The following is a 124,587-nucleotide window of genomic DNA, read 5'->3' on the forward strand; positions in this document are numbered from 1 at the left end:
CTCAGCGATCCCGGATTAAGCTGGATTGAAATTATTCTTGAGGCATTAGTAGAACTTGGATAACTTGGAAGGAATACTTGGTGGAGATGAGAGTTATAACCGGCAGCTGAGCCTAGGAACCCTTTCCACCGGAGGTCACGGACAGCCTAGATTAAGTGGTTTAGAGTATGAAGCTTCATAGCTAGCTGCATACATCCTGATAAACTTATCCCACGTATGTATGTAATTCTCTTAGAATTAGTAACTCTATGAAAAGGTAGCGAGAATATGGAGTTTTTTTAATGCACCTAAGCTTGAGTGTAAAATCTTAAACGTAATCCGCTTGTCACAGGTGGTCCGAGTTCCTGAACAGGGTGCGTATGTGCTCCAGATGTCTCACCATCCACCGGAACGAAGGATAGTAGCCATGCACAGCGGATATCGATTTTCGTGCTCTACTAGCTCTCTGTAGGTTGGGAGCCCATCCATCTGCCTTTCTTTTTTCTTTTTCCTCAAAATATCATTTGTAGTGGAAAGCCTAACACTCAGTCGGTAATGGGGACCTCGTGGAGTGCCGTGGTTCCACAAGTGAAATTTATGGTCATCTTATTTGGAGTTTATCTATTGATCCGCTAAGTTGAAGCCGGGGTAAGAGTTGAGGTGGGTGTAGATACGGATCATGAGGTATCACTCGTGACGATCACAGCTGCAGGAGAAGGCTAAGACCCGCTTCCTGTGCCGACGCCATTTGTGATACGACTTTTTGGCTTTATTGGTAACTGTACCAGTGCGTGCCGTGGCGTGCGTGCAGGCACTGCCAGTATCGAGCGGGCATAACATGCGGTTTGAGAAGTCGGATGGAAGGAATTCCGGCCCCTCGGAGTCACCTAGCCAATCAACGTAATGTTTTTATAGTGCTGGTTTCTGTGTTAATTCGGATCTTATCATATAATAGGGCTCGGTGTAACTTCGGAGAAGGTGGAGTTGTTCCAGAAAGGTACTCAAGCAGTGCAATGCAGTAGTACAGAGGCTTCGGCTCTGGAATGACAATTCTTGGCGAAGGTCGGATTTAGCTTTCAACTGAGCTATTATGCTGTCTCCTCCTATGATAACGGTTTATACTACACAATTAATCAAATCAGCAATAGCATATAGAATTTGAGGCCATGTGTGCATGCGCACGGGATAAGCTATTAAATAAGATTTAGCACAAGGTTTCTCGCGTGAGGAGAGTGGGAGCGCCTCCTTCTTCACTCCCGTTGCAACCTCTTCATTTGGTCGGCTGAGAAAGAACTCTCCACTTTCCCTAATGGCCCCATTAGTCTCCATTCTTGTTCCGGTCATCTCCGTTAAAGTCACGGTCTCGGGTGGTTGCATGTACCATGTGTAACACAATCCTTCCGGACTCCGGAGCATGCAGGGACGTTAGGATTGCTTATATAATTCTGCCGGAACCCATTGATGTATGTGAAGGTGGGGGCGTGGTGTTCTGGATGACGTACTAAATGCTCCTTGCCTCTGATTGTCAGTAGGTGTAGAAACCTTGTGATGCGTGGAGAGAATGACAGGACTTTCTCAGACATAGCTTACCTCCTTAGATATCTTGATAACAGTCACCGAAGTAATTATAACCAACTACTGATTAAAGATGATATATTCGCTCGTGAGTCGTGCAATCATGGTCTATCACTCGTTGTTCCGTTCCGATTGCCCGCGGCTGCGCAGAGTGATTGTTTGATCGATTGAACTACCCAAAGCAGGTTGGTTGAACTTGAAAGATTATAGGGAAGCAGAATAGTCATTCTTATGCGTGGTGTTCTGTTCTCTTAGGCCACGAACAGGACTAACGAGAGAAGACTAGATCGCGAAGTGAGATGATTGTTAGGAGTCTAGGAGTGTAACAACGGAGGGTTATACAGCCCTGGATCATGACACCGTAATCTACATGTAGGACTAGAACGTAATGTGTCACATACATGTGTCCGCTTGGCGCCAGTATGATAGCCTGTTCTCTTCGTAGTGTTACGCCGCTGGCCTCACACGGGGTAGGGTTAGGGTTTCCCGTCGGAGGGAGCGCATTTCAGTGAGTGAAGCCTGAGACGACATACATCGATAAGCGATGCCGTTAAGAGTTCTCAGCTTCTATGTTCCCCGGCGAAGACTCTGTACCCAATAGTCTGCCGGAAGATGAGGCATTTAAGCAACCCGTATGTTTTTTGTGACCAGGTCATAGATTATCACTCGCGATGATACCCTCAGGTTTTTACGGGGGGTATGACAGTAATTTCGGAATGGGTATATATAGCATCTTTTCAGCTCTAGAATCGCTTGTCCAGAATATCGATCCGCAAAACATTTTTTTTCGCGGCAACACTACTACTCAAGGTTCCGGTCCACCCTGCTGATATGTAGTGAATCAAATAAAGTCACAATTGACTCATTCCCTAAAAGCAATCACTTCCCCAGGCGGGTGTAGTTCGGTACGACAAGGAAAGCCTGTACCCCCCGAGCGCGAGGTGTCGGTGCTATGTTAGGAAATCCGACGAACACATGAGGATTCCGTCACAGGACGATAAGTTATGACTCTCGAGGGAGTCAGATGTGGTGGTAAGGTGGGTTATGTTTCATGCCGATTAGTAAGTGCGATTGATATCGACGGCGCCGGTATCAACTAAATGTACTCTTGAGTAGAGTGTTGTTTCGGAATAGTTAAAGTATAGAGTCACTAAAAGTAAAAGTTAATCGTGGTATATATTATAGCTCCAGCTTATCTGCCTTGGCCCTGATAGATACTACGTATATCCCGGCCGGGGAGACATGATACTCGAATAATAGGCATACTTCAATTGAGCTCACCTTGTATACAAAAAAGGCTGAGTACACAAACCCCCCTCACCCTACAAAGGAAAACAAAAAAAGAATTGATTCTTCCTCTTTTGGGATTCGAACCCAAGATCCTCACATCACTGTCTCCTACTAGCTGAGTTTCGGATGTTGACCACTACGCCGAGAGCACACAGTCATCAGGCGAAGCCCTTCCTCCTCTCCCCTAAAGAAATCAAAAATCAAAATGGCCTTCCAATCTATTTCACTACAAAAAAAAAAAAAGAACAAAAATAACAAAAGGTACTGCAGCGACTTATTGGTCAGTGTGCGCTACTACCCCCACCCCTGGTTTGAACCCAGGACCTTGTGTGTATCCTGGGTAAACACGCGGTGTCTAACCCGACGAGCAGTCTAACCACTAGACCACTCGCCCATAGTGGATGCTGCGCTGGAAGTGATACTTAGGCTTGGCAATGTGCCAAGATGAAGCAGAACCCCTAACCCTTCGATATTGTCATTTCTTAGCCATCTCATGTGTTATTGTAGAGCACGTCTACCGAAAACTGTGTCATTTTCAACTTTTTCCGTACAATATCGAACCTTAACCTGAACTTGGCGCTAGCAGGGCATGTACGGGGTGAGGGCGTTCTTCTGGATCTCTTGGGCCGATTACGCAACGATATCACAAAGCTGTCACTCCTACCAGTTTAAGAACAACTACATCTCGAATTATCTATTGGAACTATATCTGGGAATACCTTTCTTTTATTCTTGCAAGAATTAAAGTTAGTCTCATTGGGTCTCACCCACGCAACAGGAGTTAAAAACACCAAGACACCCCGAATAAAACAGAAGAGACACTGCCCGCACCACGCAGTTCTCACAAACAAAAGCTTCTAAACTACAAGACCCCACCACCAGCCATGTTCTGGCTCCATCCTCCAGAAACCCCACAGCCTCTCCACCCATACTCATGCGACTGCCCCCAGAAGCCATAGTACTAGTAGCATCCGCCTGATGCTACTATTTTCTCCCCACGCTCAGCAAGGGCACCCGGGGCCGGATCCGGCAAACGGCCTTACGAGCACTTGGCCCATACCCCATGAGATGGCATTGTAGGGTTAGCTAGGCCCCGGGAATGGCCTTACCAGCTCTTGGGCACCTCCCCCCCAGCCCCATGCGCAGTTACAGCGGTAGTGATGCTGCTGGGGAGGCGGGCTGCAGAGTTACCCGCAGCAGCGGCAGCAGCAGGATACTTGAGAGGTCCCCTGGAAAGACGACTCCCAATGTGTAGTTGGCTGGTGGGAGGCAGAGGCGAGAGAATGGAGTTTAAACATTTCTCTTTGGTCCAACCAAGATCGATTGCGGAGGTGGTGCAGACACAGAGAACCAGGCCCCCCTGCTGCCATTATTGCCTCCCCTGCTGGGTGGTGTTAGCGGTTATGGCTCTTACTTTAACTCTGATAGGGATTATTTCTATAAGAGAAATGGATAGAGATACAGAACAAGTGAGCGAGAGAGGGAGAGAGAGATACTCACAGGCTTCCAAAGTTTACCGATTAACCTCCAGCGTGGAGGACGGGCCCGAATCCGCACGCGAGAGCCGAGGGCCATTAGCTCGTCCTCTTGTTTTTGCTAATGGGTGGTATTAGTGGACATGATTCTTACTTCAACTTTAGCAGAAACTTATTCTATTAAAACAAAGATATAAAAAGATTGAGAGAGAAATACCCAAAGGCCCTCAAAGTTGTCCCGGTTAACCTTCAACGTGGAGAACGGGCCCGAAACTAATGATATATGAGAGAAAAAGGGCGCCCTCTCCCGCCATTTCTCCTACTAATGGGTAGTGTTAGTCTTACTCTAACTCTAGCACAAATTCATTCTATCAAGATAGGCAGAGATACAAAAACGATAGAAAGAAATACTCACGGGCTTGTAAAGTTTACCGGTTAACCTCCATCGTGGAGGGCGGGCCCGGAACGATATGAGTGCAAAGAGGAATGCCTCCGCTCTTTCTCCTCCTAATGAGCAGTGTTAGTCTTACTCTAACTCTAGTAGAAACTCATCAAAATAGGCAGAGATACAAAAAGAGAGAAAGAGAGAAATACTCACAAGCTTATAAAGTCTACCGGTTAACCTCCGTAGAGACAGCGAAGGACGGCCCATAAAAATAGGAAGGAAGAAAGCGAGAGCTCGCTGCTCCTTCTCCCGCTCTTGCTACAAGATAGTAATGTCAGTTATCACGATTCTGATTCTAATACGGACTCTATTCATCAAGAAAAACAGAGCTGAATATGGAGAGAGAGAGAGAGAGAGATAAAAAAAATTACTCACAGACTTACAAAGTCATCCCGGCCAACCTCCATCAGATCTGGGGCCTTTGGTAGACCTAGGGGAGGAACGGGCAGCACGAGAAGCTGTGCATCATTGTGCTCCCCGAGCTCCACCATTCCGGGGGACAAAACAAACCCCCCCATGGAGATGGAGAGGCAAAGGCGAGTATGGCCCTCTCATCGTCTGCCTCCACCATCCCGGGGGGCAAAACAAACCTCTGATGGAGATAGAGAGGCAGAGGCGAGAATGCTCTCTTTCTTTCTTTCTCCAGCTTCTTGAGAAGCGTATTGGCGGGAGCCATCTGGGGGCTCGAGAGGCTTCGGAAGGATAAAAAGAGGAGGTGACCATGACGGATCAAAAGAGGTGATGAAAAAGAGGAGGTGACCATGATGGATCGATGGATTATGAGGAAGTTAGAGATGATGACGAAAGACCGGAGTGTATAGAAGGAAGGAGAAGGGATTAGAGGGATGTGTGGTCTTAAGGATAATAATGCGAGGATGGGAGTTAGGGCTTGACCCAGGAGCTGGTTCTGAACTGTACTACTGGTGAGTAGAACTGTGAGCGCGAGCTTGCGGGGGTTGTGAATACGTACATGGATTATACATGCAGGTAGTCGGCCGCAATCCACGGAAAGAGGCCGGGTCGAGGCATAACTGCCATTTTATAATGGTTGCTGACGTATTGTATCTGCTATTATAGATGGGTTTGTGATGGATACATATGGAAGAGCCAGCTGCTCTGATTACATCGATGCTGATGCTCAGACTATAATACCATTTGGTCTCATAACTGATATATTTAGGTTTCAAAGGAGTAACTCTACTGATGGATACGGGGAAAGTTATCCAAACTCCTGGTTATGAATCATCCGAGAGAAAGCTCTCAATCACCTTCCCCATAACCTACACGCGCCGACAGCCGCAACACATGCCTAAATCGAGACCCCCGAAAAAGCTAAATTAATTCCTACTAACAATTTATCCCGGAATTTGAAGTATACGGCCATTTAAGGATTCTAGCGATAGCCCTCGGTATGGATCTTAACCCTATCTTCACACATGCGATCCCTTTTATCTCCTCTTTTCCTCGTCTCCGTGTTTATAGTGTTCTATTAGCTAAATAGCTTCGTCACTTATCCTGATATTTTGAATCTATCATTCGGTTGATGATTTAATTCGCTCACCTCCTAACCCCCCCTCCCTCCGCTTAAGCTTCGATCCTCGCCAGATTTCTTGCACAGCTATCATTGATACCCCACACCACCACTCCCATACCACACCCACAAGCCCCCCCCCCCCCCCCCCACTCACCGCACCCCGCCCCAGATCCTTGAAACCAGATATAGCGCCCGTAAACAAAGCCCTCAAAAAGCACCTACATACCCCATCAAGATTCCCCGAACCCCTCCACTCCCACATAATCATTACCCACAACCCGATGCTTGACCCTCCCGCCATGAATCCCCTCTTGGCAGACGTCCGCTCAGACCTTAAGCTGGGGCGGGTAACGAATCAACGAACAATGACTTTCTAATCATTGACAGCTTGCCACGACGCCTTCCGCTCTCCCGCTGCTCTCCCGCTTTTATCCTTTGTTTCTCGCTGACGCCAAGACAGAAGTTTGGGTTTGGCTTGGTAGTCGAGTGATATCTCATGCAGCGCACAACGCAAATTCTGAGGAGCTAGCTGGAACGGCGGATTCTTGAATCTAGATCTAGGTGGTATTCATAGCCAGGTATCTATCCTATCTATCCTATCTATCCTATCTATCCTATCTATCCTATCTATCCTATCTATCCTATCTATCCTATCTATCCTATCTATCCTATCTACATGCATGTCCTATCCCGGGTGTATACAAAACAAAAGAAAGCTCATCAAAAAGTCCACAGGTCATTGTCATAAAGAAAAACACCAATCGTCCCATCGTCTATCTAAAAACCCACCCCAAACAAAAAAATGTCCAAATGTCAAAAAGTCCAAAGTATATACCCCAAGTCCCAAAGCCCCAATACTCCATCCGTCCCAAAGGGAAAAAAAAGAAAAAGAAAAACTCCAAACCCCATCCAAAACCCCAAAAAGCAAAGCCAGAAAGAAAAAAAAGGGGGGGAAAACACACCCTAGGCCTCCTAGGTCGCATAACTCGGCGGCCTCGCGCCCGTATCCCACGCCTTCATCTCCGTCCCCAACACAAACTCCATCGTGCCACCCTTCTCAAAGATATCCCCCCAGCTGATCCAATTCCGATCCCACTCCTCGCCATTCACCTTCAAGCTCTGGACATAATACGCCGTCTCCGAGCCGCCGGTGGTCTTAATACTCACCTTCTTCCCATCCCCCAGGTTCAAGTTCAACTCCGCAAACCACGGGGACCCAATCAGAAACGTCGTCGACCCCGTCATGGGATACAGCCCAATCATATTCCACAGCAGCCACGACTGCATCGCGCCCGCATCGCTGTTGCCGGGGAGCCCCTCATTGCCCGTGTTATAGTACGACGTGGCGATGAAGCGCGCCTTCTGCACGCTCAGCGACTGCCGGTTGACGTAGTTGAAGAGGTACGGCGAGGCAAAGCTGGGCTCGTTGCCGGGGTTGAAGAGCGTCTTGCCGAAGCGGGCGTCGCCGCTCGGGTTCGCGCCGGGCTCGAAGAGCTTCGCGAGGCGGGACGTGAAGAGGTCGTCGCCGCCCATGTACTTGATGAGCGTCTCCATGTCGTGGTGGGCGCCGAACGAGTACTCGTAGGGGAGCGCCTGGTAGTAGTTGTCGCCCCAGTAGCAGCCGCCGCAGCTGAGCGGGTCCCAGGCGGGCGTTGGGAAGGCGCCGTTCTGGTCGATGGGCGAGAGGAAGCCCGTGAAGCCGAAGGCGGTCGACTTTGTGTCCCAGTGGTTGCGCCAGTTGCGCGAGCGGTTGAGATACTTGTCTGTGTCGTCCGTCTTGCCGAGGCCCTTTGCGACCTGCGAGAGCGCAAAGTCGTTGAGCGAGTACTCGGACGCGCGCGAGACGCTGCGGCTGTACTTGGTCGTGATGTAGCCCTTCTCGAGCCAGTCCGGGAGCGCGCCGCGGCCCTCCTTGGTCGACGAGTCCGAGGCCATGGCGTCGTTGTTGTTGGCCGGCGCGACCTCGGCGTCCTTGACCATGGCCTTGTAGCCGTCGTCCCAGTTGATGCCGCCGCGGACGCCCTTGACGTAGGCGTCGGCGAGGACGTTGTCGGCGTTGCTGCCGCCCTGCACGCGGCCATTGAAGTTTGAGGAGCGGCCGTCGGGGAGGTAGCCGTCGTGGCGCCAGACGTCGATGAGCGAGCGGATGTAGTCCTCGTAGCGGTGCGGCATGAGGACGTGCATGAGCGGCGTGTGGCTGCGGAAGAGATCCCAGAGCGTGAAGATGTCGTCGTACTGTGGGGGGGTTTTCATTAATTAGTCTTACTGATCATTGACATTGGTTTATGTGGATTGGGTTATGGCAGGCATCAAGACATACATAAGGCTCGGTGGACGTCCACTTCGGGTTCTCTCCCGTGCGGTTCGACGGAATCAAGAACATTCCGTACAGCGACGAGTACAAAAGCCCCAACTTCGCCGAGTCGGTCTGTTCTCACTATCATCAGCTTCAAGCTCCAGTCACCAGCCAGTCGCCAGCCCATCGCTCGGAGTATACAACATACCTCAGTGGTCGTAATCGACGAAAACACCTCGTTATTCCACGTCTCCTTCGCCGCGCTCGCCAGCGCCTCGAACGAGTTCGACTCCGGGATCTCCTTCTCCTTGAACTCGCACGCCTTCGCCGTCGAGATAAACGAGATGCCGATCTTGGACTCGACGACCAGCTCCAGCCCGGCGGTGGAGTTGAACGAGAGCAGCGCACCAAGCCTCTTCTTGCCCGACACCTTGGTCGCATTCCCGAACGACTCCAGTGTCTCACCGGAAACAGCAGTCCCGGCGAATGTGCGCGCCTGCGACGGCGTCTTGTCGACCGTTCCGCAGAAATAGATTTTCCAGTCCTCGCCTGTTCATGATAATAAAATATTAGTAACGGCGCCCCCGGAACAGAGGAGGCGGGGAGAGTTATGCACCTAGATTCCAGCCCCCCTTGTACACGCCAAAGCCGGTGTACTTCCCCTTCGCATCGACCTCGATCTCGCCCTCGACATACTTCTGCTCAATGCCCTGCCCGCGAAAGCTCGGCAAGAAATGCGACACATCCACAAGCACATGCACGCCGCCGTCGGCGCCCGCAAACCGATGCCGCATCATCCCCGCATGCGCCGCCGCCGTCAACTCCGTCACCACCCCGTTCGCCAGCGTCGTCTTGTACCGCCCGACCTCGGCCCCGTCGTCGCCCACGCGCAGCACAGCGCTGTCCACGAGCGGATTCTCAACCGCGCCGGTGAGCGGCAGCTGTGAGACCACCCCGTATTTGGGCGCGCCGCCGGTGCCAGACTCGTGCATGAGCGAGAAGCCGGTCACGCGCCCGCTGGGGAGGTAGCCGGAGTAGGCGTCGGCGGTGCCGGTGGCCGGGAGCATGTCGACGCCGATCTTGACGACGCCGAAGGGGAGGGTCACGCCGGGGAACATGTTTCCGCCGTTCTGGACGCCCATGCTGGAGTATATGTTAGCATATATGTTGTGAAGATATTTCTCTCTACCATGTGGGAGGTAGATCGAGATGGTACTTACAATGGATGCACATAGCCCGTCATGTCGGCGAACTTGATATCGTCCCTCCTGTTAGAGGGTACATCTTCGCTCCTCTTACTGTCCTGGTCAATCGCCGATGGGTCCGCGGCCGCATGCACAAGGCGTATACCCAGCGCCAGCGCAACAGTAGCTGCAATAAGAACCATTGTGAATAATCCAACGCTCCAAAGTAATCTAGGTGTTGTGCAGTGTCTTGATTTCTGTTCATGTAGTTTCTTCTTCTCGTTCTGCTCTTCCAGACTTGCACCGTCCTCTACGTCCTCCATCTCGGGTTTTATAGTAGTTTCTGTCATGATGAAAAACAAAAAAAAGACGATATAGGCTGTTAGTTTACTGCCAGTAGGGATGGGCGCTGATGGGGTCGCTCGGAGAGGATCTGCTATATTAAAAAAGTGCAACACCGGACAATATCATGTACTCCGGGCGTAAGTATTAGTATCGAGTTATCTCGTCCGCAGGCCCCCGTGTGTTGCGTGGGCGGGATTCTATTGGCTACTGACCAAGTAGCGGACGGGGAGATAGTATAGAATAGGAAGATCTCTCTAGATTGAACTGATTGTCGGGGAGGACAAAAAAACACTCAATATAAGAAAGATAGCCCTCATATATCATTGGGGGGGGGGGGGGGGAGGATGGCCCCACTCCCTTCACGAACAACCCACGAAGCCGTTCCTGGAAAGTCATTCTGCTGCAGGATTGTGGCATTACTACAGCAGAAGCAATCTGAAAGCAAGGTAACATGTGGTGGATGTGTGATGTGGGATAAGCCCATGGCCATCATCATGGGCCATGGGCCACCATCACCAAGAAAGGGCCAGCCAGCCAGCCAGCCACTCCAACTAGCACTCTAGAGGATGCATGAGCCGCCTCCGTGTGGCCATGGTAGGTATGGATTGTATGGTTGTTGTTTTGAATTGTTTTCAATTGGGCATAGCACTTGTGGAAGTGGTTTAGTAGGGGTTGGGGGGTGGTTGAGTACAATGGCGGTAATGTGGGTTGTGGGACGTTGTGGTTGTGGTTTAGCTCTGAGTCGTCCAAAAATTCCCACCGGTGATGATCACCATGCTACCGGAACCAGATGAGAGCGGCACACATGCCATCATCCTGAGCTTAACTTTCATGGCAGGGGCAGGGATTTGGCTGGCTGGGATCATGTTTTCAGATCCAACCGACAACCCCCAAAGCTAACAAGTCAGCCAGCCAGCCAACCAAAGCGAGGGCTGAGAGCATGAGCTACTCTTCCCCGCCTGTCAGTTGCTCCCCTCTCCCTCTCTTCCTAGCAGAGTGGAGGAGTGGATAGGGCCGCACGTACCTACAGATCCAGTCCTGAAGACCTCGTGGGCTTCTCCATTCGCCTGAAGGGCAAGTAGGTACAACTCCAGATATCGGAGATGTAGACAGTTCTACGGATAAAGATAAACATCGTTAATATCTTCATGCTATGCTGTATCTATCTATCCGAGTTCATCCGTAAGCGCGCCGAGGAGGATGAGAAGGAGGAGGAGGAGGAGGATGTCGGTGGACGGGGAAACAGTGGAAAAGAGTACAAAACCACGGCGCTTAGCGGCGGGGAGTTAAGTGTTTTCTTTAGTAGAGAGAACCTGGTTTTTCAACAACAGTATCTGGTTTTGGTACCTCAACTGATTTATTCCTCAGTGAAGATTAAGAATTTAGTCCTAACAATTCGATCGACTCAACTAACTACACCTGCCAGCAGATGGAGTTTGATTCCTCTCACCAGAAGCGTATATCCCTTCCGACTCCAAAGAAACGAGAATGATCTGAAGTAAGCTTCAAGGCAATATCATGACAGGCATGGAAATGCTTTCAAAGTTTCCCCCTTGCATTGAATGTGGGCCGTATGCGGCTCAGTCAGCTATTTTCGTTTGTGCTCGGTGGAGGTGGGAGTCTCGGCAGGTCCGCAAACAAACTCGGCTATGTAAAGTAGAGCAGACAGGCAGGCACAGGCTCTCTCCCCCAGTCCCCCTACTAAAATAAAAATAATCACACAAATCATGCCATAGCCAAGCCTCAATTGCTCAACCGTTCCCAAAACGAGAAAGAACAAGCTTTTCCTGCACCTACTTTACTCACACACACCCCACCGATCATCCTCGCGTGGGCATGTATGTAGAGTATCCTTATCGCTCAGTCTCAGCCCCAGGAACGGTCTCTGATCTGTTAGGCGAGAATCGTTCGAGCGCATGTACATACGTGGGGGTAGGCTGGAAAAACCCTATGTATGTAGCTCGAGGACGTCTGTTTCTCAATCTCAGCCAGCCATTCTGCTCCACCTCAACCACTTCGACCCGAGCTGAAAATCACCCCGGGAGATGGCTAAATGCCCCAAATTCCAACCAGATAGACTATCGTCTTGTGGCGAAAACTTGGCCTGAACCGAGCAGATACACTCGTTATTGAGACGAGGGGAAAAACACCTTCTCGGGAGATGTGCTGTCATGCACATAATCTACATACAGTAGGTAAATACCTACATAGCCTCCCTCCACTATATTGTTCCACGATGAATGAGGCAAGAACACCAAGACTGCTTTCTATGGCGCATCTTTTCGCCCAACAGCAGGTCAGAACCAAACCTCGGCCCGCAAAGAAGAAAATTTGTCACGATATCATACTCGACGTACCTACGTGTATGTACCCATGAGTATCTCGCCCCGATTGATGTTGTGTGACTGCCAAGCCAGCCACCTCGAGAAGAGTTCTGTTCTGTTCTGCTTGGTTAGGAAGGTTATTGAATGCAAATAGCTTACGGATTCACCTCCGTGCCATATTACATATGTAGTACTCTTCTTTACATTGGATATATAAGCGGCGCTAACTCAAAACTGGCGCGTCGGCTTGAAGCCTAAGGCACCGTTAAAGATCAAAGAGGCGGAGTACCAGTCGGTACTTTTGTTTTGTAGCACCTGTCTTGTCTTCTTCGTTATATAAACTCTATCCCCGGTTTCGTAACGTCAGATTGCTTGTGAGAAAGCCGATATTCAGCGGGGATGTTGTGCATTATCCAGTAGCCTTAATTGTCAGGGTTGTTGTCATAACGCAAGCCTTCTACTTCGAAGCATTCGGATTTCTGATAATGCCATGATCTTTTCCACTACGCCTACTCTTGCGCATTTTCGTTCATCGTCGTAATTCTGATTTTAGGCATATATGTATGCTGCCCCGTACGTAGTCCAAGTTCGTATTCACACCAATCCAAAGTGCGGACTTAATCCCGCAAACATATCACCTACCATATCAATCGATGGAGACTTATTTTTTCTACCTTCGTGGTACTTGAATACGACTTGCATTCGTATTTCACTTTCCTAGGCTTGTATCATTACCAAACGGTCCCGTCTCCTCTGGAGCTTGTAACCCCCCAAGCACGAGGGACAGTCCCAAAATACGGGCCTGTACTGCCCCATTGTATGTATTTTTGTAGACGGGATTGGTCCCGAAGGTTACAGTCTGGGCAACGGCATAAATGCTGTCAACACGAGGAAGGTGGTGATCTCGGCTATCGATTGGTATGATCTGGATCATGGAAGAAGAAAACCGGCGGTTTGGCAACTCCATTTCATCGGCAGGAAGGATAGACATGTGCTGTTAACCGTTAGAAGGGTGACAGAAAAACCTGCAGGGAGAAGGAAAGATTCACAGTAATTGTGGGTCTTAACTACGTCACATATAGCCAAGGCGTCCTTAGCCTATCAGGAGTGAGCGAGTGAGACATAATGAACCGCACCTCATTGGCGCCAAGGCATTAGTGATGTCTTGGTGTTCTTGGTATCGTGATTGGCTCCTATCCAGGGGGCGGTGTTTGATTTCGACGATGTTTATGGAGTTGTGGGAATGATGTTTGGTGGGCGAGGAGTAACGAGGGTATGTGTGGTGTGTGGTATGTATGGGGTGTTCATAGGTTGTCACTCGATCGATTGGCAGGCAGCCCGTTACTGTGGGCAAGGGGTGGTGCTTGCTGGTGCTTGCTGGTGCTTGGTTGCAAGTCAGGTGCGTACGTCATAGGATAGGTTCCATGATCTGCGGCTGGCCTCGCTGGGGATTGGAGTCTCGTAGGAAGAGACGAGGTCTCATGTTGACGTGGGTGGTTTCTTGAGCAGCCATTTACGTCGAGTGGCGAATCCAGTACTGGATCTACATATACTGGCTGTTGATGAGTGTGTTCGTCCTATCAGTACGTCATCTGGCTTCATGAGTACTCACTCGATGCTGAATCTTTTTCAACCCCGAATGCTAGTGATTGATTGATTAAATGGTTATATAGATCAATCCATGAGGTCCGAATATTCTGCACTGGTTTCTTTTAGGAAAAGAGAGATGCGGGCCTGGGCTTTTCGGGAGAAATAAATGGGGTACTCTAAAATGGTGTTTAGGAGTCGGCCCAGAAGATAACTGCGCAAAAAGGAAAAGAAGAACGAATGGTAATTTATAGCTCTGATCATGGTGTGTATACTGGTACGCCACTTGTCGTTTTCACAGGATACTTGTCTGTCGGATTCCGCTAAGGCCACGGTGATTAAGAGATGGATTCAATACTGGCCAGATAAGCCGGTCTAAGGGTTGATACTTTGTATAGGAAGTTGGTTTAGAAACGGCATTAACGGCTACAAGAAGCCCCCGATTCCACGATCATCTCCAAAATTCGTCGTTCGAGATATTCATGCCCGCGAACCATCAAGTCCGAATCACTAGCGAGCAGGGCCCCAGACCGGAGAAGAGAAATGGTCAGAGCCTATTGTCTCGATCATCGGTCGGCCCGATATTCCAGGAGAAAGCTACTCCAACAAACCCGACATGCTGGTTTGTCACTCGGAGGAGGTTCATGGATTATCACTCTGATGGAGTCATGGGTTATCACTCGTTTAGACCACGCTGATCTTTTTTGGTTTTTTTTGGTTTTTTTTGGTTTTTTTTGGTTTAATTCATTAATTGCATGCAACCTTACAGTTATGGAAATACTCTGATCTTTTGATGATTAGAGCGGGGGTTTTCGCATAGCGGGAATGATTAAAGTCATGCATACAGACCCACATGTGCCGTATGTCATATTTTCTACGGAGACCTCAGATAATTATAAAAGGTTGCATCAGACAACGCCAATTGGTGCATTTGTCAGACAATACGCTCTAGGCATACTTGGCGAGCAAAACCTCATTTTTATTCTCTGTTTGTTTATAAATTGGATTCGCAGTCTGCATGCGCATATCCGGTACGTCGGAGAGTGCGGAACCTCTCTACTCTGCGTGAAATTATGCGTGGTCCACCTTTCGATAAAGGTAGCTATAGGTGCGGATGTGGATACCGACAGATCTTGCAACCTCCCCGTTTGTTTGCCTCTACTACTACTAACTTCTACGATAAAGAGATAGAAAAGGCACCGTTGGAGTAGTAAAAATACCTAGAGAGGGGTATGGGTAGTAAAGAGATAGAGAGGAATATTAGTAGTAAAGAGATTGCTATAGAGAGGGTATAAAGAAGCCTCGTCCCGCCTATCGTCCTACCTATCAACCACCAGCACCTACCATTACGAGAACTATCACGATGTCTATCTCAAACAAAACAGGCTGGGAACGAGACTATATCACTACCACTAACAATCTTCGCACGAAGATGGGGTTGGGCTGGTGTGCGTTAATTTGTTTTTCTGGAGAGGAGAGGTTTATTTTTTGCGTTAATTCGATCTGTATCGTAATGTCGAGCGGATACTGAATCAGTAAAAAAAACACATTCTCTCTAGAGGGTTATGGGCGGTAGCCCTAGTTGGTGTATATAGGAGGGCCTGTAATCCGTAGGTATTGTGCTCCTCGTAATCGGCCGAGTGATATATTGTGATTTAGACTACGGAAAGGGACCCTTTTTCTTTTATTTGTTTAATTCATTAATTGCATGCAGACCTTAGTCTATGGAAATATCACACTACCCCAGAACTACCCTACATCCACCGCCATCTCAACAAAAGAAATAAAATAAAATAAAGAAAAGCAACTATTTAGAACAAACAATTTTGATTCTGTCTCTCCTTCCATCTTCCCTCCTACGGCCAAAAATAAACCCTTCGTACCCTGAATATCGATCTAGAGCCCTGAATACACTTCCTGGAAGCTTAAAGGTGCCTGTCTTGTCCCTATATACCCATGACTGTCATTCCTGTGGTCTCTTCCGTCCCAGGCCTGTCCAGAAATATGAATGCCTCATTTTCACTGTACCGAAACCATGCCCACCCCGCAAGCGTATATTGTTCTCTGTTGTTGCTGTTCCACCCGTTGACTACGGAAAGGGACGCGGTTCTTGGTAAAATAACACATCTACTACACTATAAAAGAAAAAGCTTCACCCTGCATCCGGCCCTGTCCATGGGGAGACCGGGCAGAGACCTGATCGATATCACACTGAACCTACGAGGCGAAGGCGAGCCAACAATCTCCAGAAAATGTCAATAAATTTACAAAAAGTCTTGCTGGAGAGTATGCTTTTCAGGGTGGTGGAGTGCCATTTATTACACATAACGCCAACATTATAATTATAGACTCCCACGTACCCCTCAAAGTTAAACCCACGACCTACTGATGGTCATATATGGGGACCCAACCCACTCGGTGTCCTCCGTTGACGAGGCGTCTACCACTAGACTAGTCTCGTACCCAGCCCGCTACTTGCAGCAAGCTGCTCGCAGTGCGTGGAAGGAGACGGGTTAGGGACGAGCCCACCGCTAGACCACACTCGCCCACACAACGTTCAGTAGCCCGGAGGCAATGCTTAAGGGGGCGAGGGTGAGAGGAGCTAGCTAGGGAAACCGAACCCTGCCATGGCAATCCACCACGACGCACTTGCCAGTGTCCAGCTGCTTCTTCCTCATCCGGGAATATTAATACGGGAGTGCTACGGAGCAACGGCCCTAAAACTTCGTGGATTTGACAGCTGTTTGGCGAGATGAAGCCGTTGCGACTCTTGCATATCAGGGAGAATACATGTAGGTTCGCTGGACACAAGAGAACATCCGGCAAGTACATCATCATCACCCTGATCTTGTAGTTCAGAAAGACATACGAACCATCAGCCTCCGCACTGCACTGTAGGCTACATGCATTCAATGCAACCCCTGCGAACAGTCAAGGTTAAAACAATGGTCCTCAGGGCCTTTATCAGACACCCCATCCAGTTCGGCATTGCTGGTCAATTTGCACTGGCCTGTGGTTTTATAGCTCGAGACACGAAACAAGACCAACCCGACTTGAATTATCAATCAATCAGACCATTGCAACCCGACTGCCACACGCCCGGTAACTTATCCCCGCCGACTAGCCGTAATATATAATAAAGAGTAAGGGAAATCCCCCCCCTTTTCCATCTCATCTCAGATTCCCCGATTCCCTGTTTTCTTGACCTTTTCTCGCCCCTTAGCCCCAGAGCACACTGCACTGGTCGTCTCATGTGTCTGTCTACTCACGCTTACTACGACGACGATGATGGTGGTGATTGCTAACTACAAGACAGGGAGGAAATCTAGGCCTATATTCTTTGTGCCCACTACTGTGCTATCTAATCCACGACCAGGCTTCGGGGCGTGTTCCCATCAGTCTTGCACCGGTTTGATTGCTTGCCCGATAGATCTTCTTTACCGATTGTTCTCAACTGAGATCAGGGCCATCAGCCTGCCAATTGTCGGTAGGAATGCCAGCTGGTTAATAACCTTCACAGAACTAGAAGAGACGCTTTTTCCAGATTCAAATTCAAATTCAGGAAAACAACTGGCTAATTGATCATACATAGGAACACACACCGCTAAAGATGATGATAATGATGATTACAACTTCGACCCGGCCTCCAACTTTCTAATCGCCTTCCTATAATTCTTCACCAACTCCCTCACCCCCAGATCCAACATCACGTCCTCGCTCCCACCCGGCACCACCGTCCCCGGCACATCCCTATAGATCCTCTCCACCAGCTCACCTCTCCCGCTCCTCGTGAGCCCATTCCCGCCCAGCAGCACCACCGCCGTGCCCGCCGCCTCCGCCAGCACCATCCCCGCACTCGCCTTAACCAGCGCCAACACCCCACCCATATCCTCCTCCCCCTGCCGCATCCTCCACGCCACGCTCTCGACCCACGCCCACTGGCTCTCGACCCTCGCCCCCACCTTCGCCAGCCGGTGCCTCACCACCGCCTGCTCGATCAGCGCCTTCCCGAACGCCTCGCGCGCGAGCACATACTCGAGCGCCGCGCTGACGGCGACGCGGGCCTGCCGCGTGGCCGCGATGGCGATGGACAGCCGCTCGTGGTTGAAGTTGGTCATGATCATCTTCATGCCCTGGCCCTCGGCGCCGATGATGTTCTCGCAGGGCACGCGCACGTCCTCGAGCGTGATGAACGTGGTCCCCGACGTGGCCATCCCCGTCACCGTCAGCTTGCGCGCCGTCACGCCGGGCGACTGCAGCGGGATCAGCAGCAGCGAGAGGCCGCCGGGCCCGGGGCCCCCCGTGCGCACGGCGGTCGTGGCATATGTTGCCCAGATCCCGTTCGTGATCCTACACCACCACCACCACCACCATATCAGCACTCGACACACCAAAAACCAGCCAGTCAGGAGGTTGATATAGAAGCGCACCATTTCTTCTGCCCGTTCACAATATACTCCCTCCCATCCTCACTCTTCACCGCCGTCGCCTCAATCCCCGCCACATCGCTGCCCGCCCCCGGCTCCGTAATCGCAATGCACGCCCTCGCCCTCCCCGTCAGCAAGTCCGGCAGCACACGCTCCTGCAGCTCCCTACTACCATACTTAACGATCGGCGGCACGCCATACGCCATCCCCGTCGTCAGCGACGCGCCCGGCCCCGCCAGCCCGCTGCGCGCCATCTCGTCTGCATGGATCAGGAAATGCATGTAGTCGAACTCCTCGACGGGCAGGCCGCCCAGCAGCGTGTGGATGCCGAGCCGCTTGAGCCAGGCGATGGGCAGCGGGCCCGGCAGCGTCGGGATCAGCATGTGTGCCGCCGAGAAGGTGTCGAAGACCGAGGGCGGCACCTCTTCGGCGCGCTCCCACTCGAGCGCGTGCGCGGTTAGGTTGGCCGTGATGAAGTCGCGGCAGGCTTTCTGCCATTTGAGGTGTGAGGGGGTGTAGTAGGGGTTTGGGGCGCCGGTGAGGTAGGCGGGTTCGGAGAAGGGGAGGGGGACGGGGGTGGTCATGGCTGGCTGGCTGACTGGGTAGCTGGTGGTAGGTATGGTCGGTATGGTGTGGTATGGTGGGGAGTTGGGAGGTAGATATGTAGCTGTGGACAGCTCGGAGCTGGGAGAGCTGGAGCTGGGAGAGAGCTGGCTGGGTGTTTTGTGGAGATGTGGGGAATCCTTGTTGTGCCCAGGGCTGAAGCACAGACGCGTTGCCGAGGATGCATGTGACTGGCTGGCCGGCGGTCTGATAAACAGAGAAACATCTCCAGTCCACAGCTACTAACGGTTACAGAAACACTTTCTCTGGCGATATTCACGCTCACTCTGTGAGAATATGCTGTTGAAAAGCCTCGAGGTTGATGATACTGTGTGTCGAGTGATTGCCTGTGACGCGGATGATCGCCAGCCTGCCGGGTTTGGAGTTCATCGTGTTGGTGGGTGAACCAACCATTTGATACATTATGGACCTGGCGGGGGGAGTAAGATTTTACCACACTCTCAGTCTAACATTTAGCACATACAAAAAGCCGACCCATACGTACAGAGCGCTAGCACATATTTCTAAAAGCTCTCAGTATTCTGAACGGCCCCACTAAAAGGATATCTATAACCTGTAAGATACAGAACCGCATAATGCATATACTAAGTTCTGCCCATTGTAAATACGGTTTACACTGAGCCGATTAAGACCACTATGGTAGAAGCCAGCCCCGAAAGACTAACTTACAAACTCCTATAAAAGAGATATATAACCTGTACCCTCTCTTTTCATACTTAAGGGCTCTATATATAAAGAGAGGCGCTCCCGCTAGGACTAGCACAGTGTGACGAGTGATATTCAGTGATTGAACTTCAAGACTCGGTATGGGATTTATCCTAAGAGTACAATTAATCATCCAAGTGCAGCGTTCAAGGGTCCCTTTGAAGATCTCTTTGCTAAGAAACTAATGAAGGCAAAGAGATAGAGGCGGAAAAGGCCACTCGTGGCATTGAATTGTTAATGATATCTACATGAACCATACTACTCGAGTATAGTTAGAACCTACATAAAAGGCTTACAATCCACACAAACGAGAAGTCATCTCGCCTCAATACTCCCCATTACCCCCAATTACCTCACGCTTCTCTTCCGTCTCCCCCTCCCCCTCACCCCCATCCACCCCCTCCTCCCCAACCGCATACAGCACCATCCTCCCCACCGGCACCGTCTCCCCATCAAACACATACACGCCCCCCACCCTCCACACGCCCCCCACCTCCGCTCTACAAAACCGGTAAATCTGGTTCGCCATCTTCCCCGCATCCATTGAGCGCATGACCGTGTCCTGCGGGCCGCATATGGCCGTATACGCCGTCCCGCTCTTGGTCAGGTCCGTGCAGAAGGGGTCCGACGACTTGTCCTGCACGGCGGGGCGGTAGAGACGTGCGCGGAGGGACTGGATGGCGCTGATGGCCGGGTCGACGCGCGGGGAGGCGGCGGTGGTGGTGCAGAGGACGTAGCCGCGGAGCATGGCGCTGAGGTCGTAGAGGTGTGGGGGTGGGGTGGCGAGTGTGAGGGGGAGAAGGGGGAGAATGGGGAGGAGAAGGCTGAGGAGATTCATCTTTGTTTTTGTTTTTTTGGAGAGCTTTGTGCTGATGTGTGTGGGGTATGTGGAATGAGATGCGGAATGAGGGAAGTCGGAAGATGGAGGGGCTTTGTAGGTATATGTACATGTCCTCGACCTTGTATATAGTAGCTGTCTTCATGATATCTGGCCCCGGACCACTGCCATATATCCATACATGCACAGTACAGTAATGATTCTCGAAATCGAAACCTCAAGTTGATTGCCCATATGCATCTACAGTCGAATCTCCCTATAAGGGCACGGAAATACCGCGATGTCGTACCCTTATAGAGCAGTTACCCTTATAGATATTTCGGGGTTAGGTTTGGCAGAGTAGAATGTTCACTTTTGGGAGTAAAGCGTTCGCGCAACACTGAATTCGGCAGAGTGGGAAGTTCGCGGAACTTCACTTTTGGCGGCTAAACCATCACTCTTTGGTGACGGAACTTTCAGTTTTTGGCAGTGCAACTTTCAATGTTGTTAGCAGAACATTTTTCACTTTTTGAGGGCGAAGTGCCCCAACCTCCACTCAAAAGTTACTCTCTCTATAAGGGTAATACACCAAAAAGTTTGAAAATTTACTAAGGGTACATGTATTCTTATAGCAAGAACATGAGCATTTACCCTTAGTACTACATACTAAAAAAAAGTAGCCTGCGGACCGGGCTCCTTACAAGGCGAGTATTCTTATAGAGGGTGCCCTTATAGCGAGATTCGACTGTATCCAGCTAGCTAGGCAATCCGAGTTTCCGCCATGCATCCCGTCTTACGGTCCGGAGATAAGCACCCAATCCCTAGATGTAGTCTCGATAAACTCAGAAAAACACACCTTTCCCCATAATTCGCATCACAACCCCTCACTCGACCCGCCACCGCTGCAAGGCGGAATCCAACCCACGGGACCCGTGTCCCCAAGCTAGCATGTGGCCCCAGATTAAGATAAGATCCCGCTTACGTGACCTGTTGTCGTGCCCCTGTCTAGAGAATCTGCAGTATAAAAAGGCACCCCTCCCGTCATGCTCAACATGTAGCAATTGCAATCGGTCTCGCGCCCCGCCCCCCCCACCCCCACATCAAGGCGTAGCTACACCCAGTAGTACAGGAAGAAAGAAGGCCACTTGCCGAGTCAGTGGATTCCGAACCTGTTTTTGCTGCTGAACTATACGAATTTGCAAATATGTGGGTGGCCGGTGGTGTTTGGATGATGGAAATGGCGATGGACCGTAGAGAAATGGAGGGGTTGTAGCGATCGATCGACGTTATCCGCCGGCTAGTGTGAGTCTTGGAGATGTATGGGGATTTGACTATGCTCTCTCGCTCTGGGCCTACAATTCAGATCTGTGTAATATATATATATTTGGGCTTTCTTACATGTCTTAGAGACAAAGTAGTTACGTTGTGTCTGGCGGTACGTACAAATGGAGGACATGCCTCTACTGCGGTGCAGCGCCCTTTCCTCCTCTAGAGAAATCAAAGATCAAAATATTAAGCCTCCTAATTTATTTCACTATAAAAAGGAACAAAAGGTACTGCAACGACTTATTAGTTATTATCCATTGAGCGTTACTACCCCCACCCCCGGTTTGAACCCAGGACCTTTGGTATCCTGAGAGCAAACACGCGGTGTCTAACCCGACGAGCAGTCTAACCACTAGACCACTCGCCCATAGTGGATACTGTGCTGGAAGTAATACTTGAGCTTGGCAATGTGCCAAGATGAAGCAGAATCCCTAACCCTTCACATTTTTTTCATTCTAGATCATGATCATAGCAAACTGTTGTCTTGCATCATGTATTATTGCAGAGCACGTCTACCGAAAACTGCGTCATTTAGAACTTTACGTTCTTTATTTCATCGGTATCCCTAAAAGAAAAAGAATATAAACTCGTGAGTGAGTGAGAAGCATTATATCCAGCCAGCAACGATGTAGTCCAACATACGCGAGAAACTAGGCAAGATTTGAAGATGCTTTCTGAGTGAGTGGGTTAAGCTTCGAAGCTTGTCGCGACCGGGACAATATTTCGACGTAGCCTTGCTAAACAGCAGGCCTTTTTGGGATATTTAGTATTCTGAGCTCCGTGAAGAAGGTAAGCCGGGAAACTTTGGTCGTCACACGCCATCACTCGCCGCACTCAACCGGCTCTACGGCACCGGCCGCGACAAACCCGCAGCCACCGCCATTGCATGGTCAAGACCAAAAAAACGATTTATCTTGGTTTTAGGAGCAGAATAATCTCTTTTTTTCACTCAATTTATGTGTCCCCGAACGAATAAACCATCCTAACCGCAGTTTTTAAGATGGTTTAGCAGCATCCGTAATTAGACCTAAGGTGCCCATTTTTGTTTTTCAAACATATCAGTGCCAGCTCGAGACATTGAAATAGGGATAAATTAGAATGACCATCCCGTACGTAGCTCTAGTGATTCTCAAAGATTGGTTACTTTTCTATCTTAGATGCTGGGGGTATGTCTGATAGGTTTGGCGTTAGGGTATTTCGGAGCGCGGTTTTTGTAGGCTTATTAGGACCGGCACCCATAGAGCTCTGTACTACTGATCATGACCCCAAGGCAGAGCAGCGAAAGTTCACGCACAATCCTTGGCATCAGATCTCTTTATATATCGCCCGACTTTCCCTTCCTTCTCTACAACTATATAACTATGGCAGCTCTACCCTCTCCCCTCAAAGGGGGTGCAACAAGTATAGTCGCCACCACCCCCCCCCCCCCAACTGTATTTCCCCTGCTCCGTCTCCCACCCCGCTCGTTGTGGGCCCTCAATGAGGGCTCACAGCAACGCACTTCAATCCTCCCCCGTCTTAAGGGGGGGGGGGGGGGCTAATGTGCGTTAATTCGTTTTTTTGCCTCTTCCGGGCCGTAGGTTTCCCTTGCCCTCTGATCTCCATATGAAGAGCGGGGGGTTTTTTGCGTGAGGTAGTTCTGCGCCCCTCCCCTTCGTATGAAGTGGAGGGGGCTTTTTTCCGTTAATTATAATTCGGTCTGCGCTGCCCCTGGTAGGCCTTGGGTGGAACCGAGGGTCTGAAAGGCGCAGAGGAATTATCTCAACATTTTGTCTTGAATTTTATTAGATAAGAGGAATGTAACACGCAACCTGTGTTGATTTTAGTTGCTTGCGGCGAAAATCCCCCGCGAGTGATGGTGCGTTATATCTTCATGAATTATCACTCGATCCGGCGACACTCCGCGATTGCTCCATCCCAACAGAAGAGGGGTCGCGAACTCATTCTTTCCAAATCTTAGCACCGAATTAGAATTCTAGGTCATATGCTCCACAACCGCGACGTGACTAGAGATCCGTTCATAGATTAGCACTCGACTGACTCGTCCAGGGTGGCCTGCATTTTTCGGTGACAAGATGGGGGGCACATGTAGCCGCCATGTGCCACGAGCCGACCGCAAGGGACACCCGAAACTCCCGCCATATCAAGTCATATTGAAAACGCCACCACGGGTTCTGATACTGGGACTTGGGATGTGGCTCTGCTACCTGGGTCACGTCAGGACTCTTTTGATCGGCTGTCTTCCCCCGCCGGTATATGGAAGCCATGAAGAAAGGTTCACTGTGTATGATACCCGGTTAGAACCCCTCCGAATATCTGAACCTGGATATGCTGTACTCGGTATGACAGACAATACGTACATGTATATCAAGCCATAAACCGACTGGCCATCCGTCCACTTTATCCGGCCGGTCAGCCCAATAAAACCTAGCTCGGTGTAGATAGAATCGACCTGATTAGAGAAAATATGCTCTCGGGTTCAGTCACGTTTATGATAATGGGTAACCTGGAACTGACCTCGATCGACTTGACTTTGTGCTCTGGGATCTGGCGTCGTTTGGAAACATGTGGAAGGCCGGAATCATGGAATCCCGTAGATCGCTGCTAGTGTCCGCTGCTGCATGTCGTGACTACAGATTTACGCGGCACGGGACTTGGCGAACACCTTAAATCAGATGTAAGTACGTAAGAACAACTCCTCAAGCCAAACTTTATCTCTTCCTCCCTTTACCCATCACGAAACACCAACTTCTTGCCTTCATCCCAATTTATGAATGCACTGCAATGGACGGAATGTGCTGAGATAGAACCATAACGAAGTCCGTCCTCGCTATGAGGCTCCAACTATATACCGGGTACGAGAACAGTCCTCCATTTATGTCTGACGAAGTTATCTAACTAGAAGCAGCTATACATGCTAATGATCACATCATATTATACCGATTTGAACATAGATGTTGGTTCGCACGTCCCTCAGTCACCTCTACTTGGCCCATAATGGAGCCTTCACTACCTGTGTGATATCCTCAGAGCCGTCGAGCAGTTTTGTGGGCAGATTTTAGCAGCCCTCATCAATTTCTATATCTCTGAGAAGGGATCATCACTATATATTCCAGGGGCTCTAACTGCCCCTACGTGTAATAGGCATCAGGCCCACCGTGATAAGCCTTAAGGTCAGAGATACCAAACAAATCCGAGATTTCTCAAGTTGATTTGGGCCATCTACTACTATTTACATGGTGATAGATGTCGAACTACCTCGCCTATTATGGCATTATCTAAAGTGGCTTATCCAAGTCTTATCTCGTGGAGTCTCGTCTTCATTGCTGATCTCCACTTCGGATGAGTAAGAACTCGCCAAAATACTTGCATAGGAAATCTTTCCGATAGTCAAGACCATGAATATGTTAATCCCAGGGAACTCTGGTGATTATACAAGTCTTTCCTATTAGAGAAGTTGTAGAAGAGTTTGACTCAGTGGGGCTAACAAGCGACCGAGTGATATTACATGCAATGGAAAATACTAATTACAATCATCCATACCAACCTTTTACTGATGATACCCGATTGGCAAGAAGCCAAAATCAAATTCGAAACTATATATAAATTGAGTCAAGACAGGGGTACACGTCGCGTCGGGTCGCCATCGGAAGAATATCCATTTTCTAGATTCTGGATTAAAAGTACAGAAGTCTCCGTCGATTTATCCAAAGTGTTCGGTAGATGATATCGTTAATATCGTACATGCTTGGTTGGGGAGACTTCTTATCTCCTGTGTGAGTTATTAATTTTACTCTGTACAGTTCCATAAAGCAACACCATGTTGTGCTTTTGGCTTTGCATGAATACAAAATATACTTACATACTATGACAAAAATAGGGTTATCTAATGGTGTTTTGAATTGGTTGATATAGAACCCGACCGAGATGCCAACGTGATTACTCACCTTACAATATACACACGTTGATTATCTTCAATCAAGCACATGAGTCACCTGCACATACGTACATCCCGGGTCCTGAGCACTTATCCTGGTTAATTCGGTCATACGTCTTCCAACATAACGGCTCCTTTTTTTTCTTTACCTGAAAACACACATTCCAAATCGAATTTCTGAGTAAGCTTGGTTTGGATTATAATCAAATTACTTCCTTCTTAACGCACTATAGAAATAAGATTATCATAACAGTACTAGCTATGGTTGTGGATCCCTTCGCAGCCCTGTAACCACATACCTAGTGTAGGAAAATAGGCAGAAGTATGGAAATATATTAACTGGGAAAACCTTCACTATTATCTAAATGGACCCTTACCACATCTTATCAACTTCCACTCTCAAGGTTCGATGAGGTCTTTTTTCTACCAATTATATGCGGCGAACCTACAATCAACAAGGCGCAGGTTGCAAGATCATCGACACGGTCTTTGGAGGCCCGTAAACCAATAGAGTAATGATTAACAATTTGACAAAAGGCTCCTAAGCCCAAAAATTACCCAAAGATGGAGTCAGGACATAATGTGAAGCGCAGCCCAGTAGTTGGAATGTTGAATAAATAATAATGGAATAATGGATAATCCTCAGGTATGTTGATCATGGGGGCAATGCTTCCGCAGCCACTATTTTTTTCTCGATTTTACATGAGAATCGAGTGATGGCTGATGAAAAGTGGTTATGAATAACCTGCATATGGAAGGAATGCGTCAAATCCTCGGCTATAAAATAGAAAGCGACGGGAAAGTTACCACACTCAGTCAAGTCAACCTTTTTAGTATCCGTAGTTCTATGTGAAATTACAGTTATCAGATGACCAAGATAAGACTCATATTTTCAGTCCAGCTGGCAAGGCAATCACGACTATATGATGAATATGTGCTCTAAATGCAATGCAACTCAGCTATCCGCGTGGTTCCGGATCTTCAAACGTCACGCACGTGTCCGACGATGATGCTATCCACAAGATGTTTCCCTTGGTAAACATCTATTCAAGAATTCGAAGCGGGGTATGTATGTACAAACATCGCCGCAGTGACAATAACTCACACAACTGTTACTGAATATCTTGAGGGACTAGTTAATTACTCTGCTTGGCGGCCTTTAGCTCCGAAATCTTTATTTTTGACCAGGATTATATATACTAATTGTTAAAGTTAATAACCGAGCTCGATAATATAAAGCACCCCCATGTTGTAATAAGCCTGCTAAGTTACACCCATATCACTCAGTCCCATGCATGACATCCGTTACATGTACCACTGCACAACGGTACCAACGTGTAACTACATGTAACATGTAGACAGCGTGTACGGTCGTACAGGAAGCAGCGCCAGACTTAAGCGTATGTATCTGCTGGATAGGCACTCTTGGTACTCTACAAGTAGACTACCACAACTATTTTAAGAACTAAAAGTACCTAGGATAGGTGCCCTACTTGGCTCAATCCCAACAACCATCAACCGTCCAATTAAAACAACATACATACATGTACGATTGCATCAAGCGCACGCCTTGTTCCGTCCGAACTTATCGCTTATGTTTTTCACATATCGCCATGGTAACGTAGTAAGTTTTTCCAGTCAATCACACCGTGGTCTAGAGTATTCACCAAACCAAATTTAAGGTTTCTGTTAATTCTAATATAAGACGTAGTAAGAATTTCACTGAGGGGGGATTGGGTGAAAACAAGGAACATATATGATCGGTAGAACAAATACAAGATCTGAGATGCCGTGCTTCCGAACTTGACTGTTGTGCACAACAGGAGCAAGAACAACACAGTTTAAGGCACCCCGTGATGTACGAGAATCACAAAAGCCTGATGGGGGTCAGCCCAGCCTTGAGAAATAAGTACATACACAGACAACCCCGCACGAATTATTGGTCGTCGCCGGTATTCGTCTGAGTTGATGCCGTTTAAAGGAAATCATAGCGGCGATTTGGTATACATAGCCCTTCTTTTCTTGAGGCTGAAATCGGTTCGCGTCAATCAAATACCTATATATACCTACTTTATACCTACCTACACAAGTAGAGTGCTGTGTCCCTCGATGATGGGCAGCCAATCAATCTGTGCATATGACAGCACAACGCAATATTTGCGGATTTGGAAGGTGAAATTGAATTGCGGGGCAACATCATAAAGTCGATTTATAGTTATTTTACCGACTGCTCTATAAGATCAGGTACATGTTTATGTCTTTGTTTATTTATTTATTTTCCACGCCTAGGGCCTATACTGAGACTCGGATAAGCTTTTTAAAACGTTGTCATGAGAAAATATGCAACGCAGTGCATGTCTTATCTTTCAGAAGCGCAAATGTAGTTGGTTGAACAGTGGAAGAGTCTATTGAGTGACGGTGAGGCCGAGAGTGTGATGTTTGTGGGGTACTGAGGTACCGAGGTTACATCTTGGCGAGGTGTGACTTCCTATCGTCAACCTGAAGATAAGATGTATGTAACATCTTTCTAAAACCCCAACCCCCCCGTGATTAGTCAACTAAACATAGTGTGACCAAAACACGGGAGAAAAAACTTACGACGTATGTTTGGCCAAGTTATCTAGGCTTAATATATATTGGGAACCGAAAGAAATACGAAAAAGGCCTTGGCTAACTTATTGCCATCTTAGCTAGTACATGTATCGTACGGGCAGATGGAACTGATACGATTGTATTGGTGCTAAACCGCAGCACCCTTACAAATGCCACTCAGTGATATGCCTAAAGCACCGACTGCTACTGAACAATAGGAGATTTGGCCTTCGCGTTTTCTGATGGGTTTAATTAAATCCTTATATATGAGCCGTGAAATGGAACCCATTAACCCTGCACATACACGTACTCTACCTGAATGCCAGCAGGGAATCAATCAGAGTCATACATAAATCGAGGGAAGGATACTCTCCGCAGTATGTTCCTCGAATATGGTCTAACCACTAGCAAGTCAAGTCAGGTTGTATTTGAAAGAACATTCCCATTGTGATCTGAAATAAATCCATAGATTCCTAATTCTCACTCATATCCTCACCAACAGGGTAATTCATCACTAAGTACATGTAGGTAAATACAAAGTATCTCATGTCGCCAAGACTACCTGAGGGGAGTGCATGATATGATCCTACATCATCATATATCACGCGGCTATGCATGTTTCTGGAATATTTTTCTGAGAAAAAAACAGCCTCTCGGGAGGAATGATCCTAGGAAGGGAGGAAAGGAGCTAGCATCCTGGTAACTTATAGGGTCAACAACAACTTTGAAATTTCCCGGGGAACGACGAGGAAGACCCCACGTTGCACCATCCCAACCCCAACCCCAATAATTAATTTAGGGGGTTAACGGGATATTGGTAAAGTCTATTATAACATTATAACACGAAGGGTTTGTGCCTACCTTGCTAAACGGAAGGGAATTAGAGGGAAGCGAGAAATTTTAAAATTTAAAAGTCACGTCAGTACACGACTTATCTATCATTGCCCTGTGGGTAATAATTAGGCATGGATCCGTATGTTTATGTACTCTACCGGTACTGTACCACCTAGCCTGGTATGCACTCCTGTGTCCTTCACTGAAGAGCCTCTTACACCGTCTTTCTCGAATTGTTATGCATGCTTAATCTAATCTTTATGGAGGTTTGAATATACATGTATCTTGGACAACAATAAAAATTTCAAGAGCATGAGGCTGGGTAATTAACCCCTACCCTGAGGCTCCCGGGTAAACTATATCCGCGCTGACCCTCGAATAACTAAAACGTAGTGGTCTGTGCAGTCCTTCGTCTTCGTTACTACTTAAGTCTAAATTCCAGGGCTGGTGACTCAGAGATTCCTGTGTAACTATTAGATCTCCTCCCTTGTCCACTCATTCAACCTTGTTACATACCTTAATTTTGATGAAATCGCTCTCGTGATGATATTAACCATAAACACGTAGATTGGATCCGACTATCGACTTTATTTAGTCGTATTTAGTCATCGAGTGGGTTTGGGTAAACTCATCTTACACGCATGAGGATTGTTTCCAGCGGCATTGCAGGTCAAACTCTCTATGTACGGCTCTAACAGTCCTCTGTTGATTCGTTCTGCTTCGAGGAGGAATCGAAAGCGGGTGCAACATTTCCGATGCCCTAAGCTTTTTAGGCAACGTATCTTGGCCCTTGGCCTTCCTATTTATGTAATTCAGCCCTGATTTTGAACCAAGGAATCGAATTCTTGGCTGCATAGTCTAAATCGGGCTTCTGAATGTTGCACAACAAAGGCTGTTTTAGCGATAAACAAATAACATCCCCTGCAAATGATACCGATGGAGGAGAGGGAAGATGGACAACGCAGACATGAGAAAAACTGGCCGACTTGATTAGGATACGATAGTGATAGCGACACACCGCGACCTTCCCAGTTAGGAGATTGGAGGGAGGCATTTCCTCTCTGCATCTGGAAATCAATGCAACTGAAAGAAGGTTCTGAAGCGATGCCATGCGCTTTGAAAACGTTATGCCATGACAATACTTCCCGCCAATAGGACTTACACTCACCCAACACGATACTATGCTTGTACGCACTCTAAAGTATCTACCTACCTACTCTATGTATCAGCCAAAACTAGAAATCTCGGATCGTTCGGCACAAAGTAAGTTGTCGATGCTATGCTATGTTATCTACTCTACTATGATCGACTTCAGATTGACTTAATTTTACGGTTAAATCTTTAAAATCACACGATACGTACTAACTGTACTCTAATATAGTACCTGAATTCTACCTAGTGACAATATGAGCGTGTGAGGCAAAGCAACAACCTAGCTAGGTAGAGTACGAGAGTGGAACACCAAGTGCATAACCAGCCAGCTGGCTAGTGAGGCTGAATTCATGAGAAGTCACCGTAGCATGTATCTCGGTGGTTGTGGTTTTGTCTCTCGCTCTTTGACGTGTTAGGGTGAAGTCGAGTTATTCTCACACAGTAGACGCTGGAGTAGAGCGTTTGCAGCTAGGGGAGATCTATTACGCCTCCGACGTAAGGGGGTACTGGTTCAGAACTTCAAGTACCTAAGTACCTAAAGGCGGAATATCTAGAGTAAGACCAGCACAACAGTCAATGTGTACTAGGTCAAAGGTCGGTCGGTTCAAGTCGGCTTGCTCTACGTCAATCTCCGTGCGTATTTTGGTGAGGTAAGATCCTGGAGGAGTTCACTCTTCCCCCCATTCGGAAGCCACCCGAAAATGACGATATGCCTACAAGTTAGTTGATTAGAAACCGCGCAGCAGCAACACGCCAGTACGCATTTGTTATTAGGAATCCTCGCGCGTTTTTTTAGTTTCGGCAAACAATTAAAATAGGATATCATTCTCAGTCGTCTCGTCTCGGACCGAGTCAGATAGATGTTGTTACTTACACATCCAAGACTTCAATTCTCAAAAAGGAACCATGCCAAGAAGATACCGTTTTTTTTTTTGGCCCTGTAAGTGCGCAAGGCAATTTGGACCCTTTTCCTCCTAAATTTATCACCACGCAGCAGAGACAAACTGACAGACTGACAGGCAGATCCTGTGAAACTTGAGCAGTCTTTGGCGCATGTACGGTACTGTCTCTCAGCCAGTACAACTCACGACCACAGCTGAGGTACAGAGGGAGGTAAAGCAGCGTACTCTAGCTATAGGTAGATGCAGTTGGTAAAATAGTGGAAGAGTCTGAAAGGATCGAACTTGAGATCAATTTTCCTAGAGCACGACGGCTCCCATTGGGCTGGGTGTCGATTAACATCGAACGAACGTGGCACTGGGTTCGGAAGCTCGCGTATGTGGAATCCCGTATCTGACCCACGATCCCTCAAAACCTTGTTAATGCTTGCTGCCCTAGGAAGGGTTGTCTAAGGTTGTGTCTCTACTCAGACAGAGTCAGTTGCCCTACCTGTCTGTCTGGTATGCACATCAGTCAGTTTGATATTGCTCCCGCACTACCTGCCGCAAGGTACTCTACTTATGGGTGGGTGGGGCGAGTAATCCATACACAAATACTACATCCATATCCATGATCCATGTAGATACCTACATGGTACTACGATTGTTTGGTATGTATGCCAAGTCTCTGTCTACCTTTTTTTTGCACTACAACATAACTTACACCTCTACTGTGCAGTCGTGCTACAAGGTCCCAAAGTACAGTCATAACACTTTTCTTGTGGTCGTTTCTTTTCTTTTCTTTCTTCCTTCGTCCTGCCGCGGGTAAAGCTGAAGTAGCTAACCTTTTGGGCCCGGCTAGGTTTTTCTTTAGACATATGCAAGTTGTGATTGGATCCAAGGACTTGACCGATACGATAAACTCGATCACAGTGCCCCAAATGTTGTCGATAGGGAGCCTTTTCCTAGAAAGGAATGATGATTATCTATCGAAGCTGATGGGAGGACTCGTACAGTACAAGGCGGATCAAGGCCAAGAACCAGTCACAGGTTAGGTCGATTAATGGATTTAGATTTCATGATTTGATCTCACCGACCTCCTCCGACACGATAGTAGTTGGAGTTGTATAAAGTACCTGGCACAACCCCGATATTTTCTATCCGACATCCAGCACATTACTCTCGTTCTAGAGCAACAGTATCTGATCAGTTCTAACAACCACAATGCCTTCTTTCACCTCATCAAAGTTCCTTCTCCTCGGCGCGGCCGTTCTTGGGCTTGCAAATGCCAGTGCGCTGCCTGCCAACATCTTTGGTAGACAGTCGACTACTCCGGATGGAACCTGTGGTGCCACCAATGGTGGTTACAAGTGTGCTACCGATTCCTACAAGTGCTGTTCGCAGTATGGATGGTGCGGTGATGGCACTGAATACTGTGGTATGTACATCTACTCACTGCCATCAATTGAGTCGAGTATGGTTTTTAGAACAATTTATTAACTATCAACTACAGGAACTGGCTGCCAGAGTGCCTACGGAAGCTGTAGTGGAGGGTCTACCCCCACTTCCACTACCAGCGCAGGTGGTTCTACTCCTACCGATGGAGGCAGCACAGGCGGCCGCACAAAAGTTGGAAGCGTTCCATATGGCAGCTTTATCTACAGCTGCAACACACCCAATACAGTGGCCCTCACCTTTGACGACGGTCCATTCATCTACACCTCAAGACTCCTCGACATCCTCTCAAGCAACGGCGTAAAGGCGACCTTCTTTGTCAACGGCCAGAACTGGGGTGAACCAATTACCACTGCTACTAACCAGGCTCTCCTCGTGAGAATGAACAACGAGGGCCATCAGATTGGATCCCACACCTGGTCCCACCCGTACTTGTCTACGCTCTCTGATGCCGATGTTACCTCGCAGATGACCATGGTCGAGAGTGCGGTCTCCAGTGCGATTGGAAAATACCCAACTTACATGCGCCCTCCTTACTTTGATTGTGGTAGTGCCTGCCTAAATGTCATGAACAACTTGGGCTATCACGTCATCCATGCCAACGTTGATCCTCAGGACTATGCTCACACCGCCGACATCCAGACAGCCTTTAACTCCTATGCTGGCGCCGTCCAGGCCGGTGGCAGTTACATCGTATTGAACCACGATGTACACCAGACCACCGTCGAAGGCTTGGTGCAGAACGAGATTGATAATGCAAAGGCCAAAGGATTGACATGTGAGTTATCATTACTACTGTCTATGTTGCGGACGCGATTGCTAATGGTATTGTGTTTTAGTTGCGACTGTTGGAGAGTGCCTTGGCGACCCTGCTGCGAACTGGTACAGAAATTAAGTCAATAATCTTTTGCGATGAATAGTAATGCATAATACTTATCATGTTGTTGTTGTGGAGGTTGATGGGGGGACATGACCGGGTTGGTTGGTTGGGCTGGGTTGGTTACATTGGTTACATTGGTTACATTGGTTACAAAATGGGACATTTGGACATTTGGACATGGGTTAATTCCTCGGAAACACATCTAAATAATTAGAAACACAAATATAATTTTTCCTTTATCTACCATCAGCATTACCACCGCTACCATTATTGCCCTTGTGATTTGGACTCGACAGGACGGCGGAGCGTGAATGATCGCATCGTGTGCTCGAAACGAAAGGGGAGAAAAAAGGAAAAGAAAAACCACTACGAGAATAAAGTTTACCTGGATAGCTGGCTTGCCCCTCGTACTACACGAGCAGAGATACAATTGTCCCTGAATGTCGAGAGTGTCGCGGTGGCTCCACCTAGAGTCTCACACCGCAGCATTCATTCCCGGCTTCTGCTCCTTCGTCCATAGCTTTGTGATCATGATGCTAATCACGATTCTGCATTTAAGGTTCCCATCTTTATGATTTTTTTGCACTTTTTTTCCGACTCTTCATGTGGTATCTACAGCCTCGTCCGTCCCCTACCTATCTATCTCACCCACCCCCGAGGCCCCGAGATCTCACCCTCCACCCTATCTACATCCTCTTTAAACCTCCTGCTGATCGAGGCCGCCCATATCGCAGCAGATCCAATCAATCATGAGGTTGGGAATCATCGAAAGCGAAAGAGAACCCGCGCCCGCGCGCGCGCGCGCGGCGAAACCTCCACCTCCGCCCCCTCTCCCTGATCATGATCATAAAAACATATAATTAATCAATAAATAAATAAAAAAACAAAAAAGAAGAAGAAAACGAAAAAAAGAAAGAAAACAGCTGCAGTTCCCAGAAAAGTAAACATCCGTCCGCAACACACATTATTCCTCATCTCGCATGATTCATCCACACATCTACAGGAACACTTCCCCATTTGCTCCGTCCTCCCTTTTATTCTCTCTCTCCCCCCCCCCCCCCCCCCTTCGAAATTCGAACCCTTTTTTTTCCCTTTTTCTATTTCATTTCCACTCCTCTGTAACCATGCACCCCTCATTGACCACCTCCCTTACTTGCGCCCGCGCAGCAATAGCAGCCTCAATGAAAAAAAAAACCAGGGTGTTTGTGGGTTCCCTTCGCGAGCTCGTCTCACTCGCTTGGTCATTCGGCCAGCTCAGGTCTGATCTTGTGTAGCGTACCTGCGTTGATTGCTGGAGCTGCTGACTGTCTGAGATCCAATCACTAATCACCGTGGAGCGAATGATGAGCGTGGTCACGTGATGGTTGTAAAAGTTGTATTGTTTCGATCATTGACACCCCACCCCCACCATAATAGAAACACGGGAAGGTTCCAGTGTGTGGCTTGCTTGCATACAGGTATGGTGCGCACACTCTTAAAGGTGATGGGGTGGCATACGGAAGATACAGAAGTGGAACAATTGTGGCTGCAATATGGCCTCATGGGCCAATAAGAGGGCCCATTTCTAGCCTTCTGCTGCATCACTGCCATGGCCTGATCAGGTTTGCTTCTTTAAGGGTATAAATGGGTATAATACTGTTCCACTTTGTTTAGTCTTGGCGCTTTTTACATACTAAAATACCGAATTTCAAGCTTGAATAACTTTTTAACCAGGAGAGATATCAAAAATCTGGTTGGTAAAGTTCTTCTTCATCACTAGTACTTCAATTTTACCAACCGGATTTTTCATAATTTGTTTCGTTGGAAAGTTATTCAACCTCGACCTCGCCCCAATTTTTTGACTACCTTTATGATTGGGCGCACCATATTTTGCTTTTTCGGTGTCTTGGCAATTGGGGGATGGGGCTATAAAAAGGAGCGGCTAAGGTAGGGGCAGAATGAATGGAATTGTTTTTTGTTTTTTTTCACTACTTCTGTTCATGTAGATCGCGGGAGCTGTGTGGATAGGTGAATGTTAAGGTTTTTGGTACTCGAGCAATGTGTGTGGATGAGTGTATATATGTGGTGTGTACTGTGCGGATATTAGATGGCTGGGATTTCGGGCTGAGCTGGAAAGCTGGGTTTGGGGGAGTGCGGCCGGGGAAGCGTGAAAGTGAATTTTTCTAATCCACTTCTATGGTGATCTCGAAAAATTTGGGAGCTCACATCATATGTGTGAATGCGTTTTTGGAAAGACTTTTTTTCACTTTGCTGTTAATTTCTCACTCTGGGTTCTGGTGCTGTTCGTCTCTTATTTCGTTTTTCTTTTTTTTGCTCTTTTGAACCGCAGCTACATGTACCTAGGCGGGCGCAGAGCGACAGGAACCAAAAGCGTGAGCATGAGCATGAGATGAGCTAGACCTGACTGAATGAAACTGATTGCTTCGCTTTCTCCGTGGGCCACAAAGGCTTTTTTTTATGTTTTTTTATTTCACTTTTGTGGTTATTCTTATAATGTAAAAACACCCTTTTTCTCTCCTCTTCAGCTGCACTGCTCATGTCTTGGGCCCGAGTGAGGATTTTTGATTCGATGACGTGCTGATGGCAATGGTAAGCTCCGGACGAAAAGGAAAAAGAGCACACGTCAAATAGCTGCACTTACATAAAAAGGGCGAACTTTCTTTCCAATGCAGTGCAGGTAAGAGTATGTAGGTAAAGTAAGAGTAGGTACAGTTGTTGTTGTTGTTGTGATCTACAGGACCATCGAGAAAGCTACTTGTTCGCTTGCTGTAGGCCAATGACGATGCGTTCAGTGGCCCGCCCGTTGGAGGAGCTGGTAGGTGATGGAAGCCGCCCCCGACTGCTCTCGTCTCATGAAGCAGTCTTGTGCGACGGATCTGCGGTTGCTCAGAGACAAGACAAATAACCTGTTTGGAGACCTAAGACAACCTCCCCACGTGTGTCTTAAGCTTTTTAGGGATGGAGGCAGGACCATGGCTGGCGGGGATCGTCATTTGGAGCGGTGGAAGCAGTGGGTCAGCGGGGAGGTGCAGTGCAGTGTGAGTGGGTGAGAGAGAGAGAGACATGCATGCTGTGACCTGAGGGATGATGATGATGGAGGTCAGTCGTGTGATGGAGTGCAGTTCGTAGGTGAGAAGAAGATATGTGCACTCACCATCATCGTATCATGGTATCTAGTATCACGACATCTATCAGATGGCCATTGAGTAAGGCGGAGAGTCAGCGTGAGAATGAGGATGGCCTTGATTTCGTGCCTTCCGTTCCAACTCTAAAAACTTTAATCAGTACGGAAATGGCCGAAGCCAGCTGTGCATATCTCGGAAGTGTCTGTCTCTATCATAAGTTACACCTCTACTTACTACTTACAAGTTACATACTCTACTTACTATTCCAAATTACACCTACACGATATGCAAAAGCACTCCTCGTACCTGTCAAGCTGTCCAGGGTAGTAAAGGCGCCGAAACATCGCGGCACGCAAATTAAATACCTGTACCTACATGACATACGAGCAGGTACTCCTCTGAGTTTGAGCTGTATGCTCCTCAATTAAAAAAAAGTCTCCGTATTAATTAATTAGTACCTACATACCGTCTGCACACAACATTTGTCACTCCGTTTACCTACTCTCCAAACGAACGAACCGAACCATCCACCTCGTACCGTACCGTACCGTACCGTACCGTACCATGCCTGTGCTTCTGTGCTTCTGTGCTTCTACGGCATAGAATGTCCCAATCCGGGCAGGCCCCGCCAAGCCTCCCCCACCTCCGTCCCGGGGACGTCGGAACCGATAGCTTAGTTCGTGGTGGCTGGCGGTCTTACTCAGTTTGTTGTGTTGGTGCTGCCGCCGCGCCAAAGCGAACCGAGGGCGAGGCGTGGAAGTGGCTTGATATCCGAATCACCGAGGCCGATGCCCAGAGCGGAAAATTCAAGACGTTATGGACGGATCGTGTCGTTGTCTGTTCTGTTGTCGTGAAACAGGAGAAGGACGGAGGGTTCGTGTTGTGCCGGTGAGGTGCTTGGGCGTTTACTAACCCCGATGGTTGTAGTGGATGTCTCAATGCTTCACGATGTCGTTTTCGGGTTCCGGATTCTTGGTGTTTTTGCTCTAGAGCTGTCCGAGTGTAGAGGTGGTAGGTGTTGAGGTACATACACGAGGTACATACATGTAGTCATTCTCAGACTTTGAAGAAGTATACAAAACACTCTAGGCAATACTAGTGTGTACATGTCGGTACATGAAGACTAAGTGTAAGTAGAGAGTGCACATACACCAATATGATGTATTCACAAGACCAAAGTGTAATGTATATATACGCACAAACGCGTATCCTATCTCATCACGGTATCTGTCACACCGTCACGTTAACCCAATAATACTCAGGGTTAGGTGTGGTGTCTGATAATATTTAGGTTTTGTAGTCACATGGTATCACTCGTTTACTGAATTCAGGCATCCCACCGCGCTGTGCTGTGGCTAAAAGCTAGGTGGCTAGTAGAATCTGCCTTGCATGTCATTCCATGACGACAAAAGAACACTACAGGATAAAAATGTTACTGTAAATACCCGTAGATAATTCTAGATGAATTGATGATTCATTATTTACGAGGGCCTAGGGTATACTACATGCATATATATTAAAATTTCGCGGATGTCATCAGTACAACTGGGTGAGTAGGTACATGTATCAAAGCCCGACCCCCCCCCCCCCCCCCCCTTCTAAGGCCTCCACTCACAACTTACAAAAGATATCTCTTCGTTTTCGATATCCGACTTGTGATGGGTTCGTGTTTGGCCAGTTGCATTGAATACACAACGGTTTATTGAACGCCTGAATATGCACTCTAGAGTGTCTTCAACCTCTTTCTCGTGTCATATCAAGTTTGGTGCGAGGACGGGAGCCTTAAAGTCGATATCAATGATATCGTGCTTGAACCTCGATCTCTCATATTGATTTTCACCATCAACAGCCGGCAGGACTGAGCGCCTGATCTTAGATCGCTAGCGGGGAAACTCGTCTCCTCGCAATTGGAAAACGTTTCCGTATAGGACTTGCTGAGGCTGCATAAAACCCCAAACATGAAGGGGTAATCACATTACCAAACTTTCTCCCTCCGGTTTGGTCCGGAAACGTTATTTGGAAGAAAACCTTAATAATCACAATCGTGTCAGCAATATACGCAGATGCAATTACGCAATCATCATCTTCAAAAGGGAGTACACATATTTACGGACGGGTACATACATATTGTAAGTACCTGCCATACATGTATCTTTGCGCAAAGAATCTCATCATGGCGAAATTTCTCGCTTAGGTAAGGACGAGAATAGTTCTCGCTTCGATAACGAGGGGATATCGATATCGATAAAATCCTGCGCGTCAAAAAAATTCTCTCTCAGAACCAAGATTGTACCTACGAATCTTTGCTGCAGAATCATCTTTCTTTCTCGCACGTTCCAGGCACCCTCTCTGGCTGCAATCGGAAAGACACGTTATCAACCCTGGTTCGGCAAGCGAAAGGATATTAAGTCTTGGCGCAAATATCTGTAAACGATCATTGGCATGAGAACGTTTGATGCTTTCCCTCAACGAAAGAGAGAACAAACCTACGACACGTATTAGCGGGATATCCTATAGATTCATATTAATCCTTACCTTGGATGATCTAATTGCTGGCAAATATAACGAGGAGCGGTCCCAGCTCCACATTGCTCTGCCCCATCATGTTTGCGAGTTGGGCTTCTGTAACCATATCAACATCCAATATCGCGAGAACACAAGACGCAACTCTGACTTCACCGTCATACAGCCCTTTCTCCAGGCCTCAACACCCGTCATGCGATACCTATTCAGGCATCCCACCATACACACTAAACCCAACCCTGCATTCCTGCTTACTTATCCACAACCCCCCTCTCCAGAGGTCCCCACAATTCAGGCATCCATCGCATGTCCAATCAGAACAACGGGCCCTTTTTTTCTCTTTTCCCCCACGGTCGATCGCTCGTAAGAAATCTCGTTATATAAAGCAACGGATTAATTGATAGAGCTCTGATCCGGGAGAGACCGAGAGCTGGGCCAGTGTAAGAGAAGAAGAGAAATTACGAAGAAAAACAGATTATACATTACGAGGTTTTTAGCTTCTTATCCCTCCGAATAAGTTCCAATTCCTGAAACAAGCCAGGTCACGACGAAAGCGAGAACTTCAGAATGGCCGGCCGCGGTCAACAGTACCTTCTAAAAGCGCCAGGCGTCGACCCGGCCTGGTATATCCCATGGGTCCAAATTGCTCCAGGCCCCAACTGGAACGTTGCAAAGCCCAGGACGTATAAAATTCCCTACTGGGTAGACGCAACCAAGACTGTACTGCCGTTATGGATGTTTGACGCCGACGGCGGCCTTCTCGATAATTTAGAGTGGGACGATTGGGGCCAAGGGTACACAGCGGACCCATATGAGGTTTCATGGACCGACGGACCAGGATCTGGAGGTGGAGGCGGGCGAGGTGGTGGCGGTGGCGGCGGTAGAGGAGGAGGTGGCGGATGGGGCGGTTTTGATAGAGGAGGCGGTGGTAGAGGAGGTGGAGGAGAGTATAGAGGTAGAGGCGGTGATCGAGGTGGCGGCGATCGAGGTGGCGGTGGTTATAGAGGCGGCGGTGGAGATCGAGGCAGAGCTGAATACCGAGTTGGAGGTGATCGGGGTGGAAGAGGGGGCGGCGATAGAGGCGGTGGAGATAGAGGAGGTAGAGGAGGTGGTGACAGAGGTAGAGGGGGTGGTGACAGAGGTAGAGGAGGCGGTGACAGAGGTGGCCGTGGAGGAGGAGGCGGGGGCGGCAGAGGCGGCAGAGGCCGTGGTGCTCAGTGAAAAGATATTGAGCCAATTGGTAGAGTTATTTTGCAACTTTACGAAAGGTATTCCGACTACTGCTTGAAACTTATTTATCCAGCCAGAATCTTTCCTTTGTAAGACGGGCTGCATACAATCAATGAATTATCATTCCTTTGTAAGACGACATTAGTGTACGTACTGGACGGTTTTCTTTATGAAAGGGGGAGAAAAGGGGGAGAAAAAAAGTATTTATGTAATTACTTGCAGACAAAAAAGCATCTCATTTGTAATCATTTTGGCTCAATTATTGCTGTGTGGCTCTCTACTATTATTACTCTTACTAGCACTATGTTAGCTATCGCTAGTTACTGATTGGCGCTTATCAGTAGGGCAAGGGCAAGGGCCATTAAGTTAGCATGTCAATTGAATCATTGCCGATCAGATAAGTATGATTACACACCGCTCTTTTTGCTTACTCCAGCCACTTTCGGCAGACTACGTAGAGTAGACTTACATCACGTGCACAGAACCGGATGCAGTCTTTCGGAATCACTCTCTCGCAACTGCTCGAGTTGAACCTTGCTCGTGGGGGCCAAAAGAGTGGCCAGGCTAGTGGGTCACTGTGGCTTTGGTGATAGCCCCCCCGAAAAGGATTGCCTTTGGAGGATAAGATGGGACCTGATCAACAGTTAGCTGGCTACATGTATGTATATGATTCGGGTTGGGGAAGAGGTGCGCACTACGGGTTCTGACCTTGGGTCAAGCCTAGGGGGGCTTTCCAGCAAAGGGCATAATCACGGCGTATCACTCGTGTCGGGTACACCTTGTGTGTGATTCCAGTGATGAAAAGGACGATACAATAGGCTTGAGAGGAGCAGTATCGAGGAGTGGTAAGAACTGAGTCGCTTGTTGATAGATGAGGGATGCTTGAAGGTACATGTAGCGCCATGTAGTCGCCAAACATGACGTCTGCTGGTGTGGATGCATCGGGCCGGGCCGGGCCAGGCTTCGTGTCATGCGAGAGGCCATAAATGTGTTCTGATCCACCCAGGAGACTACCTGGGCCATGGACCAAACCCACCTGAAACGGGAAGAAATAAGGGAGGGTAACAAAAGTGATTTTGCGCTGAGCTCGAGTGTATCATACGTCTTGCATTTAATTTTGTGTGTATAAGAATCGCAGCCTTATTCCACAACTACATGTATGTAGTTCGATCTAATCTAAAAGCCCTCTCGCCATGTAAGTATTCATCGCATATTCTCATCCTCTTCTCCCACCCCTTGGCTTATGAAGCTTGATGTCTTCTTATGATGATGGTGTAATAGCTAGTCTCGTACTCACCCCATAGGAGGGCTCGCTACTCGCCGTAGGAAGGGCTGTGAACAAGTTTGGGAGTGTACGTGCAAGTACAAGTACTTATCGGCTCAAGTCTTCAGCACCTCATGTCCTTCTCTAGTGTGCTTCTCTTTTCCGGACATCTCCACGAAGTATTCTCTCTTGCCCCCCTCTCCTAGCCCTCGGAAACTATCACTTTCTTCTCTTCGCTGTTACTCTATGTATACGTATGTAGCTATATCCTTCTTAGCTTCTGAGTGCATACCGAGGATCCTAGGGGCTGGTAATCCTTTAAAAATTACCCACCCCTCCTCAACCACCACCGACCGCTCGACCATCGACCGACCAGATCGCCAGAACCCTTGGAGTCCCGCTATATCTTCTTCTCATTTAGTCGTCTTTCTCATGGATACTTAGAGAAACTTACTTAGTGTGGTTGAGGAGACAAGTCCGCCCGAGGCCCTCGACGAGCAGCTACCACAACGAGTTGAGTTGGCTCGAGAGCCTTCAGATGCTCTAATTTGGAAGCTCGAGATATGTAGGAATTATTCCCCCGCATAGCACAGCTTGGAAAACCCGTATATGGCACCTGGGCTTAACGAATTAACCAACCAATCATGTAGAGACCGAACCCTAACCCTAAGAATAATCACCCTAACCCTAATAAGAGGCCACCTTGAACCTTCGAGCCCTTTCAAGTCGAGTCGAGTAGGAGGAATTAGGTGCCATATGAGCCTTTTATAGTCCTGCTCATCTTGAGCGAATTCGTGGTGCTATATTCACTGCCTCTCATTGCAATCGTGTACTGAGATTTGGGATGCATATGAGATCGACAAAAACGAGCTCCCTATCTTTATTAAAAGCCTAGAAATTAGAGAATGTACTTTACTATCGTAGCTTAAGATTCGTGGTAGATACTGGTATTCCGGAGCTCAACCTATCGATTTCCTCGGCGGGCGTGGTTTGGTCCGGGCTTCTCGGACTTCTGATAGAACAAACAATACGTCAGCCTAAGAAAGTCTATAAGGCTATGATGGGTAGGAATCGTGTGGTATCATACCCACTACCCGAGTAGAGGCAATCTTTAGGGAGATCATGGGTAGGTCTTAAGCTGCCACCAGGCGACTTGTACATACCAGCCGGGGAAAAATATTCTTTTCCGGTTGTTGGTAATGTGGCTAATGTACCGGTGGTAAACAGGCAGAAGCCTAAAAAATGCAGATTATTCGTGGGAGCACGCCTTTTGAATTCAAGTAAAGAACTTGATGACCTTCGTTGATATCTGCCGTCTAGTTTTGGTTGATGTGCCAATGGTTGGCGGATTGAAGCTTCCTGTGAGCCGAATTAGATCGGTATACAGCCATCGTACCGTAGTAATACTGTGTAGACCGTAGAAATATTTTCCTCACGCCGCATGCGGTGCTGATCGATTAGTCCCGCGGTTTTTTTTTTTTTCCTTTTGGTACTGTGTTATTCAACTCCTAGGGATTATGGGGCAGTCGGATAACAGGGCTCGTGGTATGGAATTATGACTTTGATTAATCCGATGGCCGCTAGTTTTCTGAGCGGAGTATTTATTTCGAGGGGTGTCTGCATATTGCAGTATTTTATTGGATAGTTTGTATACCTGTATCGGATCGAGACTTCCGTTGCTGTGCTGGTGATGCACCCAGGGTTGTGATCTCGTCCGCGAGGGTTTCCGATCATTCCCTCTCACTCGTTGATTTCAGCAGCGGGAACGCCAAGACCAAAGTTACCTTAGGGCAGAGCGGCGAAACTCGAATATAAACTGTTCTAAGTCGTCATCTACCTCCTCCCCAACAGGGGAGGTTGGAGATATTTCTCTCCCTTTCTGCCCCTCTTTCCTTTGTCCTCTCCCTCCTCCTCTCCTCCATTGTGGGGATAGAAGGGAGGTGAGTGACCCCCCTCCTCCCCCTCCTCCCCCCCTCTAGGGGATGGAAGGAGTGGGGTGAGGACTGTAAGTCGGCCTCTGCCTCTCTTCTTGTGCACAAGAAGAGAGGTGGGGCCGATTTGCGTTAAGTCGTTTTGTTCGCTTGCCCTCCCTCCTTCGTATGAAGGAGGGGGGGCTTTTTTGCGTTAGATAGGTTTGTGCTTGCCCTCTCTCCTTCATATGAAGGAGGGAGGGCTTTTTTACGTTAACACGTTTTGCTTCTTCCGGGCTTTGGGTGATACCGAGGGCCCAGAAGAAGTGAACTGGTTTCTGTGGGCCTGCCTTCGCCGCCTGTGTTCCTGCTCCCCGTCGGCGCCCCGCCTATCCCAACCCAACCCCCATTCCCATCCCCGCCCCCTGAGCTAGGTTTCTGCTTGCCCTCGCCCACCCCTTTTGTAGGCTCGCTGCGGGTGTTATATAGCCCCCCTTGATCTCTGGGCTTTGTCCGAGGGATTGAGAGGAGACTTGCCACCCAATACGCTTTATTTGTATGTAATAATCTGTATGTATATATACATGTAGTTTCAATTTATTTATTTATTTATCTCTCTTTTAATTTAGTAGTATTTTCGTTAACGTTTGTATGTTTGTGTTTTTGTGTTTTCCTTCAATCTCCTCTAGACCTCTCTCGCCCTTTTAGTAGCATCGCTCGAGGATAAATCAAAGTTTTTATTTAAATTTTGCCGATGTCCTTTAGTGTTGTAGACGGTCCGGTTAATATTAGGTTGTCTGTAATGTAAACCACATTGCGGGGAACGGTAAACCCCCTGGCAACCAACAACGACAAGATGTTAGATTTAGTTCATCCATGTCCGAAGGAAAGTGGAGGGAGAGTGGCAATACCTCGAACGCATGTTTGAAGGTGCCGTGTTAGAGCATCGGGAGTAGTAGTCGGGGGCGATTTTGTAGTCAAGGAATCATGTCAACTAAATCATTGACCCTTCTGAAGACTGGTGGCAACCATCATTGGCAATTCAACCGGGGGTATCATTAAACAACCACCCCAACCAAGTCGGAGATGCTTCAGTAATTCTCTCTAAAATAACTTCGAATCTTTGGATCTAATACACACGCGAAATACCCATTGTTCATCTATGTAGTATGATGTATGCTGAAATATTTATATACAAAAAAGAAAACCGTTTCAATGCAAGTCCCAAAAATTAAAAGAGAAAACGCCCGTCCACCCGCCAGACCATATCCTACCAGTCAATGCTCTTCGTCTTCACCTCTGCCTTAACACCGTTCGTAAACAATGCAGGCTTCACAGATTTCCTCCCCTTAGTGTTACATGACTTCCGATCCATCTCCGCAAACGGATCCCCAGTCTCCTCCTTCTTTACCTTCCATCTCTCGGTACCCAAAAGTGAGTCCAACTCTGCCACTGATGGCAGCTTCAGATAAACCCATCCATCATCCCTCTCTTCTACCTCAAAAGTGGCAATGCTGAGTTCCGAATCACTGCTGCAGCCACCGGGGGTCTGTCCCTCAAGAGTAAAGTTCCTCTTATGGTATGGGCAAGAGACCCACATATCCTTCTTCTTCTTGCCCTGCTCGGTGCCATCGTTGATGTTCTCTCCGATGATACCGTCAGAGAGGACAAAGGCTCTCTTGTGCGGACACATCTGCTGTGTAGCGTAGTATTTACCCTTAACCTTGAAAATGGCAAGTTGGGTATCGCCACGCTTGACTGCAGCAGTCACAGGAGTAGACGAGTTATCGGCAGCGGCAAAGTGTGATGCCTCGAGGATAGGCTGCCAAGCAAGGTTGGACCACCGGTGGTTCTTGAAGTCGTATTTGACGGAATCCTTGGGCCAGTAGGCTGGGCGGGACTGCTCGCGCTCGGTGATGATCTCGATGGGATCACTAGCTTCACCAGTGTTTGCGAATTGCTGGAATTGCCTAACGATTTAAAAAAGTTCTCGTTAGTATGGTTCAAAAAACTCAGGGAGAGGTGAAGTCTTGTAGGGATCCTACTTTCGTCGGTCTTCATCATTCACCACCTCTGTCCATTCACAGAAGTACGAAGCTACAAGCTCCTGCATCTGCTTCTCAAGGTCGGCACAGATACCAAGCTTGTCCTCGAGAATGACCTGCTTGAGGTATCCAATCCCACCAGGCATATTCTCCATCCAGCGTGCTGTCCGCTGGAGTCTGTCGGCAGTACGGATGTAGAACATCAAGTACCTGTCCAAGATGGGAATGACCTGTTCCACGGGGCAGTCTTTAATCAGGAGCTCGGAATGGCGGGGCTTTGACCCTCCGTTACCACCGACAAAGATGTTGTATCCGGTCTCAGTAGCGATTAATCCGAAACTATAAAGATTGGTAGTTAGACCTTGAAGTTGAGGCTTATTTGGGACGAGGGCTTACTCTTTGTTTTGGGCTTCGGCACACTCTCTGATACAACCGGATATACCACCCTTTAGCTTGTGGGGCGAACGGACACTCTTGTATCTTTCCTCAAGTCTGATGGCCATGCCAACACTGTCACCGACACCGAATCGGCACCATGTGGTTCCAACACAACTCTACAGAATTGTTAGTATACAAAATTCAATCTGTAGCAACCACTAAAGTGGCTCTTACCTTGATAGTTCTCAAACTCTTAGCATAAGCATGTCCACTCTCCATGCCCGCCTTCACAAGCTCCGACCAAATGTCAACCAGATCCTGCTTCCTGGCACCAAACATGTCGATTCTCTGACCACCAGTAATCTTGCAGTACAGGTTGAACTTCTTAGCGACAGTTCCAATAGCAATGAGTTTATCTGCAGTGATTTCTCCACCGGGAACGCGGGGGACGACTGAGAAGGTGCCGTTGCGCTGGATGTTTGCCAGGAACTTGTCGTTGGTTTCTTGAAGCATGTGCATGTTCTTGTCCATTACGTGCTCATTGAAGAGGGAAGCAAAGATTGAGCCGAGCGTGGGCTTGCAGACCTCACAACCGAGTGATTCGGGGTCCCTTCCGCATTCGCGCATGACTTCAGGGAGGGTTTTGAGTTGCTAGGCGAGGTGTTAACTTAGGCGTTGGTATTTCATATGGACACGGAATACTAACCTTAATGCTGATAATGTTGAAGAGATCAACACGGGAGTAGGCAAAGTGTGGGCAGAGATGATTTGAAACCTCCGCACCCATTGCCTTCATCTCGGCGTTGAAAATGCTCTGCACAAGAGGCATACAACCAGCACACCCGGTACCGGCCTTGGTGCATACCTTCACCTCACCAAGACTCTTGCAGGAGCCGTCCTTTACCACCCTACTGATATCACCCTTCGTAACATTGTGGCAAGAACAGATTTGGGTGTCGTCGTCCCTGCAATATCACACCTTCGTTAGCAAGTAACACCGATTTTCTAAAAGGCTTAAAACTCACAAATCATCTGGGTTATCATCTTCGCCATCAGCCTTCGCACCCAGAATTAACTGAGATGGTGGCATCTCAAGTGCCTTCTTGGATTTTACCATCCCCACCAGCTTGATGTAGTCCTTGGTATCACCAATGATCATACCTCCGAGCAAGTATTTTCCATCCGCGGTGAAGATGTATTTCTTATACACAGCCTCAAAGGGATCTTTATAACTCAGTGCCTTGATCATTGGCCCTCTCTCAGCGGCCTCATTGAGCGAGTCACGTCCAGGAAGTTCCTTAGGACCATCACGATCCGCAAAGAAGTCGCCGAAGGATGCGACATTGACACCGAGGAGCTTTAGCTTGGTAGACAAGTCGGGGCGGCGGAATGCTTTAGGTGTCTCTGAATGCCCATGGAGGGTAGATTTGCAGAGATTGAAGGAGAGGACATCGGCCATCTCAACACCGGGAGCGATCAGCCCGAATGTTTGGTTTTCCCATGAGGCGCATTCACCGATGGCGTAGATTCCGGGGACGGAGGTTTCCACACTATCGGAAAATCATGGTTAGTGATCGATCATTGGTCTGGTTACTAGAGGATGGGAGTAGTACTCTTTGTTGATAATGAAACCACCTCTTCCGGCGGTTTTGATACCAGCCGACGCTGCTAACTCGTCTCTTGGTTTGATACCGATCTACTCCTTGTCAGTACCCGGTTAACTACAGCTTTCGGTTTCTGGTACTCACAGCAAAGCAAATGCAAGTCGTCTCCAAGGTATTGCCATCCTCAAATGTCACACTCTTCGTGTTCCCCTCCTCGTCCACATTAATAGTCTTGATCTTCCTGCACGACAGGACGTCCAAACCCAGCTCTGTAACCTTATCCACAACGAGCTTTCCCGCGTCCTGGTCCAACTGTCTTGACAGCACCCACGGGTTCTTGTCAATCAGTTTCACAGACCCAAACTGCTCCAGATCCATCATAGCCTTGGCAGCCTCCAGACCCAGCAATCCACCGCCGACAACGCAACCAGTGCTGCCCGGGACAGTGGCGGAGAAGGTGATTAGTCGCTCGAGGTCGTCGATGTTGCGGTAGACGAACACGCCCTTGCTGTCGTGACCCGGTGTAGAAGTGGGGACCACGGCGTCGGAGCCGGTCGCAAGAACGAGCAGGTCATAGCTGACGTCGTAGCCTGCGGAGGTAGTGATGGATTTGGAAGTAGGATCAATCGAGATTACTTTGGTGTTGAGCTTGTGGTGGAGGACGTCGGGGTGGGAGTCGTACTGGAATTCGGGTTAGTATTTGAAGAAACAACTATTTTGAGATCTACTAGGAATGCGCATACCCATTCTCGGGGATTCAGGTAAAGCTCCTCGACTTTTCGGTGCTCGAAGAAGGAGGTCAGGCCCACACGGTTGTATGCGACGTGAGACTCCTCGCCAATTACAACAACGGAGTACTGCTTGTTCTCGGCGTCAAGTTTTAGGATCTTCTCACTGTATTTTTGCGGCGTTGTTAGATTTTCTTTCTTTGAATCATCGACCTATTAATGTGGTGGGTGTTCTTACATGAACGCAATAGCAACCATCCCCAACCCAACAACCACAATACGCTGTCTACCGCCCTCGCGACCCAATAGCTGTGGTATTGGTATTACGTCCAACTCTTCTGGTGTTTCCATCCCGGTTGCGGGTTTTGGAAGTGGTAATGAGGATTCCGCGTCAGCGGTTGACAATTTTGTACTGCTCGAACTGGTTTCCATGATGGGCTTTTTTGGTGGTGGAACCACTTTTGTAGTGATGTAGCGGTAGCAAAGCAGTGCGAATACTGCAAAACAAAGAACGGTTCCTAGTAGGTAAGCCACGAGAACGACTTTTAGGGTATATCTCGTCGTGAGGGTTCGGCGGTCAAAAGCGTTTGGATTGAACACTATGAGTTCTATGGATCTTCAAAATGAAGAACCAGGCGACGATAGCTTTTAATTAAACACCGTCGCCACAAGCTTTTTCCGTGCTATTACAATTACAATTATTCACTATCGATCACAATCATCTGCAGGTGTTTTTTCACCAAGATTTGCGCAGCCAATAAGGATCGCCCTATTTCCATTTGAGCTTGCACTTAGTTTATTCACCACCCGTTTTTTATTCTACTGCTGTCACCGTTCGGGAGTGTTAGGTTTCCTTGGAGACTTACTCCACAAGTACCGTGCCCACCCTACCAGATAATCTACAGAGACACTCATGCTTTCCGAAACCGCCCTTGAATTCGTTTCCGGGCAGCCGGCTCTACCCCATATGCATCCTATATCCATATATCCCCTTGCAAAGCCCTACATGTCTAGAATACTTTTACAATGTACCCCTGGGGCAATACGCTGGAGACTTACCCCGCGGAGAAATTCTGCATAGGTACAGGTGCTATAGCTTATCGGACCCGGGATAGTATCAAGGTTGCGTGTTGGGGGTCATGTCAGATTCATACATGGTAGAACTGCAGATGTTGTATCCCCTGCATGGCCAAGCATCAGATAAGGTTGCTTCAACGGCGGACCCGACGACCCCGACCCGAGGTTCCCCTACTAACAACAAGATGCGCCGGAGAATTGTTCCGCGGAAACCTTGGCACTAAAACGGCCAGGTTATTCCGATAGTCGATCTAGTCGCAGGATGGAAATCTAGATAGCGGATTAACTCTAGTAGGAAAAAGCAGTTCTCTACTTGGTAGAGAGAAAAAAAAGTACCGGGAAAAGTAAATGAATATTTGTGAGGCTCATGAATTCTCACTCGGTACCGCCACATGAAAGCTGATGCCGAGTGCTTTCCACTGATCAGGATTCTGTATATCACAACTCTGATATTAACGTCAAGCGCCCTTTCCGGCAGGAAATCCTTACTGGCTCTTGAGGACTTCCGCTCATAAAGACTTCTGTAAATCGAGGGAAAACTGGAAAAAAAGAAAGTCAATTCGATCGTGAAATCAAATAGTGCCATCTTCTGAAGCAACAGGAACGCACCAGACTTTATGATCATTTCCCCCACTTCACCCTGTTCCCCCGTGATCCCCACGACCCCTTTAGTAGGATCCGGAGACCACGGGAGCTCCCGCACTAGCTCGCACGAAAACCCAAGGCGCCGGTGGCTTGTTACTAGCAGTTTTTCCGGCCTAGCTTCAAGCTTGGACGAAATAGCGCGGATAGGGAAAACACCATCCCCACGCCAGGTTGTTTTGCAATCCTTAAGTTGATTGTTACGTGTTTTATGCCCCGTCCCGGGGTGGAGAGAGGGTGCTCACACCGATTGACTTGTCAGACAGGCTGCTTCAGCATCCATCACTCGAAACTACCCACCCCCGGAAGAAATCGAAATCGTGAATCGGAATCGGTAGGAGAAGGGGGACTTGCTGACCAGGTACCCAGAAAGGTCTAAATAAAGTTCCCCATGCTCGGCGGCAATTACATATGTCCATTATATCAAAAAGCCCCACGTATCTGATCAGTTCTTTGGTGGGTTGGTCTGCAGTCTCTCGGATTAAAACCCATCTTCCGATCTAACACGACCGGATCAATGCACTGAGCGTTTCAATGCTAACGTGGGGTATAAAACGCAATAGAAAACTTTCCGATGGGGGCTCCTCCCTCTAAATGCACGAGACCAATCTGTGGCTCAGCTGAAGTGCCAGGGTTAGGGTCCTTGAAGTCTGGATTGCTTCGTGGGCCTAGACCAAGATTGGAGCTCTGGCTGAAGATATTTTTTATGGATGGCGGTATTGTATGTATCGAGATGTGGACAAGACTAGATGCAGTGGGTCACGATGGCCCAAGTGCCCACATGTCAGGTCCCACGATGGTCCCAGAGGGACATACTTATAATTAGGTGGTGCGATGTAAGTTACGCACGTACACTAGAGCACACGAGACATGTCAAATTTAAAGTTTTACTCACCTTGATATTTTTGAGTTGTTTCAAAAGGTTAATATCTAACCTAATTTTAAGTCAACATATGTAGTGGTGAAATTCACACGGATAAAGGTTCTTCAACTAATGGAAGACAGGATGTCTAATTTTAATATACATTTCACAAGTCAATTTCACTGTGTTCACAAATATAGCGATGAAAATGTTTATGTGATTCTCATGAAGCCGCTGGCTTGACCAAAATTGATATTGAAATAAACAAAGTAAGAAACAAAGTAATAGAAATATACAAGAAATGTCCTAATCGCTAATCCCAATAAACCCAGAAAGAAAACCTAATTTTCCAAAAGAAAACCTAGAAAAACACCATATCCGTATCTTCCCATCCCATGCCCTTCAATATTCCGTGTACACTCTTCTCCAGCGCCTCAGGACCGCAAATCAGTGCCAATGGCCTCTTTCCATCCTTCACCGCTGGCACAAATCTCTTAATCAAGTCCTCGTCTACTCTCCCAACCTTGCCCTTCCAGTCCTTCTCCGGCTTTGTGAGTGTGTATACAAGCTCACACCTGTCTCCATTTGCCTCGTTCAGAGCATCCAGTTCCTCCCGGCAAAGAATGTCTTCTTCTAGACGGTTTCCGTTGAGCACGACGCACTGTGTGGGGTCGGTCTTGTCTTCGAGCACGGAGCGCAGGACCTGGAAAATGGGAGTGATACCGCTGCCGGCGCAAATCATGAGGAATGAGTCGACGTTTCTGGGGGCGTCATTGATTGTGAGGTTTCCGTGGCCTTGGTAAATGACTTTACCAATGGGACCTTTGAACTCCGCAGTGTGACCCATCGCTATAAAAAAATGTCAGAATATGTATTTGAGTGCTTAGAAATGGGAAACATACATAATTTATCCAAAGACATAGTCATCTTACCGCCTTTTGTGGTAGGCGTATCAAAGTAGATCTTGATGAGAAGATGCACAACGCCCTTCTCCGCGTCCGTAGACATAGGTGTGTATGGTCTAGTGATAACCTCGCCTGTAACTTGGTCTTTGACTTTGATCAGGAGATGTTGGCCGACGGGCAGTCCGAGGATTTGTTCTGGGGAGTTGAGACTGAAGGTAAAGATTCTTGAATCCCATGAAACGACCTTCTTGCCAATGAGGGTGGCCTTAGACCATGCTCGAGGGTTCAAGAAGGTACCCGTTGATTGATCTGAAGTAGAGTCTGCGTTGCCTTGTTCAAGGAGAGCGAGGCGAGAGGATTCAGAGAGGGAGCCAATGTGGTATTTTGGCATCATTAGTTTGGCATTTTCGCTGTCTGTTCGGGTGTTAGTTGAATATGCCCATGTAAAAAGTTGATAATTGAGGTCTTACGGATTCCCATAAACTCATCAGTAGCATCCAACCCAGCAGCGGCAATGATACTTGTAGCACCACCCGGATGTCCCTCCAAGAATCCAGTGCCATCATACACTTCTCCATTGACTACAAACCACGGTTCTTCTTTCTGATCATGTTTCCTGAGCTCATCAATGTCGATGATCCTCTTGACCTGATCATTTGTCATCTTGACCACATCCTTCTTCCTCTGTTTGACCTCTTTGACGGCCTCCGAATCTCCCGTATCTGTCCTCTCGCCCCAGTTCGAGTCCAAAAGATCCCCACCCTCCTTATTGACCCTCTCCATCCATCCACCCTTCATCAGCGCCGGCAACGTTGGGTGCTCAAAGCATAGTACACGTCCATCCTCCTCCTTTCTGATTGCAATACGGAACCATGAGTTATGCATCATACCGAGGACAGACCAGTATGTATCGCGGGGCTGGATAGCGAGACTCTCGTCGACAGCACGGACAACGATATCGTCAGCGGTGCTAAGGGCGCTCACGGCGACGGGTAGTGACCAGAAGCACCAACAGAAGCAGACATCGCGCCAGCTCATGTCGAGGCGGCCGCCATAGAGGGTTTGGGCGTCAGGGGCGGAGCGATATTGATCTTCGGGGTATGTTATTGGTGCAAGAGCCCATGCTGTCTTGTGTTAGTTACTTGATACTACTAATTGATTCTAGGGGTGTGGGTGTGGTACTTTTGCCTTTGTCCAATGAGACTTCCACTCTGGTGACCCTTCTACCACCCCCGGCATACGCATATCCTCTGACTGTATACATCTCCTCCTTCCTTTCCTCTACGTCTAACCTCTCATCGTTCTGCGGGTACGCAACTGCAGAGTTGACGGATAGCTCATAGATCGCATATCTCTCATCTTTCCACCAATCTACGTTTTCCTTCGCCATCGCCGGAGTCACCATAGTTGGCAGCACCCTATTATCATAAATATGGTACCAGCCATCACATGGCTCCTCTGTAATCACCAGTTTCTTCAACCATTTCACTGATCGTCCACCAATCATTCCCGGGACTACCACTCTCAGCGGCTTCCCGTGATCTGGCCTCAACGTCTCTCCATTCTGTTTATGTGCCAGCATGATCCCGCGGTTCGGGTCTGTGGCGTGTGAGAGGCGGACGCTAGTCGCATATTTACCGTTTGGGAGGTCGTCAGCGCCGGCCATACAGAGGTAGCGAGCACGTCGGAGAGGTTTGGCAGCAGCTAGGAGTGTGCTGATGAGTGGTCCGGTCCAAAGAGAGGTCGACACGCCGGCGGCGCCCCAAGAGAAACCTTGGGACTTTTGGACCATGTTTTGTTCTTTCCGGCGGTTTCCGGCACAGACAAGCGTGATGGGGAGGGTGACATTTTCGAAGTCTGTGAGGATCTGGCGTAGGGAAATTGTCATGGGGTTTTCGACCAGTCTTAAACATGGATATGTTAGATATATGGCTATGGCTTTGAAAATTCAGTTTTAGAGGGGACAAACCCTTCAATTGAGATATCCCAATCCATGATATCCTCATCGTGGACTTCTGGAACTGCGCCGTGGTTGCGAACATAGAACAGCTCAGGGGGAGTCAAAAAGCCTTTACAATCGATATGTCAGTCTCTATATACTTCTAACTGCACTCTACATATCCCCTAAATACGGCATCCAAGCATTCACAGGATCCGAGTGTTGAGACATGGCCACATGGTCATATGCCCAGCACATAAAAAAGAAAAGAAAAATGTAAATACCTACCAGAGTCAAACAACGCCGTCAAGGGGGCTTCCACGTTAAATGGGTGCACGCCCGTCAATCTGATCAATCGAGGGTCTCTTGGAACATGCGAATCTGGTGTTCCGAGATCAATATCTAAAACCTTTGTTGGATTGATTGACGGCGGTGGCAGTGGGACTTCGACTTCTTGAATTTCATCGTCATTGTCCCCTTTGTCTGAGCGCGGAGGACTTGGTGGGAAGTATTGGTTTATTGGGCTCTGTATTTTGGGTGTTGTTGCGGTAGTGGTGTTCATTTTTGCCGTGTTCGTGGTGGTAGTGTTGTCACTGGCTGTCGTGGGAATAGGCGTGGTATCTTGGGCGGTTTCGGGAAACGAGGATTTTGAGATTCGTAGAAGGGTGAGAATATTAATGTAGGAGAGGCAGCTGAGGAACAGGTCGAAGAACTGCGTCTTAAACTGGAGCGTTGACATGGTTATGTATTTCCCCCACCGAGCACGTTATTGAATTTAGAAAGAGCGGGCTAAGTCTCTGTATGTATGTAGTAAAGTGGAGCTCTCTCGTTTTCCTTTACTAACAGTTTAACTTAGTGTGCTAAGTGAAGAGCAATGATTGCTGAGCGACTCCCACATACTCTACCACAAGCGGGAAAGTTCTGGTGTTTTTTACTGTTGTTCTTGCACGTAATGGGCAAGGGTAATATTTCTACGGTTCTATTACCCTTGTGTTCCCCAGCTGGACTGGTAGGTTCCAAACTCGGGATGTGTTCCTGCTTTCCCCGTATCAATGCCTATCCATCCCCACGTAGGTACTTTTTTCCGCGGGAAAGAGCACGGAGAGATGGGGGAGCGAGATACGATTCGATCCATGATCGCGGATACGGGTGAGAGAGTAAGCAGCGTTTGGAATGCTGGAGGTCTCATCCATTCCTCGAATCAATATCGATGCAAGTTGACAGGGCTCGGTAAGGTCGGAGGTTGTGATAAGGTGTGGCATGGCATTGACTACATGTAGAGCCAAGGACAGGTTTCCAGGTGTTGATCCATCCTGTGCCGTTTGTTGTAGCCTGTAGGGACGCGAGTTCTGTGGCTGAAATCTCTGATTAGTAGCCGGGTCCAAGACCGCTGCAGGTCTTGAGTCTTGAGATGTTTCGCTTGATAGACATATGTACAATACATACATGTAACTATCGTTCTTTGGTAAACACAAACAACTGCAACTACAATGTCAGGTACTAAATATCATCATATCAAGCATATATGATACTACAGAAATTCGTATGGAGGGACAGTACTTACGAGTGTATACATACATGTACTTCATGCCCTTAATACAAAGAGCGCTGAATCCTACTAGCACGATCATTACCCCACGAGCCTTTGTGCTGGCCCTCATGCCACGAAGAATGAGAGCGCCTCTAGCCATGAGAATTAATACCGCTTTCCCTTGTTTGAAGTTGTTAGTCTTCCCTTGTAGGTCGTACTGAGCAGTGACCACCTCGCTTCATGGACCTACTCAAATCATCGGTTTCTCTTCGATCACTTGCGCAATATCTCACATTCCGCCAACGATACCTCGTACAGGCTAATAAAAGCCACCAATAACCTTGCCCAATCTCCCCTAATCCTCCTCCTCCAGTCAACCCAAACAGGACCATCCCCCCAGGTGGGGGGAAGGAATAAGAAAGTAAAGGGACCGGGATGACCCCCAGTCTCCAAACTAGGATCGAGGAGAGAAAAAATCCCACCCTTATCAACCTGCTGCGGCATCCCGACCTACTTGGTTATCCCGACCTACTTGGTTATCCCAGCAATCAAAGTCAACCTCCCGACAGCGACCGAATATATTTGACCTCAAGTCGCCGCACCTACTCGCACTCCCGCGGAGAAGTTCTCCTATAACTTACTGACCCAGATCGGGACACTATTGCTACTCTTTGCACCTGTGGCGAACGACGAACGGAGAATATACGGTTATCGTCATTGGAAAGCGAGACCCCCAGGGAAGAACCAACGAGACAAGGCAACTGCAGCTACAACTACTACCGGAGAAGGGTAATACCGGCTCCGACGTACGACGACATACAGGCTCTGGCGTCAAAATTTAAAGTAACAAAAAGAAAAAAACGTCAAGATCGTGTAACAAATCAGAAATTACTACCACAAACTGGCGATTCTGAGAACATCAGGGAGAAAGAAACAGACTTACAGAAAATTAAAGGACGTTTTCTGCTGCATGCATTTATTGCAAAAGTCTTTTTCTCGGACCGGCTAGCCTGAATACTGCCCTTTTCTTAATTGTGCAGAAAGTGCTGCTAGCTACTAGTGTAGGTAAGTCTAATTATCAGCTGGGTTTTGGGGATTTCTGTGTGCCTGTGGGGGTCAGTGTTGATTGAAGGTCAGTACCTTTGGTGCAGAAGAAGATACACATTTCAATACTATCGAGAATTTGAAACAATTTTAGAATCCTTTACTACCACAGTAGCTGTATCTTGAACTAGTACCCTGGTGGGGGGAAGGAGGCTTTGTTTTTATTTATCGTCTCGCAGCTTGCCAATTAATACCAAGGCCTGATCTGCCCTATCTACTGATAAAGAAGAGAGGATAATCCGGAACTCTAGCTTTGGTCTCAAGATTATATAGCCAGCTTGAAAGAACCGAGTCTGAACTCCTCATCATTGCATTCTATTCTTTCATCAAGAAAGAAGTCTCATCTATCTGACTTAAAGAAGAAGCAACATCCTTTTCTACAATTCTACTTCTACAGTTGTCTTTTTTCTCTTCCTCAATATAGACCTTCGCAACCATGCAGATTAGCTTACTCTGGAAGGCCCCGGCCATTAACCCGATCAACCGCAAAGCCCAATCAATCCCCGTACTGAACCCCTTTGATCCTTATGGTCGGACCTTTTTCTTCTCAACCTTTGGTTTTATGATTGCGTTCCTATCGTGGTATGCCTTTCCACCATTGGTAAGTAACCATAAGTTTTTAGAATATCCCCTATAATGATAGAGCAATTCCTAACAAAACCCTTGTACAGATGACAAAAACCATCAAGGGCGATCTTCACCTCACACAAAATGAGGTTGCTAACTCAAATGTCCTCGCTCTTGTGGCAACGTAAGTTCTCATAAATCCCAAGAATATAATATCAAACCACCTACAGTGTCTAACAACTGTGGGCTACACAAATAGTCTTCTTGTCCGTCTGATCATTGGCCCTCTATGTGATCGATTTGGAGCAAGACTCTGCTTTGCTGGTGTTCTTCTCGCGGGTGCTGTTCCTACTGCAATGGCTGGACTCGTAACAAATGCACCTGGTCTTCTTACGTTAAGATTTTTCGTCGGTATTCTTGGTGCCTCGTTCGTTCCTTGCCAAGTATGGTCGACAGGATTTTTCGACAAGAATGTTGTCGGCTCTGCCAATGCCCTGATGGCCGGTATTGGAAACGCTGGTGGTGGTATTACTTAGTGAGTTTCCTCCAATACTTTCAATAAATGGTGCATGTATCTAACATATAAAACTAGCTTCATCATGCCCGCTCTCTTCGACTCGCTCGTTAAGGACCAGGGCCTGACTCCTCACAAAGCATGGCGTGTCGCTTTCGTTGTCCCCTTCATCCTCATCATGTCTATCGCTCTCGGTATGCTCTTCTTCTGTGAGGACACTCCCACCGGTGCCTGGGCCGACCGCCACAACGCCGTTCAAAACGCCTCCGCCTCCAGCAACACCACCCTCTCTGGCACTATCGTCGACGCATCCGGAAAGATCTCCAACACCCCCGAGTACGAGGTCCCAGAGAAGAAGTCTCTTGACGAGAAGAAAAAGACCGAGGATTCCGACCCTGAATACGCCACCGCCAGCCAGGACATCGAGTTGATTGTACAAAGCGAAGTCATTGTCAAGCCAACATTTAAGGAGGCCCTTAGAGTCATCTTCTCGTGGCAGTGTCTTATGCTTTCTGCACCGTATGCTTGCTCGTTCGGTGGTGAACTTGCGATTAACTCGATCCTTGGTGCTTACTACAACAAGAACTTCCCGTACCTTGGACAAACCAATTCTGGACGCTGGGCTGCGATGTTTGGGCTACTCAATGTGTTCTTTAGACCTGCCGGTGGAATCATTGCCGACATCTTGTACAGGAAGACAAACAGTGTTTCTGTGAAGAAATGGTGGTTGATCTTCGTAGGATGCTCCCAGGGTGCCATGTGCCTTGCGATTGGAATCCTCAACCCCAAGAGTGAGGCCACCATGTTTGGGCTGATCGCTGGATTGGCGTTCTTCATGGATGCCGCTAATGGAGCAAACTTTGCCATCGTGCCTCATGTGCATCCATTTGCCAATGGTGAGTTTAGCATTCAATCTCTCATTCCCAGGAATCTTGTACTGACTGTCTTTCTTCTAGGTATCCTCTCTGGTGTCGTTGGTGCAACTGGAAACTTTGGTGGTGTAATCTTTTCTGTTATCTTCCGCTACAACGGTACGCAATATGACAAAGTCATCATGATCATTGGTGCCATTTGCATTGGCGTAAATATGGGTGTTTCTTGGATTTCGCCTATTCCTAAGGGACAGATTGGTGGACGATAGAGATTTCTTTTTATTTCTCCTTTTCTTGTATTATTTATTTTATGATCTGCTTAATTTTTGGTTAGCCTACGGATTGGATTACTCATGTTTTGCGGGGATTTGTATTAAGGAGGGAGTTTTATTTTTGTTTTTCTGATATTTGGATATTTGGGATTTTTGAGTTTAGGAAATGATACAATATTATGATACGTAAATACATGGGGATATACCTCGAAAGTGTTAGTGATTTCGAAGATCTTTCATATCAGGACAATGCTCTTATCTTGATGATCTCCTTGCCGTTTGTTTCGTTTTTTTAGAACAAAGATATTATAAGTGATCTTGGGTTAATACATATATTGTTGCAATTGTCTAATACATGTAGGAGGTCCCGGGACTGGGAGGGGGAGGGAATATTACATGTAGCTCACTAAGACTTTCGAAGCGTGACTGTACCTGATTGAAAGTTAGACCCGGAAAGTGGGTCTGCTCTAGCTATCCTCGTCTCACCTTGTCATCATTGCATTTGTGTGGGCGTGGCCCGAGACAGTAATGGTGCGCGGTCAAAGTGGTGGAATAGGTGGCTTATACTTTAATTTCCCTGTCAGCATCAATATGTATACCTTTGATAATTCCTTCGCATTCTATCTTACTCTTAGCTTGATGTCAAACCTTTTGCCTTGCCTAAACTATGAACATTGTGTTACGATGACAGTGAGTGATCTCTCATGACTGCATGTGATGGCTTGGCAGTTAACTGGTATCACTGTCGATCGTGAAGAGTACTGAAACGACGAGTAAACTTGCTGTCTGAGGGCTTAAGAAATAGGTCATATACTTACCCCAGACCTCCAAGGGGTTACTGGGTGGGCTTGGAAGATTTGATTGTCGGCGAAATGGATAGATGCATACAGGCTGGTAAGAACATAGCATTCGACTGGCGTTATGTTTAAAGATGCTATCCGAATATACGAACACTGACAAAACCCGTGATAACGATTAGTGGTACAGACGTAATGCGATCTCATTTAGCTGGGAACTATGGATGCTGTGCTACGGTATCCAGGGTAAAGAATAACGTGGCGGTGTGGCTTAAGCAGTTATTTTCCTGCTTTTCTCGCGGATATGAACCGCCACACTTAATTATGCTGTTCTACGATGCCGTAGTACTCGTCCGCGTGGTCGCGGCCATATTGAGCCCCGCTGGTTAGCCTTCGGGGTAAAAGGTTATTTTGCCAACGCTTTTTCCGAGTTTCTGCCAGAACCGACATCGTTATCTGCAATCTATTAATAAATGAGCTCATATTCCGGTACACAAGGTACCTCTTCAAGTCTTCAAGGATAATGCTCAGCCAATATAAGCTTTCAAAGATCATTCGCATCTTGAGGGACTGAGTGGTTCAAGAAGAATCACGGTCTACGGTACCACGTACCGGTCGTAATCCCACCCTCTTGAGATTCGTTGATACATGTATCTATTCCTATGTTACACTCCCTGGCTTACTGTTTCACACAATTGCGAAGAGGGCCCAGGTACAAGTTTCTTCGCTCTCATCCATGATCATGATCATCGCACGTCTAGAACAATCTACTGGTTCTAGAGATACCAGCACATCGGGGAACACATGGATTCCCGGCAACTAACTTGCACTGTCGACAGTTGCCTAAAATAACAAATATTGTACTCGTAATGTTCAATGGGAGGTAAGCAGGCACTAGCCCTAATCGAACTTAGTCAAGCAAGCATTTACATGATTGGCCGATGTTTGACCTTCCATAGTCTCGCCCTTACATAACGCCGCCAAGCTCGAACCGATTTTCGATGCCGCAGCTAATTCCTCTCGTACAGAGCTTATTTCAACGTCTCTGGCATCAATGACGCCCCACACTGGGTTTTGGATGAGGAAAACTGTAGATTTTTCAACTCGATTTGGATAAGTGAAGAACAATAAAGTATCATTGCACCTGCGCGCAGTCAAGACAATCATCATCCGCGCAGTTGTCTCCACGAAAAATCTCCCCTGATGAGTCCTTTCTGGTGGGGCAGATCCATATCTCTCTTGAAAACACTATGTATGCAGCAGCCGCCGGTTTCACGAAGGTTAGGGTTCTTCGCTAAACGACCCTGGTCAGGCCAATGAGAGATTGGCACCACACGTGAACAAGCTTCCCCACCATCTTCTTTTATTCAGCCTCAGCCCTGTGCGTACGTTTTTAGACACATCTGAAGGGCTGAGGATCTGGAATCCGGATCGAAAACATCAATCATTTTGTTAAATACATAGAGTACGTACGTGCCTATCATAGGTCAAGCAAGCTCTGCCAGCAGTATCTTGACTGTAGACACAGTTTCTTTTGGCTGTACACCGTTTGGTCTAAATGAATGAATATTTACCTCACCGCTCAATAATACTTGCGGAAATCACATGCGGATGTACATACATATAAAGAAACGGCATTTTGCAGCAGAGAGAACCGGTCATAAGTACACATTGTTGACCGAATAGCCGTACTGTCACTGTGCTTCTAGTCCCGTCACTTTATATGATACGCTGGGCGGATGGGATGGGGGATGGTCACCTTTGTTTGGCTGAAGCTTGATCATCGTTTCCATAGGGCAGAACGCGCCACAAGCACCCCTCTATTTGCCAATATAGCTCTAGAGTTTATTACTCGAAACCACACACACCTTAATATCACCGGGGTTCCTGACTAACACACTTTTTAGTACAGCTGAACTGGCTGCTTCGTCTGCCGTTTTTCTAAGGTGGTAGAGAATAAAGAGGTTCTGAAAGCCGATTCTTGCGGCTCAAGCAACTGACTGCTCGCTCGACGAATAAACCCCCACTTCTGTCACCATATGCTCTTATCCTGCATTCATATTCCTCGCCAGATAGCACAAGCAATCAGTGGTGTGCGTACTAACCGCAAGACCCTTCTCTTAAAGCCATCACCACTCGTTGATCTCCTGGCAGTGAGGAATCTGACCACAAAGAGGAAAGCGCGAGCACGGTAGAAATGGCACGACCACGGGAAGATTATGAAATGTATGGGAATCTCTCTCCCCTTACCAGCCCAGGAACCACTGCTCCAGAGTTCTTCACGCCTGGATCCCCGCCTGCGTTGAGGACAAAATTCGGATATAGCTCGATTCCGTCCCGGAGCGTCAGTCAACCAAGCACCAACACAGCGGTGGAAACGAGTTACTCTGGAGGAAGTTCCATGGAAAGGCTGGAGAGGATTAGGTCAAAGGAGATGCAGATGATGTGGGGAACAAAGATACATTGGTTTCTTCCGTCGTCAATGGTGACACTGCTGTTTCTGGGGCTGCTGGGGGCGCTCGCGCATCACTTGTTTTACCAATCGCTGAATGGAAAGGAAGCGAAGGATCAGTTGACGATGATGAGAATTGGAACAGCATTGGCGTTCTTTACGAAAGCCATGTTGGTGGGGTCCGTGGTGGTTGCGTACAGGTTTGTTCAAGCGCCTTCCTTGCCAGCTTTGCCTTGGGCATCGTGGTTGCGTGGGGATGCATGTGCTTGTGCCTGTTGGCTGCCTCGCAGGTGTTACTTGTCGGGCTCACGCTAACAGTTTCTCACCTCTCCCTTCACAGACAACGTATCTGGGATACCATGCGGCGAAAGCCACTTACTCTGCGGGGCATTGATAGCTTATTTGCGGTAGTAGAGGACCCTACACACTTCTTTACCCTCGAAATCTATAAGAAAGCCAAGCTAGCCACTGCAATGGCAATAATCACCTGGTAATGATCATTTTTCGCATATATATACAAATATCACAAATTCAAAGCCACAGGCAATTCTGACTATTTGCTTTCCTAAATGAAAAAAGGATTATCCCACTTGCCTCCGTCCTGTCCCCCGCAGCACTCACCACCGAGCTCGCATACATCGTTGGCGGAAACAACAGCTGCGAGGTGCACACCGTGAACTTCACATCCGAGAACATCAACGACTGGCGCAAACCCCGATTCCGGGCTGGCGAATCATTGGCCTTCTGGAACGTCACGCCAACATACGAGGCGAAGGTCGAGGACAAGATAGAGTGGTTCGACCAGCCTAGCTTCAATGCTGTACGCCTGTTTACACTAACTACCATGTCGCACACGTTTATTCCCATGCGCTCGCCGTGCATGGGCTTCAATTGCACTTGGGAGCTTTTTTTCGATGGCCCGTGGTATAACTGTACGATGAAGAAAGGGGCGGATTTAACCAAGGACCTGAACCCGTTGACGGAGAACGATACATACGACTCATTGGCGCCAAAGGGGAACAAGATGTATTTCATGGACGAGGACAGCATTGATTACCAGCGGCCGCAGAAAGGCTATGATTCAAACGATATTGGCAGCCAGGGGATATTTTACAACGAGCCAAAGATATGGATGGGATGGGTGACCAACACGACCAACCGGCTCTCTCCCGAGTCGGAGGGTTATAATGCAAGCTGGCCCTTTAAACTAAACCAGCATCTCATGCAGTGCGAGCTACAGCGGGCCCGCTACGACATTGAGTTTGAATACATCAACAACGTCCAAGTCAACAAGCAGGTCAACATCTCAAACGGCGTCTCAATCAACCCGCAACAGCGGGAGGTGCATCCTAGCGACCCCACCTACAAGGAATACGCCGTCTACCACGGCCTCGGCCAGCTCGCCCGGAAGCAGATCGTGGGCAAGATCACGCAAGACAACTACACCGAGCAAGTGCGCACATTCTCCCTCATCTCGCAGACAAAGCTCGTCAATCCGGACAGCGCCCTTGCCCGCCGCGACCTGCGCAACGCCTTCCAGACATACTTTGAGGAAATCATCATCTCCCTGCTGTCGGAGAACTACCTGGGAATCAGCTACAACAAGACCGTACCCTGCGTCATGCGCCACACCCAGAATAATTTCAGGTACCAGGTTAGCAGTTTATGGGGTGGATATGCCATCTCTATCATAATGGCTCTCGCATGCATCGTCGTCGGCGGGCTATCGCTGCGCTCCAATGGCATCACCTCGGACACCACGTTCTCAAAGATTATGGTCACGACCCGGAACCGTACTATAGATCGGCTCGTGGAGGAATACGAGGGCGTGTGCCTCGGGGGCGACCCCTTCCCGGAGGAGCTGAAGCGAAAGGAATTTCAATTCGGGGTCATTGACGAGATTTCGTCGACAGGGGCGAATCTGAAGCACGCAGCTTTTGGGACCAGCGACGAGGTGATTCCAATCCTGAAGGGGGACTCCTACGCGAGGGTGGCGGCGAGAGGGAGTCATTACCAGAGAAGCAATTCGTGGGTGGTGAGGTCCCCAGCGGTCAGTCCGGTGAACACTAGATTCGCCAGAGGGGTTAATTAAAATTGGGGTTTTCTATGTTTTGTCGAGAGTTAGGAACAGCTGGTTAGCAGCTAGGAGTTTTTGGTTTTTCCGCTAGTAGGTTTTGTAGCATATACACACGGGGGCTCAGGCGTTGGGAACACTTTTTACATATTTCTTTTTGGTTTATTCAGTCTCTCATTTAAGCAGTCAAGCACTGTCTATCTCTTCTTCTTCTTTGTCTTTATTTCGGTCACGAATGTATGTCTCTGTGTGTGGGGGGAGGATGGGAGGATGGTGCAGAAAAGGTGTGAAAGTATCATTACCTTTTTGCACCCCAGGCACCTGTTACATAATACAGCCAATAGTAACAAGGCCCAAAGAGGAAGGACAAGCTTTATCTAACCTTGGTCCAGTTAAGCTTAAGCTGCCAGTGATCCTCCCCTCCACTCCCCGGCTTGGTCTCCGGCTGGGCAGTCCCCGGGTCCCCAGAGAAACAGCCCCTGGGGCCACTTCTTTGGTCGGGGCCCATTTTACCGAGTGTCGCCTGCAAGGGACGGCGATCGCTCTTCCCGCACGTGCAGCCGGGGGAGCGGACGGTCCGGTGATCCTCGCCTTTGCGTGCGCTATTCCCCCGAGTCCATCCATCCAGGCACTCGTTCCTGCAGATCCAGACATCACATATAGCGGTGCAGACAATTATATAGCCCATGATGCCACCGCCCATTTTGAAACCCAAGTAGCAGCCCAGATAACAAGCCAGCTATAGCTAGCTACCACACAATGAAACTCACCCTCCCCCTCGCCGTCCTCCTCACACACGCCGCGACCGCTGTACTCGGCGCATTCCAGCTCACCAGCACTAGCAGCGCATACACGGTCGACACTGACGGCGGGCTCGTCTTCTCCGTCAGCCGCACCACGGGCGACATCTTGACGCTTGTCTATAACTCGGTCGACTACCAGTCGAAGGAGGGCAAATGGACGCATATCAATTCGGGCCTGGGAACGAGCACGGTCACGGCCGAGACGGTCGGGAGTGACTATATCAAGATCACGATCGTGTCGGCAGCGAATCCGGTGACGCATTATTATGTTGCGAAGAAGGGGGATAGTGTGATCTGTAAGTAGTGAATGACTTGAGGGTTTTTTGTAGCCCCAGGGAGTATAGATAGGTAGCTAATAGAGTCGGGGTAGATATGGGGACATACATCACGGGCGAGGTGTCGCCCGGAGAGCTGCGGTGGTTGGCGAGGCTGGACAAGACGAACCTGCCGACCAGCATCCGCGACCCCGCGAGTGACAACACGGGCGGCGTGGCCATCGAGGGGAGCGATGTGTTCTTGGCCGACGGGACGACGAGGTGTAAGTTCTACAGCTCGGACCGGTTTATCGACGACTTGGTGCACACCGTTTCTGGGCCTGGTAATCATTACCCCCGCTCCTAGGACAATTTTAATGGGTGAATAATCATTGACACCCGGCGGCTATGTGCAGGAATCTATATATCGCTCGTGATGCCTGGAACGGCGTATGAGACCTCGTCCGGCGGTCCTTTTATGCGCGATATCAATAACCAAGGTTTGTAGGGCCATTTTCTGTGCTTATATATATAGAAGCGTCTCTGACTGGTTGTAGAAACATCGACCTCGCAGGAGTTCACATTCTACATGAACTCGGGTCATCTCCGCACCGAACCTTGGAGAATGGGTCTAAAGGGCCCCTACGCAGCCGTCTTTTCAAGCACGGGTCCAGCGTCTGCTGACCTGGACACCAGCTTCTTCAGCGAACTTGATATCCTTGGCTATGTCCCGCAGTCGGGCCGCGGACTTATGACCGGGTCTGTCTCTGGTGTTCCATCGGTATGACTATCCTATCCAATTTGCTCCCTTCTTGCAGAGCAATATCTTACCTCTCGTCTCAACCCGCAGGAATTCGAAGCAGTCATCGCCTGGTCCAACACCGAGAACCAGTACTGGACGCGCGCCAGCTCCTCCGGTAGCTATACGAGCCCCTACATGAAGCCCGGTACCTATACCATGAAGCTCTACAAGCAGGAGCTCCTCGTCGCCATCCAGACCGTCACCGTGGCCGTTGGCGGCAGCACCACTAGCAACATCGCCTCTACCGAGGTCGTAGCTGCGTCCCCCGTTTTCCGCATCGGCGAGTTCGACGGCCAGCCCTTCGAGTTTAAGAATGGTGACAAGTTCCTCGGAATGCATCCGTCGGACACCCGCATGTCTACCTGGGGCGGGAACTACACGGTGGGTGTGTCGACGGCGGCGGACTTCCCGATGGCGCTGTTTGCAAAGACCGGAGGGCCGGCGACGATTACGTTTACGGCGGCCAATACGGCCAAGAGGACGTTGAGAATTGCAACGACGCTGTCGTTCAAGACAGGGAGGCCGTCGGTGGTGATTAATGGTGCATGGACAGGTGCGGATCCGGGCGCGCCGGTGTTGATTGATTCGAGGGGTGTGACCAGAGGCGGGTACAGGGGTTACGGGGAGAGTTATGAGTGGGAGGTACCGGCGGGGACATTAGTAGCTGGGGAGAATACATTGGTTGTGGGCGTGACGGGGAGCGGAGATGCGGGATTCTTGAGTGCGAATTATATCGTGGATGCGATTGAGTTGTACTGAGCAAGCGAGTGATATTTAATGATTGCATTAGAGTATTTGGTTGTTAACGGAAATATTTCAATAAACAGCGTATGAAAGAAATTGGCTTACCCATCAATCTTAATAGAGTACATGCAGTCTTATTACGGCCGCTGCTCTTTCTTTGAATCTTTGAATCATTGAATTAGCCGGAGGGTCACAATATTTGAAGATAGAGGTCTGGTATCGATCTAGACCTGCCATTGAAGAAGTCCTCCACTGAAAGTTATATTTAATGCAATATATGTAGATGGCTTGGTTGATGAAAGGGGAAAAGTCCTCTCACTACGAAGATATACGGGATAGTCTGGTATATCTGTTCTACTCGTCAATTAATACAGTATTGTTGACTGCTGACTAACCCTATTTGTAGTCCACTCCATAGATAACTGCAATGATATATCATATCATGCATCGACCGTAGCCGTTGATCGCGGGGCATTTTAGATTTACTTAGTAGTGATGATAGAACTGTATTAGCGTTATTATTTGATGCCTCGCTCTGCACCGCTTTGCAGTCAGTCTGTGTCGCTGCATGATTTCACGCCTCGATTCTTCTATTGAAACGCCAAGGAAACATATCAAGAACAGGATCGGGCTATGGTTCCAACTCCTCTGAATCAACCGAGTCACAAAAGCTCAAGTGCCGTCTCCGTAGGTACGCGCACATATATTCTTGGCTTGCTACAGCTAGCTGCAGGACGGCTGTGAATTACGCGATGTCTTGTGTCTAGAGTAGCTTGCAATTGTCTAAGACCGCAGTCCAGTGGCTAGGGTTGGGTGAGCGATAGGGCTGAGCTCATGTCGTCGATACAAAGTTACCGATCTCAACAATTGTCGGGAATGTTTATCTCGGAGAGACCTGCTTCAGTTTAGATTAAATAAGCACCGTAAAGATCAAGATCATCGGGTCCCAAAACCAAAAATAGATTTAACTATGGCGGTGAATTGAGTTGTCAAGTGAAACTTCAAGGATTTCGCCAGTGTGTATTGAATGTAGCTATTGACCATGAGCTGCTTTTAATAGCTAGCTAGGCCGTTAAACTTTCCCCACTTGAAACTGTAAAGTGACGATCAACCCACTCGGATCTCCGTTTGATTGGTAGATGTAATGTAACGTTTTACTTGCAACGTCTCTGAGCTTGGCATGTTTCTTCAAGGATCAACCAGATGTTTGAACCACTCTCTGGCACGTGCGCTGTGAGTCTACCTATCGTACCACGAGGAGACTGCAGCTTTTGAAACACCTGATGCTTTGGTGATTAGAAACTTTAGGCCAACGATCAATTTTGGAAATTGCTATTTGCCACCCAGCAAAACGGTTCCCGCATTTTTCAAAATTGATGGTTGGCCTAAAATTTCTATTATCTACATTCCTATAGAGTACTGCCACCTGAGTAGAATGTTACTCAATTTTTCCATTGAATCGTTACGGTTTCTGGAAGGTATGTAAACTTTGTTCTCGAGGCATAAAATAAGTTAGAAGCTCTCGATTCGGGGATCCGAGACGTCGTTTAGACGCCACTACTCGCCAATCCAAGGTACACAACTGTAAAAACCTGTCGATCATGGTCCCTGAGAAGAATAAGATTCTAGTCTTCAGTGGCTTCATTGTTGGATCCACATTCCTTTCGCCAGATGGAGTAAGTGTCAAGGATGTTCGCGAGGCTGTATTAACGCCAACCCTGCAACCATCTCTCCACTCTATTAATGGACTCAATTCTTTGTTTGGGTTCCCTATATAAATAAGAGGCCGTATTCGAGTCTCTTGGGTCTTTAATTATTTAATCAAATACCAATATTCGTACCTAAAGCATTAGAGTTACCGAACAAACTCATATTTCAACACCTGATCCAAAGAACTCAGAATTCAGAATGAGTAACGCACAAGACACCCTCCAAGCGTATGATCATGATCATTCTTACCTCCCTATTCAACTTGTAACTGATTATGTTATAGCTGGCCGAGTAACCTTGGCATCTTCGAACCATACTGTCGCCACGAAACTCCACTAATTCTCAAACTCCGAGAAAAGAGGCTATCACTCACGGGTGATAGTTTCGAGATCACGACCGTAGACGGTCAAGGATTTCTAAAGGCCAACCCAAGCCTTATCTCCTTTGTTGGGAAGAAAGGTATTGGATTTGTATTTTGACCTAATTAGTTGCGACTCTATTTCTAACAGTACAACAGTTCTGGTTGATCCCGCCAGTGGAAATCCCGTCCTGACGATTACACAAAAGCCCCTCTCACTGCACAAAGAGTTCCAAATTTTCGCGGGAGATTCGGATAGCGAGCAGCTCGTTACCGTTCGTGGGAAGTTCAAGCTCTTTGGATCCCCGGAAATGATGGTACATTTCCGAAATAGGTCAGATGGGAAAGAAATGAAATTGCACATCAAGGGAGAGTTTTTCAGAAGGAACGCGACCATATCATGTGAGGGGCGAACCATAGCCACTATTAAGAATAAGATTTTGAACAGTGGGGAGCTGTTTTTTGATCAGCAGACTTATTTCCTGACTGTCGCACCCCGAGGTAAGTTTTCTCTCGACTTGTGCGTGTACGCTCAACGCTAACGGCTCCTGTTTGTGAACGCAGTGGACTCTGCGATGATGGCGGCAATATGTATCTGCTTAGACGAGAGAAGAGAGAAATAGTTGGATGATTGAAAGGGAACAATGTATAATGACCACACATAATATAGCCACTTTTGGCTTCTTTAAATTTCAAATTTCCAAGTGAAATTGGTGTATCAAGACCGGAAACCCTACGGTTATCAATTATTCTGATAACGCATCTACAGCGAGAGACAAGCTGTATCAGTGTTTTATTAGCTCCTAATATGACTAATTGCTATTGGATATTTCCACTCTTGGAAGGAGAATAGTTAGGTCTTGGCAACTGTTGAATCCGTCCGACTAATTATATAGTAGACAAAAACAGTTAGTCTCTTTGCTTGGAAGAACTGCTCTAGCCATGTTTTGAGGATAATTAAGAATGAACTTTGACTTTGCTGGCAGTGTCTTGTATCTCGTTGTCCACATACATGTATGCATTGCTTGGTTGGTCAGCAATACAGATGCATGTCCAGGTTCTTTCCTTCCCCAGAGAGAAGTATGACAAGCAGGCGAGTGCCTTCTTGCACTGATTTGCCTGTAATAATTCCGAAAGAAGTGCTTTGAGGCAACCGGGTAAACGCTTTTGAACACATCACTACTCTGCATCTAGATATACGAATATCTCTGGGGAGCCGGTGTGAGTCTTTGGCTACCCGTTTCATCATCACTGCCCAGGCAAATGAGAGCCATGGGATTTCAGTTGTAACTTGAATTGCATCCTACACTTTTGCAATTTGAGGCATCTCTAAAGGAGATCTAGATCTGTTCCTCACCGGATGTTGACAGATTACCACCAATCACTTAGATTTCCCCTCAATAGCCTGCATATGTGTACCAACACGCCGCGTTGATATCATTGGCGGGTGAGCCAGTAAAGACGGGAACAACATCCATCATCATTATTCCGACTCGCAGTGAAAATGACGGTGAGTTGGGAGAATTTGAACTCATGTTCGTAGCGAACGAGTTGGAAAAACCCAAGCATGATTCCATCATGTGGAGCCGAGCGGTGATCGATGGAAGGTCCGTTTGCACAAAAAGTGCGGAGACAATACTCAATAGTCACCCCACCTGATTGAGGCAGGCTGCCAAAGTTTCGAGTTTGAGATAAAATATTTTACTTGGCGTCTCCTAGAAGAATCCAGTGGAGGCTCGAAGTATCGATTCATGGTAACACAGGGCCAACATGAACTCCAGTTCAGTAGGCGGATTTAGCAACGCCCGAGCACAGATCTCTGGGCCAAGAGAACTCATTCTTGGCACTCAATGTAGTTTAGTGTGTATAATCAATTCACCCTAGGCGGGTATATACCCGCCTAGAAGATTCAGTTTTTTCAAAAAAATATTTCTCATGAACAGCAGCTAGAAAATATATGCAGATAAGCCGAATGTTATCTAAATAAGCAGATTCGACTACTGCCAACTTAAATGATGTAAAAAAAACTGTGGTCGGTTAAAAAAAAAAGTTTTTATTAGGTGGCGTGGGTTCCTACAAGGAAAAAATTTCACAATCTCTCTCAATAATCCAACCACCTTATCGTCCACCTTTTGAAACAAATCATTTCTACAATTTTTAGTTCTATTAATATGCAATCGGGTGTTCTAGATCTTGCGCAGACACCGTCTCCACTTCTCTCACAAACTACATCCACCCGTCAATTGCAATCTCCATCAACTAATCGCACAAGACTTGAAGAAAATGATCAACTAATTCTGATTCGTCTTTGCGTGTCACATCAATCCGAGTATATAGAAGGCAAGAAGGGAGATTTTTGGGCAAAAATGGCTGTCTTGTTGGATCGTGAAACTGGCAAACGACTACGTGATCCTGCCTCAACAGTGAAGGGTCTTGTCTCGACAAGAAAGGTGAATTATTCATTTCCAACATTGAAGTATAGTAATCTTACTAGAATTTGAATATAGATCAACGTGGAAGCAGAACTTCTACAATCGGGTACCGCTCAAGTCGATACGGAGATTACACAAGCGCTCGATAAATGGATTGAGAGATTGAATTTTTTAGAGAAAGAGAAGTTGGACGCCAGCAAAAGTCAACAAGAAATCAATAAAGAAATGGCGGAAGCGGAACAGCGACGTTCCAATTTACTCGTATCTCAAGGTGCTAAAAGACAAATGGTCGATGAAGAGGAGAAAGGGAATACAATTCAACAAATACGTACTAAGAAATCCAAAGGGGTACAAAGAACGGAAATGCTGGAAAAAGAGATAGAAGCGGGACATGAAGATACAGAAAAGTTGGTTAACGCAGTCATGAATATGGGAAACCAAATGGCGGGAGCAATTCAAGATCTGGCCAACCGGCCCCAAGTGGGGAAGGTAGAGACCGAAGCGTTAGAGAATAGATTGAGTTTGTTGGAAGCCCAGAACGTAAGAAGAGATGACATACTATCTCAAATACTTGGGCATGTATCCAAATTGGCAGAAAGAAATGAAGGAAACTAGTATATTCTTTTATAATCTTTCAGAGGATAATATAATCCCTAAAGGCTGGGGGTGCAACATTGAATTGTGATGTTACTTGACTACCACGGAAACAAGTATGAATATTGGTAAGTAGGACCGCAACATTATAATAAGCTCCCACCGGAGACTTCCCTATTCTCATTCCATTTTTATAAGCTACGAAGCCCCAAAGATTGACAACTTTTCCAAATCCATGCTCAACTGCTATTCTATAGGAAGACATAGCGGCATTATGAAGTTTTTGTTCCAGGGTTAAAGGACGCGCTGCTGATGCTTTATAGGCGCACATAACGGAGTAGGAAAGACTGTAGGCTGGGTCTCCATAGATATAATATCTTTCCGCTGGAGTTAACCTTTGGTAAACCATTCTTAAGATATCTTCGATGCCAGACATCTTCCATACAACCCAATCCCCAAGTTTACCTTCAACGGGGCCAAAAAGAGAAGAAATCAACCCATCCGGTGTCATTATACCCTGCCACTTTAAAGCATGAGCTTTCTTGTACCCGGTATAGAATACTTTCTGATTTTCTTCTGTCTTGCAAATGGTTCGAAGAGTTCCATCAACAAACCCCCATACCCCATCGGGCCCACCAATATCTTTGATACCATTATTGTAGGATCGTAGAGTGTTCAAAGTCAACCTCCTCTCATCCCACCGTAGCTTGACTTTATACCTAGTGTCAAGGTAACAGATAACGGCATTGAAAATATTTGATTGAAAACTCCGGGATTTGCCAAACTGGTGGAAGTGGTCCTTGTATCGAGAAGGTGAGGAAAGTCGGCTCAAAGTGATACACAGAGCTAATTCTGCTGAACAAACGCATCGCGCTGGGTACACAATAGATTGAAGATTAAATTGTTCGAGCATATCGTATATTTCCCTTTTTGTGAACCTAAAGTACTCCTCCGCTACCTCATCTGTCCATGCTTCAAGTGAAAACTCAAAGCGGGTGAATACAATTGATGGTCGATAGCGAGTAGCCTGTTCGATTTCCCTCCTCCTCCTCAGTCTTCTCTGTCTCCGTAATCTTTCACTTATTATTACTGAAACCATTGTTACCGATACAGCAACCGTACTGGAAACAACAATCAAATCCATTTCACTGGCGTTTCCTTCCATGACTGCCGAGCCAAAGGAAATCAGTAACGGAGTGAAACAAACTCCAGTAGCGAGATAATAGAGGGAAACAGTAGAGGGAAACAGACTCCGGAAACGAAACAGCGCAATGAAACGGTGGGAAGAAACGGCGGGAAGAAACGGTGGGAAGAAACGGCGGGATGAAACGGCGGGACGAAACAATTCAGCGAAACGGTTTGAGGAAACGGAACGGCAGGGCGAAATGATGAGATGAAACGGCGGAACGAAACGGCGGGGCGAAACCAAGCAGTAGTGGTGATGCCAAACAGGTATATGTTTTGCCTGAAGTGGCAGCAGGAGCAGCAGCAGCAGAAGAAACGAAACGAAACGGCGATGCGAAACGAGCCTGCACTGGTGATGATGGAAAGGTTGTGAACTTTGATGGCAATAGCTTATAGCTTGTGAATAACTTAAAGCTTGTGAATAACTTGAGGGATCTATGATAAAATTAGTGTCTCTAGTTGTCAAATAGTAGGGCTCACTCACAGGTCTTGGGTGTTGGCGATGGAGTGATGTCAGGCCTAGAAGTCAGTTTTGCTAAATCCCCATTTTGTGCTTTGTCACGGCCCGAACAATTTGTTGCCCAAGCGATCCATGCTCGGGCGTTGCTAAATCCGCCTAGTAGCAAGAACATTCTGGAAGGGCTGGGAGTAGTAACGGGGGGTGATTAGAGTGCGGGGATTGGATGGCGCCAGCGTGTTTTACTCGCGATTTCTCCGATCTACTTCGCCCACCAAGACATGAAGAGCAAACGAAATAGCCTTTCTTGCCTGCCCGTCCCTGCCCGCCTGTCTCTCACCTCATGGTCCTCCAGGAAATGTAAGGGAAAGCCCTGTAGCAAACAGTTAGAAGAAGAAGTAAGGAGGGATAAATAAATAAAAAAAAAGGCACCAATTGCTAAGACTCAAGAGCTCATACGCACTGCCGTGTAGACTCGGAGGCTGAGTAAGTGATGGATGGCTCTATCCATCTAATCCATCTATCTCTATCTCTCTCTACTTTTCGAAAGATCGACCTATCCCTTGTGTCTGTGTCACGTCACTGGTCCACAGCAGACAGAGAGACAGACAGCAGCCAGATAGAAAAGAAGGCCACTGGACTGACTTCTAGTACATACACGGTAGCCGACGTCACCGAAGGCGACGCTTGTTTCCGCATCGTCTACTCTTCCCCTCCTCTCTCTTCCAACCTACTACCTACCTCTCTCACTCTTTCCCTCAATCACAAACTCTCAAACGCATCTCACTCATTTATTCATTCACTCATCCAGAGCCCCTCCCCCTCCCATCATATCATCATCTTTCCACACCCCACACCACACCCACATACAACTAAATTAAGGCCCTAGTTTTCGTCCCAGCTCCGTTTCGTCCAGGTCGGCTCGGCTTCAGCCAGCTACGATGTCGTCTCATGCTCATCCCTTTGGACGCTACCCCGCGTCCTCTTCCGCCCCGCCGCCCCGACAGAATCCGTATCACCCGGGGCCGTACCCTCCTCAATCTTCATCCTATGTTCCACCCCCACCCCCGCCTCCGCCTACCCCTCCTGTGAACTTCAATCAGTCCTCTCAGTATCCACCACCTCCTCAAGATGACCTGCACTCTGTTGCCTCTAGTCCTGGATATAGAAGGGAGCCGAGGGTCTTCGACCGTCTAAACGTTCGTCGCCAGCCCTCTGTACATCATCCACCTCCACACAATCCGCCACCTATCCAGACCTCAACAACGTCAGGTGTTCCATCGGGTTACCCCCAACAACCAAAAAGTGCTGACCCTTATAGCCAACAAAGAGGCCAGTATCAACAAAATTATCGTCCTATATCACTGTCATCGGGGTCATCAGTCTCTTCCTCGGTTTCTTCAAACTCCTCGCATTCGTCTACATCGCGGCGCCAGCAACAGGGCCTGCCGGATATATCTCGTTTGCGGTTTGAAGAACCGCAACAGCAGCGTCGTTCTTCGGGTCGTAAGAGAAATAATGGGCCAAAGCGCATTGGGGTCCCACAAAGGCCCCCAGGATATAAATCACCTAGCGTGGAGAGCGTTCCCTCTTCACCAGCTTCCTTTGCAACTCTTTCCCCGGATTCTAAGCATGTGCTTGATGAGGATGAGGGCTACTTTTCTACTCTCTCCGCTGAGGTTAAGGCCCGGTTGAGGAACGAGCCTCTGCCAGATGATTACAAGCCGGAGCCGATACCTGAACAAGCTCCACCCCCGAAAGATTCAAAGCCCATAAATAAGGCAACCGAGTTCATCAAACCAACTCTTGTGAAGTCGGATTCATGGAGAAATCATCCCCTCCAGTATTTTGAACATTCGGACTCAAGCTCAGAGCCAGATTCGCCTGGAAATGAAACATCCACTAGAAAATCAAGGCCCTATGCAATCAGTAACAATTCACCACCTCCGCCAGCCGTCCCTCCAATAGTACGGCAGCCAAGACCATACTCCATTATATCTGATACTTCTGAGCCAGTAATTCCAGAACCTAGGGCACCTCAAGAACATAGGGCATCTCAAGACTCTCGGGCACCTCCAGAACACAGGGCATCTCAAGACTCTAGGGCACCTCTAGAATATAGGGCACCCCAAGAATCTAGGGCACCCCCAGAACATAGGGCACCCCAAGAATCTAGGGCGCCTCCAGAACATAGGGTACCTCAAGAACCTAGAGTACCTCCGGAACCTAGGGCGCCCCGTCCATATGCTTTGAAATCAGAAACTCCGAAACCAGAACCCACGCCCCCAGCGGCGCGTGAGCCAAGGCCATATACTCATTCACCCAATCCTCAAACAAGATACCAGCCCCCACCATTGGAGTCACAAGCACCTCCACGTCCAAGCCCTCAACCACGTTTCCGACAGACACCGCCTCCACCGTCTCCCGTCCAGCAAACACAGCTACGTCCACCGCCAAAGAGGGATCCCGCTCCTCCTATTGAGCTACTTCCGACATGCCCCAAAAAGACACTTGTCCACTGGAATAGGTGGTTCCAGATACCCTCAATTCCAAACTTTGATATCTGTATAAGTTGCTACTATATACATATACACCCATCACCATTCTTTGCTCACTTCATCCCCTCCGATAAACCTTATGGTGAGAACGCCTCATGTCATTTCAACACGGATCGAATATTACAGAAAGTTTGGCCGCACGTATTACAGACGGGCAATTTCAATACCCTCAGAGACTATGCGGCCATGAGATCCACCATACCACCCTGCAATGGCGTTGAAGGCACATCGGTTGGGGGACCATCAGCAAAACGCTGGAAAGTTTATGACGGATCGATACCAAAGTTTCGGTGCTGCGATGCGTGTTACAACGATATCGTACTAGCAACTGCATTTGCAGGCTGCTTTAGTCAGGTTCATGCTGTGCCAGAAGATAAAGTATGGACATGTGATCTGGCAATCCCGTTCATCGCTGGGGGCATGCTTCAACTTTCAAAGTATCAGGATCAGACCGGGCAAGATCAATGGGATGAATTTCGGAATATCGCCCTATATCGTCTCAATGAAGTTTCCCCTTGCCCTGGTAAAACGCCAGTCAAGAGCTCCGGCAAAAACTGGTGGGTTCCGAAGGATCCTATTCCAGGACTCACTGTTTGCGATGCTTGCTATTGCGATGATATTGTGCCACACTTTAAAGACCAATTTATTCAAGCCGTTATACCTGCAGCTCAATCATCGCAGCTCCTCACCTGTGCAATGTCAAACTTCAATATCAAAGGGCCTTGGGCTCTTGCCGTCGAAAGAGGGCAATATGCGGTTTGGTGGGAAGCGGCCCGCGCTGTCTTCGATCTTCCGCCTTGTACGGCGAAGGGATTCCCAGATCATGCTGTAGGGGGGGAGTGGTATACGCTTCAGCATCATGACCCCTGCCTCGAAAACTTCAAGTGCTGCCGAACCTGCTATTTCACCTTAATCAGACCGCTCAACCTAGCCCAATACTTCCAACACGTGATATATGTGAACAACTCAGACCCTTCCAGTCCCAGCTACAACTCTTCGGTCGTGCGGGTCTGCAGCTTAACCCCAGAGAGTCCACGATTCCTCCCATTACTAGAAAAGCTTGGGGAGGCTGCGAACTGGAAAGACTTTGGTCTCTTTCTTTCTTACATCATCCCCCGCGCTGCGATCCCACCCTGTCAGCCAGGAAAGTTCCTGGCGCGAGCCAAGTGGTACGGAACAGACGATTTCGTGGTTTGCGAGGAATGTTGGTTTGAACACGTTCGGGAAAGTCCATTGGCCCATTTTATGACAGTACACGCCCGTTTTTCTCCGGAGCCTCAAGCTTGCGATCTTTACTCTCCAAGGATGAAGAAGATATGGGAGGAGGCTTGCCATATGCGAGATTTGCATCATTTTGTGAATGCAGCTGTTGAGAGAGGAAAAATCTATTGTGATATCCTGGAAAGGTCCAAGGAGATCAATGACCTTATTGCGGCGAGGAAGAGAGTGGGCGGTCCTCGTTATCCTAACGCTATGGTACGAGTGGGCGAGGATGGGCAATCATACGGAGGTTCATCTAGGCATGATAATAATGGAGTGGATGCTGTTACAGCTGACCTCTATAAAAGACTCGATTCGTTGCAAAAAGAGTGGAAATCTGTGGAGTAGGGGACGAGGTTTCTTTCCTTCCGTATTTGCTACTTCTTTCTTTTGATTATTTGTTGCACAAGCTCTTTTTGCGCTTTGATGTTGGTGTTTATTTGTTGGAAGAAGCAAAATGTATTTCCTGTGATGGTATTTTTGGGCCTGATATCCTTTGCTTTTGAATTTGGCTACACCTCCTGCAGAGTTTTTTGTTATTTGTTTGATGGCGATATGATGAACGCTTATTTTGTTGTACCGGATCTCTTTCCTGATTTCTGTCCTTATGTTCTTTTCCAACGAAGGGTTTCCTCCAAAAAGCCTGCCGTGTATACGAGATTTTCAAGGTGGGGCTCGAATTGTTTAAGGTTTTGCAGGGTTTCTTTCAGTAATTTCACGGGGGTTATTTCTTAAATCTTTTTCTTTCATTTTACAATAGGTAATCGGCTGGGACAGGTTGTTGTGGTTGGAGTATGGATATCAAAGCTTGAAGGGGTTTTGTTCTTTTTTTTTTTTTACTTTTTTTTCTTTTCGGACAGGAAAAGTTGTGGTTGGGGTGGTTTCCATCAAACCCTGCCATGAAAAAGTTTCTGGGATCAGTCATATAGAGGTCTCGTACAATCAATCGCACTGTCTAAACGTTTCGGGACAAATTCTTCTCGTGATAATGGATGATATGTAACTCCTAGAACTGGTAACTCGAGATTGTTGCTAGCTTTGCTCTTGGCCCGTTGATCCCGAGTATTTACTATTCCACGTAGAGATGTGGAGAGAACGGTTTGTACTCGTTGAGCTAGGAGATTATCATCTCTAGAAGCTTGGGCCATTCCGCGGATAGTGTAGAGAAACTCATCAAAACCCCGGTAAAGATAAGCTCAATATCAAAATGAAATGTACCCACCGAAAAACTCTATCTGGTCAAGTCATCCCGTATCATAAAGGATCCTCATAAAGCCCATCCGGAAAATAGTCAATGCTTTCTTTTAAACAAGCCTTAAGAGAGAAATAATATTGTCTGTTATTACGGACTATCCTTGGCCATGAATTAAACAAAAAAAGACTATCCTTGGCCTGGCTCGAGTGACTGTAAATGTTTCGGGCGCACAGACCCCCACCAAACGGAAACGGACGTGCGCTACATGACCCCTCTGCTCTAGCCTCTAGGGCCTGGCTGGGCACGTTCAGTCGAAGTCTCAGCTCAGCATCTTTCGCTCGCTACAGCAGCGAGTAAGAAAATGCATTCGCGAAACTCCCCCAAAAGCCTGTGGACACGGATCAGGATGACGTGGGTCACGTGCGCGACGTCAGTACTCCATGATGGATGGGTGATACATGTACCTACTTAAGTGCCCCAGCAGCGGAGACAGCCCCTACCTACTCTAGAGCTTTAATTTCACTCCGTTCCTCAAGATTTCTCTGTGATTGTAACGGGCTTCTTGTGTCGGCTCCAATCAGCTGTTTACCTTCGATACTCACTCCCCACATAAAACCATGCCCAAGGCCGCACCGAAACCACTAGTTAACCCAGTAGTGGACGCCGCAGCTCCCTACCCGCACGCCGCCGAGTTCACCGCGGTGGCAACCGCGCCCAAGACAAAAACCAAAACTGCCAGGCCAGCTGCTGATGATTCTTCGTCCACAGAGGACCCTCTCATCTTCCTGACGGCGGTGCAGCTGCCCGGCGAGGAAGAAGACGAGGTGCCCATCTATGACTCGTGCGACGAAATCCGGAGGAAGATAAGGGCCTTCTTTCGCGATCCAAAGTACGCAAAGGTCACCCAGAAGAGATTTAGAGAGGAGATTGGAAACGTGAACTCGAACAGTTATCGGAGGTTCATGGAGAAGAAGGGCGAAGGGTCCGGGGCGGAGAATGGAACCTTTACGGGAGCGTAAGTTTTTGTTGTCGCCCTTGTTGACCATACTTTCATGTGCTCTGGGGTTTGGAAAGGTTGCTGAGTGGTGGGGTGCGGGTAGGTATATCTTTTTCGAGAAGAAGAGGATTTATGAGAACAAGCCGAAGGGGAAGAAAAGAATCGAGAGTGAGCAGGAGTAAGTTCTACTATTCTCCAAAATTTTAACTTGATGGGCTTTCTGATTATCCGCTATAGCTATCCCCTCGGCCGTCCTCTGGAGGACGATAACCGTGGACGGAAGTGGATCTGCTCGGCCGAGCTGGGGCCGCCCACAAAAAAGGAAGCCAGAATGGCTATTGCCAGGAGAATGTAGACATCTCTGGCATTCGTAGTTGTATTAATGTCGTAGTTGACTTTGGCTTTTGACCTCTCCCTTCTTGTCGGCTTGGGTATGAATTATGTATAATCGGACCAACATGCAAAACAAAACAATCTTTTTTCTTTTATTCGTTGGCAGTGTGATACATCTGAATTGCTCGCTTAAGCTGTTGGAGTGATTATATTCGATGACTGACAACTACACCGCCTTTGGTCAGCCCACATAATGTTTCAATCAATTAATCCGATGCGGTTTCATCGAGTAAAGGTAAACATCGCAACAGGCGGTGCGTTAGGTATACATACATACAATACTGTATTCATGTAGATAGGTCCGTATCCTGATCTTATCCCTTTGTTGGTGATCGGTCCGTTTCGCTGTTTCCTAGAATTATGTGTTCGGCTTTTGAACTAGCCAGCAGGCGTGAGGAGATGAGTTGAGGCCTAAGATCAATCTGAAAAAGATAGATAGGATTGAGCGGCCTGTTCCGAATCTATGGCGGAAATGTAACTCGGGTCACTCACTCCCTTCGACGAAAGCAGCACACCTCTAGGTGTATCCTCTGTTTCAATTTTTTCATTTTTCCCTTGAGTGGATAGTGGAGGAGGGGAAGGGGTCTTTCGGGTATGATGCGAGGTCCTCTTGGTGTCGGGCTAAGGCTACATTACACTATCTGCCCAAATCCAGGCTCCATCGCCCCGTATCCGGGTTCCTATTTTCTCACAATTCAAGTTCTTTATAATCTTGAAAGACGCAACGTGTCCGGGTTTCGGGGATACAATCACAGGCGGCATTATGGATTGAGCGTGGGAGGAAGAGCACCGGAGTGCAAATCGCAATATTAACTCGTCCTGCTGCAAGAGAACATTACCTCCCATGAAAGCGCATATGCAAGAGAAAGTATATATCAGGCGATGGGCCGCTATTTTTTTTAGAGTTCTGGGAATAAATTATGTTAGATATTATGAACTTAGGTCTATGAGAACAAAGAATCCCGTACCCTCGACCGAGTGACTGCGTATGACGTCTACGTACGTATGTGGAAGGGTTACATACACTCATGAAGTATCACTCGATGGGAACTCACGTGTCAAACGAACGGTAATTTGCGAAACGGTAAGGTGTTTTTGAGTTAAGCGAGAAGGTCAGCCCGTTCAAGAACTGATAGGTTTATTTAGAAGTAAGTAACTACTGCAGAGAAATGCAATATCGTCTCTTAGGGGCTCGTCCAACATTCTATACAAAATAAACTCAGTGATTAGTTTCCAACAAGACGTACATATCGATGAAGGGCATAGGACAAGACACATACTCCATTGGCAATAGCCGTCTTACAAACCCGGTCTCAAAATCACAAAACTTAGATCTCGAGCTGTTTAAGTCGAGTTAATTCATAAGACGTCTCTGCTCCTGGAGGGAGAGGTCTCGTTCCTCGACCGTTGCAATTGGCGTATGCGACTAGGAGAACACTAGTCTACTATTATAATATAATTTAAAGGAATATGAACTTTTATAGATTATAGATAATTAACTTATTCTAGGCCTGGGAAAATCTCCTTGAGGTAATGGTGTAATGTACCCATTTCTATTAAGTAATAGGATAACAATCGCCATTAATATTCTCCTATGTATTGTAAAGCTCTGTATGTGTAAGTAGACAGCGGAGGTAGAGATCTGTAACGATCTAGTTCCTAAGCCGGGGCTTTTGTATATAATTAATGAAGTAATTAATTAATTAAATCAAGCCCGGGGGCTTGCATGCCTACCATCGCGAATGCAGGCCGCAAAAGCTGTACATTATAATGTGCATCGAAATTTCAAACTGCTGTTTGACATTATACTACCCTCCACAGGGATACTGAGACCTCGAACAGACTTCAGTTTCGAGCGTAGGCGCGCGGTAACACAATTTTTCTAAATTTACCGATCTAGTTGTATGATGTTCGTTTAGATCTTGAAAGGGCACCCCATTCGATGTCTGAGGCTTATAAAATTAATGAATTATCAATCAATCAATCGATGTCTGAGGCTTGGCCTTCGAACCTAAACATGAATTAGCTAGAATTATGATAACGGTTTCCAAATTACACATCCTCCGGAATAAACCAATCGAATCTATCTATTTATGAGTTCGCTTTGGGAATAGAATCTTTGTTTCTCACTCGCATCTTACGAGCTAGTCAATTTAGAGACTGCCTTATAGGTTTTTGTTTGAATAAAGCTGCTAACAATGATCATGACTGCCGATTTATTATAGCTATAACGGGCCCAGAGCATCGTAGACTATGGATATACACTCGTTTACCATACGATAAGCCAACTCGTGAGTAATGTGGTCCACGAGGACGAGCGTCCTTGTGTAGTTGCCCCGAGGATATGTCCTCAATGACAAACGAGGACAGTGGTCCAAAAGGACAAGGAACCTCGAGGACAATGACTGTCCTTGCCTCGAGGACTTCCAAGGACAATTCTTGGTTATAATACACACATAATATGTACTAATGGAATCAGGTCATTAATAAAATATACCTTTCATTTAAGACTTGCTCTACCGGGTCGTTTTTGATCGTCGTCGAGGCTCCTCGAGGTACCTCGAGGACAACAGTGGTGATCTCCAGGACAGACAAGGACAGAGGTCAACAAGGACGGGATAACTCGAGGAAACACCCCAACCTCGTCTCGAGCTTCCTCGTGGACCACACTGCTCGTGAGTAGATATTAGATTGGTCGCTTGGGACTACGAGTGATATTTCATGATCCTAACTAGTATTCTTTGGAGGCCATAAATGTAAAGGCATCTCTGTTATTGTAGGGCCCCAAAAGGACTGGCGTGGGTGATATGCGTTGTCTAGCAGAGAAACGTTTAGTAGGTCATTAGTGGTTTGCGTAGGACGTGAAAGCTGAACCATCGAAATTCGGTGACGACAATATTCGTATTTTCCTAACGTTCTTAAACCGGGCCGCGTCCACATATAAGTATAAGGCGCAGAGGATTGCGCAGGAGGTTTGGGCAAGTGATAAGTTTGTGAAAGTCTCCCAAAAGTCTCCGATCTGAGCCATAACAAGGTAGGTCTCAATGGAAGCCGCGAGGGTACCGGTAAGGAGAGCTTTGAGAGCTTGAGTATTCACAACCACGAACTCTGCCATGTTGAATGTCCGAGTAAAGAACATATCTATGGGGAAAGGAGAGAAGGTTCTAGCTGTTACCCCCCCCTGACTGGGGCCCGGAGGATAATCTTGACAGAAATAATAATCCCTCGTTGTTGAATCTTCCTATTAGTAAATACCTTACTATGATAGGCTACTAGGGAGATTTAGTAATGTGTGATTATCGGGTGGGGTTCTACTATAGGAGGAGGAAAGATGTCGGGACCACAACCGATAGGATAGGCTATTGGGCACTGAGTCGGTCTTTGGGAAAAGAACGGGACGGTGAAAATTATTATAGAAGTAAAAAATTGAAAAAGATATTCTTTTAGCTAATGGGCAAATAGAGGGTATTTACTAAGTGTCATTTTTGACAATTGACACTTCGAAATTGACGGTTGCAAAATGCAAAATTGACGCTTCCCCTCCAGAAGGATATGAAATGCGCAAGCCGCAAAATGACACTTGTGGTTGCCGCTTTGGAGAGTGGTGAAGCGCCAATTGTCAGAATTGAGGGTTAGTAAATAGGCTCTAATACTTTGATGATAGAAAAGTTTTCCAAATTCGTGAGATATAAAGGGCAGATTATGAGACAGACAGAATTTTATTAGTAGAGATACCTGTCTTTTTCTCGGTCCTCTTCTCTGACAATTTAAGTCTACAAAATTCTACGTCTTCTTCCTTGGTGCCGTAGCACCACTGTGGCCACACGCTCCCATCTCCAAGTACAATGTCCCTCTCTCCCTATACCGTAAAGCAATGAAAATTCCACCAGACTCCCCCCCCCCCTCCACAATTACTTTCTGACTAAGAATATCAAATACAGAATCAAAGAAGAAAAAACTGTAACGGGGGTCTCTTCTAAGAGAAAATAGAATAAGATAGAATAGAGACGGCCGTGCAAGATAGACAATCAGGTTGCAGATTATTCAAAGATATTATTGCTAGAACTCAATAATCTTTAAGGGCTCTGTGTAACGGTGCCATTTCAACTGTCTGGTGTATGAGTACACACAGGGCCCGGTTACATGCTGAGAGTTATTGTTAGAAGCCAGTTGCACAGTGATATGCAAGTACCGGCAGTGTGGTTAGCTACCAGCTGTCAGAGTAACTACATTCCGGGCGCTAGGAAGGGGATCTATTCACGGGAGCAATGACTGACGAGTCTATGTCTCGCCAGTGATTAGAAGACTGGCCAGAGTGAAGCTCTGATTGCCCGGTGATTCTCTGTTTCCTCTAAGCATTGTGAGTCAGCCGAAGGGCAGGGACTATACTAGGGAAGTCTATAATAAGTGAAAGCTCTACAGCAATGATTAAGCTTACATCTGAGCGGCAGCTCATTCATGCAGGCCCCGGTTGTGTGGCAACCAAGGCTGCAGGTGTTACAAAGGCTTTGACTAAGGGTGGTTGCCTTGGGTATCGGAAACACCTGCTGACGCTTAGAGAAAAGCGGGGTAGCGGTGGTATTGTTTCCGGCACCGAGGAAAGGTTTCACCGGAACTTAGTAAGGAGTTAGGAGCAGAGAATTGAGGCCTTCGGAGTATAAGTACTCAGGCTCATTCTCGCCCTTCAGTCCTGTTCTCTCCACTCTTCATCAGAAAAAAAAATCAAGTTCTTATCGGTAGCAGAGCCCTTAAAGATTATTGAGTTCTAGCGATAGTATCTTTGAATAATCTGCAACCTGATTGTCTATCTTGCACGGCCATCTCTATTCTATTTTATTCTATTTTCTCTTAGAAGAGACCCCCGTTACACTCTGCTACCGATAAGAACTTGATATTTCTTTCTGATGAAGACTCCAGAGAATAGCACTAAAGGGCGAGAATGAACCTGAGTACTTATACTCCGAAGGCCTCTATTCTCTGCTCCTAACTCCTTACTAAGTTCCGGTGAAGCCTTTCCTCGGTGCCGGAACAATACCACCGCTACCCCGCTTTTCTCTAAGCGTCAGCAGGTGTTTCCGATACCCAAGGCAACCACCTTTAGTCAAAACCTTTGTAACACCTGCAGCCTTGGTTGCCACACAACCGAGGGCCAGCATGAATGAGATGCCACTCAGGTGTAAGCTTAATCATTGCTGTAGAGCTTTCGCTTATTGTAGACTTCCCTAGCATAGTCCCTGCCCTTCGGCGGACTCACAATGCTTAGAGGATACAGAGGATCACCGGGCAATCAGAGCTTCACTCTGGCCTGTCTTCTAGTCACTGGCGAGGCATAGACTCGTCAGTCATTGCTCCCGTGAATAGATCCCCTTCCTAGCGCCCGGAATGTAGTTACTCTAACAGCTGGTAGCTAACCACACTGCCGGTACTTGCATATCACCGTGCAACTGGCATCTAACAATAACTCTCAGCATGTAACCGGGCCCTGTGTGTACTCATACACCAGACAGTTGAAATGGCGCCGTTACACTACTCCCCTCTTCCACGATCTTGGTCTCTAAGATCTATAACCATTCTATTACCATCCATTCTATATGACAAGAAATTCCGTGATATGCAAGGAATGAAAACCTAAAGGAAAAAACTACACCGCAATGATCCACTTGTCTTTGGGTTTCTTAGGATACCTCATGTGGAAATCCCGAAGGGCTTCTTCAGCACTCTTCTTGAGGTGCTCCCAAGGTTCACAGGTAGCATCCTCGTTCTCATAACCTTCCCACAGCACTAGGTATTCCACTCATCTCCTTTTCTTATTGACCCGGCTATCAGCTACCTCTCAGACAACCCAGTTCTGTTCTCCTTCAATCTCTTCGGGTTCCGGTGGTGGAACTCTTCTCTCAGGATCTACCAGTGCTCTGTAAGGTTCCAGAAGAGAGACATGAAAGACCGGGTGGATTCCCATTTGAGGGGGAAGAGAGAGCTTGTAGGCACGGGTACCAATTGTAACGGTGCCATTTCAACTGTCTGGTGTATGAGTACACACAGGGCCCGGTTACATGCTGAGAGTTATTGTTAGAAGCCAGTTGCACGATGATATGCAAGTACTGGCAGTGTGGTTAGCTACCAGCTGTTAGAGTAACTACATTCCGGGCGCTAGGAAGGGGATCTATTCACGGGAGCAATGACTGACGAGTCTATGCCTCGCCAGTGACTAGAAGACCGGCCAGAGTGAAGCTCTGATTGCCCGGTGATCCTCTGTATCCTCTAAAGCATTGTGAGTCCGCCGAAGGGCAGGGACTATGCTAGGGAGGTCTACAATAAGCGAAAGCTCTACAGCAATGTTTAAGCTTACACCTGAGTGGCAGCTCATTCATGCAGGCCCTCGGTTGTGTGGCAACCAAGGCTGCAGGTGTTACAAAGGCTTTGACTAAGGGTGGTTGCCTTGAGTATTGGAAACACCTGCTGACGCTTAGAGAAAATCGGGGTAGCAGTGGTATTGTTTCCGGCACCGAGGAAAGGCTTCACCGGAACTTAGTAAGGAGTTAGGAGCAGAGAATAGAGGCCTTCGGAGTATAAGTACTCAGGTTCATTCCCGCCCTTCAGTCCTATTCTCTCCAGTCTGGATCAGAAAGAAAAACTAAGTTCTTATCGGTAGCAGAGCCCTTAAAGATTATTGAGTTCTAGCGATAGTATCTTTGAATAATCTGCAACCTGATTGTCTATCTTGCACGGCCGTCTCTATTCTATCCGATTCTGTTTCTCTTAGAAAGGACCCCCGTTACAGATAATCTTTAAGGCTCAAGTCACCTTCAGATTATTCTTCCTCTATACAAAATGTCCACCCTCCCGGCTCCGGGTGCACCCCTTCAGATTGAATGGCAGCCGGTGCCCCTCCAGCTTGATGCCACCGGGCAGACACAGCTTGTCAAGAAGCCCAGGACCGCTCTACAGACCTACATTCCCGGTTGTGAGCCTGCCTGGCAGGATACCGACGAGGTTTCTGTTACGGGCATGCCAAGCATTTACGGGAGTGAGAGAAAGGCTAGTAGATACCCCAATACCCTCTGTACGCTAATGTCAACTCTGGACCGCACCCACGGGGTGTGGTGCGACCAATATATGACCAAAACACGGAGTCTTAAAAAACACGTTTTCGACCCCAATAATAACCCCTGGAGCGTCAACCCACCGGAGGGGAGTGCTTTTGGACTGGTGGATATATGAGGAACAGCTGGAATCAATCGGATCGAAGATCGGACCACCCGGAGCGAATCGGCGCAAGCTACCAGCCGACCGAGTACCTGTTGGCGGGACCTGTACGCATGAGAGGACTCTGCTATATGGGAAAGTGATGTGGGAAGAGGCCTGAGTAGGTAGCCTTGCCGTCCGAGACCTACGAGTAGCCGACGCTGACGATTATCCACCAGACGGCCGATGGAGAAGAAACATCGACAGGGAAACGTGCATTAGAATGGGTAAATAGGTTGAGGGGTTTTAGCGGACTTAGGAGTTTGGGTTACGGACTTAGGAGTTAAATGTTCTTGGTTGTTTTTCAGGGTCTCGGGCAGGCCCCGAGCGTATTCTGTATTATTAGTAGACTGAGTCCTCGAGACATACGCGAGGGATATAAATACGGTGTCATTCACTGACTAGCCAAAACCATCATCGGCGAAATCAGAGTCTTAACAATATTGTAACGGCAACTATGTATTTCGGTTAGGTGATAAAACTGGAACGGGAAGGGGAGGTATTGCGTAGTGGGATTAGGATTTGTAATTGGGATTTCTGTTATGTTCTTTTTGTTTCTGTTACGCGAAGGTATTAGTCATCATCGGACTATGGTTGGATATATAAGGAGGCGTTGTCTCGTATCTTTATTTGTTTTCTCTCTTTCCTTCTTTCTTTACGCAACCTCTGTATTCTCCTTGCTCGCTAAGGCTCGCAAAACTTCCTGATATCAAACCTCGCTTCAAAAACACTTTATTTTTATTCCTTTCGGTTTTACCTGGTATACCATACCAGGCTGAGCCACTTTGTCCCCGATCGTACGGTCGCGTTTTGTTGTTCCAAGCGAAAGAAACCCACGAAAACTGGCTTCTAGCGAAGAATTCTCCAGCCTTGACTTTCCGAAAGGAAGGAAAAGAAACCTTTCCGAAACATCCCTCTACGCCGCCAGAAGAACTGGACATTCAATTATGTCGCAGCAAGCATCGCTCCAGTCCTTTTTCACCCAATCTTCCCAACAAGGGACAGCCCCCTCGCAGAACAGGAACACTCAGGTTCCCGACCCAACCCCATCCGGAGCTCAGGAACAGGAATTTTCCTCGACCTTTGCAACAGAATCCGACTACAACGACCCCTACCAGCCGAGAGTTGACTACCTCTACCCGAGCATTGTCCCCCAGGACACCCACACCCAGACGGACCTGAACTACATCACCTGGGCCATTAGACATGCCACCAGCCGGATCTGCCCACCCTCCGACAGGATTGAAATCCTCGAAGAGCAAACGACTACTCTCCGGAGAACAGTGGATACACTGAAGCATCAGATCGAGGCGCAGACAAACATGATCACCAATATGCATTCGGCGATCCACGCGCTCCTCAACAAACAACCACAACCGCAGCAACCGCAGCAACCGCAACAACCGCAACAACAGCATCAACAGCAACAACAGCAACAGCAGCGAAAACCACAGCAACCGCAAGGACAGAGAATGCCCCCTCCAGCGGTCCCACAAACAGCTCCCCAAGCAGCGCCACAGGCAGCTCCTCAGGCCCCCCCACCCGCACCCCCCCAACAAGCCCCACCCCGTGGATGGAAGGCAGGCACCTGGGCCGCCGTGGCCTCGGCACCCGGTCCTGCCCAAGGTAACTTCCAGGTCATCGAGAGGAAAAAGAAGTCCGCAAAGCCAAAAGCGGATCCCCTCTTCAAACCAGAGTATACCAAGATCAACAGGGAGATCATCGTGGAAACTACTGCCCCATCTGACGTTAACCCCTCCGAGATCAGAACCCTCGTCAATGCAAGAATCCAAGACGAGTCCTGCCATTTCATTTCGGCAAGAAGAACACCTAAGGACAACTTCATCCTGGAAACAAAATTCGTTACCCCTGCAACAAAGGCAATGGAATACGCCAAAGAAATTGAGGAGGCCCTCCTCACCCTACAGGTACCGGTCGCTGTCATCCGCGCAAACTCCAAATGGTCAAAGTTTCTCCTCCATGGAATCCCCACAACGGTCGGGGAGGGCATTGAGGCGGGACAACTAGTAGCATCAGAAATCAGAAGCAACTATGGAGAGAACTTCCAACTTGCCCAGGTTCCCCGCTGGATATCCAGGGCAGAAACTCGAATGGAGAAAACCCACTCATCTATGGTCATCGCGCTCCCGGGACAAATCACAATGGAAACACTAGGAGTTAAATTCCTATCTCTCTTCAACCGAAGCTGCCATATCGAGGCCTTCCTCCCAACCTTCCCGGATACCCAGTGTGCAAAGTGCCTCGAATACGGCCACCGCCAGGAGAAATGTAAGAACAATGGAAAATGCGGTCATTGTGCCGGAGACCATCTCACCAGCTTCCACCCATGCAATCAATGCCAGGGAGGATACAGATGCACCCACACCCCAATCAGATGTTTGAACTGTAAAGGAATCCATAAGGCCTCCGACCCAGCATGCCCTGAAAGAGTTAAACGCCGATTCCTGAATAAAGGAAAGGAAAACGCCCCACCCGCCCAAGACCCACCTGCCGCACCCGCCCAGGAGCCAATTTCAATAATCCAAGTACCAGCCACCGCCCCGGTCGGAGCCACACCCGTTCCCGAAGACGACCAACCCATGACGAATAATGCCTAGGCTGCGAACAACTGCGCTCGCACACCAACTTAATTGTGCACGGAGCGAACTAATCACCAAGGCGGCGGTGGAAGAAGCAGAAACAGACTCGAGCATTTATTTCCTACTATTACAAGAACCATGGACCTCAACAGAGGGATATCCACCAGAATCAAATCTTTTTTACCTTTTTACAGCCAGCAATATCAATACGAAATGCGCAACATATGTCCGCAAACATGCCAACCTCAAACCAAAACACCACTACACACACGATAATTTCATAGTATCGATTACGGTAGAAATCCAGAACAAGAAAACCCAAATCCTAAACATATACTCCCCAGGCCGAAGTGGCCCCTTCGCTCAAATAGCAAGTACAATCCAAACCCTTGATAACTGTCTAGTAATGGGAGACTTCAACTGCCACCATTAAATGTGGTACGGAGTAAATGCACATGAATATAGAAACAACATCCGGGCAGACCGCGTCAACGGCGCACGGTTAAAACGATGGATAACCCGACAGAAACTGACCCTCCTGAACGAACCAGGCATCTTTACGCACTTCCCCAGAGACAGAGGGAAAAGGCCCACGACCATCGACCTTGCATTTGTAAAAGGCCCAACACTTGACCACAACCTACGATGGAGCACTGAACCCTATGGAGCGGGCTCAGACCACGGGAGAACCTCCGTCCACCTACACCTGGAAAAACCACCTTTCGTACCAAGACGAATGTGGCGACAAACAGACTGGAAGCTATTGGAGAACCACATGTCAAACATTTCCATCCCTGCAGAGGCATGGGAAACCAAGGAACATACGGAACAAACTGTCGATTTCTTCCTAGAACTGGTCAGGTCAACAGTCAGCATAGTAACACCACTCTCGAAGGAGGGGGTAAGAGCCAACTCCTGGTGGTCAGATGAGATGAAACAAATGAAGGCAAGGGTAAACGCAGCAGAAAGGAAGGCGAGAAATACAAGGAAACCCAATCACGTGGAGGAACACCGGAAGGCTTGCAGAGAATGGACAGTCATGATCCGGAAAGCAAAAGCGGATCAGCGGGAAAAGACGATGAACGAGGCGAAAGGTAGTGAAGTCTGGAGAATCCTAAACGTAGGAAGAAGAAGAGACACAATCATACCAACCATACAAGGTGAAGAAACGTTTGCGGGGAAGTGTCAAGCTCTAAGAGCCCAACTTTTCCCCTCGAAACGGACGTCCCCCGACCACCCCCCCCTAAACATTAGACCCCCTTCTTTTGACCTTAGCAACACCTTCGACATAGTCACCCCCGAAGAACTTAATAAAGCAATCGACTCCTGTCCAGTGCACTCGGCGACCGGCCCGGATGGTATCCCTTACACCTTTATTAAAGCAATAGTTAAAGCAAATATAACTCTAATCCAAGACATGTTCTCCGCCATGCTCCGGCACGGCGTACACCCAGCGGAATGGAAAATAGCTAAGTGTATCCCGATCCCGAAACCCGGTAAAGCAAACTATCATGAAGCAAAAGCCTACCGGCCCATTTCCCTTCTACAATGTTTCAGCAAAATCCTGGAGAAGATAGTGGCCCAAAGACTCTGCACCGCTGGAGAAATTTTAGGCACACTCTCAGCGAATCAATTTGGAGGAAGACCAACCATCTCGGCAATCGACGCCCTGCTGAGAACCTTAACGCCAATACAACAAAACCTACTACTGAAAAACAGTACCGGAGTCGCTCGGCGAGACAGACCAGCGATCCTCACCAATGATATCCAAGGAGCATTTAACTGCGTTGACCACCTACTCCTCGCGGAAATCATGCAACAACAAAAATTCCCTACCTACTTAACAGAATGGTGCAAGGAATTCAATACCGGCAGAAAACTACAGTTTCAATTCAACCATGAGCTAGAAGAGCCACAGCCCTATGATTCTGGAGTGCCGCAAGGTAGCCCCATGTCCCCGGTGCTATTTATGATCTATGCTGGAGTAATCCTGGACCCAACAAGCAGCCCGAAAGAGATGGACACTACTTACATCGATGACGACGCGCTGGTACAAATATCCAAAACACCAGGCTTCACAATCAAGAGAATGGAAGAACGAATGAGAGAGAGACTAATAAAAGCTGAGCCACTCCAAATTAAATACGACCCGGATAAATCCGACTTGATCTTCTTCCGGCCCACCACATCATCCACACAACAACCACGACTTCCGGTCAAAGTTAGCAATATCAATATACACCCCAAAGAAAGGCTGAAATATGTAGGAGTCTGGATAGATCCGACCCTCTCCTTCCGGCCCCACATCGAAGCAGCGATCGCAAAAGGCCTTAAAGCCCTCCACCAGATTCGATACACAGCCCGCTTGCCAGGCATAACGGTCAAAACAATCCATCATATCATAACACAAGGCTTCCTCCCAAGCCTACTCTACGGATCCGAGGCTTGGTGGACTGGCGCAGACCACATTATAAGATCCCTCGAACCACTATATAATGAAGCGGCCCGGATCATCACCGGCCTACCACGATGGACCAAAAGAGCTAAACTCCTCCGAGAAGCAGGCCTACCCCCCTTAGAACACCTCCTGACATATCGCTCAAGAAAGTACGGAACCAGAATACTCTGCTCCGAGGCAACCCACCCCAACAATGAATCCCTGATCGAGCTCCTCCCATACAAAGAAGCAAATATCAAAGGAACAGGCCTACACCGAATCGCTTCCCTACTACTCCCATATCAGACCCCCGGAAACGCGAGAGATAAGTGGAACCAAAATAAACTACTACGCGACCACCTGTTGGAAGAATGGAACACACAATCAATACCGAACTACCACCATCGGGGGGAATTCCGCCCCCCTCCCAAGATAACGAAACTCACCCTCACGGAAGCAAAAAAAGTATTTCGAATCCGGTGCCAAACCACCCGAATCGACAAACACGCAGTATATACAGACCCCGAACCATGCCAGTGTGGTATGGAAAACTCAGCGAAACACATACTCATGGAATGCCCAGTGTGGGCTCGAATCCGCACCCCCCTGATAGAGAAGATCCCCGGAGCGATGACCTGGGAAAACTGGATGTTTACAAACCTGAGAACGGACCTCATCCTACAATTTGCAAAACAATCTCAACTCTCGAAATGGTACGAGTCGGCGGAGGCGGAGGCGGACCTAGAAGAGGGGATGGAAGGAAATAATTAGGGACGGGATTAGGAAGGGCAGTTTCCTTTTACTCTTTAAATTTGTTTTTATGTTCTGTTTTGATGGATCCAGCGCTCGATTCCGCTGAGACATGTTATTTCTCCTTGTTGTTGGGTTTTCTGGTCGAGTATTGTTCTGGAATTTCCTTGTTACTGTTCGTGTTTGCTTGTGCTTGTTTTTGTTCTTGTTTTTTGTTCGTTTGTGTTTGTGTTTGTTGTTTTTCTTTTCTTTCTTTCTTTTTGTTCGGTTCGGTTCGGTTTGTGTTTAGGCGGTTGGGTCGGCGTGCGATAAGTCTTGTACTTCAAAGCAATATAAGTTTCTTCTTCTTCTTCTTCTGTATTCTCCTTGCTCGCTAAGGCTCGCAAAACTTGCTGACAATAAACCTCGCTTCAAAAACACTTTATTTTACTCCTCTCGGTTTACCCTGGTATACCATACCAGGCTGAGCCACTTTGTCCCCGATCGTACGGTCACGTTTTGTTGTTCCAAGCGAAAGAAACCTACGAAAACTGGCTTCTAGCGAAGAATTCTCCAGCCTTGACCTCCCGAAAGGAAGGAAAAGAAACTTATCCGAAACATCACTCTACGCCGCCAGAAGAACTGGACATTCAGTCATGTCGCAGCAAGCTTCGCTCCAGTCCTTTTTCACCCAGTCTTCCCAGCAAGGGACAGCCCCCCCACAGAACAGGAACACTCAGGATCCCAACCCAACCCCATCCGGAGCTCAGGAACAGGAATTCTCCTCGACCTTCGCAACAGAATCCGACTACAATGACCCCTACCAACCGAGAGTGGACTACCTCTACCCGAGCATTGTCCCCCAGGACACTCACACCCAGACGGACCTGAACTACATCACCTGGGCCATCAGACATGCAACCAGCCGGATCTGCCCGCCCTCCGACAGGATTGAAATCCTCGAAGAGCAAACAACTACACTCCGGAGAACTGTGGATACATTGAAACACCAAATTGAGGCCCAAACAAACATGATCACCAACATGCATTCGGCGATTCACGCCCTCCTCAATAAACAACCACAACCGCAACAACCGCAACAACAACAGCAGCAACAACAGCAGCAACAACAACAACAGCAGCAATACCAACAACCACAACAACCGCAACAAAGAAAGAGAACGGCCCCTCCAGCGGTTCCCCAAACAATCCCCCAAGCAGCGCCACAGGAAGCTCCTCAGGCACCCCCACCTGCACCTCCCCAACAAGCCCCACCCCGTGGATGGAAAGCAGGCACCTGGGCCGCCGTGGCCTCGGCACCCGGTCCTGCCCTAGGAAACTTCCAGGTTGTCGAGAGAAGAAAGAAGCCCGCAAAGCCAAAAGCGGACCCCCTCTTCAAACCAGAATATACCAAAATCAACAGAGAAATCATTGTTGAAACCACTGCTCCATCCGACGTTAATCCCTCCGAGATCAGGACCCTAGTCAATGCAAGAATTCAGGACGAATCCTGCCACTTCATCTCAGCAAGGAGAACACCCAAGGATAATTTTATCCTGGAAACAAAGTTCGTCACCCCAGCATCGAAGGCAATGGAATACGCCAAAGAAATTGAGGAGGCTCTCCTCACCCTACAAGTACCAGTCGCTATCATCCGGGCAAACTCCAAATGGTCAAAGTTCCTTATTCACGGAATTCCCACAACGGTCGGAGAAGGCGTCGAGGCAGGACAACTGGTAGCATCTGAAATTAGAAGCAACTATGGAGAAAACTTCCAACTTGCCCAGGTTCCCCGCTGGATCTCCAGAGCAGAGACTCGAATGGAGAAAACCCACTCATCAATGGTCATCGCGCTCCCAGGACAAGTTACAATGGAAACACTAGGAGTTAAGTTCCTATCCCTCTTTAACCGAAGCTGCTACATCGAGGCCTTCCTCCCAACCTTCCCAGACACCCAATGCGCGAAATGCCTTGAATACGGTCACCGCCAGGAGAAATGCAAAAACAACGGGAAATGCGGTCATTGTGCCGGAGACCATCTCACCAGCTTCCACCCATGCAATCAATGCCAGGGAGGATATAGATGCACCCATACCCCAATCAGATGTCTGAACTGTAAAGGAATCCATAAGGCCTCCGACCCAGCATGCCCCGAAAGAGTCAAACGCCGATTCCTCAACAAAGGAAAGGAAAACGCCCCACCTGCTCAAGACCCACCGGCCGCACCCGTCCAAGAGTTGCTTCCGATAGTTCAAGTACCAGCCACCGCCCCAGTCGGAGCCACACCCGTTCCCGAAGACGACCAACACATGACAAATAATGCTTAGGCCTCGAACCACCGCGCTCGCACATCAACTCAATTGTGCACGGAGCGAACTTATTACCAAGGCGGCGGTAGAAGAAGCGGAAACTGACTCTAGCATTTATTTCCTATTATTACAAGAACCATGGACCTCAGCAGAGGGATTCCTACCAGAATCAAACCTCTTTTATATTTTTACAGCCAGCAACACCAATACAAAATGCGCAACATACGTCCGCAAACATGCCAACCTCAAACCAAAACACCACTACACAAACAATAATTTTATAGTATCGATTACGGTAGAAATCCAGAACAAGAAAACCCAAATCCTAAATATATACTCCCCAGGCCGAAGCGGCCCCTTTGCCCAAATAGCAAAAACAATCCAAACCCTCGACAACTGTCTAGTAATGGGAGACTTCAACTGCCATCATCAAATGTGGTACGGAGTATCATCACATGAATACAGAAACAACATCCGAGCAGACCGCGCCAAAGGTGCACGGCTAAAACAATGGATAACTCGACAGAAACTGACCCTCCTGAATGAACCAGGCGTCTTTACGCACTTCCCCAGAGACAGAGGAAAAAGGCCTACAATTATCGACCTCACACTTGTAAAAGGCCCAACTCTCGACCACAACCTACGATGGAGCACCGAACCCTATGGAGCAGGCTCAGATCACGGGAGAACCTCCGTTCACTTACACTTGGAAAAACCACCTTTTGTACCTAGACGAATGTGGCGACAAACAGACTGGAAGCTATTGGAGAACCATATGTCAAACATTTCCATCCCTGCAGAGGCATGGGAAACCAAGGAACATACGGAACAAACTGTCGATTTCTTCCTAGAACTGGTCAGGTCAACAGTCAGGATAGTAACACCACTCTCGAAGGAGGGGGTAAGAGCCAACTCCTGGTGGTCAGAGGAAATGAAACAAATGAAGGCAAGGGTAAACGCAGCAGAAAGGAAAGCGAGAAACACAAGGAAACCCAATCATGTGGAGGAACACCGGAAGGTTTGCAGAGAATGGACAGTCATGATCCGGAAAGCAAAAGCGGACCAGCGGGAAAAGACGATAAACGAGGCGAAAGGTAGTGAGGTCTGGAGAATGCTAAACGCAGGAAGGAGAAGAGACACAATCATACCAACCATACAAGGTGAAGAAACGTTTGCGGGGAAGTGTCAAGCTCTAAGAGCCCAACTTTTCCCCTCAAAACGGACGTCCCCCGACCATCCCTCTCTAAACATTAGACCCCCCTCTTTTGACCTTAGCAACACCTTCGACATAGTCAACCCCGAAGAACTTAATAAAGCAATCGACTCCTGTCCAGCGCACTCGGCAACCGGCCCGGATGGTATTCCCTACACATTTATTAAAGCAATAGTCAGAGCAAACACAACTCTAATTCAGGACATGTTCTCCGCCATGCTCCGGGACGGAGTACACCCAGCTGAATGGAAAATAGCTAAGTGTATCCCGATCCCGAAACCCGGCAAAGCAAACTATCATGAAGCAAAAGCCTACCGGCCCATTTCCCTTCTACAATGCTTCAGCAAAATCCTAGAGAAGATAGTGGCTCGAAGACTCTGCACCGCTGGAGAAATCCTAGGCACACTCTCAGCGAATCAATTTGGAGGAAGACCAACCATCTCGGCAATCGACACCCTCCTGAAAACCTTAACACCAATACAACAAAACCTACTACTGAAAAACAGTACCGGAATCGCTCGGCGAGACAGACCAGCGATCCTAACCAACGATATCCAAGGAGCATTTAACTGTGTCGACCACCTACTCCTCGCGGAAATCATGCACCAACAAAAATTCCCTACCTACTTAACAGAATGGTGCAAGGAATTCAACACCGGCAGACAACTACAGTTCCAATTTAACCATGAGCTAGAGGAACCACAGCCCTATGATTCTGGAGTGCCGCAAGGTAGCCCCATGTCCCCAGTACTATTTATGATCTATGCCGGAGTAATCCTGGACCCAACAAGCAGCCCGAAAGAGATGGACACTACATACATCGATGACGATGCGCTGGTGCAAATATCCAAAACACCAGGCTTCACAATCAAGAGAATGGAGGAACGAATGAGAGAAAGACTAATAAAAGCCGAGCCACTCCAAATTAAATACGACCCGGATAAATCCGACCTGATCTTCTTCCGGCCCACCACATCATCCACACAACAACCGCGACTTCCAGTTAAAATCAACAATACCAATATATATTGCAAGGAAAGGCTGAAATATGTAGGAGTCTGGATAGATCCGACCCTCTCCTTCCGGCCCCACATCGAAGCAGCGATCGCAAAAGGCCTGAAAGCCCTCCACCAGATTCGAAACACTGCCCGCCAGCCAGGCATAACAGTTAAAACAATTCACCACCTTATAACACAAGGCTTCCTCCCAAGTCTGCTCTATGGATCCGAGGCTTGGTGGACTGGCGCAGACCACATTATAAGATCCCTCGAACCACTATACAATGAAGCCTCCCGGGTCATTACAGGCCTACCACGATGGACTAAGAGAGCTAAACTCCTTCGAGAAGCAGGCCTACCCCCCCTAGAACACCTCCTGACATATCGCTCAAGAAAGTACGGAACCAGAATACTCTGCACCGATGCAACCCACCCCAACAATGAATCCCTGATCGAGCTCCTGCCATACAGAGAAGCAAACATCAAAGGGACAGGCCTGCACCGAATCGCCTCCCTCTTACTCCCACACCAAACACCCGGAAATACGAGAGACAAGTGGAACCAAAATAAACTACTACGCGACCAACTGTTAGAAGAATGGAATACACAACCAATACCTAACTACCACCATCGGGGGGAATTCCGCCCCCCTCCCAAGATTGCGAAACTTACTCTCACAGAAGCGAAAAAGGTTTTTCGAATTCGATGTCAAACCACCCGAATCGACAAACACGCAGTACACACAGACCCCGAACCATGCCAGTGTGGTATGGAAAACTCAGCGAAACACACACTCATCGAATGCCCAGCGTGGGCTCGAATCCGCGTCCCTCTGATAGAGAAAATCCCCGGAGCGATGACCTGGGAAAACTGGATGTTTACAAACCTGAGAACGGACCTCATCCTACAATTTGCAAAGAAATCTCAACTCTCGAAATGGTACGAGTCGGCGGAGGCGGAAGCGGACCTGGAAGAGGGGATGGAAGAAAATGACTAGGGACAGGATTAGGAAGGGAAGTTTCCTTTTATCTGTTATTTTTTGTCTTTGTTTTTAATTTTGTTTTTCGATGGATCCAGCGCTTGAGTCCGCTGAGGTAGGTTATCTTTCCTTGTCGTTGGATTTCTTTGATTGCGTGTTGTCTTTGAAATTTCTTGACTTTGTTCGTGTTCGTTTTGTTCTTGTTTGTTTGTTTGTTTGGGTTCGTTGCTTTTCTTTCTCTTTTTCTTTTCGGTTCGGTTCGGTTTTGTTTTTAGGCGGTTGGATCGGCGTGCGATAAGTCTTGTACTTCAAAGCAATATAAGTTTCTTCTTCTTCTTCTGTATTCTACTCGCTCGCCTCTGGCTCGCAAAACTTCCTGACAATAAATCTCGCTTCGAAAAACATTTTATTATCGTATACTTTACTTGCTCTACCTTTTACTTCTCATTACTTTGGTTTACCCTGGTATACCATACCAGGCTGAACCACCTCGTCCCTGACCGTACGGTCGCGTTTGTTGTTCCAAGCGAAAGAAACCCTACGAAAACTGGCTTCTAGCGAAGAATTCTCCAGCCTTGACCTCCCGAAAGGAAGGAAAAGAAACTTATCCGAAACATCACTCTACGCAGCCAGAAGAACCGGACATTCAGTTATGTCGCAGCAAGCTTCACTCCAGTCCTTCTTCACCCAGTCTTCCCCACAAGGGACAGCCCCCCCACAGAACAGGAACACTCAGGATCCCGACCCAACCCCATCCGGAACACAGGAGCAGGAATTTTCCTCGACCTTCGCAACAGAATCTGACTACAATGACCCATACCAACCGAGAATTGACTATCTCTATCCGAGCACTGTCCCCCATACTACGCACACCCAGACAGACCTAAACTACATCACCTGGGCCATTAGACATGCAACCAGCCGGATCTGCCCACCCTCCGACAGGATTGAAATCCTTGAAGAGCTGTAACGGGGGTCTCTTCTAAGAAGAATAGAATAAAGTAAAATAGAGACGGCCGTGCAAGATAGACAATCAGGTTGCAGTTTATTCAAAGATACTATCGCTAGAACTCAATAATCTTTAAGGGCTCTGCTACCGATAAGAACTTGGTTTTTCTTTCTGATGAAGACTGGAGAGAACAGGACTGAAGGGCGAGAATGAACCTGAGTACTTATACTCCGAAGGCCTCTATTCTCTGCTCCTAACTCCTTACTAAGTTCCAGTGGAGCCTTTCCTCGGTGCCGGAAACAATACCACCGCTACCCCGCTTTTCTCTAAGCGTCAGCAGGTGTTTCCGATACCCAAGGCAATCACCCTTAGTCAAAGCCTTTGTAACACCTGCAGCCTTGGTTGCCACGCAACCGAGGGCCTGCATGAATGAGCTGCCGCTCAGGTGTAAGCTTAATCATTGCTGTAGAGCTTTCGCTTATTGTAGACTTCCCTAGGATAGTCCCTGCCCTTCGGTGGACTCATAATGCTTTGGAGGATACAGAGGATCACCGGGCAATCAGAGCTTCACTCTGGCCGGTCTTCTAGTCACTGGCGAGGCATAGACTCGTCAGTCATTGCTCCCGTGAATAGATCCCCTTCCTAGCGCCCGGAATGTAGTTACTCTAACAGCTGGTAGCTAACCACACTGCCGGTACTTGCATATCACCGTGCAACTGGCTTCTAACAATAACTCTCAGCATGTAACCGGGCCCTGTATGTACTCATACACCAGACAGTTGAAATGGCTCCGTTACAACAACTTTATAGTATCGATTACGGTAGAAATCCAGAATAAGAAAACCCAAATCCTAAACATATACTCCCCAGGCCGAAGTGGCCCCTTCGCCCAAATAGCAAACACAATCCAAACCCTCGACAACTGCCTAGTAATGGGAGACTTCAACTGCCACCACCAAATGTGGTACGGAGTAACCTCACATGAATACAGAAACAACATTCGAGCAGACCGCGCTAATGGTGCACGGCTAAAACAATGGATAACCCGACAAAGACTGACCCTCCTGAATGAACCAGGAGTCTATACGCATTTCCCTAGAGACAGAGGGAAAAGGCCCACAATTATCGACCTTACATTTATAAAAGGACCAGTACTTGACCACAACCTACGATGGAGCACTGAACCCTATGGAGCGGGCTCAGACCAAGGGAGAACCTCCGTCCACCTACACTTGGAAAAACCACCCTTTGTACCAAGATGATTGTGGCAACAAACAGACTGGAAGCTATTGGATAACTACATATCAAATCTTTCCCTCCCCGCAGAGGCATGGGAAACCAAGGAACACACAGAACAAACGGTCGAATTCTTCCTAGAACTGGTCAAGTCAACAATCAATATAGTAACGCCACTCTCGAAGGAGGGTGTAAGAGCCAATTCCTGGTGGTCAGACGAGATGAAACAAATGAAGGCAAGGGTAAACTCGGCAGAAAGGAAGGCGAGAAATACGAGGAAACCCAACCACGTGGAGGAGCACCGGAAGGCATGTAGAGAATGGACAGTCATGATCCGGAAGGCAAAAGCGGACCAGCGGGAAAAAACGATGAATGAAGCGAAAGGTAGTGAGGTCTGGAGTGTTACGGGCATGCCAAGCATTTACGAGAAAAGGCTGGTAGATACCCCAATACCCTCTGCACGCTAACGTCAACTCTGGACCGCACCCGCGGGGTGTGGTGCGACCAAAATACGACCAAAATACGGAGTCATAAAAAACACGTTTTCGACCCCAATAATAACCCCTGGAGCATCAAACCACCGGAGGGGAGTGCTTTGGTACCGGTGGATATATGAGGGACAGCTGGAAGCAATCGGATCGAAGATCAGATCACTCGGAGCGAATCGGCGCAAGCTACCAGCCGACCGAGTACCTATCGGCGGTACCTATGGGCATGAGAGGACTCTGCTATGTGGAAAAGCGATGTGGGAAGAGGCCTGAGTAGGTAGCTTTGCAGTCCGAGACCTACAAGTAGCCGAAGCTGACGATTATCCACCAGACGGCCGATGGAGAGGAAACATCGACAGGGAAACGTGCATTAGAGTGGGTAAATAGGTTGAGGGGTTTCAGCGGGTTTAGGAGTTTGGGTTACGGACTTAGGAGTTAAATGTTCTTGGTTGTTTTTCAGGGTCTCGGGTAGGCCCCGAGTGTATTCTGTATTATTAGTAGACTGGGTCCTCGAGACATAAGCGAGGGATATAAATACTGTGTCATTTACTGACTAGCCAAATCATTATCGGCGAAATCAGAGTCTTAACAATATAAATCGTTGATACGCGAGTTACAACTTTATTTGACTATACTTTTGGAAATACTTTATTCTATCGTGACTTCGAACTCTACCTGAACTATTACGTCGAAGACGGTCGAAGCATCATACGCTAACTCTAGTGAATCTTTGTTGATAACGTAGCTCGCGGGGCCCGTATCGGATCAGGGAGATTCATACTCGACGTTGACTGAAGAGACCTTGGAGACTTCTACCTTTGTAGCTGTTAGCCGAACTCTGAGCTCTGCGTAGTGTACTCTTGTGGTCTGGTACGCATCCCTCACAGTATATTGTTACTCACAAGTTCACTTGGAGTAACGAAGTCACCTCAAAAAGAAGAACTATCATCATTATCCCTATCACAATGACTGCCAGAAGGGATAATTATTTCATAGATACCTCGGCCGTAACTGAGGAGGCCGGGGAAGATTCTATGGTAATATCGAGGGCTGCTAGCCCAGATCCCCTACTTACGGGAGGACCCTCTACACAAACTATGCAATCGAGTAAACGCTCTGCTCAAGCCCAGTTCGTGAGGAATATGCAGGAGTTTTTGGATACCCATGAGGCACAAATGAGGTATCTTGGTGCAGCTGGACAGGCCGTTTGGCAGCAGCTACAAAACCTCCAGGAACAAGTCCAAGGGAGTGGGCAAATCCTGGACAAGAAAGTACGGCAAGAAGCCATTGCCCAAAAACAACATCTCGAATCGCTCTTCGAGCTCGTGGAAAATGTTCGACAAGTACAAGAAGCTGCACGAGCCGGCGACCACGAGGTTCTGCATCGTAACCATCGGAATACCCAGAATCAACTGGCGGAGGCGGAGCGACAACTGAGGATCGCAAGAGAAGAGCGGGAGCAGGAGTGTGAGGGATGCGTACCAGACCACAAGAGTACACTACGCAGAGCTCAGAGTTCGGCTAACAGCTACAAAGGTAGAAGTCTCCAAGGTCTCTTCAGTCAACGTCGAGTATGAATCTCCTTGATCCGATACGGGCCCCGCGAGCTACGTTATCAACAAAGATTCACTAGAGTTAGCGTATGATGTTCGACCATCTTCGACGTAATAGTTCAGGTAGAGTTCGAAGTCACGATAGAGTAAAGTATTTCCAAAAGTATAGTCAAATAAAGTTGTAACTCGCGTATCAACGATTTATATTGTTAAGACTCTGATTTCGCCGATGATGGTTTGGCTAGTCAGTGAATGACACAGTATTTATATCCCTCGCTTATGTCTCGAGGACCCAGTCTACTAATAATACAGAATACACTCGGGGCCTACCCAAGACCCTGAAAAACAACCAAGAACATTTAACTCCTAAGTCCGTAACCCAAACTCCTAAACCCGCTGAAACCCCTCAACCTATTTACCCACTCTAATGTACGTTTCCCTGTCGATGTTTCTTCTCCATCGGCCGTCTGGTGGATAATCGTCAGCGTCGGCTACTCGTAGGTCTTGGACGGCAAGGCTACCTACTCAGGCCTCTTCCCACATCGCTTTCCCACATAGCAGAGTCCTCTCATGCCCATAGGTACCGCCGATAGGTACTCGGTCGGCTGGTAGCTTGCGCCGATTCGCTCCGAGTGATCCGATCTTCGATCCGATTGCTTCCAGCTGTCCCTCATATATCCACCGGTACCAAAGCACTCCCCTCCGGCGGTTTGACGCTCCGGGGGTTATTATTGGGGTCGAAAACGTATTTTTTATAACTCCGTGTTTTGGTCGTATATTGGTCGCACCACACCCCGCGGGTGCGGTCCAGAGTTGACGTTAGCGTACAGAGGGTATTGGGGTATCTACTGGCCTTTTCATAAATGCTTGGCATGCCCGTAACAGCTTACCCCCCTTCCAGGGTGTCACGTCTCGGGACATCTTCTGACAGACTATGGTTCCAGTAAACCTGCTCCACATATCACCCGCGGTGTCTGTGGAGGGGAAGGACTTAGCCCCGTAGGGTACCTCTATAGTCTCAGGCGTTGGTCCTTCACGGCCTTGGGGTTCCTTCGATGAAAGTCGCAAACTAGGTCAAGTACCTCCTCATTCATAGCGTCCATGACTTGGTATGTACAGTCGCTCATCGAATAGCCCCGCCATTTCACCAGGTATTCCACTAATCCTCTTCTACTTTTCCGGCTTCCCACGATACTTTCCACTTCGTACAGTACCTCTCCATCTTTATCGATATCTTCAGGAGTTGGGGGACGTTGTTCACGGCCTGGGATACTGCTCTGTCGGTAATGTTCCAAGAGTTCGATGTGGAACACGTTATGGATTTTGACTTGTGGTGGCAGTTCCAATTCGCAGGCTCGTTTCCCGGCTAGTCGGACAATCTTAAACGGGCCGAGCTTCTTATGACCGAGTTTCTTGGTAGAGCGACGTGTCTTAATATTGGTCGCGTTGAGCATAACCACGTCTCCTATCTTGAAGTTAGACGGTTCGTCCCTTTTCCGATCATAGTATTTCCCCATCTTCTCCCTGGTGTCTGTCAAGCGGGCGAAAGCAGAATCGTGGACCCCTCGGATAAAGTGAGCGTACAGGTCACTGGTTGGGTTGACCACTTCGGCTTCCGTCGACCAGTTGGTTCTTGGGTTGTAACCGTAATTGGTATAGAACGGAGATTGACCCGTGGCGGTGGTAACCGAGTTGTTGTAAGCATACTCCGCCAATGGGAGTAGCTCTGCCCAATCATCTTGCTCGTAATTACAGAACGCTCGTAGATAGTGCTCGAGGGTTTGGTTGACCCGCTCTGTTTGCCCATCGGTCTGAGGGTGGAAAGCCGTACTCATTCTTATCCTCACGTCCAATAATTCCATAAGGGATGCCCAGAAGCTTGAAGTAAACTTGGCGTCCCTGTCGGACACTATATCAAGAGGCAGCCCATGGGGTCGCCAGATTTGACCGAGGAATATCTTCGCTAAATCCTGCGCGGTCGTTTCTGCTACTAGGGGAATGAAATGCGACATCTTCGAGAACCTATCGACTACTACCCAAATTTGGTTGTATCCTTTCGATTCCGGTAACTGCACGATAAAGTCCATTGATATCGATTGCCAGACAGAATGTGGTGTGGACAATGGTAGAAGCGCACCGTATTTCTTATGGCGGCTGGGTTTGTTGCGTTGGCACTCGTCACATGACCGAACGTAATCATCAATGCACTCGTTCATTTTTGGCCAATAGAAGTTACGCGTAATAAGTTCCAAAGTTTTGTCTTGTCCAAAGTGTCCTGCCACCTTCAAGTCGTGTTCTGCCTGCGCTATTCGGATCTTGATACGGTCGTCTGCCGGAATGTAGAGTCGGTTCTTATAGAAGAGTAGCCCGTCTTTCTCAGCGATATCCTTCATTTCCCCCAGCTTCTCTCCCTGCTCAACTCTCTCTTTCAATCCTATCCATGTCGGGTCTCCCGATGCCGCCTGCCTGACATGATCCAGAAAATTCTTAGACCAGTCAATCACCCCCTTGGAGGCAAGCGACACCGCTGATACCACAAACTCTTCTTCCGCCAACTGTCCGGGCTTAAAGAACCTGTCTATCGGCTGTTTCCCAAGCATGCCTCCCCCTTCAGGACGGTACTCCGGCCGTCGCGATAGTGCATCTGCCTTCCCATTTTTGGTTCCCGGGCGGTAAATAATTTTGAAATCAAATTCCGCCAAAGACTCAGCCCACCTTGCCTGTCGTCGGTTAAGAACCTTGGTTGTAGAGAAGTACTCTAAGTTCTTGTGATCTGTATAGACGAGGACCGTTCGGCTAGGTCCTTCGAGATAGTGACGCCATTGCTTGAAGGCTGACACAATTCCTAGCATTTTCTTACCCCAGACGTCGTAATTGAGTTCCGCTGGGTTAAGTTTTCGAGAATAAAAGGCAACAGGGTGAGTCTTTCCGTCAATAACCTGGGATAGAATTGCGGCAATAGCAAAATCACTTGCGTCCGTTTCCACGATAGTCTGGCGGTCTGGAGCGAAGTGGACCAAGATCGGCGCAGACGTAAATAGGGTTTTGAGTTTTTCGAAGGCTGCTTGAGCCGTCATAGACCAGACAAAGTTCTTAGCATCACCCCTGAGACAATCGGTAATGGGTTTACAGACCCCGGAGAAATTGTGGATAAACCTTCTGTAGAAGTTGGCAAAGCCCATGAAGATCTGTACTTCCTGAACGCTGCGCGGGGCTTGCCAATTCGTAACAGACATGACCTTATCCAGTGCCATGGTGACGCCTACTGGGGCAAGGATGTATCCGAGGAACTCGATTTCAGTGAGTTCGAAGAACGATTTCTTCGGGTTGGCGACCAGGTTGTATTCTTGTAGCCTGCTAAGTACTTTGCCGACCAGCTCCCTGTGCTCCTCTCGAGACTTGCTATATATTAGGATATCATCAAGGTATACTACTACACCTTGATCCAAGAATTCCCTCAGCGCATCATTCATCATGTTCTGGAAGGTCGCCGGCGCGTTTGCCAGCCCAAAAGGCATGACGAGGTACTGAAAATGCCCGTACCGTGTACGAAATGCTGTTTTCCACTCGTCGCCGTCTTTGATCCTGATGAGGTTGTAACCTTCCTTCAGGTCAATCTTCGAGAAGATAACCGCGCCTGCCACTCGGTCTCGCAGCTCATCCATAAGCGGTAACAGATACCTGTTCTTAATGGACACTCGGTTAAGTCCACGGTAGTCAACGCAAAGTCGCAGACTACCGTCCTTCTTCTTCACAAATAGGATTGGGGCTCCTGCCGGGGATTTGCTCGGCCTAATCTTTCCCAATCGCAACATTTTGTCCAGGTATTCCCGAAGCACCTTCAGCTCGACTTCGGATAGGGAGTAGACGGGTCCCCATGGTGGCTGCTTTCCTAGTTCGATGTCTATCGCATGGTCGTAGGATCGATGCGGTGGTAATTTGTCTGCTTCCGATGGTAGGAAGACTTTAAGGAACCCATGGAGCCAAGAGGGAAGAGTTTCACGGAGGTTAACTGATTCATCTTCCAAAAGACTAATGCTACCGATGAATTGGGCCTCCGGATCGTCCAATACACTCTCGTCCATTTCTATTTGAGGTTCCTTATCAGTGAAGCATCGACTCTTGCAGTTCTCGCCATCGTAGGAAACTTCCCCATTTGCCCTTATAACCGGCTTATGTTCTTTCAACCACCAGTTCGGTGTTATCGCATCGATGCCAAGTGGGAGAGGGGCGATCTCGAATGACAACTGTGTTTGATGCCCCCTTGACATTATAATTAATGGTTGTGTAAAGGCGTGTCCCGTGCCCTTCATAACTTCTCCCGTAAATCCAAATACCCGGGCCGGGACGTCTCGCTTCACCTTCGGGACCTCAAAACTATCAACAAAAACAGCAGACAAAACAGGACCAGTTGCACCAGTATCCAACAACACCTTACAAGGTAAACATTTTTTCGCAAAACAAAGGAACTGATTAACGATAGGTCGAGGACCGTGAATGGGTTCCTCCAAAACTTTCTGTTTTTTCTCCGGTTGGGACGCTCTCCCTTCCTGCCTTTTTCTTTTCATATTTTTTTTGTTGTTTTCCGTCAGTGATAACATAGCAATCTGGGGATACTCCTGACCTGACTCATCAGAGTCCCCTTCTAAAAACCCCTATCGAAATCCATTTCAGATTCCGATCCACGTTCTCGCACAAACGCTTGCCCACTGGTGTACTCCGCAGCAGCCGTAGCAGCCGGCTTCCTAGCACGGTGCCTCATTCGCTTTCTCTGAGGTTGGGGTTCCGGTGGTTCCATGTCGTGGTCGCCATCGTCATCGCGGGTACGCTTTCGGGATAAAGAGGAGATAGATGCACTGCTGTTAACATCTGAACGACACCATTTCCAAAGATGACCCTTTCGGCCACATCGCACGCAGACACCATCGGTCTTTCGCTGGTCTCGGACTGGCTGTGGAACTCCTTTGGTGGCTTCGTCGTAGTCCTGGTATATTGGTTTGTTTCCAGACTTATTCTTGCTGGTGCTCTTCTTATCTTGTCCTTTTTCCTTCTCCTCAGTCTGAGCCCTCCCCTTAATCTTAAACCCCTTATCCTTCTGCGGCGAGTTCCCACCATTACTCGACTCCCTTCCTCTCGACTCCGCCTTCCCCAACATCTTCATCTGCTCTTGATAAGCCTCGTGAGCCTTGCCGGCTCGTTCCAACTGTTGGATGTACTCGGAGTCATCCTCGGTTGGATCGAAGCGTGAGTGGCGCTCCCGGATTTCATTTGGTAGCCCTTGGAGCAAGGCGGCGCGATAGGATGCTCCTTTCATCTGAGCATGCTGGTTCATGATCTCCATCCTTGTCAGGTAGTCCCCGATGTTAGCAGAGTACTTAAACTGCTGCATCTTCATCGCGTTTTCCATAGCTTCCTGAGTGCTTAGGAAACGTTTTCTGATTTCCTGACGGAACCGAGTCCAAGTGGCGTAGTCCGCGGCTGCCGGACCTAGCATCTTGGTCTCGATATATTCCATAAACCATTCCTTTGCCAACCCACACTTATATGTTCCTGCGAACAGTACCTTATTTCTGTCCGTTCGGAACTTCTTCGGCTTCTGCTCGAAGTAGATCTCGCACTCCATGAGCCAATGCCGCAGGTTATGCTTTCGGGCATTATCGAACTCAAAGGGTATTTTGGCGAGCGAATCTACCATATCGTCGTCCTCAGGCGGCTCCGAATTTCGGTTCCCGCCTCGGTTCATTCTCCAATTCTTCCGACCATGCGACCATTCGCTGTTATCGTCGTCATCGTCTTCGGAAGGTTCTGGGTCTCCCCCAAGGTTTCCTCTTGGTGGGTTTCGGGGAGGTAGATTTCCACCATTCCCTCCTACTGGAGCAGCTCCTACTGGTCACCTGCCACTATTTCCCTGCACTGGGCCGGCGTCCTCCGGTTGCTTGCCTCCATTTCCTCCAACTGGACCAGCTTCTTCTGGTTGCTTGCCGTTCCCTGATGTTTGGGGGCCAGCATTTTGGGGGTTCTTGCCATTGCCAACAGGAACCGTTCGGGGTGCATCAGGGTCTAAAGGAGCACTAGCCACGGAAGGTGCTACTGACAGATGTTGTCGCAGTAGTTCCTCCATCTCGGCTATCCGTTGGTTTCTTTCCTCATCGGACCGCTTGAATTGCGCAAACAAAGCTCGTTGCTCCCCTTTTTCCTGCTCCCGCTCTTCTCTCACCATCCTCAGTTGTCGCTCCGCCTCCTGTAGTTGGGTCTGGGTTTGATGATGACTTCGCTCCAGAACCTCATGGTCGGCGGCTCGTGCAGCCTCTTGTACTTGTCGGACATTGGCGACGAGCTCAAAGAGCGATTCAAGATGTTGTTTTTGGGCAATGGCTTCTTGCCGTACCTTCTTGTCCAGGATTTGCCCACTCCCTTGGACTTGTTCCTGGAGGTTTTGTAGCTGCTGCCAAACGGCCTGTCCAGCTGCACCAAGATACCTCATTTGTGCCTCATGGGTATCCAAAAACTCCTGCATATTCCTCACGAACTGGGCTTGAGCAGAGCGTTTACTCGATTGCCTAGTTTGTGTAGAGGGTCCTCCCGTAAGTAGGGGATCTGGGCTAGCAGCCCTTGATATTACCATAGAATCTTCCCCGGCCTCTTCAGTTACGGCCGAGGTATCTATGAAATAATTATCCCTTCGGGTAGTCATTGCGATAGGGGATAATGATGATAGTTTTTTTTTTTTGAGGTGACTTCGTTACTACAAGTGAACTTGTGAGTAACAATATACTGTGAGGGATGCGTACCAGACCACAAGAGTACACTACGCAGAGCTCAGAGTTCGGCTAACAGCTACAAAGGTAGAAGTCTCCAAGGTCTCTTCAGTCAACGTCGAGTATGAATCTCCTTGATCCGATACGGGCCCCGCGAGCTACGTTATCAACAAAGATTCACTAGAGTTAGCGTATGATGTTCGACCGTCTTCGACGTAATAGTTCAGGTAGAGTTCGAAGTCACGATAGAGTAAAGTATTTCCAAAAGTATAGTCAAATAAAGTTGTAACTCGCGTATCAACGATTTATATTGTTAAGACTCTGATTTCGCCGATGATGGTTTGGCTAGTCAGTAAATGACACAGTATTTATATCCCTCGCTTATGTCTCGAGGACCCAGTCTACTAATAATACAGAATACACTCGGGGCCTGCCCGAGACCCTGAAAAACAATCAAGAACATTTAACTCCTAAGTCCGTAACCCAAACTCCTAAACCCGCTAAAACCCCTCAACCTATTTACCCACTCTAATGCACGTTTCCCTGTCGATGTTTCCTCTCCATCGGCCGTCTGGTGGATAATCGTCAGCGTCGGCTACTCGTAGGTCTTGGACGGCAAGGCTACCTACTCAGGCCTCTTCCCACATCGCTTTCCCACATAGCAGAGTCCTCTCATGCCCATAGGTACCGCCGATAGGTACTCGGTCGGCTGGTAGCTTGCGCCGATTCGCTCCGGGTGGTCCGATCTTCGATCCGATTGCTTCCAGCTGTCCCTCATATATCCACCGGTACCAAAGCACTCCCCTCCGGCGGTTTGACGCTCCGGGGGTTATTATTGGGGTCGAAAACGTATTTTTTATAACTCCATCTTTTGGTCGTATATTGGTCGCACCACACCCCGCGGATGCGGTCCAGAGTTGACGTTCGCGTGCAGAGGGTATTGGGGTATCTACTGGCCTTTTCATAAATGCTTGACATGCCCGTAACAAGGAGAAAGGAGAACAACGGGCTTTATTTGCGCAATTCAAGGAGTCCGATGAGGCAAGAAACCAACGGATAGCCGAGATGGAGGAACTACTGCGACAACATCTGTCAGTAGCACCTTCCGTGGCCAGTGCTCCCTTAGATCCTAATGCACCCCGAACGGTTCCTGTTGGCGATGACAAGAACCCCCAAAATGCTGGCCCTCAAACATCAGGGAATGGCAAGCAACCAGAAGGAGCTCGCCCAGTTGGTGGAAATGGAGGCAAGCAACCGGAGGACGCCGGCCCAGTGCAGGGAAACAGTGGCAGGCGACCGGTAGGAGCTGCTCCAGTAGGAGGGAATGGTGGAAATCAACCTCCCCGAAACCCACCAAGAGGTAACCTTGGGGTAGATCCAGAACCTTCCGACGACAATGACGACGATAACAGCGAATGGTCGCACGGTCGGAAGAATTGGAGAATGAACCGAGGCGGGAACCGAAATTCGGAGCCGCCTGAGGACGACGATATGGTAGATTCGCTCGCCAAAATACCCTTTGAGTTCGATAATGCCCGAAAGCATAACCTGCGGCATTGGCTCATGGAGTGCGAGATCTACTTCGAGCAGAAGCCGAAGAAGTTCCGAACGGACAGAAATAAGGTACTGTTCACAGGAACATATAAGTGTGGTTTGGCAAAGGAATGGTTTATGGAATATATCGAGATCAAGATGCTAGTTCCGGCAGCCGCGGACTACGCCACTTGGACTCGGTTCCGTCAGGAGATCAGAAAACGCTTCTTAAGTACTCAGGAAGCTATGGAAAACGCGATGAAGATGCAGCAGTTTAAATACTCGGCTAACATCGGCGACTACCTGACGAGGATGGAGATAATGAACCAACATGCCCAGATGAAAGGGGCATCATATCGCGCTGCCCTGCTCCAAGGGTTACCAAATGAAATCCGAGAGCGCCACTCACGCTTCGATCCAACCGACGACGACTCCGAGTATATCCAACAGTTGGAAGGAGCCGGCAAGGCTCACGAGGCTTATCAAGAGCAGATGAAGATGTTGGGGAAGGCGGAGTCGAGAGGAAGGGAGTCGAGTAATGGTGGGAACTCGCGGCAGAAGGAGAAGGTGTAACGGGGGTTCTTTCTAAGAGAAATAGAATCGGATAGAATAGAGACGGCCGTGCAAGATAGACAATCAGGTTGCAGATTATTCAAAGATACTATCGCTAGAACTCAATAATCTTTAAGGGCTCTGCTACCGATAAGAACTTGGTTTTCTTTCTGATGAAGACTGGAGAGAACAGGACTGAAGGGCGAGAATGAACCTGAGTACTTATACTCCAAAGGCCTCTATTCTCTGCTCCTAACTCCTTACTAAGTTCCGTTGGGCCTTTCCTCAGTACCGGAAACAATACCACCGCTACCCCGCTTTTCTCTAAGCGTTAGCAGGTGTTTCCGATACCCAAGGCAACCACCCTTAGTCAAAGCCTTTGTAACACCTGCAGCCTTGGTTGCCACACAACCGAGGGCCTGCATGAATGAGCTGCCGCTCAGGTGTAAGCTTAATCATTGCTGTAGAGCTTTCGCTTATTGTAGACTTCCCTAGCATAGTCCCTGCCTCTTTGGCGGTCATACAATGCTCAGAGGATATAGAGGATCACCGGACAATCAGAGCTTCACTCTGGCCGGTCTTCTAGTCACTGGCGAGGCATAGACTCGTCAGTCATTGCTCCCATGAATAGATCCCCTTCCTAGCGCCCGGAATGTAGTTACTCTAACAGCTGGTAGCTAACCACACTGCCGGTACTTGCATATCACCGCGCAACTGGCTTCTAACAATAACTCTCAGCATGTAATCGGGCCCTGTGTGTACTCATACACCAGACAGTTGAAATGGCTCCGTTACACCACTCCCCTCTTCCAGGATCTGGGTCTCCAAGATCTATATCCATTCTATTATTTATTCGATCTATATGACAAGGAACTCCGTGATAGGCAAGGAAATGAAAACCCAAAGGAAAAATCTACACCCCAACAATCCGCTTGTCCTTGGGTTTCTTAGGATACCTCATATGGAAATCTCGAAGGGCTTCTTCGGCACTCTTCTTGAGATGCTCCCAAGGTTCCCATGTAGCATCCTCGTTCTCATAACCTTCCCACAGCACTAGGTATTCCACTCGTCTTCTTTTCTTATTGACCCGGCTATCGGCTACCTCCCGGACAACCCAGTTCTGTTCTCCTTCAATCTCTTCAGGCTCCGGTACAGGAACTCTTCTCTCAGGATCTACCGGTGCTCGGTAAGGTTCCAGAAGAGAGACATGAAAGACCGGGTGGATTCCCATTTGGGGGGGAAGAGAGAGCTTGTAGGCACGGGTACCAATAGCTTCCAAGACCTTAAAGGGTCCCATCTTCTTCTGATCCAATTTTCCCAAAGGCCGCTTTGTTTGCACATTGCGCCGGTCCAACATAACTTCATCTCCGGGCTTGATTTCAGGCGGTGCCAGGGCATGAGCATCATACCACCGGGCCATCCTTAATCTAGCTTTACCTAAGCTGGCGTTCATAGCCTGCCAGATAGATTCCCATTGAGATATCATGACCTCACTCGCTGGATTGTTCCATTCTACTCCTTCCTTTGGGGCCGGCCAGTTGGTCCTGGGTTCATATCCATAGTTGGCATAAAAAGCCGATACTTTGGTAGACTCAGAGACCGCCGAGTTATATGCATACTCTGCCAAAGGCAAGAGTTCTGCCCAGTCATCCTGTTGATATGAACAATAACTCCGCAAGTAATGTTCCAGGGTCTGGTTAACTCTTTCTGTTTGACCGTCCGTTTGTGGGTGGAAAGATGTGGACATCTTCAGCTTCACATTGAGGAGACTCATGAGAGATTGCCAAAAGTGAGAGATGAACCTGCTATCTCTGTCCGAGACTATGTCGTCAGGTAAACCATGGAGTCTCCAAACCTCCTTCAAGAACAACTTAGCCAAATCTTCCGTTTTATTGAGGGTAGGAAGAGGGATGTAGTGTGCCATCTTCGAAAAGCGGTCCACTATTACCCAGATCTTTGTAAACCCACTAGATTCCGGCAATCCCACAATGAAGTCCATAGAGATGGAAGTCCATGGCCGATAGGGTATCTCCAACGGTTGGAGCATACCAAACTTCCTATGTCTTGAGGTCTTATTCCTCTGGCAGCTGTCACAGCTCCGGACATATTCCTCAACATCCTTATCCATGTTGGGCCAAAAGAAGTTGTTTTTCACCCGCTCAAGTGTCTTAAATTGGCCAAAATGACCAGCCACCTTAGAGTCATGGGTAGCGGACAGTATTTCCATCTGAAGCTTTTTGTCTTTGGGTATATACCATCTATTCTTATAGAAGATGAGACCGTTCTTGACCGACAAGTTCTGGTCCAAATTTGGTTTCCTTTCAACCAGGGAGCGGTGCAGTTCCTGCCAGAAACTATCCTCTTTAGCAGCCGCATATAGGCGCTCTAAGAATGTATTCTGCAATTGATTCACCCTGACAGCCACTAGCTTTGCAGGATCCAAAACCAATTGACCTGGCCTAAAAAAGATCTGTGGCTCCGGCTGCAGAGTTTCACCTCCCTCTCCAAGGCGGTGATCCCAGCGCCTAGATAGCACATCAGTCTTGCCATTCTTTTCTCCCGGTCTGTAGACAACTTTAAAATTGTAGCCTGCGAGGTCCTCAGACCATCTAGCTTGCCGCCTAGTGAGAACCTTGGTAGAATTAAAATACTCCAAGTTCTTGTGTTCTGTAAAAACCGTGATCTCTTGCTCACAAGATTTGAGCATGTGTTCCCATTCCCGGAAAGAGGCTACAATAGCTCCCATTTCCTTATCATGAATGTCATAGTTGATCTCAGCAGGGGAGAACTTCTTAGAATAGAATGCCACCGGATGTAGCTTTCCATCGTCCCCATACTGAGAGAGCACCGCTCCTTTGGCAAAATCACTGGCATCTGTCTCAACCACCGTGCTCCTACTAGGGTCAAAATGAAGAATGATTGGAGCGCTTGTGAACAGCCTCTTGAGTTCTTCAAAGGCCTGCTCATGTGCTGCCGTCCAATACCATTTCTTGTCTTTTTGCAGGAGATCAGTTAATGGTTTGCAAACTTTACTGAAGCCTTCAATAAAGCGGCGATAGAAGTTTGCAAATCCGAGGAATGCCTGTACAGCCTTGATATTCTCAGGGACCGGCCATTCCTTAACTGCCTCCACCTTATCTTCTGACATAGATACTCCCTGTTCTGAGATATGATAGCCCAGGTATTCTACCTCTCGGACATGGAAAGATGTCTTACTGATCGAGGCACAGAGCTTAGCTTCCCTAAGCTTCTGTAAGACCTTCTTGACCAGTAGCTCATGCTCTTTCTCATTTTCCGAGTAGATGAGGATGTCATCAATATAGACAACCACTCCTTCATCCAGTAGTTCCTTTAGCACATCATTGATCATTGCCTGAAAGGCGGAGGGAGCGTTGCATAGTCCAAACGGCATTACATTATATTGATACAGTCCATAGCGAGTTCTGAAAGCGGTTTTCCACTCATCACCTTCAGCTATCCTGATCAAATTGAAGCCGTTCTTTAGGTCTATCTTTGTGAAGATCTTGGCCTTGAACAACCTGTCTCTGAGCTCACTCATGATAGGGAGCGGATACTTGTCCTTGACAGTGACCTTGTTCAAACCTCTGTAATCCACACAAATCCGCAATGTCCCATCCTTCTTAGGAATGAACAATATGGGTGCCGCAGCAGGGCTATTTGATCTAGAGATCTTTCCTGAAGACAATTCTTTGTCCAGGTACTCTCGGAGGGCCTTCAACTCTGGAGCGGAACATGGGTACAGCGGGCCAAATGGGGGAGCGGTCCCAGGCAAGAGTTTGATCTTCAAATCATTATGGGAATGCGGCGGCATTTCCTCAATTCTCTCTTGACTGAACACATCAGCCCATTCCCGATATAGGTGGTGTATTTTCTCAGCAATAGCACCTCCGTCCTCATCATGCCATACTGAACCAACCAATTGATAGACTGTCTCTTCTTCCTCCAGCATCTGGTATGGAGAGATCAGTTCAATCTTGGTGGCCGCTGGGAGACAATTCTGCTTGCAGTAGTCACTCCTCCAGCTCATGGTGTTGAGTTCCCAATTGATATCCGGGTTATGCTTCCTTGCCCAACTAATTGGCAGATAACCGGTCATTCCTTCTTCCAAAGTAGCCACCTCCCATCGGAGTGTCTCCTTATGATCTCCCATAGTCATACGGACCGGGTGAGTATAATACTCACCTCCTCCCATCATGACATCTCCTTGAGCATCAAACATTGTCAGTGGTTGATCCCGCCGCACTAAGGGAATTCCATGTTTCCTGACAAAACTCTGGTTGAGGATAGCTCCTGTACAACCGGTGTCAAACAGGAAAGACCCTTGGGCGCCTTCATCCTTTCCTTTGACCGTCCATGACAGTCCTGCCTTCAGTATAGGTCTTTTTCCATGTACTGGTAAAGAAGGAAGCCTCGATTCCAGCTTTCTTTGCTTAATAGCGGGTTCCGAACTCGTTTCTCTTTGTCTTTTCAACATGGCTAATAGCTTTGGGCACTACTAAGATCAAAGATCCTTTGGTTTTATTCCCAAGCGAAGTTATAGCAGATATGATGTGTAGTTTTGGTAGCGGTTTTTGGAAGTGTCTTCGTAGCAAATGTAACTTTTGGTAGAGCACTGACAGACCAGCTGTTTCGGGTCTTAAACCCATCCTCAGAGTGCTTAGAGCAATCAAATAGGCAGAAACACAATCATAATTTATTCAAGAGAAACAATAAACCGAAAACCCATATAAACGAAAACTAGTAAACATAGACTTCAAACAGACACTTTTCTACCAGATGATTTCATTGTCCGAGTCTTGCTCAGGCTGGAAAACAAAATCTTCTGTAACCTCCGGGAGTACAACAAGTGGATCTTCTGCTACTACAGCAGCCACTTTAGCCTTCTTCTGAGAGTTGGAATTACCCTTCCCTCTTTTCCGCTTTTGTACTCTCACTGCTGCCACTCGAACAACAGTGGGTTGCTTGGACCAACAATCGGTCCATTTGTGTCTGGACTTGCCGCACTATTGCACAAGTCAGTCTATGCACTCTACCAATAGGGAGTACCGGAAGGTCATACCTTCAAGCATACTTCTGCTTTCATTCTTTCTTCTAGAATATCCCCCGGGATACCCTTCAGTTCCACCGCTTTGTCTTTAGGTCCAGGAGTCTTCTGAGGTCCGGAGGAGCTTGCAGCTTCTCTTTTCCTCTTAGGCTGCTGGTCCTTCTGAGCAGGAGGATCTTTCTTGGTCCGAGGGTGCGCTTTCTCAGCTGCCATCCCTTGGTACCTTTCATGTGTGTGCCCTAACTCTCTTAGAGCAGCTATCCGCTCCATCAAGGACTTTGGCTTGGGATTAAAAAGAGCCCAACTCATGCCTAGGTCCGGGAGGAGGGAATTGTGAATCTTATCATCCACCAACTGACCCTCATAGCCAGTCTTCCACATCAGCTGAATAATAGTATTCAGGAAGAGGTCTATTCCTCCTCGAGCCGTGTGGGTTAGGGCATTCCATTGGGCTACAGCATCATCTCGGGAGATGGCTTCACCGAAGGCAGCTCTAAAAGCATCCACAAAGGAATCCCAACGCTTCCATCTCAGATCCAAAGACACCGGCATTCCAGCAAGGCGGTTGGCGGAGGCTTGATCAATCGAATTATGGTATGCCTCATACCATCGGATCGCTGCCTCTCCTTCCATCAAGTTGCCTGCATATCGAATCTTAACCTCCTCAGAGGTAAAGGACAGACTCTCAATGGAGAACACATTCTCACATTGCCGGATAAAGGTTTCCACTTGCTCCGCTTTGCCCTGGAACTTGGAGGGTGGTGGTGCCTTTGGTTCTCGGGCCCTGGTTGTTGAGGAAGAGGGAGAGGCGGTCGGAGGTCGGAACTGCTGGGACATCATAGCCAACAGATTCTTCTGCTGTTTCTCCAACTTCTTCTTGAGATATCTCCGCCAGCCTCTTCTATCACCACCTTCTGGTTCCGAATCGGAGCTGTCAGAACTGTCTGAGTCTCCAGGAGCAGGAGCACGGGCCACAGGAGGTGGAGGGTTCTGGTTTCCACCACTTCCACCCTGTGCTTGGGCCGGAGGGTTCTGGTTCCCACCACTTCCACCCTGTGCTTGAGCTGGAGGGGGAGCGGCGGCCACAGCAGGAGGGGCCACAGGTGCTACTGGTGCCACATTGCTGGCCAGTGGTGAGGTTGCTGCTGGTTGAGCGGCCCCGGACATGGTGAACCTTCCTGGATTCCTGGCTAGCGGGCTGGGAGGTCCTCGGCCTGCACCGGGGTAGAGTTCTCCCTCATAGTCAAAGGATCGGTCGGCTAATCCAAGAAATGGATTTACTCCTGCAAAGCGACTAGGAGGTAAGGGAGATGCTCCCACCGCTGGCTGGACAATAGGAACAACTCTCCTAGTGGATCTGACCGGAAATGCTGAGAAGGGACTGGTCTTCCGCTGCATTGTCCTGGTGGCTGCCCTGGACGAGGACCTGGAGCCTGGATTTGGTACCGGAGTTGCTGGTCTCCCTACCACTAGCCTTCCTTCATCAAGGGCTTTCTGTATCTCGGCAACAAAATCTGGCGGAGTTGCCGGGTTTGTCCACTCAATCTCCATGGCATCGGCTGCCAATTCATCCCTTTCCGCGTACTTTCGGAGTTCTTCCTGGACAGAGTTGACTTCATGCCTCATATATTCAAGAGCTTCTGCCATCAGAGCATTCTGTGCTGCCTGGCGCTCTTGCACAACGAGCAGTGCCTGACCGCCTCGGGTCAACTGATTCTGCAGGCTATGCTGAAGGTAGGTCTGAAGCTCTGTGAAGAACTGTTGGATGGAAACCTCGTCGGTATCCTGCCAGGCAGGCTCACAACCGGGGATATAGGTCTGTAGAGCGGTCCTGGGTTTCTTAACAAGCTGTGTCTGCCCGTTGGCATCAAGCTGGAGGGGCACCGGCTGCCATTCAATCTGAAGAGGCACTTCTGGAGCTGATAGGGCGGACATTTTTGTATAGAAGAAGAATAATCTGAAGGTGACTTGAGCCTTAAAGATTATCTGTAACGGGGGTTCTTTCTAAGAGAAATAGAATCGGATAGAATAGAGACGGCCGTGCAAGATAGACAATCAGGTTGCAGATTATTCAAAGATACTATCGCTAGAACTCAATAATCTTTAAGGGCTCTGCTACCGATAAGAACTTGGTTTTCTTTCTGATGAAGACTGGAGAGAACAGGACTGAAGGGCGAGAATGAACCTGAGTACTTATACTCCAAAGGCCTCTATTCTCTGCTCCTAACTCCTTACTAAGTTCCGTTGGGCCTTTCCTCAGTACCGGAAACAATACCACCGCTACCCCGCTTTTCTCTAAGCGTTAGCAGGTGTTTCCGATACCCAAGGCAACCACCCTTAGTCAAAGCCTTTGTAACACCTGCAGCCTTGGTTGCCACACAACCGAGGGCCTGCATGAATGAGCTGCCGCTCAGGTGTAAGCTTAATCATTGCTGTAGAGCTTTCGCTTATTGTAGACTTCCCTAGCATAGTCCCTGCCTCTTTGGCGGTCATACAATGCTCAGAGGATATAGAGGATCACCGGACAATCAGAGCTTCACTCTGGCCGGTCTTCTAGTCACTGGCGAGGCATAGACTCGTCAGTCATTGCTCCCATGAATAGATCCCCTTCCTAGCGCCCGGAATGTAGTTACTCTAACAGCTGGTAGCTAACCACACTGCCGGTACTTGCATATCACCGCGCAACTGGCTTCTAACAATAACTCTCAGCATGTAATCGGGCCCTGTGTGTACTCATACACCAGACAGTTGAAATGGCTCCGTTACAGAAGGGGTTTAAGATCAAGGGGAGGGCTCAGACTGAGGAGAAAGAAAAAGGACAAGATAAGAAGAGCACCAGCAAAAACAAGTCAGGGAATAAGCCAATATTCCACGACTACGATGCAGCCACCAAAGGAGTTCCACAGCCAGTCCGGGACCAGCGAAAGACCGATGGTGTCTGCGTGCGATGTGGCCGAAAGGGTCATCTTTGGAAATGGTGTCGTTCGGATGCTAACAGCAGTGCATCTATCTCCTCTCTCTCCTAAAAGCGTAACCGGGATGACGATGGTGACCACAATATGGAACCACCGGAACCCCAACCTCAGAAAAAGCGAATAAGGCACCGTGCCAAGAAGTCGGCTGCTACGGCTGCTGCGGAATACACCAGTGGGCAAGCGTTTGTGCGAGAACGCGGATCGGAATCTGAGATGGATTTCGATAGGGGTTTTTAGAAGAGGACTCTGATGAGCCAGGTCAGGAGTATCCCCAGATTGCTATGTTATCACTGACGGAAAACAACAAAAAAAATATGAAAAGAAAAAGGCAGGAAGGGAGAGCGTCCCAACCGGAGAAAAAACAGAATATTTTGGAGGAACCCATTCACGGTCCTCGACCTATCGTTAATCAGTTCCTTTGTTTTGCGGAAAAATATTTACCTTGTAAGGTGTTGTTGGATACTGGTGCAACTGGTCCTGTTTTGTCTGCTGTTTTTGTTGATAGTTTTGAGGTCCCGAAGGTGAAGCGAGACGTCCCGGCCCGGGTATTTGGATTTACGGGAGAAGTTATGAAGGGCACGGGACACGCCTTTACACAACCATTAATTATAATGTCAAGGGGGCATCAAACACAGTTGTCATTCGAGATCGCCCCTCTCCCACTTGGCATCGATGCGATACTACCGAACTGGTGGTTGAAAGAACACAAGCCGGTTATAGGGGCAAATGGGGAAGTTTCCTACGATGGCGAGAACTGTAAGAGTCGATGCTTCACTGACAAGGAACCTCAAATAGAGATGGACGAGGGTGTACTGGACGATCCGGAGGCCCAATTCATCGGTAGCATTTGTTTTTTGGAAGATGAATCGGTCAACCTCCTTGAAACTCTTCCCTCTTGGCTCCATAGGTTCCTTAAAGTCTTCCTACCATCGGAAGCCGACAAATTACCACCTCATCGATCTTACGACCATGCGATAGATCTCGAACCAGGAAAGTAGCCACCATGGGGACCCGTTTACTCCCTATCCGAAGTCGAACTAAAGGTGCTTCGGGAGTACCTGGATAAAATGTTGCGATTGGGAAAGATTAGGCCGAGTAAATCACCGGCAGGAGCCCCAATCCTATTTGTGAAGAAGAAGGACGGTAGTCTGCGACTTTGCGTTGACTACCGTGGACTTAACCGAGTGTCCATCAAGAACAGGTATCCGTTACCGCTTATGGATGAACTGCGAGATCGAGTGGCAGGCGCGGTTATCTTCTCGAAGATTGACCTGAAGGAAGGTTACAACCTCATCAGGATCAAAGACGGCGACGAGTGGAAGACAGCATTCCGTACGCGGTACGGGCATTTTGAGTACCTCGTCATGCCTTTTGGGCTGGCAAATGCGCCGGCGACCTTCCAGAACATGATGAATGATGCGCTGAGGGAATTCTTGGATCAAGGTGTAGTAGTATACCTTGATGATATCCTAATATATAGCAAGTCTCGAGAGGAACACAGGGAGCTGGTAGGCAAAGTACTTAGCAGGCTACAAGAATACAACCTGGTCGCCAACCCGAAGAAATCGTTCTTCGAGCGCACCGAAATCGAGTTCCTCGGATACATAGTTGCCCCAGCAGGCGTCACCATGGCACTGGATAAGGTCATGTCTTTTACGAATTGGCAAGCCCCGCGCAGCGTTAAGGAAGTACAGATCTTCATGGGCTTTGCCAACTTCTACAGAAGGTTTATCCACAATTTCTCCGGGGTCTGTAAACCCATTACCGATTGTCTCAGGGGTGATGCTAAGAACTTTGTCTGGTCTATGACGGCTCAAGCAGCCTTCGAAAAACTCAAAACCCTATTTACGTCTGCGCCGATCTTGGTCCACTTCGCTCCAGACCGCCAGACTATCGTGGAAACGGACGCAAGTGATTTTGCTATTGCCGCAATTCTATCCCAGGTTATTGATGGAAAGACTCACCCTGTTGCCTTTTATTCTCGAAAACTTAACCCAGCGGAACTCAACTACGACGTCTGGGATAAGGAGATGCTAGGAATTGTGTCAGCCTTCAAGCAATGGCGTCACTACCTCGAAGGACCTAGCCGAACGGTCCTCGTCTATACGGATCATAAGAACTTAGAGTACTTCTCTACAACCAAGGTTCTTAACCGACGACAGGCAAGGTGGGCTGAGTCTTTGGCGGAATTCGACTTTAAGATTATTTACCACCCGGGAACCAAAAATGGGAAGGCAGATGCACTATCGCGACGGCCGGAGTACCATCCTGAAGGGGGAGGCACGCTTGGGAAACAGCCGATAGACATGTTCTTTAAGCCCGGACAGTTGGTGGAGGAAGAGTTTGTGGTATCAGCGGTGTCGCTTGCCTCCAAGGGGGTGATTGACTGGTCTAAGAATTTTCTGGATCATGTCAGGCAGGCGGCATCGGGAGACCCGATATGGGTAGGACTGAAAGAGAGAGTTGAGCAAGGGGAGAAGCTGGGGGAATTGAAGGATATTGCTGAAAAAGACGGGCTACTCTTCTATAAGAACCGACTCTACATTCCGGCAGACGACCGTATCAAGATCCGAATCGCACAGGCAGAACACGATTCGAAGGTGGCAGAACACTTTGGACAAGACAAAACTTTGGAACTCATCACGCGTAACTTCTATTGGCCAAAAATGAACGAGTGGATTGATGATTACGTTCGGTCATGTGACGAGTGCCAGCGCAACAAACCCAGCCGCCACAAGAAATACGGCGTGCTTCTACCATTGTCCACACCACATTCTGTCTGGCAATCGATATCTATGGACTTCATCGTGCAGTTACCGGAATCCAAGGGATATAACCAAATCTGGGTAGTAGTCAATAGGTTCTCGAAGATGTCGCACTTTATCCCCCTAGTAGCAGAAACGACCGCCCAGGACCTGGCGAAAATATTCCTCGGTCAAATCTGGCGACTCCATGGGCTGCCTCTTGATATAGTCTCCGACAGGGACGCCAAGTTTACTTCAAGCTTTTGGGCATCCTTTATGGAGTTACTGGACATGAGGATAAGAATGAGTACGGCTTTCCACCCTCAGACCGATGGGCAGACAGAGCGAGTCAATCAAACCCTCGAGCATTATCTACGAGCATTCTGTAACTACGAGCAAGATGATTGGGCAGAGCTACTCCCATTGGCGGAGTATGCTTACAACAACTCGGTTACCACCGCCACGGGTCAATCTCCGTTCTATACCAATTATGGTTACAACCCAAGAACCAATTGGCCGACAGAAGCCGAAGTGGTCAACCCAACCAGTGACCTGTATGCTCACTTCATTCGAGGAGTTCATGATTCTGCTCTCGCTCGCTTAACAGACACCAGGGAGAGGATGGGGAAATACTATGATCGGAAAAGGGACGAACCGCCTAACTTCAAGGTGGGAGACATGGTTATGCTCAACGCGACCAACATCAAGACACGACGTTCTACCAAGAAACTCGATCATAAGAAACTCGGCCCATTTAAAATTGTCCGACTAGCCGGTAAACGAGCCTGCGAATTGGAACTACCACCGCAAGTCAAAATCCACAACGTTTTCCATATTGAACTCTTGGAACGTTACCGACAGAGTAGTATCCCAGGCCGTGAACAACGTCCCCCAACTCCCGAAGACGTTGATAAGGAAGGAGAAGTCCTGTATGAAGTGGAAAGTATTGTGGGAAGCCGGAAAAGTAGGAGAGGATTAGTGGAATACCTGGTGAAATGGCGGGGCTATTCGATGAGCGACTGCACGTACCAAGTCATGGACGCTATGAATGAGGAGGTACTTGACCTAGTCCGCAACTTTCATCAAAGGAACCCCAAGGCCGTGAAGGACCAACGCCTGAGACTATAGAGGTACCCTACGGGGCTAAGTCCTTCCCCTCCACAGACACCGCGGGTGATATGTGGAGCAGGTTTACTGGAACCATAGTCTGTCAGAAGATGTCCCGAGACGTGACACCCTGGAAGGGGGGTAAGCTGTTACGGGCATGCCAAGCATTTACGAGAAAAGGCTAGTAGATACCCCAATACCCTCTGCACGCTAACGTCAACTCTGGACCGCACCCGCGGGGTGTGGTGCGACCAAAATACGACCAAAATACGGAGTCATAAAAAACACGTTTTCGACCCCAATAATAACCCCCGGAGCGTCAAACCACCGGAGGGGAGTGCTTTGGTACCGGTGGATATATGAGGGACAGCTGGAAGCAATCGGATCGAAGATCGGATCACTCGGAGCGAATCGGCGCAAGCTACCAGCCGACCGAGTACCTATCGGCGGTACCTATGGGCATGAGAGGACTCTGCTATGTGGGAAAGCGATGTGGGAAGAGGCCTGAGTAGGTAGCTTTGCAGTCCGAGACCTACGAGTAGCCGACGCTGACGATTATCCACCAGACGGCCAATGGAGAGGAAACATCGACAGGGAAACGTGCATTAGAGTGGGTAAATAGGTTGAGGGGTTTCAGCGGGTTTAGGAGTTTGGGTTACGGACTTAGGAGTTAAATGTTCTTGGTTGTTTTTCAGGGTCTCGGGTAGGCCCCGAGTGTATTCTGTATTATTAGTAGACTGGGTCCTCGAGACATAAGCGAGGGATATAAATACTGTGTCATTTACTGACTAGCCAAATCATTATCGGCGAAATCAGAGTCTTAACAATATAAATCGTTGATACGCGAGTTACAACTTTATTTGACTATACTTTTGGAATACTTTATTCTATCGTGACTTCGAACTCTACCTGAACTATTACGTCGAAGACGGTCGAAGCATCATACGCTAACTCTAGTGAATCTTTGTTGATAACGTAGCTCGCGGGGCCCGTATCGGATCAGGGAGATTCATACTCGACGTTGACTGAAGAGACCTTGGAGACTTCTACCTTTGTAGCTGTTAGCCGAACTCTGAGCTCTGCGTAGTGTACTCTTGTGGTCTGGTACGCATCCCTCACAGTATATTGTTACTCACAAGTTCACTTGGAGTAACGAAGTCACCTCAAAAAGAAGAACTATCATCATTATCCCCCATTACAATGACTACCCGAAGGGATAATTATTTCATAGATACCTCGGCCGTAACTGAGGAGGCCGGGGAAGATTCTATGGTAATATCGAGGGCTGCTAGCCCAGAT

General features: G+C 48.1%; 25 protein-coding genes across 25 annotated transcripts; 15 read left to right on the forward strand and 10 right to left on the reverse strand.

The window, feature by feature from the left end:
• Positions 1–4,213: 4,213 nt before the first annotated feature.
• H6S33_010054 (uncharacterized protein) lies at positions 4,214–5,282 on the reverse strand (the record flags this gene model as incomplete). The annotated part of the gene is made up of 6 exons (XM_044841397.1): positions 4,214–4,228; positions 4,345–4,440; positions 4,537–4,638; positions 4,735–4,826; positions 4,935–5,022; positions 5,148–5,282. The coding sequence occupies 6 exons, from the start codon at positions 5,280–5,282 to the stop codon at positions 4,214–4,216; spliced, it is 528 nt and encodes a 175-aa protein (XP_044697197.1).
• A 1,988-nt stretch (positions 5,283–7,270) lies between these two features.
• H6S33_010055 (uncharacterized protein) lies at positions 7,271–10,128 on the reverse strand (the record flags this gene model as incomplete). The annotated part of the gene is made up of 5 exons (XM_044841398.1): positions 7,271–8,533; positions 8,619–8,726; positions 8,803–9,143; positions 9,211–9,737; positions 9,815–10,128. 5 exons carry the CDS (start codon positions 10,126–10,128, stop codon positions 7,271–7,273), a joined length of 2,553 nt encoding a protein of 850 aa, XP_044697198.1.
• A 7,532-nt stretch (positions 10,129–17,660) lies between these two features.
• H6S33_010056 (uncharacterized protein) lies at positions 17,661–19,045 on the reverse strand (the record flags this gene model as incomplete). Its single annotated transcript, XM_044841399.1, has 2 exons — positions 17,661–18,384; positions 18,465–19,045. The coding sequence occupies 2 exons, from the start codon at positions 19,043–19,045 to the stop codon at positions 17,661–17,663; spliced, it is 1,305 nt and encodes a 434-aa protein (XP_044697199.1).
• Positions 19,046–20,115: 1,070 nt separating this feature from the next.
• Positions 20,116–20,628, reverse strand: H6S33_010057 (uncharacterized protein; the record flags this gene model as incomplete). The annotated part of the gene is made up of 1 exon (XM_044841400.1): positions 20,116–20,628. One exon carries the CDS (start codon positions 20,626–20,628, stop codon positions 20,116–20,118), a length of 513 nt encoding a protein of 170 aa, XP_044697200.1.
• Positions 20,629–31,024: 10,396 nt separating this feature from the next.
• H6S33_010058 (uncharacterized protein) lies at positions 31,025–32,097 on the forward strand (the record flags this gene model as incomplete). The annotated part of the gene is made up of 9 exons (XM_044841401.1): positions 31,025–31,098; positions 31,192–31,204; positions 31,281–31,388; positions 31,468–31,503; positions 31,556–31,561; positions 31,615–31,723; positions 31,802–31,912; positions 31,971–31,997; positions 32,066–32,097. 9 exons carry the CDS (start codon positions 31,025–31,027, stop codon positions 32,095–32,097), a joined length of 516 nt encoding a protein of 171 aa, XP_044697201.1.
• A 453-nt stretch (positions 32,098–32,550) lies between these two features.
• Positions 32,551–33,676, forward strand: H6S33_010059 (uncharacterized protein; the record flags this gene model as incomplete). Its single annotated transcript, XM_044841403.1, has 3 exons — positions 32,551–32,764; positions 32,840–33,559; positions 33,621–33,676. The coding sequence occupies 3 exons, from the start codon at positions 32,551–32,553 to the stop codon at positions 33,674–33,676; spliced, it is 990 nt and encodes a 329-aa protein (XP_044697202.1).
• A 3,714-nt stretch (positions 33,677–37,390) lies between these two features.
• On the forward strand, positions 37,391–37,678 carry H6S33_010060 (uncharacterized protein; the record flags this gene model as incomplete). Its single annotated transcript, XM_044841404.1, has 1 exon — positions 37,391–37,678. One exon carries the CDS (start codon positions 37,391–37,393, stop codon positions 37,676–37,678), a length of 288 nt encoding a protein of 95 aa, XP_044697203.1.
• Positions 37,679–39,876: 2,198 nt separating this feature from the next.
• H6S33_010061 (uncharacterized protein) lies at positions 39,877–40,530 on the forward strand (the record flags this gene model as incomplete). The annotated part of the gene is made up of 2 exons (XM_044841405.1): positions 39,877–40,429; positions 40,472–40,530. The coding sequence occupies 2 exons, from the start codon at positions 39,877–39,879 to the stop codon at positions 40,528–40,530; spliced, it is 612 nt and encodes a 203-aa protein (XP_044697204.1).
• Positions 40,531–44,983: 4,453 nt separating this feature from the next.
• H6S33_010062 (uncharacterized protein) lies at positions 44,984–48,900 on the reverse strand (the record flags this gene model as incomplete). The annotated part of the gene is made up of 10 exons (XM_044841406.1): positions 44,984–45,683; positions 45,759–46,097; positions 46,155–46,312; positions 46,371–46,787; positions 46,843–47,101; positions 47,162–47,686; positions 47,750–47,832; positions 47,885–48,421; positions 48,484–48,634; positions 48,707–48,900. 10 exons carry the CDS (start codon positions 48,898–48,900, stop codon positions 44,984–44,986), a joined length of 3,363 nt encoding a protein of 1,120 aa, XP_044697205.1.
• A 2,510-nt stretch (positions 48,901–51,410) lies between these two features.
• Positions 51,411–54,632, reverse strand: H6S33_010063 (uncharacterized protein; the record flags this gene model as incomplete). Its single annotated transcript, XM_044841407.1, has 6 exons — positions 51,411–51,898; positions 51,952–52,368; positions 52,425–53,078; positions 53,137–53,858; positions 53,924–54,023; positions 54,182–54,632. 6 exons carry the CDS (start codon positions 54,630–54,632, stop codon positions 51,411–51,413), a joined length of 2,832 nt encoding a protein of 943 aa, XP_044697206.1.
• A 2,332-nt stretch (positions 54,633–56,964) lies between these two features.
• H6S33_010064 (uncharacterized protein) lies at positions 56,965–58,750 on the forward strand (the record flags this gene model as incomplete). The annotated part of the gene is made up of 5 exons (XM_044841408.1): positions 56,965–57,129; positions 57,200–57,279; positions 57,355–57,630; positions 57,688–58,505; positions 58,566–58,750. 5 exons carry the CDS (start codon positions 56,965–56,967, stop codon positions 58,748–58,750), a joined length of 1,524 nt encoding a protein of 507 aa, XP_044697207.1.
• Positions 58,751–61,747: 2,997 nt separating this feature from the next.
• On the forward strand, positions 61,748–64,094 carry H6S33_010065 (uncharacterized protein; the record flags this gene model as incomplete). Its single annotated transcript, XM_044841409.1, has 3 exons — positions 61,748–62,202; positions 62,343–62,492; positions 62,582–64,094. 3 exons carry the CDS (start codon positions 61,748–61,750, stop codon positions 64,092–64,094), a joined length of 2,118 nt encoding a protein of 705 aa, XP_044697208.1.
• Positions 64,095–64,449: 355 nt separating this feature from the next.
• On the reverse strand, positions 64,450–64,779 carry H6S33_010066 (uncharacterized protein; the record flags this gene model as incomplete). Its single annotated transcript, XM_044841410.1, has 1 exon — positions 64,450–64,779. The coding sequence occupies one exon, from the start codon at positions 64,777–64,779 to the stop codon at positions 64,450–64,452; it is 330 nt and encodes a 109-aa protein (XP_044697209.1).
• Positions 64,780–64,835: 56 nt separating this feature from the next.
• On the forward strand, positions 64,836–66,694 carry H6S33_010067 (uncharacterized protein; the record flags this gene model as incomplete). The annotated part of the gene is made up of 5 exons (XM_044841411.1): positions 64,836–65,175; positions 65,250–65,477; positions 65,550–65,633; positions 65,691–65,914; positions 65,984–66,694. The coding sequence occupies 5 exons, from the start codon at positions 64,836–64,838 to the stop codon at positions 66,692–66,694; spliced, it is 1,587 nt and encodes a 528-aa protein (XP_044697210.1).
• A 1,893-nt stretch (positions 66,695–68,587) lies between these two features.
• On the forward strand, positions 68,588–69,370 carry H6S33_010068 (uncharacterized protein; the record flags this gene model as incomplete). The annotated part of the gene is made up of 4 exons (XM_044841412.1): positions 68,588–68,616; positions 68,673–68,848; positions 68,907–69,248; positions 69,312–69,370. 4 exons carry the CDS (start codon positions 68,588–68,590, stop codon positions 69,368–69,370), a joined length of 606 nt encoding a protein of 201 aa, XP_044697211.1.
• A 1,743-nt stretch (positions 69,371–71,113) lies between these two features.
• Positions 71,114–71,794, forward strand: H6S33_010069 (uncharacterized protein; the record flags this gene model as incomplete). The annotated part of the gene is made up of 2 exons (XM_044841414.1): positions 71,114–71,197; positions 71,255–71,794. 2 exons carry the CDS (start codon positions 71,114–71,116, stop codon positions 71,792–71,794), a joined length of 624 nt encoding a protein of 207 aa, XP_044697212.1.
• A 2,562-nt stretch (positions 71,795–74,356) lies between these two features.
• Positions 74,357–77,581, forward strand: H6S33_010070 (uncharacterized protein; the record flags this gene model as incomplete). Its single annotated transcript, XM_044841415.1, has 2 exons — positions 74,357–74,682; positions 74,737–77,581. The coding sequence occupies 2 exons, from the start codon at positions 74,357–74,359 to the stop codon at positions 77,579–77,581; spliced, it is 3,171 nt and encodes a 1,056-aa protein (XP_044697213.1).
• Positions 77,582–79,045: 1,464 nt separating this feature from the next.
• Positions 79,046–79,780, forward strand: H6S33_010071 (uncharacterized protein; the record flags this gene model as incomplete). Its single annotated transcript, XM_044841416.1, has 3 exons — positions 79,046–79,443; positions 79,529–79,603; positions 79,663–79,780. The coding sequence occupies 3 exons, from the start codon at positions 79,046–79,048 to the stop codon at positions 79,778–79,780; spliced, it is 591 nt and encodes a 196-aa protein (XP_044697214.1).
• Positions 79,781–82,660: 2,880 nt separating this feature from the next.
• On the reverse strand, positions 82,661–82,933 carry H6S33_010072 (uncharacterized protein; the record flags this gene model as incomplete). Its single annotated transcript, XM_044841417.1, has 1 exon — positions 82,661–82,933. The coding sequence occupies one exon, from the start codon at positions 82,931–82,933 to the stop codon at positions 82,661–82,663; it is 273 nt and encodes a 90-aa protein (XP_044697215.1).
• A 3,716-nt stretch (positions 82,934–86,649) lies between these two features.
• H6S33_010073 (uncharacterized protein) lies at positions 86,650–87,039 on the forward strand (the record flags this gene model as incomplete). The annotated part of the gene is made up of 1 exon (XM_044841418.1): positions 86,650–87,039. The coding sequence occupies one exon, from the start codon at positions 86,650–86,652 to the stop codon at positions 87,037–87,039; it is 390 nt and encodes a 129-aa protein (XP_044697216.1).
• An 11,941-nt stretch (positions 87,040–98,980) lies between these two features.
• Positions 98,981–99,298, forward strand: H6S33_010074 (uncharacterized protein; the record flags this gene model as incomplete). The annotated part of the gene is made up of 1 exon (XM_044841419.1): positions 98,981–99,298. The coding sequence occupies one exon, from the start codon at positions 98,981–98,983 to the stop codon at positions 99,296–99,298; it is 318 nt and encodes a 105-aa protein (XP_044697217.1).
• Positions 99,299–103,564: 4,266 nt separating this feature from the next.
• H6S33_010075 (uncharacterized protein) lies at positions 103,565–107,122 on the reverse strand (the record flags this gene model as incomplete). The annotated part of the gene is made up of 1 exon (XM_044841420.1): positions 103,565–107,122. One exon carries the CDS (start codon positions 107,120–107,122, stop codon positions 103,565–103,567), a length of 3,558 nt encoding a protein of 1,185 aa, XP_044697218.1.
• Positions 107,123–110,377: 3,255 nt separating this feature from the next.
• Positions 110,378–111,418, forward strand: H6S33_010076 (uncharacterized protein; the record flags this gene model as incomplete). The annotated part of the gene is made up of 1 exon (XM_044841421.1): positions 110,378–111,418. One exon carries the CDS (start codon positions 110,378–110,380, stop codon positions 111,416–111,418), a length of 1,041 nt encoding a protein of 346 aa, XP_044697219.1.
• Positions 111,419–112,310: 892 nt separating this feature from the next.
• H6S33_010077 (uncharacterized protein) lies at positions 112,311–115,892 on the reverse strand (the record flags this gene model as incomplete). Its single annotated transcript, XM_044841422.1, has 1 exon — positions 112,311–115,892. The coding sequence occupies one exon, from the start codon at positions 115,890–115,892 to the stop codon at positions 112,311–112,313; it is 3,582 nt and encodes a 1,193-aa protein (XP_044697220.1).
• A 3,323-nt stretch (positions 115,893–119,215) lies between these two features.
• H6S33_010078 (uncharacterized protein) lies at positions 119,216–119,623 on the forward strand (the record flags this gene model as incomplete). Its single annotated transcript, XM_044841423.1, has 2 exons — positions 119,216–119,404; positions 119,492–119,623. Coding segments are annotated over 2 exons (321 nt in total), but the record flags the coding sequence as incomplete, so codon positions are not given.
• Positions 119,624–124,587: the final 4,964 nt, after the last annotated feature.

This window comes from Morchella sextelata (assembly GCF_020137385.1).
Source record: "Morchella sextelata strain SCLS chromosome Unknown scls_4, whole genome shotgun sequence".
NCBI lineage: Eukaryota > Fungi > Ascomycota > Pezizomycetes > Pezizales > Morchellaceae > Morchella > Morchella sextelata.